We start from the raw sequence: 130,183 nt of genomic DNA, 5'->3' as shown, positions 1-130,183 counted from the left end.
TTGGACTCTACTCTTATGATCAAGTCAGTCATGTGTGTCAGTTTCCTTCCATCGAGTCCTGGGGGTACTTGTACTCGAAAACTATAGCTGTGTGCCTAGATCCATGTCATGTTTCACGGTATCCGAACTCAAGCTATGATTCCATAGACTTCAGTCAGTCATGTGACTCAGGAAAACCTCATGATCTTAGTCAGTTGTAAGATATCAGTAACATTCTGCCAGTCAACGGAATTCAATAAGATTAAGTCATGCACAGTCAGTTATTCATGTCTAGTCCCTCCAGATGGGAGTAAAGGTTAGCATCGACTGAACCCAAGGATGGAAACTCACCTGCCAGTTCAGAGTGTGATTCTTAGTAGTCATCCTTGTGTTCCAGAACTACGTAGCCAGTGTAGGTTGACACATCTTAACCCGTCAGGTTAGGGTTGATGAGGTGGCTTAACCCATCAGTTTAGAGTTTCCACCGTTCTCATTGAGCACCCGCCAGATAAGGGTCACTTACAGGCTGTCCTTACCCGTGGCACGGTATTGACACCCCTCCAGTCGGGGCAGAGATTGGACCCCAGCTTAGCCATAACGGTATACATGGGGCATGTCGGTTAAACACTACTTCCCACAGTTTCAGTATCAATCTCAGTAAAAAAACTCAGGGCGTTCTTCAGATTTCAGTATATACAGGACTGTCATATACAGTCGTCCATGTTATCAATTTTAGTATTAGTCATGATAGTTATCAATAAACCATGTATTAGCTTACAGGTCATGCTATCACGTATTCACGGTCCTAGTTTCTATATATGTGTGTTTGCACTCCCACGTTCATATTACTCAGTCAGTGTTGTTCATGCATGAAACCCTTTATGTTTAGACTACCTTCCTCGTATACTTAGTACTCCAGTTGTACCGAAGCATTTGCGCTATGGTGCTTTCTTTTCATGTTACACCATAGGTTCCGAGACACGAGCTCCAGCCCAGCAGTAGTGGTAGCATTCCAATCGCAGAGACACAGTGAGTCCTCATTGATTTGAGGACAATATGATTTGATTTATTTATTTATTTCTTCAGTTCAGTTTTATGGAGTTAGTTGGAGACATGTTCCTTTAACTCCTTATTCAGATAGTTTAGAGGCTTTCAGATTTATGTTCAGATTTACGTTCAGATTGAGTTGTTTTGGGTATTTTCACCCACATGATTGTATTCAGTTAAACCTTATGGCCTTATAGTTCTATGTATTCCGCATTATTATATAATAATTTGCAGTATATAGGTACATATATCAGTCATGGGTTAGCTTGTGGTCCCTCGGGGTCATGAGCATCGTGTAGCATTTCGGTTCAGTGAATTGGGGTGTTACACATTTACCCCTAGGAGACACACTTCCTTGTCTGGGTATTTCAGTTTTTATTTATTAGGTGACGCATTTCCTAACTTGAACCTTCACTTCTAGAAGACGGACTTTCTAGTCGAGTCATTTCATTCAACTCTTAGGAGACGCACTTCCTAATCTGAATAAGTCAGTTTTTATTTGTTAGGTGACGCACTTCCTAACTTGAACCTTCACTCCTAGAAGACACACTTTCTAGTTGAGTCATTTCATTCAACTCTTAGGAGACGCACTTCCTAGTCTGAATAAGTTAGTTTTTATTTGTTAGGTGACGCACTTCGAAACTTGAACTTTCACTCCTAGAAGACGTACTTTTTAGTCGAGTTATTTCATTCAATCCTTAGGAGACGCACTTCCTATTCTGCATAAGTCAGTTTTCATTTGTTAGGTGAAGCACTTCCTAACTTGAACCATCACTCCTAGAAGACACACTTTCTGGTTCGAGTCATTTCATTTAATCCCTAGAAGACACACTTTCTTGTCTTGGTAATTTAAGTTTCATGTGTTAGGAGATGTATTTTCTAAGTCATTAGTTTTACTCTGAAAAGATGCATTTCTTTAGAAAGTCCTTGATTCACCCCCTTTACTGTACTTTTCATAAGTTGTGACCTGATGACACTCATAAAATTTTCTAGTGTAAACTAAGGCAAAATTTTGTTCGCATTTACTGAAATTTATTTTATGCTCAGGACCCTCCTGAAAAATGGGAATTTATTTTGTGCTCAGGACCCTCCTGAAGAATGGGACAGAACCCTCCTGAAGAATGGAAATTTATTTTGTGCTCAGGACCTTCCTGAAGAATGGGACAAGACCCTCATGAAGAATGGAAATTTATTTTGTGCTCAGGACCCTCCTGAGAGAATGGGACAGGACCTTCCTGAAGAATGAGAATTTATTTTGTGCTCAGGACCCTCCTGAAGAATGGGAATTTATTTTGTGCTAAGGACCCTCCTGAAGAATGGGACAGGACCCTCCTGAAGAATGGGACAGGACCCACCTAAAGAATGAAAATTTATTTTGTGCTCAGGACCCTCCTGAAGAATGGGACAAGACCCTTCTGAAGAATGGAAATTTATTTTTGCACAGGACCCTCCTGAAGAATGGGAATTTATTTTATGTCCAGGATCCTCCTGAAAAATGGGATGTTATTTTTCTGTTTCACCTTTTATTTTGAGTTCAGGAACATATTTGAAAATAAAAAATTATAAGTTCAGGAGCCCACCTGAAGAACAGGGTGAAGATGTAACAAGTCAGGAGCCCGCCTGAAGAACAGGGTGAAGAAGCAACAAGTCAGGAGCCCACCTGAAGAACTGAGTGAAAAAAAAAGGAAGTCCAGGAGCCCGCCTGAAGAATAGGGTGAACATTATCAGTTGCAAGTTCAGGAGCCTACCTGAAGAATAGGGTGAAGATTTTTAAGTCCAAGCCAGAAGAAAATCTAAAGAATAAACCAATTGTCAAGTTCCCCTCTAATATCAAGAGCCAACGACGAGGGGCTTTTTATGGTCCAAGTTCAATTAAGAATAACGACTATCTCACAATTTGATAAGTCATGAAGATTCAAGTCAAGATTCCAGAATAGCTGAATAGATAGAATCTTTCATTTGTATCTTCAATTTTATTTTTGTTATTCATATAAATGTAAAAGGAGAAGTCGTCAACCAAAAACTTGATGAAACCTCACTCGATCTCTAACTCGTTCTCTCACCATTTAACATTTGAACTATAAGTGACCTAATTCCCTTATAACCCGGTATATGTAGGCGGTCCAAAACAAGGACTCAGTCACATCTTTTATTTTATTTTATTTTGTTTTATCTTTACTTTTTGAATAATTGGAGGATCAAAAATCACCTCACCTCTTTGTCTACTTCTTTGTATGAAAACTCTTCGAGATTTCACACAAAGAGGGGCAAAATGTAGACACGTGATTTTTGACCCTCTCCGATTTTTAACCTATTTATCGGCATTAAATATTTTATTTGCTTTGATATTATTTTAATTCTTATTTTAATTTTAATAAATTTTTAGTTAAAAATAAATAAATAGATAAATAAATAAAGTTACATTTTGAAATATTTTTTTTATTTTTATTTTTATTTTAAAAATAATACATAAAAAGAAATTCAAAAATATATTTCATTATTTTTAAATAAATAGACTACAAGTTTTAGTATTACCTTAATTATAGTTATTTTAAATTATAGTATTTTCTTAAAATATAAAAATTAATATTCTTTTATTTTTATTATTTATTAAAAAAGATAAATCTTATCCTATAAAACTACCCTAACCACCCCCTAATTTCTCTCAACCTCCCTCAACTTTCCAACCCCCTACACCCTATATATTGAATACACACAAGAAAAAAAAAACGGGCAAGACACAGATCGAAGCAACAACTTGAGAGAAAGAAAACAAAAAGGAAAACAAAAAAATTATGAGAGGAAAAAAAAAAGAATTAGAAACAAGGAACAAAAGGGAAAAAAGAAGAAAACTCACGGAAAAAAAAAAACAAAAAACTTGAGATAAACCAAAACCAAAACCAAGACAAAAAAAAAAATGGAAAAGAAAAACACTTTAAAAAAACGATCGAAAACAAGAAACAGTGAGTGAAAACAAGAAATAGTGAGAAAAACAAAAAGGGGAAAAAGAAATGGGAAGTTCTTTGAGTTTGGGTCCCCGTTCGAGTTTTTCGGTGACGATATTTTCGTTTCCATCTTAAGTTAACTTATCTCACAGGTTCTACTTGAGATCCTTTCTATTTATTTTGTAAGTTTTATTATGAACCAAATAATGATTAAAGTTATTTTAATAATTTCGTAATTTAAGATGTAAAGTTTAATATTCATGTAAAGTTCTTTTTTTTTATTGTTTTATGTTTTTATTTGTAATTTATTTATTGTATTGAATCAAAGATAAAATGTAATCTTAGTTGGTTTGTAAGTGATTGTCAATTGTTATGTTGTGACTTGTTTGCTTACTGTTCTTCGTGATTCATTTTGTTAATTATAAATATTAAAGTTCTTGGATGATAAAAAAATATAACGTTTTTCTTTTTTAAAAAAAAAAATGCCAATATATTATTTTGTCATTGTTTATTTTTTATTTTTTAATGGATTATGAAAATTTTATAGTATAATTAAAAAGGGATTAAAATGGATAGGTACATGCACACTAAAAGTTTCCATGCACATACAAAGTTAGAAACAACTTAGAGAAAACGTGAAGAAAAAAAAAATATAAAGAAAATTTTTAAAAAAAAGTGGATAACAGTTTTACATTTGTTAGGTAATTATTATTATTATTATTATTATTATTATTATTATTATTATTATTATTATTATTATTATTATTATTATTATTATTATTTTTATTTTCTCTTTCTTTTCTTTTCTTTTCTTGTTAACTTTATTGTGATAATTTTGTTAAAAGTAGTTTTATTAATTAACTTTGTTACGTGATTATGTTAATTTGGATTTTAAATAGTTTTGTTAAGTTTATATATTAATAATTTATTCGCAAGAGTAAGATTGATCCCTTTAGCTTAAAAAGATTTAAAAATATGTAAATATAAATCATAATTGATAAACTGAAAAGAGAGGAAAAACCCATTTGTAAGGGAGCGAGACGAGTTGCGGAATAATTCAAAATATGTTGCAAAATAAAGAGAGAAAAAGAATAAAAATGGATAATGTAAAATTATTTCGAGTTAACGAAAGATGAAACAAACGCCTTTAACGCTAGGTGAATTTTTGACACATTTAAAATTTTTGTCTCAACTAAGAATGTGGCGCACGCATCTTTCTGAGATATTTTCAAGTAATTCAAGGATGAAATAATGCACTTTGATAAATATTTTTAAAATTAATTTTTCACCGATTTAATATAAGAGATATAGAGATCTTATAGGTATATTAAAAATGAGCGAATTAAGGCCTATAAACATAAGTTATCAAAATAGTTTAGTTAAGTATGAGTCAATAAAAGCGACCGTGCTAGAACCACGGGACTCGAGGGGTGCCTAACACCTTTCCTTTGGTCAATAGAATTTCTTACCCGGTCTTCTATTTTCGCAAACTAAATAAAAGTTATTTCCTTTTGATTAGGGATTCAAAAAGGTGACTTGGAACACCATAACTCAATTCCAAGTGGCGACTCTATAAATAAAATAATCCCTATTCAAAATCGTCACTTTAATTGGAAAAACCCTTCGACTCGACACCTTCGAGCGAGAAAAAGGGGTGTGATAAAAAGAACACAACAAACGTAGACACGAACAAACGGATTCTACAACTAACTTACAATCTAGTAGGAGATTACTAGTTTGTTAATTAGTGTTCGAACCAACAAACGGAACTAGGAAACAATAAAATAAAACTAAAAAATCTAAAATTTGAGCTTAAAAATTATCGGTGAACAATAAAAATGTGATGTGGCAGCCACGTATTGGTTGCGGTTGTTATCAAATTTTGTTTTCTAATTCAAGTCTTGGTCTAATTGTAATTTGGAATTGGTGGGAATTGGTTAAGGAGAGAAAACAAGTCTCGAAATCCTCTTTCAAATTCAAAAAGCAAGACTTGACTTTTCTCCTCAAGATATGGTCCTTAAATCATGGAAGGTTGTTGGAAAAGTGGTTCTTAAAGTCCTTGAGTGGTTGGAATTGGTTGTAAAAGTCTTGAGAGGTCTTAAATTTTGAAAATACGTCTTTCAAGACTAACAAAATACACACTCTCTTTCTTCAACTTCCAAGATCAAACATCCACTTTTTCTTCAACAATAGATGAAGATGTGAAGAATACCAAGAACACATTTTTTTGAATCTTGAAGTTCTAAGGTTCAAGTTGGACCCCAAACATCAACAATACCTTTCCAAGATTAAAAATACAACACAATAACCACCATACACATTCAAACCTTTAACCAACAACACACCACACGTCCAAGCTTTGAATCCGCAACAACAATCATACGGCCAAAGTTTAGGTTCGCAACAATAACATCAACAATTAAAGCTCAAATCTAGATCTAGACTTCTTTAGTGTTAGAGGTGAAGAAGCTAACACTAGAAACAACAAAACAAATAAAATGACTCCTAGATCTAGACTCAAAACAATAAAAATAGCGGCCAAGACACAACAAAAACACAATTTCGGCCAAGACACAAAAATGGACAGATTTGCTTCTTTTTGGAATTTTCCGATTTCAAATTTTTTTAAAAAAAAAATTCTAACAAGCAAGCCCAAGATTGATCTTGTACTAACAAGATCTAGCCATGCTTTGATACCAAATGATACACGAAAGACAAGAGAAATACGAAACAAACACCAAAATCAGTCCACTAGCTAAGAAATCGAGGACCTCTTTTGGTGACCCCTCTCGGATTCGCTACCAACAAGAAGAAAACAAGGCACAATGGCGTAATAACACCAAAGCAGTAGAAACACAACAAGAACAAGATGAACAATAGTCTAATTTTGGATTCCATATTAACAACACAAACACATAGTTACAACATCAACCCTACTACACGATTACAAATAAACAAAAGAATAGATAGTTAGACAAATTGAAGGTATAATATCAACAACCCAAAAGCCTATTCCACTCTTGGACCTTTAACATCACACACATTAAATACCTAACTCTTACGTTGGCACAAAAGTGACCCCGATCTCCCAAGCATCCAATGTTTCCAAGCTTGAATCTAACACGAGTGATTCCACACTCAAGTTGATTTCCCTAGTTACAATTTCGGGTTGGTGGTCTTCTCTCCTTAGAGAGAAAATGTTTCAAGTGTTATAAACTCATAATATTCATCAAAATCTCCCTAATAAAACCCTATATTATTCTATTTATAGTGTATTACAAATAATAGGTAAAATGACCAAAAGGCCCCTTAGTGAAGGGGCACCCCTCTAGTATATGTAGTGGACTGATTTGGCCTATTTAGTGTATGTAGTGGACTGTTTTGGTGTCCATTTAGGTGCTCCTTTGCACTTCATTGCACACGCCAAGCCTCGGATCTAACGCATGCCCTCATAAGTCCATCTATGTGATCATACTTGTATCAATGGGTGAAGCTTCTACTGAACCCAACTACCCAGTCCTCTCTACTATTCTTGATGACCCCCCTATTCCTCTCCTACCTAAGTTCCCAAGGCACGACCCATTAGTGTTAATATTATAGGGGTTAGAGGTGAGGGGTTGCCATCTAACAGAGATGCTAGTCCTAGGTGGGTGGTTCGTAGGGTTTCCTAGGTGGTGGTATTCCACAGTTTCAGCATGGGGAATGCTGAAGGAAGAAAGGGAGTTAGTATTCTTAAAGTTGTTGCTCTTTCTAATCTTCCAGAGATGCCAAAGAGAAGGGGGAAGTAAGGAACTCCAGGGTATGTTAGGGTCATAATTCTCATTATTGAGGATTCTCCAAGTGGAGTGCCAGTTGTTGGTGTCAAACAGGTAGATACTTAGGTGTAAGAAGCCCTTGTAATTTTGGATGAGCTAGTTCCATAAGGCCTTAGCAGCATTGCATCCAAAAAAGATATGATGCTGGTTTTCTTGACTATTGTTACACCTATGATAAGAGGGACTGATATTCAGGCCTCTTCTGGCAAGAGTACGGTTAGTTGGAAGGCTGTTGTGGCCCATGAGCCAAATGAAGGTCTTGATCTTATTAGGAATTCTAAGCTTCCAAATCCAATTATAGGAATACTGGATAGTGTTGGGATATCTTTTAAGACTGTTAATGTGGTGATAAGCAGACTTACAGGAAAAAGTGTCATCACCAGTGAGTCTCCAGACAGGGGTGTTTTATTGGGGGCAGTGATAAAAGACACTTTTAATATTGTGGGCAATGCAAGGTGGGATGTGAAAGGGAAGAAGGGTGAAGTCCCATATCCCCTCCTTCCAAATGTCCTTGACCTTTGTATAACCTGGATGTGAAGGGATAGGCCCCTAAATAATAGAAGAGGGAGGGGGCATGTCAGGGATCCATCTATCTTCCCAAGCATTTACCTGATTTCCATCCTTAATGGCCCAGAAAAAGGCATCTTTGCAGAGCTTCAGGCTATTGTAATAGCCTTCAAGGTTCTGGAGCCTCCACTGTTATTATTATTAGAGTTGTGTTTGGAAAGAAGGGTGTTGGCCCAAGGAAAGTGGGGTTGAAGTATATTCTCCACCCCAGGCCACAAAGAAGAGCTTAATTCTTAGGGTTGTCTCTCTGCATACCAAGCCCCCCATCTCTTTTAAGAAGGGTGACTGTGTCCCACCTCGTGAGGTGCATTTTCCTCTTGGAATCAGTGGTTCCCTAAATGAAATTTCTTTGAGATCTGTTAATGAGCTTATGAACAGAAGTGGGAAGGTTTATGTACTGCATAACATGATTAGGAATGCTAGCCAGGGAGGACTTGGATAGTGTTACCCTACCAGTCATATTGAGGAACTCAATTTTCCAACCATCAAGCTTGCTATTCAGATTATCAATGAGGAATTGAAAGTCCTTTTTTTTAGGCTTTTTATTGAAGATGGGGAATTCCAGGTACTTACAAAAGTTTTTGGCAGGATGTATTCTCAGAAGGCTACTTAGATTATCCTGGACCTCAGTAGAATAATTAGGAGAGAAGATAACCTTGGATTTGGAAAGGTTGATCCTTTGGCTTGAATGAGAACTGAAACTGTGCAGGATTCAATTGACGGTGAGACAGTTCTTTAAATCAGCTTTTGCAAAAAGGGTGAGGTCATCAGCAAAGAAGAGATGGAAAACAGGGAGTCCCTTTTTAGAGATGGAGATAGGTGTCCAATTAAGAATGTCTACTTCATGATTGATTCTTCTGGACAGCATTTCCATGCAGAGGATGCAAAGATAGGGGGACATAAGGTCACCTTGTCTTATACCCCTTGAGGAAGTGAAGCTAATAGTTCTCCATCCATTAATCATAACAGAGATGGAAGAGGTTGAAATGCAAGATAGGATGAGCTTAATAAGGTTGGGAGGAAAGTTAAAGAAGGAAAGAGCTTGCCTGATGAAAGACCACTCCAGTCTGTCAAAGGCTTTCTCAAGGTCAATTTTAAGGAGCATGTTAGCTATCTTACCCTTCATCATAGAGAAATGGCTGACATATTCCTGAATAATGATGGCATTATCAGAGGCTATCCTGTTGGCCATGAAGCTGGCCTGGCAAGGGCCTATGTTATTTTCCAGGAAGGTTTTCAGCCTATTGGTAATGATTTTGGTTATAAGTTTATACTGAGTGTTGCAAAGACCAATGGGTCTAAAATTCTTAAGGTTAGTGGCGTTCCTACTCTTAGGTATGAGGCAAATATAGGTAGAGTTCACTTGGGTATCCATAGAGTAGGAACTAAAAGTTTCCTGGAAAAACTTAAATAAAGGAGGGCCCATAATGTCCCAAAACTTTTGGTAGATGAAAGGGTGCAGACCATCAGGTACAGGAGCCTTGTTGGGTTTAAAGGAGAAAATAGCTCTTTTAACCTCTTCCATGGAAAGGATTTCCTGGAGAGCTTCATGGTAGAGAGAGTTGATGCTACCCTTGGTAGAGGGATTGGATTGGGTAGCCAGGTAACCCAGGAAATGATCAGTACTGTAGAGATTGGCATAATAGGAGGACACTAATTTCTCAATGTCTGAGTGCTGGTAAATCCAATTGTCACTCTCATCTGTAAGAGAGTTGATTCTATTTCTTCTTTTATTGAGAGTGGTGGTATGTAAGAATCTAGAGTTGGAGTCCCCTTCTAGAAGCCAAGAGATTCTGGACTTTAGCTTTCAGAATTCAGTCTCTAGGGTGAGGACATGGTTGAACTCTTTGAGAAGGTTTGCCTCTAGCCCATGGAGGAAGGAGCTAGTAGGGTAATTAGGGGACTTTTGAATACCAGCTAACCTTGCAAGCAAGTGCTTTTTCTTGGTAAAGATGTTACCAAAGATAAGCTTATTCTAATTCCTAGCCCTATTCTCGAACTCAAAGGTAGCCACAGTTATGTTAGGGCAATCCATGAAGGAATCTTTAATAAGGTTGGGGAAGGCCTGGTGACTAAGCTACATGGACTCAACCCTAAAGGGTTTTATTTGGATGTTGGGTGGGGAACCCACATTAAGGAGAATAGAAGAGTGGTCAGAGTGGGTTCTTAAGAGGTGGGTGATAGTCGCTTTAGGGTAGAGGTGAATCCACTCATCATTATCCAGACACTTGTCCAGTCTTTCAAGAATGAGACATTGTCTATTCCTATATGTCATATTAGACCAGGTGTATTTGCTACCTTTGAAGCCTAAATCAATGAGCTTACAGTAATTTAAATAGTTCGTAAAGAGGTTAGCCCTGTTCATGTTAATACTGGAGCCTCCAAACTTCTCAGAGGCTCTAAGGACTTCATTAAAGTCTCCCCCGATTAGCCAGCTCTTGCCTTAAGGAAGAATGAAGGTATTAGAGAAAGCAGAGAGCTGGTCCCAAAGCTCAAGTCTGGACTAAAAGTTAGTGCTGGCATAAATGACACTAAGGAACCAGAAGGAGGGGGGAGAATTTACCTTAACCTTAGCATTGACAGGCTGGGGGAAGATGGAGATAGAATAAATGGAGATGGTGTCCTCTTTCTAAATGATAACAATTCCTCTAGAGTTACCATTATCTTCAGTTTGGATATAGTCATGGTATCCCAACTCTTCACAAAGGTCCTAATGCTCAATCATCTTAGTTTTAAGCAAGGCAAAGATGCATGGTTTGTGGATGTCAACCATATCCTTGTAGTGTTTTTTAAATTCAGCATTCTTGGCCCCCCTAACATTCCACACAATGCAGTTCTTCATCTTGGAATGCAGGGGATAGTGAGTTTTTGTCACAGCCACATTATCTTCCCCCTTGGGGTTGGAGATGGGTGCCTAAGAAGAAGCCTTGTTTTTCCTGGTGAGGGATAAGAGTGTGATCTTGGTGGTCTCTTCTATCATAGGGTTTATTGGACTTATTTTTATACCTAGTCCTGCTAAACCTAGAGGCATCAGGATGATCGCAATCTCCTGAACTGGCTCTGTGAACTCTAGTCTTAGAGGCTCCACTAGATCGAGGATTTCTATTCTTGGAACCCTGAGCTTAGCTAAAAAATTCTCCATGTCCTTGTTGGTTGCTTTTAGGACCTCCGATGCATTCATTCTCTCTATTCTCTCTAGATTCAAATGGAGAGATGTTGGGAGAGTAACCAGGATAGCTAGTGTCATTCCTTAGCTGAGAGAGGCCAGTTGCTCCCCAGTTGGAGGTGTAAAAGCTGGTCCCAAGAGCATCATTGCAGGGTCGTGGGGAGGAAAGAATGGAAGTCCCAGACTAAGCTGGTTCATCATGTTGGCTAAGGACTCCATGCTTAATTCCTCCTGGACTGGTGAGTTGATCACATAAAATAGGGTGGCCATCCATACATTGAACCCATAAGTCTGTAGGCCCTGATTCAGGCTCACCATTTCTAGCTGGGCCAGGTATTGGGGGTCCTGCACTAGTATGGTGAAGTGTCTTCCTTCCCATTCTAGGTGTAAGAGGACTGTTTGGTTGGATAGGCATACTTCCAACCATGATATTGGTTGGTGGTCTTGTGGTAATGGAGCTGTGGCGACGGTAATCATGTTGGTGCTTGGTGACTTCATGAGATCTTTCTTGAGAAAGGTTTGTTATTTTTAGCTCATTATAAACAAAGAGAGAGGAGATGGAAGAAGGCAGCTGAGGAGTTTTCCCTTGGGGAACTCCACCAGCATTAAATGCACTGTCTAGAGTTGAGACATTCTCAATCACATCACTACGGGAATTGGAATGATTTCCCGCTGTTGTGAGAGGCTTCATGATTGCCCATGCTCACGTGTAAAAAAGGTGGCCCACCAGTGGGGGAAGTTTTTATTTTTTCATCCAGCTTAAGAGTAGAAGAATTAATTTTAAGAGGGAGGAAATTCTGATGAGATGGACCGGGTTCTCTGGGGTCTAAAGAGGTTAGAATTCTGGGCCCATGGGTTCCCTTGTTGATAGGAGCCTTATTTTGATGGGCTTTCCCTTTTGGAAGCCCAATAGTCAAATTCTTAGCCATTTCCCTCAGGGCAGGCTTAGACAAAGAATTAGGCTTGGAGGTCTGACCTTGGGCTGGCTCATACTGAGAAGTCTCAGAGAATTGAGGGTAATACTTCAGCGGCGTTCCATGGGAGTGTTAGGGCTGAGAAACTTACGTGATACCGTATCAAAGGTTTTTACCTTGACGATGGATGTTTCTTTCGTGCTCGAGTGGTTTGACGCTTGCTTTGGCTTCTTCTTTTTGGTGAAGTAAGTTGTCTACCACTCGTGGGAATCGTCCATTATCGGTGTTGCCTGCTCCGTCGCATTGGTGGATTGAGTTGCTTCCTCAATACCAGTCGGGGTTTGTTGAGAAGATCTGAGAGGGTATGAATAATTGGATGATGTATGGCCTAGTCTTCCACGGTTTTTATATAGGAATCCCTCTTCTTCATAGAGAAGGGGTTGGGTATGATGATTAATGGAAACTGAGGTTGCTACTGGGGTATCGAGTGGTATTTGGATGCATATCCTTGTGTACCTTCCCCTCAAAGCTGTCGAGGTACATGCATCTACCTTTAGAAGTTGCCCGATTTCATTGCCTATTCTTGTAGAATGAGGGCATCGTATAGCTCCGTTGGTAGTTGGGGCAATCTGACCCAGATGGCAGTGGAGTCTATCTTAGAATTTGCAGGTACGAAATTGGGTTCCCACTTTCGAACAGAGATGAAAGATCCCGCGATGAACCACGGTCCACCTTGGAGAATTGACACTTGGGTTTCTGCCATGGAGATTTTTGTTGTGTAGAAACTCATCCCTAAATCGATAAGTGATAAGGGTTCTTGTAATTTCCATAGATCCTCCAATTTCCTTTTTAGAAATCAGTGGTTGAATTTTGTGTTGACCGGTTTTACTTTAACAGAGTAGATCCAAGGGGCATACAACCTCCATTTGTCTTCCTCCGTCAATAGAATGTCTCGATCGGCGGTTACGAGGTCTCTTTCTTTGACTATTGGACCTATTTCTGGGTTCAACTCAGGGGGCAAGATTTTCCCCATAGTTACTTCTTTGTACGATAGTGAGGGGAGAGAGGGCTCTTCCATGTTTATTTCATTGTAGATGGTCGATATTGGGGGATTTGGTAACAAAGGTGGAGTTAATGTTGGATCCATGGCGGAAGTCGATGCCAAGGTTTGAGGAGATAGTGAGAGGGGGTCTTTCTCTCTCCCCTTTAGTCAATATAACTATGCATTCCACTACCTCTTACATGTCGTAATAGGTAATGTTTGTCAAACATTAGCTTCACTCAAAAGTCAAAACATATTGAACTTTAATAAACGGGGATTAATTCTAGTAAATCACCCAAAAAAATTACTAAAAATTACACAAATACACAATTTATGTTTTCAATATTATAAAAAATTCCAACTCCCTAAACATATTACAAAAATCCCAACATATACATAGAATGCTACGTATATGCCGGTTATGTCATGTATATTAATAGGAAGAGAGAGTAAAGTAATTAAAAATGTGGGAGAGAGTGTAATTACTTCCAAAAGGGTTGGTATTTAGGTTATTTATACAAAAAATTTAAGGTCTATCCTATTCGAATATTGCTATCCAACTTTTGCCTAATTTTTAGAATTTTTGCACATCTTTCGACTTCGAAATAACTTCATATATATAAGGGTGACTCCTTAAAATTTGAGGCTGCAAAAAAATTTTATTCGTGTTTTATAATTTTATTTTCTTATTTAACAATATTCAATATAGTAATAGAAATGTACAAAATCTATATATAAAATATAAAAAAAAAGACTATCATCATTCAATATAAATATTTTAAAAACTTTGAACCAACTACTCAAATCTTTATAGTAATAAATAATATTTTTACAATAATAGCCAAGGTAATATATTAAAAATACATGATTAACGTTTTATTAACTTAAATTAATCCTTATTATTATAAATAATAATATTAGTATGTCAAATACGTTACTACAGTAAAAACAACACTTATGAAACAAAAAGGTCACACTAATTTTTTATATATTATGTATATGAATAACTTTAAAGCCTTGTATTAAAATTTTACTTTAGACGGCAGACGCCTTTATTCATATATTTAGTATCTGTGCAAATTTCCTTTGGTAATCTGGAAGTGGGCTGGGAGTTTAAGAATTATTTGGACGGCAATCTTGGGCCATGCTAGATTCTCCATTTACAGCTAGATATGTTCACTTAGCATTCTAAGTACAAGTCAAATTCAAATGTCTAACTTATTTATCTTTTTTCGAACAAAAAAGTTATTCCTCCAAAAAAAAAGTCATTCCTCGATTGAAGGAGTTAAATGAGAATTCTTAACAAAAATAATATAAATATTAAACAACTTAACAAAATTAAGGCACATTTTTTAACAATAACCAGACTAATTTTCTTTGGCATTGTAAGTCAGTAAATGGTGTAAAACGTTAGTGTTGTTAGCGACAAAGAAAATCATTCTAGTTACCTTTTACATTTTGCATTAATTTTAGTTTGTTTGATATTTATATTATTTTGGTTAAAAAAAAAAGAATCAAATGAGTGTAACAAGTTGTTTCCTTTCCCTACTCTATTGGATCATTGATAATCCAGCTTGGACTATTTCTCACTTTCTTAGGCTTTCATCTTCGTCCACAAAACAAACTGAATCCTCTCAACTTATTTTCCACTTGTTTTATTTTACCAATTTCAACATAAAGGCTAGAACCTAAATTAGCTAATGCTATAACAAATTGAATGTAATCCAAAATCAACTAAATATGCCAACAACAAGAGCTCGTTTGGGCAGAAGACCATCCTCTTCTTCCTATTCATCAACTATTAGTACTATCATTTTTCTGTCATTATGTGTGTTGGGAGTATGGCTTCTCACCTCCACCTCTATTATTCCTACCAAATCCACTACTCGAACATCAAGCGATTCTTCCACTTCTTCTTCTATTGCTTCCACCATTATGAATGCCCACAAGACCATTTCTGATGATGCCCAAAAAACTCAAAAGGAGAGTGCAAAAACACTTCCTGTTTTCAAAGACTCACAAGGAGACCTTCCTGATGATGCCCTTAAAACTGGCGATACTAACCGACCTCAGGAGACTAACGAAATTGACAAGCTCCAGACAGATGTCTCATCAGATAATACTAAGGATTCTAGGGGTGGAGATAGTTTTAACGCGAATGTTGATCAATCATTGCGAAGTGATGAAAATGGAAAGCCAGAGGATGAGAAGAAAAATGTGAATGTAGTTGCGGCAGAGAACACTCAGGGATTGCATGGAACCGAATCTATTGAAGAGGAAGAGAAGCAGAAACACTTGGAGACACAAACTTCTGAGGAAAGTTCAATCACTCACAAGCAAGAAGCTGAACAATCAATCACTCACAAGCAAGAAGCTGAACAAATAACTGCAGCAATCGCGAAGCCAACAACCGGAAAAGAAAAGGGTGAAGAGGACGTCTCTTTGGATTCAGGAAACGATGCCCATGGAGTTTCAGCAGATAACACGAACAACATATTATCAGATCACGACCAACAAAAACGGCTGGAGCAGCATCAACAACAGGAAGATGACCAAATGCAACAGAAACTGAAACCATCAGAAGAACATACTCAAGGGGTAACGAGTAAAGAACAAATCAAACATGACGAAGCACCCATAGTCAAAGATGATAAGATTCAAAATGATCATAAGGCTCCCGTAAACTTAACTAGTAATGTACCTGTTCTGAATAATGAAAATAACAAGACCGGGGAAACCATTGTACCAAAAGAGTCTAAAGAATCAAAGAAGACCTGGTCGACACAAGCTGATCAGTCAGTGAACCAGAAAGAAAGACGAACAGTCGGAACAAATAACCAAGACAGCAGCGTTCCAGAACAGAATTGGCAGCTATGCAAGGTGGAAGCCCATGCAGACTACATACCATGTTTAGACAACGAAGAAGCAATAAAGAAGCTAAAAACCACAAAGCATTATGAACATCGTGAAAGGCATTGTCCTCAGGAAGCTCCTACCTGTCTCGTCTCGTTGCCTCAGGGATACAAGACGCCAATTGAGTGGCCTAAAAGCAGAGATAAGGTAGTCGTCTATTTAAACTACTTTGTTAGTACTTAATATGGGAAAATGTTGATCCTTTGTGAATTACTGCTTTATCCAGATATGGTACCATAATGTGCCTCATACATTGTTAGCAGAGGTGAAGGGGCACCAAAACTGGGTGAAGGTTTCTGGTGAATTCCTGACTTTCCCAGGTGGAGGTACTCAGTTTATCCATGGAGCATTACATTACCTTGATTTTGTACAAGAGGTATGCTATCCATCACGAAAGACTTCAAAAACAACATCATAGGACGATAAACCCAAAAAGTTGAACATTTTCAAACTAATTATAGTAGCTGGAGTACTACATTTGACATTTTATTGATGCCGGTGATTTATGTCAATCAATTGGTTGTAGGCAGTTCCGGATATAGCATGGGGAAAGCGTACTAGAGTAGTGTTAGATGTTGGCTGTGGAGTCGCTAGTTTTGGTGGTTATCTTTTCGAGAGGGACGTTCTTGCAATGTCTTTCGCACCTAAAGATGAACATGAGGCACAAGTTCAATTCGCACTGGAAAGGGGAATACCTGCAATATCTGCTGTGATGGGTACTCAAAGATTGCCATTTCCAAGTGGAGTTTTTGATCTTGTGCATTGTGCACGCTGCAGAGTCCCTTGGCATGAGCAAGGTATTTCCTAGACATCATATATTTAGACCTATCTGAAAATTCAAGTCCTCATTTGGACTTTGCTTTTGAGCTGTGTCTATGAATTAAAGTTTAAATTTGCAATGAAGGTGGTGCTCTTCTTCTGGAACTGAATCGCGTCCTTCGCCCCGGAGGTTACTTTGCCTGGTCTGCAACTCCCGTCTACCAAACTCTTGAAGAAGATGTCGAGATATGGAAGCGTAAGATCCTAATCATCTCTTTCCCTAAATGCCAATAGATTCAAATTGACGTGTTTTTTTCCTTTTCCTTTTCCTTTCCCTTTCCCTTGCTCGGCTCTCTATTATCAGAAATGTCTAACTTGACGGTGGCCATGTGCTGGGAGCTTGTAACCATAAAGAAGGACAAATTAAACTCAGTTGGTGTTGCCATCTACCACAAATCAGACACAAATGATTGCTACGATCAAAGACAACAAAACAAACCTCCAATGTGTAAACCAGATGATGATCCTAATGCAGCCTGGTAAGCTCACCGTGAGAGTAGAATAACAATTTCTCCTCCGCCAATTTGTTTACTTAGTGAAACATGCCTGCCAATGCCATTTACAATAACTACAAAGAATAACTTCTAAAATGATTGGATTACACATATTTCAGGTATGTCCCCTTCCATTCATGTATGCATAGGGTGCCAAGTAAAGAAACGGAAAGAGGATATAGGTGGCCCGTAGAGTGGCCTGAGCGATTGCAGACACCTCCATACTGGCTAAACCAATCACAAATTGGAATTTATGGAAAACCAGCGCCAGATGACTTCTCAGCAGATTTAGAGCATTGGAAACGTTTGGTAAGCAAGGTGTATATGAATGGGTTGGGAATTAGCTGGAAAAATGTGAGAAATGCCATGGACATGAGAGCAGCATATGGAGGGTAGTTAACTTCTCTCTTCTTACCTCTGCTTATGCACCGGAACAGATTACTAATAAAAGGCTCCTCGTATTAACCAACAGGTTTGCTGCAGCACTTAGAGATCTCAAAATGTGGGTGTTGAATGTGGTGAATGTCAATGCTCCGGATACACTTCCTATAATATATGAGCGTGGTCTTTTTGGGATTTATCATGATTGGTGTGAATCGTTTAGTACATACCCAAGGACCTACGATCTTCTACATGCTGATCATCTTTTCTCCCAGTTGAAGAAGAGGTAATACTAGTAGCTAACCATTGTAGACCTCTTTTACAGTGGGCTAATTGATGACTTTCATGTTGCCTTTGTAGGTGCAAAATTGTTGCGGTAATCGCAGAAGTTGACAGAATAGTTAGACCTGGAGGTAAATTGATTGTCCGTGATGACTCTGTTACTACTAAGGAAGTAGAAAACTTACTCAAGTCTCTACATTGGGAAATCCGGAAGAGGATCTCCCAGAACCAAGTTGGAATATTAAGTGCACAGAAGACTTTCTGGCGGCCAAATGCTACTGTTGCACCCACCTGAGACTCTCTAATGATCTAATCTGTAACAAGCAATTCTTACTCTGTAGCCTAAAGGTCTTCATATACTGCTGCGAGCAGGCAAACAGATGCTGCCGTAGCTCTTGTTATTTATTTTTCATTTATATATTTTTTATTTTTTACTTTTTATTTTTTGATAGATAAAAAAGGCAAAGTGCTGCAGGCAAATGCCGTAGCTGTTATTATTGATTAATTGCGTTTACATTTAGCATGCAAATACATAATCACAACAACAGGGATCTTAAGTTCACTATCTCTTAATCTCCTCCTCAAGCATGTCTCCAAGCCCTTGCCACTTTTCAACTTCATTTCTTAATCTCTTCATCAAGCATGTCTCCAAGCCCTTGCCATTTTTCTCTTTCTGCGCGGATTATTTGTATGTATTTTTCTACTCACCAAATTCATTTGTCCAAGACAACTACCATCGAAAGGACAACAAAGAGAACAAAACCTTTTTTGGAGTGAGTTCTCTGAGTTCATATATCTTTTGGAGCGAACTCAGAATGGATTTGAAGCACATCAAAACAAGTTATGCCTTTGACAAAACACGATTCTGAATCCACTTCTATCTACGAATAAAGAAGCTCTAAATAATGCAACTATCAATCCCCCAGAGAGTATGATCTTAGTTTAGTATCAGCGCTGACAGCATGCTTAACGCATCCGAATCAGACAAAAAGTAGTGTTTCTAGTAGAAAGATTGGCTGAACCAATTCAGTTGGTCAGCTATAGGATTGGTTTAACAATTTGTTCTGCGTTGCTTTGACATAGATTAAAAGTCAGACAGAATTGAACTAACTATGGCAAAGATAGATTAAAAGTCGTACATATTTGAGTTGACTGCATGACACCTTCAATCGATCATAGGACATAATCTGCCCTTACCAAATCATTCTATTGAGATGGGAATGGATCTGCAGAGCCTGTCAAAAATGGCACTTAGCAGTACTTATCAAATGCAACAGATTAGGCCACTGGATATTTCTCTAGATGAATTAAAAGACTCCTTTTAAAAGGTCACTTCATGTGCCAATCATGAAATCTCTTCGTTCTTATGTCTCTAAATACAATTTGGATCTATACAAGTTATTCATCATGCCATTGCACAGAAGATTTATCCACTGGTTCTAGAATCTAGATGCAAATAAAGTTGCATACCAAATTTTGAAATTTGAACAACATAATTGGAATAGGAGCGGAGTATGTACTTAATAACTGATATAGTTGTACCCCATTTTACTTTTGTTCATTTGTAAACAAACGACTAGAATTGCATGCTGAAAGTTATAACTAGTGAAGGTCATAAGCACTGTAACTAAGTTCAAAGCCATTGTTTTTTATCCAAGTACCATATTTTCAGTATAAGAAACGAAATGATCAGCATATCAGCATACAAATTTTTAGCTTAGACCAGAACCTACCAAACTTAACTAAGCTCTACATGAGTGCATTGCAGCTTCAGGATTTCAGGAAGATGCTTTAATCTATTGACTTCAGTACTTCACTCTTTCTTGAGAAGACTTTGCAAATGCCCACTCTTGACAGCATTTTGGAGATCTAATAAGAAGCCAATAAACAATGAAAACAATGAAAACAATCAAAAACAAGAAGAATCAAGTGTTACAAGCTGATGATAGCAGGTCAGGAGAAAAGGAATCAGACAATTGAAATCACAAAGCCTACCATCTGAACCACCAATATGCTTCCCATTCACAAATACTTGTGGGACTGTGCTGCGACCCACCAGATCTAGAAGGACCTCTTGAATACGGCCGCCGTCATCTGAAAAGATATATCATAAGTTTGAAACAAATCCATAAACTTCCATCACTAGATATGACAATCAATGTAGACTAATTATAGTTCTTGGGAGGAGGAAACACAGATAGGCAATGAGATAGTCAATGAAAATTGCATTTCCTTGCATGAATACTTTTCAAGTACTTTTCTTTATATTTATTTCTTTCTACAGGTTTCCGGGGTGGGTAGGGGTGGGGGGTGGGGGGTTATAGACAATAAATTACCTCGAAGATCAAGCTCCACCACAAATGGTTGTTCTTGAAGTTCATTGAAGATGCGTTTGGCACGCTTGCAGTACCTATTGTCGAAAAATAATACAATTTAAACAATAGCATGAGAAAGAACAAACTTCAAAATATTAACATGCACTTAGGAAGCTATTTCGATTCTCAAACAGGACGTATTTTATGATTCTTCTTTCTTTTTATGGTAAAGATAAATGTGAAAACAAGCAGAGAATTAAATAAAAGAAGACACAACATAAAAATATGATGTGATACAGAGCACCACTAGCCTATGATGCCTCAAATCCATTTTCCTAAATGTTATTTATGGGATATCTTCACCTTATATAGTGTTTATTTCAAGAAGCAAGGAGAACATTATAAATCATATGATCGGCTATTACATCGGTTGGTTTCTCACTAGCTTCCTCCTTCGCCAAAATGAAAGGTCTGATTTTAAGACCCTTTAGACTCGTAATTCAGAACTACAATAAAAGGAAGATGGGAAGGATGTAAAAGCTAATCTTTTACTTTTATTGTGTGCTCTTCATACACACATAGCAATTATTTCCAAATTCCGATATTGAAGAGGAATGAAAGGCACTTGATGTCTAGAAAAGTTGTCCACAGCTACAAACACTTGTTGTGATACCAAATTATGGTGGAAACAATATGGAATTGAACAATTAAAATAAAGAAAGCGATGTTATCAGTCACCTAGAAGGGGAGCCTTGGAGTAACTGGTAAAGTTGCGGCCATGTGACCAGGAGGTCACGGGTTCAAGCCTTGGAAACACCTCTGGCAGAAATGCAAGATAAGGCTGCGTACGATACACCCTTGTGGTGGCCCTTCCCCGGACACTGCGCATAGCGGTAGCTTTAGTGCACTGGGCTGCCCCTTTTTTGATGTTATCAGTCACCCTTATAGGCAACAATTAGAAATATACAAATTACCTCCTACTTAGAACCAAGATGAAACTACTGTTATCAGTCACCCTCAGGTGGAAATCAATCCACAAGAAGGCCACTGTCTAGCTGTAAATGACTAAATCAGCCAAAGTCTAAACATAGTAAATCAGGCCGGAAATAGTCCAACTGTGATCACAGCTCTTCTTCATTGCGCACGCAGCCACCCTGGTGCAGTAGCAGCCTTAAATATTCTGCATTTGGTCCTAATTAAGACCAACTGCAGTTCTCCTTGGCTACTACTCCAGTAATCATGCACCCCTGACCTACCTTGGCAATATGTGCTTGTGTTTTATACAGGTTCCAGTTGATTAGCCGAGGTGCACCTAAACTATCACAGCTTGTTTGGATGGTTATCACCTATTGTATTGTGCCGTTAGTCAATACAATGTTTGTTTTGATTGTTGCTTAAAGTTTATTGTATCGTATCGTTAAATCCAATAGAGTGCAAACTCTTAGTGATGTCGACAAAATTAACATGGAAGAAGATAAAAGAGCAAATTAGTCCAGCCAACAAGCAAAGCAGAATAGAAACCCTAGAAAGCAAAGAAAAGATAGATGTTTAAAATTAACAATTTTCTAATCAATCCTTAAGTTTGATATACTTACGGGCAATAGGATTTGGAAAAGATAGCGATCTTGTTAGAGTAGATGACATTTTGAACAAAAGCAGAAGGAGAACTAGAAGCTAGGGCTTCTGCTGGACCTTTCACTATCGCCATAAATCCAAATACAGTAAGCATCAGAAGAAGATTGCGCTTGAAACAACCATTGACCTCCATTTTCTCCCTTTCTATTTCACCAACAGTTGTGCTCCCAAAAAACTGTTGAGTTTTGGACAAAAGGGCCAACAGGGGTTTCTGACCGTGGATCTCGGTGGCAAACTGTTCAACGGCGGGGATTTTTGGGAGATCACGTGATTTGGGAGTGGGGAACCGGAAACCGGGTTTAGTAGGAAGATATTGACTGAAGAACCGGTTTTCTATTTTGGTTAAACGAGCCGCCGGTTTGATCTGGATCACGACGGAGTTGACTGTCATTTTCACTGTAAAGACAACAACGGAAGATTTACTTTTGGGCCTTCTCAAATTTTACTTTTTTTTTACTTTTAAGTGATCTTTCGTTTGGATGAATAGCCCATTCAGTAATCGTACAAGTTTAGTGACTCTTTGTTGTAAGGCAAAATTTCAAAAATAGCAATTATACAACATTAATTGTAATTTTTCTAGTGATAATTTTAAAATTATAAAAAATAGCAATATGTATTTTATATTTGAGTAAACTATTATTAGTTAAATACATATACAACAGAATATTATTTTCCTAATATAATGTTAATCAGTTTCAGTTTAAAATGGTAAAAAAATGGTTCCCTAATTTATTTAATTGACAGATTCCCTTATCTTTTAAAACTCTCTTTTTACATTCACTCCCTTATCTTTTAAAACTCTTTTTTTACATCACCGTTAAATTACAACAAATAATTCAAATTCAAATAGCTTTTTTCATAAACAGAAACTAAAATCAAAATCCAAAATACATATTCAAATTACAGAAGTACTGGTTAAACATAATTTTTTTTCTCATCGACTAGTATTTTGAAGCACATTTAAAAAGAAAAAACGTGCAATTACAGGTATTGATCTTAAAACTTTATTCGATTTGTGGTTTCAGTATAATTATATTCTGAAATTTACTGAAGAAATTGTATCAAATATGTGTAATTTTCACGGAATACAAAATTTTGATATAGTATGTAAATTTTAAAAATTTTCAGAATAAATTGTTGAAGCATTTTTTTTTACAATTTCGAATACGGTGTTGTTGTTATAAAGTTTGAAAGTTGAGAAACAATTGTAAAACGTTAATCTGAATTTTAATTTTTGATAAGTTGGTTTCAATTAAATTATTTTTGTTTGAATTCGTTTTGGAGTTTTGTATTAGCGAATTTGTTGTTGTTATACTACGAATTAGATATTTAATTTATTTTTTACTATTTTGTGATTTTCTATAGATTGAAGATGGGAAGCATTGTTGTTCTTGTTAAACATTCAGGAAGATGGAATTATGAGCAAGAATATGAAGAGTACATGAGTGATGCGATATTGTTGAGCGTAAACTCTACATATGACCAACTGTACATGATACTTGCTTCTCATGTTGATGTTGATTTGACATGCAAATGCATTGAAATCGAATATCAATTAACAGATAGTTCAGAGAAAATACGTATACGTAATGATATGGATTTGAAGGTCTATATTATGCAGAAAAAAAGAGTTGAAGGATTTGAGTAATTTGCCTTTATATGTAAGTGTTTCTGACAAGGATAATTTCAGCAGAATTGTAAGTTCATCATTGTGTAATTTGAAAAGTCTAAAGATGTCTATCAGTGCGAGTAACGTGGGAAATACAAGTACTCAAAGGGCGTTAATAGTTACTCCATCAGAAGAATATTTAGATGTATTTGAAATGGATACAAGTAGAGTTATTATCTTCGACCCACATCATAAACATATTAAGGTTGATCAAGTTTATATCTCAAAAAGAGTATTAAAATCAGTTATGAAGGACTATTCAATTCGTGAAAAGTTTCGAAGACTATCTGTAAGATCGAGGAAAACCTGGTAAGTGTATTATGCATTTAGTTATTTATTTTTTTCAGATGGTTAATTGTATTTGAGCAAATGTATTATTTTTTTTTTTTGCAGTTATACGTTGTTGTGCAGATCTGGTAATTTTTTTATTTCGTGCATCTGGTATCGATGAATCTGGAATGTTTAATGTTAGAGAATTTTTACCAGAATATATTTGTCTGATCAAAGATAATATTTATCCTAAATTGTATGCTACTAGTAAGTTGATTAGTGGTATAGTCAAACCAAAATTTAAATGCCACAAACGGAAATACAATCCATCTGAAATCAGAAGTGATATGAAGGAAGACATGTGTATGGATTTAACATATATTATGTGTTGGCGAGCCAAGGAGCAAGCACTTGAAGAGTTATGAGGGAAACCAGCAGCATCATACGGGAAACTTCCTACATATATTCATGTGTTAAACACTAATCCCGGTTCACATATAAGAATGAAAAAGAATGAAGACAATAAGTTGCACTAACTGCCTTCATTCAAGGATTCACGCATTGCAGACCTGTCATAGTTGTTGATGCAAGTCATCTAAGAGGACTGCATAATGAAATTTTCGTAGCTGCATGTACCATGGATGGAGCTGGTAAGATATTTAATTATAAATATATTTGATTTCAAATATGTTTCCAGCTGTATGTATTTAGAATATACATATATATATTGTTTATGTAATGAGATTCAGTTATTATTGTTGAAAGTAAATTGTATTTAAAATATACATATGTAGAAGTTTTAGTTATCCTCTGGAAGTTTAGAATCTTTGCAGCTGTATGAAGTAATAATATAAATGTGCATTATTTGATTTGTCAAAAATCATGTATGCTTATATGAATTTTTTGAACATGAAGGACATATATTTCCTTTGGTCTATGGAGTTCTTGATTTCGAAAATGATGCTTCTTGAACTTGGTTCTTTGAAAATCTGAAGGAAGCATATGGTGAAAAAAGAGAAATGTGCGTAGTTTCTGATCGTAATGCAAGCATCATAAAAGTTGTAAGTGAGGTGTATAATGATGTAACACATTTTGCTTGTATGTGGCATTTATGGAAAAATGTGAAAAAAAAACTTTAGAAAATCACATGATGCATTATCCTGCAATGGCAAAATCATATTCAAAGACTGAATTTCACAGTTTAATGGTGAAGGTGGAGGCAGTTGATGTTAGAGTGAAGAATTACTTGAATTTGGCGGGATACGATAAGTGGGCTAGATCATATGCATCAGTTCATAGGGGATAAACTTTGACATCAAACAGTGCCGAATCAATTAATGTTGCACTAGTATCGGCTAGAGAACTATCAATATATGATTTTCTAGAGGAAGTTAGATTGATGTTTGGTAGATGGAATTGTGAAAACAAACAGCAGGCGTTGTATACTTTTACAGATCTTATTGGTAAGTTTCAAAAAATTCTACAACAGAATAAGGTGGAGAGTACACGTATGAAGGTATGATGAAATTTAACTCTTTATTCTAAATGTAGATATATTAGTTTTTTCATTTGTTTTATGGATATATTTTCATATTCATATAAGAAATTAAATAAATTATATTCTTTAATAAAAATACATATGAATGGCAGAAAAATACATATGTTGAGATGGTCAAATACATATGCCAAATTATTTTTGATATAACTTTGTAAATTATTTTTGTTTAATAATTTTAGGTTATACCTGCATCAGAATATATCTATACAGTCCACGACAAGGAGAAACATTTTATTATTTGTCTTAAGGAAAGAAAATGTTCTTGCAATGCATTTCAGTTGGATGAGATACCGTGTGTTCATGCTTGTGCAGTTCTTGATAGCAAGAATTTTAAGAAGGGACCATATTGTTCTGATCTATACAAGTCAAAAACAGTCTTGAGAACATATGATGTTCCAGTTTATCCTCTACCACACAAAGATGACTGGATAATTCCAAATGAAATTTTGATTGAGGTAGTTCTGCCCCTAAAATACAAGCGACCCCCTGGAAGGCATGCTAAGAAGGATCGTGAAAAGTCCGAAAGAGATATGTTTAGAAAGAAAAGTAAAAATTGTTGTAGTTCATGCGGATGTAAAGGACACAATAGGCATTCATGTAGGAAATACAACAAATGATAAGTCGGTTGATGTATTTAGTTATAAACAATTGAAGTTTTTTTTCTTGAATAAAATATATTTGATTTTTACTTTTTAAAAAATGTTTGATCTTATAGAAGTTGTTATGCTTAATGTGATTGAAAGTTTTTGTTTTTCTTTATTAATAAAATACATAAAGTAACTTTTATATTATGATAATACATGAAATACATAGTGCAGAAATATATATATATATATATATATATATATATATATATATATATATGTATATATAAACGGATATCTATTTAAATACATATATACATATGTGTGAAGATTGAATACATAAATACATATGTGTTAAATATATATATATACATTTTCATTATGATTAAAATATATTTGTTTTTTACTTTTAAAGAAATGTTTGATCTTATTGAAGTTTTTATGCTTGATTTGATTGAAAGTTTTTGTTTTTCTTTATTAATATAATACATAAAAAAAATTTATATTATGATAATACATGAAATATGTTATGCAGAAATACATAAATACAAAAGGATATCTATGTAAATATGTATATACATATGTGTGAAAAATAAATACATAAATACATATGCGTTAATTGTATTTATATATAAACTTTATTTATGCTTAAAAAAAATATGATGTTATTGATGTTGTTATTCTTAATTTGTTGGAAAGTTTTTATTTTTTTTATTAATAAAATACATAAAGTATCTTTTATAATTATGATAATACATGAAATACATTATGCAGAAATACGTATATACAAATGGATATCTTTATAAATACATAAATTCATATCTGTGAATATTAAAAACATAAATACATATGCGTTAAATACATATATACATTTTCATTATGCTTAAAATACATATGCTTTGTTATATATTTATTTTTGTATATATGCATAATAGTAAATTAAACTAAATATTGTGAGATAAACAGCACAAAAATTAAATATCACAATAATTAAACATAGAAAAATATTGCCATTGATGATTGAATTAACATATGAAACCTAAAATATATTAAACAAAAAGATCGTCAACAAAATGTTTATTATTATCAAAAACATCCATCTCAAAATAAAAGTCAAATATCATGTACTTCAGTAACTTTTGTTATCTGAATTTCCCTACGAGGCCTACTTGGTGCTTCATCATCACTTTGTGTTTTCTCTTCTTGTTTTTTTGTATCATAATTTCATAACATTGAAGCGTATCTCGTGCGGAGAAGATCTGGATTAAAGTCAACTTTTGAAACACTTCCACCAAATGTAAGGCACTCAGCATATGTAATCATATATAACCCACAATCCCTGCATATAGAAAAATTAATAAGTATTAGTATAACATGAGAATATATATATATATATATATATATATATATATATATATATATATATATATATATATAAAAACAAATAATATGTATATTCAAAACTTACAAGCTGCCACATGATTGTTAAGGCAAATCTTCCACAATGTAAACATCAAAAAGATCATGTTTATCATTTAGTTTGTAATTTGGATGGTTGTCAATATCAATACCCTTCTTCTCATAGAATTTACATGCCAAAAGACAGTAAGGTATAACCTCAGCTAACTTCTCAACTTCAGCAAGTACAGCAGAATCATGATCAGCAGATGACAGTGAATCATATACATATATGCATCTACTGTTGAAAGAAAGTACAGCCAGAACCCAGTGATGTTTGGAATTTATGTTGATAGGAATAAATATATGATCAACTGTATGCCATGGAACAGCACCATGCATGTGAAATTCACTTATGTACTCATTCAAATGGTATTTCTTTCCACCAGCATTAAGCGTTGAATCATCAATTGAATACACAGCTCTTACAATGTTCATGAAATTACAGTCAACTGTGCTATACATATATGAGCTATTTGGTTCATACTTGGATTTCTTTCTCAAATAGTATAGGCAAACATCAATTTGCTGCATCAAATAAAAGAAGATTTGTAAAAGCAACTACCCAAAATTAAATTTTTAATGTGTAAGCCACTATATGTATGTACTCATGTGCATATGTATCTGAGCATATGATATACTGCATATGCATATAAGAAAATACATATTATAGATAATCACTATAAGTAATTATAATATAAATATGTAACTCACCTCATCTGACCATGACTATCCAGGAGTACCTATAACGTAGAACCAATTCTTGTCTTCAACTGATAGAATGCCAAAATTCAAAGCTGATATCTTGGACTTGTTTTTCAGATAATGTTCCCCTTTGTTGCTTCTGTTAATTGATTAAACATAATACTTAATAATAAACAGAAAATGTAAATGAATAATATAATTAAGTTGTAAAGTACTTACTTCTTTGCATGATATTTGAGAAGGTCTACTGAAAGCCACTTCATGAACTTATTGGTGACCTTAGTGTCTTCAATATCAAAAATTGAATGAGATACAAATGGATGCTTCAATTTGAATTTTTTTGTCTGCACTTCTGTGCTTCCTTTATAATTATAATAAAATGGAAAAAATAATAAATAAATAAAATAAAGAAGTTTGGTATATACAACCAAAAAAAAATTAAAAGCGCAAACCTTCTGCTGAACCAAATTTCGTAGTGAATGGTGATTCCTTGAATTTAGATGGTCTCTTAATTCTTGAAACATTCACAGGAGTTTATTCTTTATTTGCAGATGGATGAACAATAATGCTTCTTTCCAGATTCACATATTCGTTAAGACTGGGTAGCAACTCATCAGAATTGTTACTTGGGAATCACGTAAATTTGGTTGAGACTTTCCTTCTCCAAAAACTGCTTCATGGGTGTGGACTTCTGAATTAATTTGTTCATCCAAATTTGGTTTCTCACAATCAGCCATTGATGTATTTTCAATTATTTCTGCAGCCGCTTCAGTGTTTTGTTTATAATATACACAAATCTTTTAAAGTTGATACAGTAACAAAGAAAGTAAACACAAATTATGTAGGAATTAAGCACACCTTTGAATCATCTCGAACTCTCAAATTTTGTTGTATGAAATCAAGATTGATACTTCTAAGCACCTTATCTGGAAATGTGTTTTGTGAGGAAAATTGTGCTTCACCCACACTTTCATCAATAATTTTTTTGTTCTGTTCAACATGTTGAAACATATTAAATAACATCAATATTTGTTCAGAAATTAAAATACAATATTAATTCATTCATCATACCGTTGAATCACAGAAATCTCTTGCTTCATGCACGGAGGTATCAATTTTGTCCTTTAATAAATGAAACAATAAAACATTGAAAATATTAATATTACCTATATTAATATGCATCATAAAAATAAGAATCAACAAATTACCAAAACAACATCATTATCCGCATTATACAACTCCGTAAAATTGGTGCTTTATTTTTTTGTGATCTCTTCAATAACCTGTTCCTAAACATAAATAATGATGACATGTATAGTTCATATATATAAATAGAAATTTGAATAGTATTAAAAACTAATATACATATGAATAAAAATAATTTACTTACCAACGTGCCTTCAAGATTCTTATCAAAATCATGATGTAAAATTGGTGTGGATTCATGGGGTGAAGTATCCTTATCAGCTACATCCAATTGTGGCTTGACAAATTCATAATCTTTAACCTGTTTATTCACGTAAAATATATTAAATATGTATGACGATCAAAATTAATATAACATTTGATTAGTTTTGTACTACATATGTATATCTGAATGCATATGTATTTATTCAAATACATAATAAATATGTTTTATATTTATTTAACAGATCAAATATATTTAAAACATTAAATGAACACAAAATTACTTACCAATATGCCTTCGGGATTCTTATTAAAACCTTCCACAGTCGTTGGAGTTGATTGATATGGTGATGTATTCTTATCACCTTCCTCCATTTGAGCCTTGTCACAATCTTTGTCCTTTTCTTGTTTCTTGTCATTGAAAAAATATAAATACATATCATTAAATATCTATTTATCCAAACATAAACACATACTAAATATGTATTTACTCTAACCTAAATACATATTAAATTTGTATTTATTCAAACATAAATGCAAACTAAATATGTATTTAGTCAAACATAAATACATACTAAATATGCATTTAGTAAAACCTAAATACATATTAAATGTGTATCTATTCAAACATAAATACATATTGAATATGTATTTATTCAAACATAAATACATATGTTGTATATGTATATAAAAAATCAACTGTACTTAACAATTATTCTTTATAAAACTAAAAATTTTGTACCTTCATCTCATTTATTGAATTCATTATTTGATCACACCTTGTTGTTACTAAATTTTGAATGTCATTAAACTCTTTCCGAGCCTGAATTCAAAGAATTGAAATCAGATATGAAAGAAACGAAAATACCAAAGTCTTAAGCATAAATTACCTCATCATGAAATTTTTCAAACACTTTCTTAGAAAGAACATCATCTTCGTCTTCACGATTGAAAAAAGACATATCAGGCGACTGAATCAGAATGTCTTTCCTGTTTGAAGGTACTGTTTCTTTTGATTGAATCGCCTTGAAAATTGGTGTCTTCACAAAAGACATCTTCACAACACGACTTGGAGGAGTCCTTTTTGGTGTATGCTGATCTACATCTTTTGATTGATTCTTCAACTTTTTCTTGGCAGGTGAATTTGACGAATTGCCCTGATATTTTTTTTTTGCTGATTGAAAGCTGGTGTTTAAGTGGAGGATCCTGAAAATCATCATCAGAATCAACATAATATTCTTTATGACTTTCACCTCTATGTAAAACCTTCTTTGGTATCTGAAAGGTTGAAATCTCCTTTCGTGTCGGCTCAATGTTCTTGAAAACAACCTATAACATACATTATAACCAGTTAACCTTGACAATAATGCAAATCATTCACCCACTGTTTTTTATAGTCTGACTTCCGTGGAAGTCTAATTGATTTCATTGGAATAGTACGTGAATGGCGGTTCTCAGACGAGGGAATCATTCCTCTCTAAATAAAATAAAAAGAAGTTAGAATCTTTCTATTGATAGAGCTTTCACGTCTGCGCCCCTCTCCAAGTAGTCAGTCTGTTCTCGCCAAACATAGCTTTAGAGGCTCTTACTAGATAGGGCGGCATTCTTTTCGATCTTGTACCCTATGTAGGCTTGCAAAGCATAGGCGTCACAAGCGGTAAATTAACATATATGAATACAGTAAATGTATTTAGAACATAATCAAAACATCACGTAAAACAATATATTTTTAGGAAACTAACCTTATCATTTGAATCATTAAACAAACTTTTCATCAATGATTCATATCGTGGGCGAATAGAATTTGTCTTCCAATTTAGAAGACGTGGAATTTGAGAATCCACCTTGGAAGCAACCGTACGAGGGACAACAGAACAACACTCGTACAACCAAATCTGGATGGCAAGTGGCATTCCATGAAGCATGTAAAACATCTCTGTGGGTTTCAACTTTTTATTCAAACTTTTAGCTAATTCTTCATATGCAACCAATCCCCAAGGATAGTCCCTGTAACGATCACTCTCCACCAGATCAAAATGGATGCGTGGAATAATGACAGTATCAACAGACGACAACAAAAATCCATAAATAAAATATAAATTAGCAAACTTGAATGCATCTTCATCATTCTCGTTTTTTCCTATATTTTATCAGTAACAACAACAAATAATTTCTTCTTCTGAATAAATCTGAAACCGTCAAAATACTGATCAATAATTTTATTTGGAACGTCTTCATCAAAACCAAAATCATCCCTGTTTGAATGACAATTCAAACCAGTTACTACAGTAAATTCTCTAAGACTAAAATGCAGAGTTGTTTCCTTTGCACGAATTACTATGTCACTTGTTGAACTTTCCGTAGTCTCCAGTGACATAATGCATCTCCCTAATTGCGCTTGCACAACACAATTTTTTTTCTTCATGAAAACACCAAAAATACTATCAGTACAAAACTTCTTGAACTGATTCTTCGTTAGCATTGCCTTAATACGGTCTTCAATGTCATTGATCGTATGACAACCGATATGTGGTGCAAATTTAGGCAATACTCTTGCCATATATATTTTATCGCGAAAAATCTATAAAAAATAAAAATACAATTATATGTCTAAAAAGGCCATATATGTATTTATACAAATACATCTTCAAAGTTGGATTACAACATAAAAACAAAAAAATTAGCATATGTATTATATGAATACATCATTGCTAGAAATATAAGATAACAATCATCAAAATACATACATTGTGATCATATAAAAAAAAAAAAAAGTGATCATATACAAATTTTATCAATAACAAAATACAAAATACATAACTATCCAGTAATAAATACATTTCATGTAATCCCTAACATACAAAATACATATATATTCGATAGATGGTCACAACAAATGAAAAATACATATACAAATACAAATTATCTAATGAAAACATATACAAATACGAATCTTAACATTATCAAATACAATATATTACACAAGATTTAAATACAAAAATAAAAATTATCTAATCAAAACATATACGAATAAAAATCTTAATATTATCAAATATAATATGTTACAAAAGATTTAAATACAAAAATACAAATTATCTAATGAAAACATATACAAATACAAATCTTAACATTATCAAAGACAAAATGTTACATAAGACTTAAATACAAAAATACAAATTATCTAATCAAAACATATACAAATAAAAATCTTAACATTATCAAATACAATATGTTACAAAAGACTTAAATGCAAAAATAGATATCTTAAATATCTAATATAGAATAAATACAACTCTAAAACTTATAAGTAACAAATCCCATAAATTTTCAGAATTACATATCTATAACATAACATATATATATCTTCACATTGGGAACTACAAATTTCATAACTTGACTGAAAGCTAAAATAAGCATACAACTTATTAATTGCATATATATAATACATATATTAACATATTGTACATAAACTTCAAAATTTTACAAATGCAACAATACCTTCTCAACTTTCTCTTCTTCAGATGACGATTCATAATCAGATGAAACCAGGCTTGAATGAAATTTTTCATCTGGCTTTCTCTTTTTCGCTGTTTTTTTATTTTTTTTAGATTTGGGGACAAAGATTCCCTCACTGCTTTTCATTTCATTATTTCAACAAACTTTTGTGGATCGTTTCGCTTCTTCGATCTCAACTCTTGTAAGTTAAGACTTCCCTTTGGCTGATTATTACAAGAAACCAAGTTAATGTTTTCATCTTGGGTTAAACCTAGGCTAAAAGATGGTATTTCATCAAAATTCATAGAACAATGTGCATGCTTTGACATTATATTGGTAAACAAGAAAAAAATCAACACACGAAATTAACCTCCCCCCAAAAAAAAATCCAAATTAAACACACATAATTATATGAAAAAAATATTGGCGAACAAGAAAAAAAAGAAGTCATAAGAAAAATTTAGCATGCATTAACTGAAAAATCACTTACCATAAAAGGTGGAAACAAGGTTTATCAAGATATAGGAAGAAATTTGTGGATTTTGAAAAAAAAATATAGCCGAAGGAGATATTGGAGGAAATTGAATCTTTGTTTGTGCGTGAAAATAGGTAAATAGAAGGTAAAGAGGCGTGAAAAGCGTATAGTGAAAAAAAGAGAGTGGATGTCACGCGTCAGTTAATTAAAAATGTAAATTATTGCTACTTTTGCTAATAGTTATAATTTTGGAAAACTATTGTTATTACTTGTAATTATTGTCTTAAAGTTGCTAATTTATGTAATTGTTCCTTCTTTTAAGTAGTAAATTACTATTTAGAATTATACTACAAAACGTGATAATTTCGACAAACCACATGTATCACGTTGTGCATGATTCATAGCAAAAACTTTACGATATACTGTAATAATAAATAGTTTGATTTGCAGAATAAATATTTATGTATAGCTTAGGATTAGAGGCGGACCTACATTGAGGCTAGCGGGTGCACGTGCACCCACTAGCCTCGTTTGTATATCTATATATATATATATCAGATATGTTAAATATATGCCGTGCACTCACAATAACAACTAGGTTGGCTGGTGAGATGGTTTGGTATGCCACTTGAAAGTTGCTCTTAATGTGTGATTGCTCAGGTTCGAGCCCCAGCAACAACGTTTTATTGCTCCTTTTATCATTTTTCAATTTTCTATTGCGTGATTGCGCAGGTTCGAACCCCAACAATAATGTTTCTTTATTGCTCCTTTTTTTCATTTTCCAAGTTTCTTTACACTTATTGTGCAAATGTATATATTTATCTTTTGATTAAAAAAGACTTCTTACTTAGTAGTCATTTATTTCATATTTTTTTATTTTTTTTATGTATTGTGGATATTATTGAGCTATTTTTTTTATTTTATTTCAAAATACAAACTTCTTGATCTCCAACTTCAAAAAGTAGATATTCTCCCTAACTTATACTGTATAATATTTATTTTCTTTTAATCTTTGAGAAAATAGTCTATTACCCCCCCAACCTTTAGTCGAAATCTTAACTACACACTCAACCTTTAAAGGTGACCTATTACCCCCCTGAACTATTTTAAAATGAAATTATTACCCCCAACGTTGACATGGCAAGAGGGTGTTTCACTCTCTTTTAAAGAGAGTGAGAACGAAAATAATTTATTAAAAATTTATTTTAAATATTTCTTTAAATAAATATATATAATTTAAATTATTTTTTTCTTTCTTCTTCTTCTTCTTCTTCTTCTTCTTCGTTTCTTCTTCTTCTTCATTTCTTCTTCTTCTTCTTCTCCTTCTCCTCCTCCTCCTCCTCCTCCTCCTCCTCCTCCTTCTTCTTCTTCTTTAATGACATCCAAAAACTCATCAATGACATTTCTTCTTCTTCCATTCTTCTTCTTCAATTTTTCTTCTTCAATGACATCTAAGAACTCATTAATGACATTTCATCTTCTTCTATTTTTCTTCTTTTTTTTTCTTCTTCTTCTTCTTCAATTTTTCTTTTTTTTTTCTTCTTCAATGGCATCCAAGAACTCATCAATGACATTTTTTCTTCAATGACATCCAAGAACCCGAATTACGTGAGACTGTCGAATCAATTTAGATTGGGAAATTCGAATTAATTTCTGTGTTAGAATCATTCCTTAGCTCCCCAAAAATTGATTGACGTTGAGAATGTTGAAATTCATCAAAAAAATAAAGTTGCCGGAATTTTAAATTTTTCGATGCCGTTACAGTCCAACGGCATTTCACCATTGAAACTGCACCATTGAAGGCGGCGACATTTTGTGAAAGAAGAAGAAGAAGGAGGAGGAGGAGGAGGAGGAGAAAGCATATGACGTGGAATTAAATTTTTACAGTAAAAAAAAGTAATATGACGTGATTAAATTTTTATAGTAAAAAAAAGTAATATGACGTGAAATTGCGTGGCATGACATGTGGCAGCGCGTGCATCACACCCACATTCCAAATGACTAGTTGTCAGTTTTCGAGGGATAATAATTCCACTTTAAAATAGTTCAGGGTAATAATTTCATTTTAAAATAGTTTAGGGGGTAATAGGTCACCTTTAAAGGTTGAGTGTGTAGTTGGGATTTCGACTAAAAGTTGAGAGGTAATAGACCATTTTCTCTTAATTTTTTAATCATTGAGTTATTTTTTATTTAAAAAATTAGCAATTTAAAGTTTGAGATAGGCTTAAATCAAATGTTACCCGTTGCAACTATCTAGCAAACAAATCTCACGAATTTCATATTTTTCAAAAACTTTCTATTATTGTTCAAAATATAAAAGTACGTTGAATTTAAGTACGGTGAATAACATACTTTTATCATATTAAATCTAATTAATGATATTCAATAATATTTAAATTTTGCTTATAAATACTATAATTAATAAGTTTTCAAAGAAATATATGCCGAACTTTGACACTATTAATTACTATATTTAAATATAGAGGTGCACCCGTCAAGCTTAAATCCTGGGTTTGCCTCTGTTCAGGATATACGAATAATGATAAAAGTACTGCAATCTTTTGCAATAAAATCTGCACTGTGAAAAGTTTACAAAAGCAGTGTGAAACTCAAGTGGAAATAGTAAAACAAATGCAACAAGTATTATACGTTTTTTGAGTTTGAACCAGTTGGTCAATTCACTAAACAAAGGCATCAGCCAAAAAGATCCCCAAATGTGAGGAACAAAAATTTAATTACCAATATGTGCAATTTTGGAAACAAAATTTCTGGGCCTAATGTATGGAAAAACCCGTGCTTGGCGAACAAATGAGTCAGAATACAACATATCGCTGAACTGAATCTAAGAGAAGTTGGTCATTTTAACTTCAATTCAGGAATATCCTGGGAGTTGCTTGCAGCCTCCATTGACTTGGACCGGTATTACCTCGACGTAACCAAGGTTGCTCCTTAATCAGGTGGCCTGCAGGACCTCACCCCGAAAACAAGTAGTTTTTCAGTAGGCAGATCAGCAGTCAGTCTCAAGATAACATTGAGTCCAACATCAGAACCCAAACACATATTAGAATGTAGACTTTTCAGAGCTAACGTGTAATTATTTAGCACTCGAACATAGAATGGACTTTTTGGCCCTATAACGGAACCCGAGAAATCATTCACAACTCTTAAAATATTTCAACTTTTTTTCTTGTGATTTTTTTAGTAATTATATGCAATACTATGACTTATTACTTGAGTTATTCTCAACCCCTATGATTTTGTAGATAAATTGAACATTTTATGACCCATTTGATGAAGAATTTGTCAATTTGAGGTCAACAACGCTGGGAGTCTAGCAGTCCCTAGCCGTCTAAAACAGAGGTGAGTTCAACACAAGATCTTTTACACGCAATCTGCCTTGGCTTCGCGTTATAGTTATACTACATCAATTTAATCTTTGTTACGCAAGTATCAAAAAAATTACAAGTTGCTTTCCTATCTTGCTAACAATATTTGCCAAAACTAGTTTCCAAGCCACAAGGAAGATAACCAAGAAATTAAGAGTAGAAAAATAAATGTTTAGTTTACGAAGTTTCAATTTGTTTACAGTACGTGCCTGCTCATAAATCTGTCATCAGTGATTCCACGAATATACTTTAACAAACAACAATTCATATGAACAGATGCAATCAATTATATGAATCCTAGTCTTTCCAAACCAATCTAAGAAGACTTAACATCTGGATTACTCTTGTAAAGCTTATTGTATTCCTCGAGTTCTTCATAATACATGTCCCACACGCATCTAACACATCCACTCCCGCAACAATCGTCCGGCAACGGCTTCTCCGGCGGCGGCGGAATCGTAACCTTTGATTCTTCCTCATTCTTCTTCTCCGATTCCGTTATGTTATTCATCGCTGACTCTACGGTACTCTTGTTATCCACCGTTGACTTTATGGTGGCCTTGTTAATCGCTTCCTCAGCCATCGGAGTTTTGAGTGCAGCGATATTACGGCTGGATAGGAATCTAGGGTGATGGAATCGGAACAGATGGAGGGTGCGGATTTGTGTTAAAGTCAGATCTGTTATAGGCATGAGAAAGGCCGATGCGCGTTGGGCATTTTTCGGTGGCGGATGGGGAAGATTGGTGAGGAATGGTGTTGTTGTTTTGGACAAGGAGAATCCAGAGAGGGCCATTCCGAATATAACCAATCCGGGTGCGTGCACCGGTTGGCCAAGTCGCGTGTTGAATAATGCGTATGATTTTTGAATATAGAAAAACAAAGGCAAAATGTCTGGCTGCGGACTCTTCCCCTACATCATTGAGCCTTACTGGTCAACTTGACAATATTACTCCCTCCCTCCATTTTAATTTATCCATCTTATTTTTTATTTTAAAGGAAGGGAACAAATACTTTTTATTGTCAATAACCAACCAAACCAATATGAAAGGGAAAATACATGTTTTCACTCTTTATGAGCTAGCTTCTGTATGTCAAGACTCCCACATCGATAGTTGATGGGAGACTTGGTTTTGCAGTTTAGGTCCAAGGTACATTTTTTATCATCATATTCATTTGCTTCTGCAGGTTTGACGAATCACATCAAAAAGAAAACAGCAATTCTAGAGGTAACTTTACAGCAATAACTTTAGTAGTTGTCTTTGAACAAACACTTTCATGAGTACTCATTTTTAACTTTTGTCTGTAATATAGCAAGTAATGAAACAAATAAGAGTACCACAATTGATTTCTGAACACAGATGACAATTCTCATACAGTTTCGCACCCAACTTCCCACTGGAGCAAGCGAGTGACAACATTAGCTATCTTAATATTGGTAAGAAACTTCTGTTTGATAGATTAACCTTATCTGAGTCAGAAGATTTCATCCTCTACTGCCTGCGGTTTGTTCTGAATATTCTTCTCAACCCAAGCAAGAGCAGTATAAGCCCAACATAGTTATAGTCGTAAGCCAAACTGACAAACTCCATCTTGAAATCATTCCATGGAGGATACCTTGGTTCCAACTCAATTAAGAAGCTCCTATGTAGAACTGCTTTTTCATGACTAAATGTGTCAAAAGAGTACTTCCCATGGTAACGTCCATGACCACTCTGACCAACGCCTCCGAATGGTAATATGTCACATATAAACTGAAAGTGCAATATTTTGACAAGTAAATCAAGCATCTCCTTTTCTGCTTATATTTCGCTGAGGGGGTGAGGATACATTTGAAAGAGGAGGTGGAGCCTCATACCTGAATTACAGCATCATTGAAAGTCAGACTTCCGGAAGATGTTTCCTGCAAGATCTTCTCCTTCAATGACTCGTTCTTGGTAAATGCATATATTGCAAGAGGTTTTGGCCTCGAGTTTATGAACTGAATGCTTTCTTCAATATTATTCAGCTGTTAAAAGAACCACTTTCCTGTCAGACATTTTCTTGAAAGAGTTTTTCTGACAGAATGAATAGAGAGTTCCTTTTACATCAATTGGAAGCATAGATCAACATTCTCAAGTAAAACATAGCAACCATATTCCTTGAACATGAGTTTGCTCTTACTGTGATGATTGGAAGCAATGGGCCAAATATTTCTTCAGTCATGATATCAGCATCAAGTGGAGGATTCAACAAGATTGTTGGCTCAATGGCCCTGAAAAAATCATCAACTAGAATGAGGAACAAGGTATGTACGCAATAGTAGAATAGGATACTGAGGGTTACATATTTTTCTCATCTACTGAGCCTCCATAAACAACAGCTGCTGCAACTTTTGGATCTTTCAGAAGATTGTGTACTCTATCAAAGTGGTGCTTGTTCACGATTCTGGCGAGATTTTTCAAAGTTTTTAGGTTTTCACCATGAAATTTCTTGATGTACTTCTTCAATAGTTCAATCTGGAATGCCAGAAATTACAACAATAAATAGGTGGCTACACTATCTGCCTAAAAGAGAAAACAGAAAAGAACTTTTACTGGGAAAGAAAGAGGGAAATGGTAAATATAACAGCTCATCTGCCATTAATACCAGAACGGGAGCAAATTGTGTTTCCACGAGCACATAATCGATTCCAATGCATGCTTGTCCATTGCATGAACCCCACTTGCCACCCGCTACCCTCTTGACAGCCACCTTAAACCCAACATCATACAGTGAACAAAATATGAATATGGCTTGAACAAATTATATACTTCACTCCACATCATAACGCTACCCAAGAAAATTGATGCAGTTATTAGGACAAAAATGTCCAATTTTACTCAAAACGACGTGTCAGTGTCAATTTCCTTTCAGATGCCTTTATGCCTTAAGTTTATAGCTCAACTTTCTTTTTAGATGAAACATGGAGTAACCATTATTACGTTAGAGGATATTTAACCATTGGAAACCTGTAAATCAGAGGAATTAGATAGTGTGTCAAAGATGGTAGGACATTTTCCACCCAGCTCTAGAGTTACAGGTGTTAAATGCTTTGCAGCTGCTGACATTATGAGGCGCCCAACTTGTGGACTACCTGCAAAACAGGAAGACAGAATTACATCATCAACACAAGTGGCTGTTATACATAACTGTTAGAAATATAGGAGAAAAAATATTATTGAATTGTTGTAATTACGTTATTTCATTGAAACCCTATTTATAGGCAATACATTCCACTTATTTTCCTAATCGGACACTACATTACAATCCTTTTCCAAATAAGAGTCTATATGTTATTCTTATTCCCACTACTCATATTCTTAACACTCCTCCTTTGGATTTTGGTGCAGTGGATGGGGCTGCTCCACCCTTAATCAGAGGTTAAGGGTTCGACCCTAAGTATAGAGAAAACTTTGTTGGGAGCGCTGTCACCTTAATGGGTCCTGCAACGCGTGATCCGAATTAGTCGGGGCTCCAATGCGGGCACCGAACACCAGATGAGAAATAAAAAAAAAAAAAACACTCTCCTCGAGCTGGTGCATAGAAGGCATATGTGTCAAGCTTGTTATAGATGTAATTAATACGAGGATCTGTGAGGGACTTGGTCAAGATATCTGCAAGAAAACTGACAAGGACTGCTTTGGACGTCCGGGAGACCTCAACTTAAAAGGAACAAAATGAAAAAGTGATCCGAAAAATAGTAAACATCGCCAGAAAGTCGATCAGTCGTTGACTGGTATATAATATATATATATATAATATGGGTCATCTCGAGATCAAGATATTAGTAGATCTTGAACAAGAAAGTCACCGGATGACAGGTCAGAACATGCTCACGCGCCGGATTATTAGATTTGATGGCATGAAAAGTGGTCACAATTTGAGAAAAAAACATATGGGTAGGGTCGGATGATAACACGACCCACTGAGAGAGAATTATATGGGTAGGGTTGGAATGATGACACGACCCTACTGAGAAATAAAAATGATATGGGTAGGGTTAGAATGACGACACGACCTTACTGGAAAATAAAAATTATATGAGTAGGATTGGAATGACGATACGACCCTACTGAAAAAAGAGAAAATATACGGGTAAGGTCAAAATGACAATACGACCCTACTGAAAAAGAGAAATTATATGGTAGAATCAAAATGATGGCACGACCCTACGCATATCAGATCTAAGGAGTCACCGAAAAAACACACGGTGCTATGCAACTCAAATATGAGAAAGTAATCCGAAAAGATGTACGGTACTACACAAATTAAATATGAGAACTAGTCCGGAGAGATGGAAGGTGCTACGCAATTAAAAATGAGAGATAGTCCGTAGTGATGCACGGTGCTACGAAAATCTGATATGAGAAAGTAGTCACCGGATAAATGGACGATGCTACGCAAATCTAATATGAGAAAATAGTCACAAGAAAGACACAGGATGACCCAACTTTTGCTAACATAATCGTTGGCTAGATGGGTGGCATATATGTATTATAGCCGCCCGCCGGCAGCGGAAACTCTTTGATTCTTTACCAAGATCGTGGAAGCTTTGTGAGAAATATAGGAGAAAAAATATTATTGAATTGTTGTAACTACATTATTTCATTGAGACCCTATTTAGAGGCACTACATTCCAATTCTTTTCCTAATCTGACACTACATTACAATCCTTTTCCAAATAGGAGTCTATATGCTCTTCCTATTCCTGCTCATATTTTTAACAATAACTAACAATTCTTTCTTCTAGGTCATTTCTTAATTATTCTTGTTGCTGAATGCCCTTCTGCAAAATGCTCCTCCCAAACATGAGAAAGATCACAGAAAACAAAATGGCTAGGGTATACCAGTAAAAAATATCTTGTCCCATTTTAGTTGCAATAGCTGTTCTGCCACTTCTTTTCCACCTTCAACAACTTTAATAGCTTCTGGATCCAAGTATAGAGGTATTGTATTGACTAGAAAAGAGGAGCATTTTGGTGCTAGATCTGAAGGTTTGAGAACGATGGTGTTTCCAGCCGAAATTGCTCCAATTACTGGATCTAAGGCTAGAGCTGCAGATGAAACAACAGGGTAATAAATATAAAGCAACAGTTACGGACAACCAGCAACGAGACCCTAGTAGATGTCGATCGAGTAATGAGTAGTATAAAATCCATATTACTTTGTTCCTGACTTAGTCATATTGATATTCAAGGAATTTGTTTGATTGTTCAGTAGCAGTCAAAAAGACTTTACTCACAGATGGGAAAATTCCAGGATGCAAAAATGAGCACTACTCCCAGCGGCTCTGAGACTACAGCCCCTCTTGCTGGAAAGAAAACTAATGGCATTCGGCCCTGCTCATATAGCATCATCAGTGGCTGCTCAACAACTTAGTTTACAAATTATAGATAATGATGCCAGATGGCCGAGCAACATGGACAAAGAACAATTTTAACCTTCACCTTCGGGTTAGATGACCAAGATGAAGTAAACAAAAGAGATATTTGCCAGCTTTCACGCACAAAGAGTGATAGCATGCTGCAGTAAGAGAACTTTGAAATTTCAATATGGTCATAGTATCACAAGGTCTACTTCATTGTTACTTCTGGATTGATTGCTTTTCCCCAATTCATTCGAAACTGCAGACTGTTCATTATATTATATGTTGTTGCAACACTTTTTTGGAGGATGCGATGCAGCTCCTATTGCTACTACTTAAGAGACTACTTAGTAACAGAACAGAACAATTCTATATCTGAGTCATTCAAATTCATTTTCCCCTTTCAAAGTTTTTCTGGCCCCCCTCGTGTCTGTAGATTGTTTTGAACCACAAAAACTCTTGGACGACTCACCAGTAAGACAATACATAGTAATCTAAATTAGGAGGTATAAAATGAAGGTACTTATTTCTGCAATAGCTAACATACTTATTCAAGACAGAAAGGAGAGGAGTTGTTACAGCCAACATTCAGAACCTGTTACTCCATTAAGGATAATTTCATCAAAGATTGCTCTAACAGTTGAGCTAATTTCATTTACATCTCAGGGTGAAAAGCGGAAGGGTGCCGAAATACAAACCTTCTGAGGGGCCATCCACTTCTCAACACAACGCAATGCATTCGTAGCTGATTTCTTCACCACACCAACCTGAAATGAGAGGAAAACCAATCTCTTGGTCATGCGATGAATACTACATACACCAATTTTTATTGTTTAATTCTCTTTAATCATACATGAATTTCAAGTGTATATGCCATTTCTCTGTCATGATGTATATTTGTAAATTTTGGTCCTACTCCTTAGGTAGGATGAACCAGCTCAGCATGTGCAAATAGGAAGACAGATGAAGTCCTGTCATTTATCAGGCACGTCCTGCCTAATTATACCTTGCTGCTCCGCGTGTTCTCCTTCTGATTAACTCTTAACACAGACCTTGCTGCTCCGCGTGTTCTCCTTCTGATTAACTCTAACACAGACGTTACTACTCCGTGTTTCTCAATAGATTCCAAAATTCTTGCAACTATCTCCCACAAATCAAGAGGCTGTTTCCTACTGATCAGAGATCATTTTCAACCCCTAGCTATTGGACCCTCTGGGTCCTCCAATAAATGGGATCATCTTACCCAGCTACACTCTAGTGAGCTGTACCACTCACTCACACTTTTGCTCTTAGCTCATCCGTTGCTGCCACTTTTGTCAGTGCCTCTAGGCTCAACTTGTTTGGAAACTTACAAACAATCATCAATAAGATCTTCCAGCTTTCGTTCTCTATTTCTATCTACTCCCTATGTCCCAATTTATATGACAATTTTCACCTCCCGATCGTAAATTTTACCAATCTTGAAGCTAAATTAGATTATCAACTCAATTATTCTAAAATTAAGATCTATATATCCAAAAACTACACGAAAAGTACTACAAGTTGCAATTTTTCTCATGCTAATATGAGGAAAATATACAATTTAAAATGTTGGTCAAACTTTAAATAGTTTGAATCTCGAAAAATGAAAAGTGCCTCGTAAATTGGTACGGAGGGAGTATCTTTTTTCACAATTAACTTCCTATACAACTTGCCATTTCATGAAACAGCGATGCTAACTTACTTTGACCAGGTATGTATATATATACTACTGAAGCAAAAAAAATTGCGTTACTAATATGAAATTGAGGTCATGACATAAATCAGTTGAAAGACAAAAAAACAGTGAAATTAGGTACTTACTTCATCACGAAAAGATTCAACGGGGTGCTTTCCAAGATCCTGTTTAAGTGCTTCAAAGATCTCTTCTTCTTTTTCAACAAGTAGCTTTAAAATACCTTGAAGCTGTGCTTTCCTCCATGTAACCCCTCTTGTTCTTCCACTACTGAATGTTTTCCTCAGTTCACCCAACACGTCCTCGTGAACTCCATCCATACCTATTCAATTTTGTTTAATCCAATAAGACCATTCTTCCCCCAATTTAACTTAAAATATTAGTGCGCTCTATTAAATACACATACATTTTCACATGCAGCATGTGCACTTTCTCCCCACTAATTTTGCTTTGCTGTTGCTTTCAAGTATTTTACGAGCATTAAATGTTGGCTTATAGAGTTCGCGTGGCGGTTGCTCGATGCTTTTATTTCATGAATTTAAGTTTGCAACCTCATACAGGTGTCATCTTCAGACTGCTTTTAGGATGCCGTGACATGCTGGACTTATATAAATTACACCTTCTATTTCATAATAAATAAATTATTAAATTTTGACACACAAATTAAGAAAAAAACATTAAAGACATAAATTTAATATAACTTTTCATTTTTACCCAAAAAAAAAAAAAAATTGACTTTATAATACCTTTTCAAAAGTTAATTAGTTGTCAAATCATAAGGATAAATTTAGAAAAAAAATTCAATCATTCATTTATTTTGAAACACCAATAAATACTTCAATAATTCACTTATTTCAAAACGGAGGAAGTAGTACTTAGATATTGAAGCCCGTGCCAGCACGGAATCAATATATTACTTTTCGAATGCTATATGTTATTTTTTGTATATAGTTTTAAATATTTTAAATTATTAATTATACTATAATCTATGCAACTTTCTACGTAATTTTTAAATAATAGCCTTTTATCTTAATTAATATGATATCGGTAGAATTTAAAAAGTCAAGCATATTTTTTTATACATTTTTCAAATATTTTAGATTGACAATTATTGTGATTTATATTATTTTTCATGAAATTTTTAAATAATGTATCCCAATTAATGTTGCATTATTTTTATTTACATTACCTTTCACAAAAAATTTAAATAGTATCTCAATTTATGTTGCACTGTTAAAATTTTGAGTCAACCGAAACTTTTTATGTATCTCCAAATAATTTAAATTAATAATTATTATAATTTTTTCAAATATATAACAAGTTAAAATTAAAATAAAATAATTACATTAAAATTTAGACGATCAATTATATTTTTAGTATATTTTAATTTTTTTTAAATTGCTAACTATTGTAATTTATAATACCTTTTTAGCCTTGTAATTTAATATTTTAATTTTATAGCTATTATAATTTATTTTACTCTCCTTATTCAAATTTTTGTGGCATTCATAATCAATTATATTTTAAAAATAGTTTAAGTTTTTAATTGTTGTGATTTATATAGTTTTTTTTGTATTCCAATTTAAACGACAAAGATATAATTTTAAGAGTCCTACCTGCTAGAAAACTAAAATACAGCTTTTTGATAATAAATCCAACTTATCCTAGACTTTATGGTACAAAGTAAAAAAAAAGTACATGCATATAGCATCTAAGTACAACAACTTGAAAGAACAATAAAATGCAAAATACCTAAAATACCCTTAAACAAACTACAAATTCCAACAAGCACACCTGACAACCATATGTTGTGTGCTAACTCACTTATATATAATAAGAAAACGATAAAATTTTAAAATATTTATGATAAAACTATACTTCCTTCATTTCAAAATAATTAGTACGTAATTTATTTGTTATTTGGGGGATATGACACATGTAGACACGTGATTCCTCCCTAAATTTAACTTGTTTACAACAACAATAAACCCAGCGTATTCTCACATAATGAGGTTGAGGAGAGTAAGATGTACGCAGTTCATACCTCTACCTCTAAAGAAGTAGAAAGACTATTTCCAATAAACCCCCGGCTCGAGACACGGAATACTAAATAAATTCATAGTAAAGCATGGAACAAGATAAATTTTAACTTGTTTATCGATATTAAATATTTTATATTTATATATTTATATATTTAATCATATATTATTTTGATTCTTATTTTTATTTTAATAAATTTTTAGTTAAAAAATAAATAATTAAATAAAATTAATTTTGAGATATTTTATTTTTATTCTAATTTAAAAATAAAATAAAATAATAATATAAAAAATATATTTTTTTTTCTTTTATAAATTTTTAATAAATAAATTAGTAGTTTTAATATTATTTTATTATATTTATATTTGTCTATTTATAAATTTTTATTAGTTTTTGTTAACTTTAAAATTAATTAATTATTATATTTATTATTATTATTTTATTTATTTATTATTATTATCTTTATTTATAATTATTACTGTTATTTTCTATATTAAAAATAAATAATAATAATTAATTTAAATTTTAAATCTTTCTTCCCTCCCTCCCCTCATCTGACAACTAACTATTTCTCCCCTAAAAATAACTGTTTCCTCCAAGTGATTTTTACTTAAAGGGACTCTCTCATCCTAGATTAAAAAAAAAAAAAAAAAAAGAGTGATAAATAAAATTGAGAGAAAATTAACAGAGAGAAAAGACGTACATTCTATATTGGACACTATTCTATCAGATACTGAGACAAGAAAAATCAGTCAGAGTAAAAAAAATTGTGAGAAAATTAACAGAGAGAAAGACACTATTCTATCAGATACTGAGAAAAGAAAAATCAGTTAAAGTAAAAAAAAGAGTGAGGGAAATATTTGAACTCATCATAAGAAACATCAAGTTGGAATTCTTGTCAAAATTTCTGATTACGGCTTTTGAATTGTTTTAATACATCAACATGTTCTTGTTTCTTATTTAATTATGTAAATTTTTTATGAATGTTCTTGTAAAAAAAAAAACATGAATGAAAAATGCTTAAGTGATTTTATTGCCTTATTTAGCATGTGAAATTATTAATTAGGTAAAATTTTGGTGTACATGTTATGCCAGTAAACTACTGTGTATTCGTATATTTGCGTTTTTGATACCAAATACTGCACACATACATAATTCCTCTATACGCAGATCATATATACACCCTCCTCTCACTGCAATTTGAACATACTCACACGGTAAAAAAGAAATTAGGAGAAAAGTAGCCGGAAAAGAGAGAATAATTGAGGCAAAAATCAGTGAAATTATAGGAGGAAAGAGAGAGAACAGTACGAAAATAAAGAAAAGCGGAGAACAAAATTGGTGGGTTTTGAACTTTCCGGCTGTCTTTTGAATTTCGGTCAACCATGGCCGGCGAAAACACTATTTGGACGGCAAAATTGCCGCCAGCCGCGTCCTCGTTGCACCCCTTTCCTCTTTCCCGTCACTGAATAATCAAAATCTGACTCCTGTGGTCAGTTCCGGCGAACTAAATCGCCGGAAAACACCATCACCGCCGTCGTCTTCTCCCTCCCCCTTTCCCGGAGATACCACCAACCACTTCGGCATAACCAGATCTGGTCGGCGCCACACCCCTCTTCCCTTTCCCGTCGTTTGACTTTCAATCGTCTCTCTTTCCTTTTCACGGCGACCAACAACCCCAAATGGCGGGTTTCGGTCGCCAGAGTCAACCAACAACCAACACTGGCACACCAACCGGCGTACAACACCGCCGTTAGTGCTCCCCTCTCTTCCTTTTTCCTTTACTCCGACACAGGCAAACCAATAATCGAAACGCCAACTGGAGTCGCTTTTTTTCCCTAAGTCAGTAAAAACATGCGTAGATAATACTGATCTGTATTATTTTTTTGTTGTTAAATTACTGAACCATTAAAAATAGACTTTTGTTTAAAAATAGATGTGAGTAGTTATATATATATTTATCTATTTTAATTCTATTATATTTTATATATTTATTTTTATTTTTAACATTAAATGTGGATGTTTATTTGTCAAATCATTTATTGCCTTAATTAAATATTATTCAGGAATGTTATTAAAATTTAGTGGCATTTCGAATGAATAAAAATTGTTTTCAAGTTTATAAGTATCAAACCAATGGATTTAGCACTAAACAAATTTAGGCACGTTATAAAATTTTCGTCTCAGTTAAAAATGCGGTATACATATCTTTTCAGGACATTTAAAATTCAAGGATGATATAATGTACCTTGGCATATATTTTTCAAAAAATTAATTTTTACCAAATTTATTCAATATAAGATAATAGACAAGTTTTTGATATAATAAAAAATGAGCGATTTTAGGCCTTAACGCAATTTATCCAGAATAGTTTTAGTCAGGATAAGTCAATAAAACGACCGTGCTAGAACCACGGGACTCGAGGGGTGCCTCACACCTTCCCCTCGATCAACAGAATTCCTTACCCGATTTTCTGTTTTCGCAGACCATAATAAAGAGTCATTTTCTTTTTATTAGGAATTCAAAAAGGCGACTTGGAACATCATAACTCAATTCCAAGTGACGACTCTGTTAATAAACTAATCGTTATTCAATACCGTCACTTTAATTGAAAAAATCCTTCTACCCGAATCAGTTCGGGCGAAAAAGGGGTGTGACAACACACTTCAAAAATAAATATTTAGGTTACTTTTCACTATTATCTTTTTAATTATTCTTAAATTACTCTCCTAAAATATCTGACGTACTTAAAACCTCATTAAATAAAAGGATAAAATTAAAAAAAAAAATCAACAAATCTGTTGAAGAATAGATAATTCATTTATTTAGGATATTAAAAAATAGCTTAATAATTTATTTATTTATTAAATAGAGGGAGTACTATGAATACACTTGTGGATAGTGGTGACAAAGTTAAGATATACTCTTTGTTTTAAAATAGTTGACCTTTCCCAAAAAAAAAATTATTTATTTTAATTTAATTAAAATCAAGAAAATTTTTATTATAACCCAACTATTTTAAAATGAAAAAAATATTTTTTTTCTTAATTTCCCAAAAACAATGTCAACCGAAATGAAGGAACCCAACTATGCTGCCACAATCCAGCAAGATATACTTTTGATTAGTAAGATTCTACCGCCACGAACACAGAAAACTAAGGGCAACGACATGACTTCTTAAATAGTACAATATTTATTCATTGAATTTTAATTTAATAAAAAAAAATTGAACATAAATAACTATTCTTTAATAGAATTTTCTAATATAATATGATCAATCTTTTCAATTGGGTATGCATTTTTCGAACCAGATGAATGAGAAAGATGAAATACTAACATTTTTCCTTTAGTCGATTGTTTGCTGGTGTTATTAACAAATGTATCATTATGTGAATATTTTATTACTTCTTTAATCAGTGTTATTAGCAAAGAATTATGTAACACTAACGAAAGAAGTACTTGAGGAAAACAACTCCGATAAATCAAATAACTAAGGATTTCTAGTTCCATTGCTTTCGTGGTTATACTTTTATTTTCTTTATACTTGTACAATATTTTGGATGGAATGAGAATATACCGGAGGGAGATCGATCTTTTGTAGAATTGGAAGTGTGCACCTACATGTGAAAGCCAGTTATAATCACAAAATCAGTAGTAAAACTCTAATATTATTCACTTCGTTTGCTTAATATTTGGTAGATTTCGTCATCTCCATCGGACCACGCAAATAACCTAAATATTTTTCAAATTCGATTTTTCAATCTGGAATTATAGTATTCACAAACAAAAAAGAACTAGTCAAAGTTACGCTGAGAGAGAGTAAGCATTAATAGCAAGATGTGTTAATAATGGACAACAAAGTAGCTATTCCATGCTTTTTCTCAATTTCTCATAGGCCCCTCCAACAATAACTAGCTAATTAACTAATCCAATTAGATTCAAGGGTCACAAAATCTTAAATGTTTTAAAGTTGCTCAAATTTAAGTCTCATAATTTCAATTACTATTACGGTTGAAGAAACAGGACCGGATCTCCTCCAGTACTGGTAGCTTCTGTTGAAGTTTGTTTTGAAGAAAGAAAATTTCACATCGGAAATTTACTTTGGTTGGGAGGAGGTTGGGAGTTATAAATAAACCCAACCTCTTTCATTGTTTAACACACACAAAAATATTTTTTTTTCTCTTTACTATTAAAGAGGTTTAGAGATAATTCTCTTGCAGATCTCTTTGAGAATAACATTTTAGGAAGTGAGGATGTGTGAGAAAAATATTGTGTATTGTATGGTGTAATAATTTTCATATAGTGAATATTTTTTTGGGAGGTCCGTGGTTTTTCTCCAATTGGGGAGTTAATTCTTTTGAAATTTTGGTATGCTCTGTGGTTGTAGCTTTGTCTGATCTTCACATCAGAAAAAATTTCTAAATTATAATTATTGTTCTCAAGCAGAAGTTTCGTCCTGGTGGAGTAGCAAGTAGAATCTGATTCCGGTGGAGTTTGCTATTCTGGTGGAGTTATTTTGGGATACTTGTATATTTGGTAATGGTGGGAATAAGTACAATCTAAAGATGTTCTGTCTAAGTAAAGACTTGGTACTTAAGTGTATCCCTTGTGGGTACTTTATATTACTATTGTCCATTTATTAGTATTGATAAAAAGACTTGGTACTTAAGTGTATCCCTTAAGTGCATCCCTTGTGGGTACTTTATATTACTATTGTCCATTTATTAGTACTGATAAACAAGATAGAGACAAAATTTGAGATTGAGAAATTTGATGGGAGAATTAATTTTGGCTTGTGGCAAGTGTAAGTCAAGGATGTGTTAATCCAGTCTGAATTACACAAGGCATTGAAAGAAAGACCAACTAGCGAAAAAGGTGATAAGGATTCAGAAAAATCTGAAAGCAGTAAAGACTCAGAAAAATTCAGAATTAGTGATGAAGAATGGGAAGAGCTAGACATGAAAGCGGCAAGTCAAATTCGCTTGTGTTTAGCTAAAAATGTTCTTGCTAATGTGATTGGATTGTCTACAACAAAGGAGTTGTGGGAGAAACTTGAAGAATTGTACCAAATCAAAAGTATTTCAAATAGGTTATATTTGAAGGAGCAATTTCATAAATTGCAAATGGCTGAAGGTACAACTATTTCTGATCATCTGAGTGTCTTGAATGGGATTGTTTCTGAATTGGAATCTATTAGAGTGAAAATTGATGATGAAGACAAGACACTTCGACTCATCTGATCTCTTTCATCTTTCTACAAGCACATGCAATCCATTTTAATGTATGGGAAGGAAACTGTGATTTTCTCAGAAGTGACAAGCAAATTGATTTCTGAGGAAAAAAGATTGAAGAATGGAGATGACAAATCTCTAGAACCAGCTCTTGTTGTTAAAGGAAAATGGAAGCAAAGCTCTAAGAAGAAGGTCATCTACTGGAATTGTAAATAACTGGGACATGTTAAAAATAATTGTCCAAATAATGCTTTTAGTTCGACTAGAAGCTTCAAAGAAAATGCTGCCAATGTTGTCTTCCTAGAACAGTAAGATGATATTTCTTTGTAAGAAAGATGAAAATCCTCATGGCATGAATGCTACCTTTAGAATTGTCATGGAAAAGGATTTTTAATTGGCAGCTGGTCCACAAGTTTACACATAGAAATTGGTTAATAGGTGATGCAAGGTGTGTGGTAGAAAGGATGTCGATGGCTAATGAACTCTCAAGAAATCAAAAAGAGAATCACACCATAAGTTATTCGCAATTTTTTCGACATGTGCCGAAAATGAAATTCTTGAAATTAGGAAGTGATTTCAAGTGAAAATTCTTGGATTGGTTTTTCAATCTGAGTGGATGTACTCTTTATGGTGGGGGGTATGATAATTCTTGAATTTAGAATTATGATTGTCAGTAGCAGACAATGTGCAAGTTGCAGTTACATATGATTGACCAAATTTAGAGTCAGGTGGAGAACTGATTTTGTTATGTGTAGCTGGACAACTATAAAGGGCCAACGGATTGTATTTTTTTCTCTTCAAAAGGTGGAGATTTGTTGAAGTTTGTTTTGAAGAAAGAAAATCCTACATCGGAAATTTACTTTGGTTGGGAGGAGGTTGGGAGTTATAAATAAACTCCACCTCCTTCATTGTTTAACACACGCAAAAATATTATTTTCCTTCTTTACTATTAAAGAGGTTTAGAGATAATTCTCTTGGAGATCTCTTTGAGAATAGTATTTTAGGAAGTGAGGGTGTGTGAGAAAAATATTTTGTATTGTATGGTGTAATAATTTTTATATAGTGAATATTTTTCTGGAAGACCCGTGGATTTTCTCCAATTGGGAAGTTTTCTACGTTAAATCTTTGTGTTGTTATTCTCTTTAATTTCTCTGTTATTTTCTGCTTGAAAGCGGTTCGAAAGAGGCGGGAAAAATAATCTATTTTTCCCAACAGCTTCACTAGTTTTTATTGAAATATTTCATATGTTCGAATCATTAATCACCCTTATATCTATACACACATCATGCATTGACATTTGAATAATTTATATTCAGATGTTCATTAAATTGAAACAATTAGGACGTAAACTTATTATTTCCACTGTGATCTTTTGCTACTTTCTTATCTTAAATTATTTGTTTTGTTTCTCTTTTACACATTTTTTAAGGAAAGTATTAATTAAGAGGAGGCTTTAACTATTTTACCCATATTTTTTATATCTAAAGATAGAATCTATTTCATTACATATTTATTATATTTATGTGTCATCTCTCCATAGTTGAGATTTTTCTAGTAAAAAATATATATGTAGAGGCAAAATGAAAAAATATAAAAGAATAATTAATTTGCCTTGATCTTTTAAAATGATAAATAATTTGAAACATTTTCCTATAGGGAGAGCAACAACCTAATCATTTGTACGTTCTGGACAATCATATAGCTAGCTGTAGTGATTTTGCATATCGATCGTTGATGTGAAGTGTGGAAATAATTATGTCAAGCTGGACATTTTTTCGTGTATAATAATGAAGATTAATTGACATTGTCTCGAATTAATCACACACGGATACTGGAAATGCATATCGATCTTTGCCTAGCTTTCCAGAAAGAACTTTGTAGGCAGTTGTTGAAGACTTTGAATTAAGTAATTGCGTAGCCCCACTGCTGTGACAACCATAGTACAGTATTGAACCACAAGATGTAGATATGTGCATAAAGTTGTCAAGAGTCACCTTCATAGGACTAATTATTTCCTTTGGAAGAACGCAGGGAAGATCTGTGTGGAATTAGACTCTACTTAAGCGACGTGACATACTCTTGCAATTCACTTTTTCTTACCACATTTCGCTTCATAACAGTCAGTTAAATTAATCTTTGAAACTAAATTAAATTAAGATTAATCAATATTTTAGATATCTTACTATACCGGTATTCTTGGCTCGCCCTTCGTTAGTCCTTTCACAAGATGAAACCTTGCACGTTATAGTAATTGCTGCATAACCATGATAAATCAAAAATGTCACGAAGTTCATGTAAATTGAGGAGTTTGAGGTTGTGCATCTCGACTAATAAGTCTATTGGGTATTGGTTATCTCCCGCCCATTAATACAAATATATTTGTAGATCTCGTCTATTAAATTATTTACTACTTTAAGTATATAATGTAAATTTACTTTATTAATCATTAGGTCACACCCTTAATTGCAATTACTATGGAAATATCAGAGGCAAGGTCGCAGGTTAATCACTTCACACTATTTATTTTGTGTTAATTTATAGAATTAGAAAGCAACACTGCTTTGTATGTTCTTTTGCCTAATTTGTATGCCTTATTAATACAGTAGGGTAGCATACAAAATTCTCTTATTCATGTGTTGGTTCTCAAGCACTTCTGACGGGGTAGAATTAAAATGTTAGGGACCTAATGTGCGAAAGTAACGTTATACATAACTAGTATTCCAGATACAACCTCTAATCTCCTTTGTGCATTTTTTTTCATCTTAATTTGTCAATTCATTAGATTTGATTTTTTTTCCTTTACTTTTTTCATTTCCTTTTACTTGTAGGGATTTTAGCATCATTAAGCGTTAGAGTTTGTTTGGAAACTTTCAAAAGCTGAGTTCGTAAACTCTTTGATTTAATTGCTTTTGCAAGAAACATAGTAAACTTAATTTTTCTAAACATTCGATTGATGAATTATCTTCCAAGAATGTGATCGTGGAGTCTTGCTGGTCGCTAATTACATACAAATTTAAGTACTAATAAGGATGAATTCATTACTCCAGACCCCAGCCATCCCGTCGGTGAAATTGCTGTAAAATTAATACTCCCCGTTTCAATCTTTAATCCAATACAAATTTTACGAAAATTAAAAAGAAATTGAATCTTACTATGTTAAACAAAAGGTATGTAGAGTATTAAAATACTCTTTAATTTTATGATCTTAACTATACCATATAAAAAATATAATTAAATAATCATAGAAAAGGACCTTTTTAAGAAATAAACTAAAAATAAAAATAAGATAAGCAAAATAATGGAGGGAGTACATTAGTTTGATTCTATCCATATTAGGGGTTTTAGAATCATGAAAGATGTTAACTAATCGTTTGGACAACAAGGGGTTGGTCGGTAAACATCCTCCACCTCTCCTCCTAAATTCTAAAGCTGAAAATATGTGAGAAAAAATAAGTAATTTCTTAAAAGAGAGAAAAATAAGCAGTTTCTTAAAAAAAAAAAAAAAACGAATTTACAACCTTACTTTAAAATAATACTTCCTTTATTTCATTTTATGTATCGTCATTTGACCGAAAAATGAAGTTTAAAAAATAAGTAAAGACTTTATATTTTTTACCAAATTGTCCTTCATTAAAACAATGTATTAAGTGGGTTCAATAACAATAAAAGTATAATTATGTTTTTAAATAGTTATCATAAGAAAAGATGGCATTTTTTTTAAAACGGATAAAAAAAGAAATGATGACATATATTAAAATGAGATGGAGGAAGTAATAATTAAAAAAAAAAAAGAGTTGTCATGGTCAAAGAAGGGGACATCAAATGTTACAAAAGAGTAGCCAGTAAGACTTTCACAAAATAAGCAAAAGCTCCGGTAAGACTTTCACAAAATAAGCAAAAGCTCCTAGTAATGCAGCAACTAGTACTAAACTTTAAACTTCCTTTTCCTGATATAGTTTCTCCACTAACCCTCTCTTGACTTTTTCTTTTTTAACTTCATCACTTGTCATTACAAACATCATGAAAACCTTCTTTCATCATCAGCTCCATTACAACTTCTTCCTCCAGAATGGGTCGTGGAAAGATTCAGATCAAGAAGATAGAAAACTCGACAAACAGACAGGTCACTTACTCCAAGAGAAGAAATGGTATTTTCAAGAAAGCTAGAGAACTTACTGTCCTTTGTGACGCTAAGATCTTTATCATCATGTTCTCCAGCACCAAGAAATATCATGAGTACACCAGCCCCAACACTACGTATGTTATGTTACATTAAACACTATTAGTACAAAAAAAATCACTTTTTGGAAAAAAAAAGTAGTTGTGATTTTACTCTATTTTTTTTCTTTCTATCAGGACAAAAAAGATGTTAGATCAGTATCAGAGTACACTTGGAGTTGATATTTGGAGCACGCAGTACGAGGTATAATTCGTATTTGTGGTTTAACGTTGATTTGGTATACACTAACCTTGGAATTGAAATTAATTTGTACTTCAAATGTGTGTGTGTGTGTGTGCAGAAAATGCAAGAAAACTTGAAGAGATTGAAAGTGATCAATAACAAGCTAAGAAGAGAAATAAGGTAGTAGTAGGAACATTAATATATTTACTTTTTGATTTGTGTAATTGAATTTTTTGGGTGTTTAATTAAGCAATGGTAATGAAATTTGCTGATGCTGGTGTCTATGTTGATAGGCAGAGAACAGGGGAAGACATGAGTGGCCTCAATTTGCAGGAACTGTGCCAATTGCAGGAGAGCATCTCTGAATCTGTAGCTGAGATTCGTGAAAGAAAGGTTATTATTCTATTATTCACAATTTACTCTTACATTTTGGAGGTCATGTTAATCATGAATATAATATATCCATTTATGAGCTAAATGGACCTTAATTACACTTTAAATACTCAAGATATCTCCTTTTATCAAACTTGTGAAATGGTTTAGTAAGTCTCGAGAAGAGAGGAAGTGTTCCTCAACTTAAATGTACATCAGTATCTTGAACATGAGAATTTTACATAGAAACGTTATAAAAATGTACAGCATAAAACATCATCTCGCAACATAAGCGCTATTAAAATTAATTTTTGCCTCTTTGCCCTAGTGTAATATTACCATAATGAAGCCCTAGTGTAATGTCACCATAATTATTGGTGATGGAACTGTGAGAAGAATGTATGATAATCCTAATGGATGGAGTGAATACTAATTTATAACGATTGAAAATACAATATGTCTATTAAGTAACCAAATACGTGAACAATCATTTAATAGGACTTTCTTAAATAGTCCAATTATTTTATAGTATCGAATATGGTGTATAACTAATACATAACAAATTATTTGAATTAGTAATACAAATGTCAATAATGCAGGAATAAACATGATTAAAAATAAAACTGTTCTTTATAGTAAATATTACGCAAACTAATTCCAACATTACCAAAACACCTTACTTACGACGCACCATTTCAATATATAAATAATATAGTACATACACCATTCGGTCATCTTTATAGAAGGTGATTTCAAAAAGACTAATCTGTAAATATTATTTCAAATTGTTCACACTAACTACATATAATACTAAAAAACATTCTACTTGAAATTAGAGTTTATGTGTTTGGTATGATGGAAAATGTTTTCTGGAAAATATTTTTTTATTTTTTCTTGTTTGGTTGTAGTTAAATGTTGGGAAAATATTTTCAATAACAACTCATTTTCTTTCATTTGAGGGAAAATGACTTCCCTCATGGCCAAGGGAAGTCATTCTCTCAAAAATGACAAATGTGACTAATGCCCCCAACCCCGCCCTTCTTCCCTACCCCAACAACACTCATATTTATATTTCTCAAAAAATTTACATTACTCAAAAATATTTTTCACTGTGTTTTGCTTCAATTTTTCACTGGTTGGAATAAAAAATAGTGAAGTCCGAATTTTTTTATTTTTCAATATTCATCGAATGTATTGTTATTTCCATATGCATAGAGGAAGACTTAATTATGTTACTTTTGCTAATTGCATATTTTATTTTGTCATCAATGTAGCTTATTTCACAAGGTTGAATAAGCTTATCATTCCGTTGTATTTCTATTGATTGTAATCTCTTGAGATTGTCCTAACAAAATATTGAAAAATGTCTCTTATATTTGCCAATTAGTAGTTGATTAAATTTAGTGATTGTAATATTTTAGTATTCGATAATGATATTATTTGTTATGCTTGAATTAGTTCTTACAAATTGTTGAGTTGCTAGAGACATTGATATACTAGTTAACAGTTAGTAGTATTTTTACCAACCAAACACCATAAAATATTTTTCACTCGTCAACCAAACATGAGAAAATAAGTAGAAAACCAACTTATTTTTGGGAAAAACTTTTTCCAGGATCCATCATACCAAACACACACTTTAACTACCAGATATCTGGAAGTTATATAGTCCAATTATCTACAACTTGTTATACATTGTAAATATGGTCTTTTATCCCTTACCTTAAATATCGTCATAATTTTTTTGCTATCATTCTACATCATATATGGTGATTCTAACTTCGACCAAAATTACTAGACTAAATGAAAACCTCATGGCATGATGTATCAAGAGCAAACAACACTAGATAATGTTAGAACTATATATTGACTCTAATATCACAATTAGCATGTACAAACTCTAACACAGAAGGAATCAATGCTTCAACCCCTTGATCATCAGTAGTGTCCACAACAATTTTTGGAACATCTCCAACATCATAATCACAACAACCTTCAAACACCTTCTCCATATCTTCCCATGTAGCTGGTTTATGCCACGCACTTGATGTTTCAAACTTAGCCCTCTGTTCAACCCTCAATCTCCACAAGCCCAAATCCTTGGGTTTACACTCAACAATAACAATTCGTGCACCAAAACGTTCACCAAGTTCAACAAGCCTTCTAAAACGAGCCAAACGCGACAGTGGAGACACTACAACAACGTTGAGCCCCAATTCGAGTTGTGTTGAAGCAGCATGCCACATTGCATCATAAGAAAGTTTATTTAGAAGATGAATGGCTGTGTTGGGGGATGATAACATTAGGGCCTGTTGAAGAGGCTTAGTGCAATCTCGAAAATGGTCTTTGTCTATAAGTGGGCATTTGAGGATTTTAGCTATGGAGTGAGCTATTGTGCTTTTACCTGTACCTGGATGCCCTTTCATTGCTATAATTGTTTGTCTTGCTACAACATTTTGCTCCCCCATATTTTTGAATCACTTTGGAGAGAAATCAATATTGCTACTGGCAGTAATTTAAATGTATGGTACTAGTGAATGCTAATGAGATATTTTATTTTCCTGATACTGGATAAGACTAAACTCATATGACAAATATCATTGTGTTGGCAACTTGTAGCTGAATGCCAGCACTTTTATTAATGAATTTTCCTTTGATATTGATGTGATCGACAGGATAAAATTTCAGCTTACGTGCTTAACTTTTTCTCTATGTTGAAGTGCCAAACAGGCCTTATGTATTATACTCCCTTGTATTTAATTTGATTAGCCAGAATATTTAGTAAAATAAATTTCTCTTATAAATTTGTCATTTTGAATTTAAAATGTATTTAAAAATTATAAAATATTTGATAGTAAAAAGTTATCGAATGTCAAAAAAATAAAAAATGCAAAACAAACTGACAAAAAAAAAAAAAAAAAACTTAAAATGAAATGAGAAGAATAGTTATTACTATTTGTTTGGTGACTCATTCATGATCCAAATCATAGGAGTCGATCAACTTACATTTTAGTGCTTTTCTCTTCCTTTACATTGTCAGCAAATAAAGCTAGAATTGGTTTTCCAATTGGATTAAGTACGTACTTGACTATAAGTGGCTCTATGAATTTATACAGTACCACGTGATCAAAGGTCAAACAAACACCTTCAAGAAAAAGGTAAGTTTTCCTTTTAGTTCCACTTGTTTATCTATTATGATATGAAATCCTTTATATTCATCTCGCCAGAGACATCATCTTACATAGTGCAATGTGTTCTTCTATATGACAAAATAGGTTAAGAACTTAGAACAGCAACATGGAAACCTCGTACTTGACTTGGTAAGTACATCTTTTTATTTTTCTTTTGGCTTGATTAATGGGTTTGTGAATTAACGCAAAATTACGTAATTGTTTCATCAAAGGAAGCAAACAGTGAAGATTCAAAGTATGGTGTAGTGGAAAATGAGGAGCATTACAACTCTGCTGTGGCATTTGCTAATGGAGTACAAAATCTTTATGCTTTTCGTCTACAATCGTTGCGCCCAAATCTTCAAGACGAAGGAGGATTTGGTTCTCGTGATCTACGCATGTCTTAAAGATATCCTTAATATTAAATTACTTATTCGAATCAACTTCCCAATGATATCTTATTACTCAAAAAAATTCAACTATTGTAAGCTGCAAGCACTACTTAGCTTGAACGCACTTCATTATTCTAGGAGTTTCAACACCTCTATATATGGTGATGCCAAGGAAGATGAATTATGATACCTTGAACGCATATTGTTCTTTTTAGAATGTTACGCAGCATGCCTATTCATATGTGAGTCTGGTTAGTATTTTGTCCATTGATATCATTGAGAGTTAAGTTGTTAAATTTGACTTAAAAGATCTATATATAATTCTTAGGTCATCTTGAAGTAAGTGAATTGTTGAGTTTTACATGTACTTGCTATTTTAGATCTACAGCAAAGATTACGTGTTAGAAGCGTATGCTTTTGGTAGCCGTATTCATTTGTCACGATATAGTTATAAGCTTTTCGACCTTCGTACATTATCACAAGAGTTATTTTAGTTGATTATCTTTGTGTAACCTGCTTGTGAATTGTGATTATCTTTTCTCCGTGGGTTATGGCTGAAGTTTGAACGAGTGTCATCCACATTTTTTCTTAATTAAAGGAAATAGCAAAGGATGGATATTGCAACGAAAAGTATTTTTTTTTTTTTTGGGGTTTTCCATCCGGTGTCCAGTACCCGTAATATTGGAGTCCGACTAATTCGGATTCGCGCCGGGTAGGGCCCCATTCGGGGGATAGTATAGCGCTCCCAACAGAGTTTTCTCCATGCCCAGGGTCGAAATCGACCTCTGGTTAAGAGTAGAGCAACCTCATCCGCTACACCACAATCTATATTGGTAACGAAAGGTATTATCAACAAATACAGCTCTCGTTTGAACTGGCATAGGATATTATTCCTCAAATATGCTTTTCCTTAGATTCGTTTGGCACTTCGGATGCTATTTACGAACCAGGTACGGTGACAAATTTTTGTAAGGTTTAACATCTATTATGTATTTTATCTTTACATATTTAGGGGGTGTTTGGTTGGGAAAGAATTATTTCGAGATAATTAATCCCGAAATTAGTTATTCCATTATGTATGTGAGATAACTTATCATATCACCATGGTGTAAATCTGAGATAAATAATCTTGGTACTAATTAATACCTCACGCCAAACATGAGACAAAATAATTCTTCATTTTAATTTTTACCCCAGAACTTTTTATCCTTTATACCTCACATTAAATGACCCTTAGCGTGATCTTCTATGAAAATATGTTCTATTGCGAACCATTTACGCCCCTCTAGAGTCGCGACAACTTTACAAATAATTAGGAACTTGTGTTTTTCGGGGTTTTGTTTTAGATGAATCTAACTTTGAAAATAGTTGTTTTTAAAAAATTATGAGTTGTAATTTTCATAATTTTGAAAAGAAAGTATAAATAGGGTTTTAAATTGTTTTTTTAGATGTTTTCATCCCATTAAAAAAAAATTTACTTCTAAATATATTTTCAATCAGCAAAAAATAACGTGAAATCTGAAATTACAATACTTGTATTTTCTCAACGAGGCCTAGTTGAAAAGATACTACAATTGGAGAGGTTACTTTTCCCATCAAAGTTCGAATTACAATATTCTTATGTAGTTGGTTTTCCTAATAATGTTTTATCTTATAAGGATACTAATATTCTATTAAATCTTTCTTATTATCTCCAAATTATTTCAAATGAGAAGAATGACACGATTATTTCAAAAAGTAAACAACCAAAATCATAATGCAATATTTCGCTTCCATCTTACTATATTTAAATTCCAAATTTAAAATTTGAGTTTTGAATTTTAGAATTACTAGTTTAAATGCACGTGCCTCACACCTGAACCTTTGATTATTTATAATTAAATAACTATTTACTATAGTTAATTTCAAAATTTAACTATTAAGGAAATAATCGATTAAGAAAATTTTATCTTACAAAATTATATTGTTTATTAATCGAAGTTTATTTGATATTGAATAAAATTATAACACAAGTTAAGTTGATTGGTAGTATGACATGTACTTAAATTTTGGTTTCTAACGAAATAACTATCTTTCAGATATGCTATTAAGTTCTTAAGTTAAAGAAAAGATTATCACATGCTACATAACAATAGCTTAATTTTAGACAAGTTTCTTTTGAAGTAAATACCGAATACAAATATAGCTCGTAATAATCTATTTTACGGGATATACGATGATTCTTTTACGACCTACAATTACAAAATACTTCAATATGCTTTTACATGTTCCCATATTCTCTTGAAAGTTTTGATGTATTTTAGCAGTTTGTATGTAGTGCGACTATGTCTCTTTATACAGGTGTTAATTTTTCGAGTAAATGATTATTAGCTTACAATTATGTGGTTCCTGTTCTTTTTTCAAATGATAGCTAGGTCACATTAAGGGATGAAACATTTTGTTGAGTAGATTAATCTTGAAACTTTCAGCTAGAAAGTGCTCAATAATTTATATAATTCTTTTTCATTGTATGCAAACACCAAATAGAATCATTTTTTCTAAACTTCCTCGGGTGGCGAATTTCTTGGTTATAACCAATTATAACTGTCAAGTAGCACCTTTGAGAGATTGCATAGCACAACCTCAACAAAAATATAAAGAGAATAATACTTCTTTTATATAAGTATTAGTCAATTTTAATTCCTTCAAATTTCTCATAGAGAAGTGATGAACTCCACTAAGCGCATTTGTATAATTGCAGTAAGAATATACACTCTAAATGCCTAATTGCTTGTGGTTTACAACCTCTATAATTTCATATTATTATCTCTTGCTTGTTTCATTTTTCTTTCTATTGTCGGTGCCTTTACAATATCATTCTTTTAATCTTTTTACATGCACCAACTCAAAAATCTAAAACAGAATGTTTAAAGTAATATGATTCACGTTAAAAGTATCATTTTTTAGAACTTACTTTCATTCGGTCGCAACATGCTTATTTCAGTCAATTTTTAATCAGAATTTTTCAACTAAAAGAGAAAACACAAAAAAAATATCAAAAAGGGAGAATTTATTGTCATTGTTGATTACTATAATATATATATATATATATATATATATATATATATATATATTAAAACTGTAAACTAAAAAATATAAAAGAGATATAAAGATGATGATAATGAATGCAAGAAGGTGTCTTGAATCAAAACAAAAAGAAATTAAAGAATAAAAGAAAAAGAATGAAACTCTTGTATAGTTTGATTGAAATATTACTTAAATAGAATTGTAGTAATATTTGTTTATATAAGGTAAATTTCGATATAGAAGTGTTAAATATTATGATTTCTCAAATTAAATACGGACTTTAATTAATTTCAAAAAAGTAAATAATGAATAAATTGAGTTCTTTTTAAAAAATATTATTTCTAAACCAACTTTGGCCCAAAAAAATGCCCTAAATCAGTTTTGTTTCAATAAGAAAAGTCCAAAAACTTATACGTTGTATACGTACTAACAAATTTTTATTAAATTTACCAAAAAAAGGAGCATTTGATAACCAAATTCTAGTTGGTTTTTAATATCTTAAATTTTAGGAAAATAATTAAATGATTATAATTTGAGGAAAATAGTGAAAAAATGATTTTGTTTATTGAAAAAACTTTTACTAAAGGACAAAAGTTTAAATAACATTTATAAGACCTTCACATTTTTAATATATTATAGATATAGATATAGATTATAGATATAGATATAGATATAGATTATAGATTATAGATATAGATATAGATTATAGATTATAGATATAGAAGACTCTTATAGAATAATAATTATTTTTATATATACATAGAAGACTCTAAACCAAAAAAGGAAATAGAAAAGTCAATATTAAAGATTTTCTACAACTAAACAAAGCCAAAAACGAAAAAAATTGATAGAAAAAGAAAAATTAACTCCTACTTAAAGAAAAAATATTACGTAATTTTGAAAATTTAGGATATTTATTTAATTAGGGTTTCATATATATATATATATATATATCGATTATTTTTTCTCTATATATCAAAAGTCCTTAATTTCTGTTCTATATATTTTAGGAGTGCTTAAATTCATATATTTTAGGTGTTTTAGGATTTTTAATTGTTTTCATGTATTTATTTAATTAGGGTTCTTCATATATATTTTAGGAGTCCTTAATTTAATAAAATAATAATTAAAATAAAAAAGGTGAAAAGATGATTTTGTCTATTGCGAAATCTTTTAATGAAGGGCAAAAAGTTCGATTCACTTTTCTAAGGGTCTTCACACTTTAATATATTATATAGATTATAGATATAGATATAGATAGATTAAAGATATAGATTATAGATATTGATATTTAGACACATATTTTACTTGAGAAAAAAATTGATGTTTTATAAATGTGTCACACCCCCCTTTTTACGTACTCCAAAAAGATTTATGTTTTAAGGGTCGAAAAGGGTTTTATTATTTAAGTGACAAGAAATGAAAATTTATTTCAGAAAAGGATTATTTACATTTTTTACTCAGAGTCGCCACTTGGCATAATCTGGTGTGCCAAGTCACCATTGGAAAATCCTTTTCAAAACCTTTTGACTCTTTAAACTGGTTTGCGAACAGAGACTCCGGCTAAGGAATTCTGTTGATCGAGGGGAAGGTGTTAGGCACCCCTCGATCCCGTGGTTTGACCACGGTCGCTTGGCAGAGCGTATCGGCTAGATTGACATTAAGAAATGTATAAACCACACAAAAGCACGCAAAATAATCAAACAATAAACAAAACAAAACAATCCAAAATGTAAAGTCCAGTCCAATTATACAGTCCAAAAATAGAAAAATACGAAAATATAAATCCTATTCTAAACTAAATCTAGACTAAGCTCCAATGCCTTACCCGATGCCACAGGCCTTCATCACGATCATTTTTCGCCAACATGATACGTCGGGGCATTCCTCGGTGAATAAGTACAGAAGACCTCGGGACATTCCCCGGCTAAATGAATACATTTGCATCGAATGCGATAAAGTAGAAAACATTCAACACATACTCCACATTCAAACATCCAACGAAACACTTATTTCTAAATTTTTGCCTACCCGAATCTACGATTGCCTACCCACTTGACCTATCATGATACTATCCAATTCGACAACAGTCAGTAATGAATCATAACAAACAACTTCAACTTTATTTGATTAACAATTTTCAATCCCGACCCCCCAAATCAACAAGTTTAATTCTCAAGCCATGGTTAATAAATTTTTCGATTATCAAACCACTTTTCAAAAATCTAAAATTCAACTTCAAACATATACATCCAACGAAGATTCGATCTTAGGCATACAAGTCATCCACACCAACTATTAATATTTTGCTCAAAATATTCAAAGCCACACCACAAACTTATGACATTAACCAATTTTAAGATAAAAGAGTAGAGTCAAGAGATGGACCTTCGAAGAACAGATTTGTTGATAATAATAATGTTTAAGAGAACCCGGACTTGGAATCCCAAATAGAGAACCTCAACGACGAACCAATTCGGTGCAAAACCCGAATTCGCATTTCGATTCAAATACCAAAATCCATGAAACAACTTGAGAGTATTCAACACAAACCCCCCGACGAGCTGAAACTACCGAACTGACCAGAATTAAACCGAACAGACCAAAGTTGACCCTTTAGTGTATATTTGATGATTTACGAAGAGAAATAAGAGCCGCTCTGATAACCTCGAAGAACACCAGTAGAACCTCTACTCTCCAAATAACACGAATGACATTCCCAGAATATCGATGACCCCAATTTCAATTGGAACAGAACAAATTCCCGAACAGAGTTGATGAACAACAAAATTGGGATTACGAAGTCTAGCCCAAACCAATGATACCCACCTAGAACAATGAATTCCCAAAACCCATTTCTGGCGACGGAACACAAAACTCAGAAGAACCCCAGAACCTTGATACGCGACAGAACCAAAAGAATAAGATAACTTAAGCTACGGTTAGCTCAAATGAACAAGAACGTATAAAAACCACTCGGATTTAGGCTCTCTTAACCTTTTCCGGTGGAATCTCGACTAAAACCCCAAGAAAACTAAGAAAAACTTTGTGGTATTACGGGACTAGGACGGGATTCGAACTCTTAGTACCTGAATCTGACTGAAATAATAATCAATTCTGGTGAAGGATTCATCGGAAAAGGCTTATATCTAGCCTATTGTCGCCGGAACAGTGACCCAAACGAAAAACGGTGCTCCTTTCTTGATCTCCTGATTTTTTCTTTTTGTTTTTCCTCTCTCCCTCGATTTTTCTTTAACTCCGATCTCTCTCTCGTCTCCCTCCTCTATATCTCTCAGTGTATTTCTGTGTAGGGGTTTTGGAGAAGAAGGTTTTTGTGTTTTGGTGAGGGTAAAAAATGGAATATGCTGGTTTCTCTCTCTGTGTCTGTGGCGAAGAAGAAAACCAAAAGATGGAGAGCTCCTTCCTTTTCCTTCTGTTTCCCTCTGTTCCTTTCACTGTATATGTATTCTTAAGAGTGTGAGAGTGACGATGGATAATTGATGAGTGCAAATTCAGAGATTTCTGTGAGTGGGTGTAACGGATGAGAGTATGGGTGTGTCGATGAAGATCAGTGGAGAAGAATGATTGGTGTGTAGCAGAGAAGAGAGCTTGTGTATTGCTCTCTTCTGTGAATGAGGAAGAAGACCCCTCTTCTGTATTGTGTCTATTGTATATATGGAATCCGGTGGGGTAGGGTATAGGGGCATGGGGTAGTGATGTGTTGTCCAAAATTGATAGGAGGAGTGGTTAATTTTGTTATAAAAGAATAATTGGGGATTAGGTTTGTTAGTGGGTTTGTTATTTTTGTATTTTTATGGGATATAATCATATGGGTGAGGGCACGTGGTAAGACAGGGATAAAAATGTGTAACTTGGGTTTTTGGGAGGGACAGAATTAGGTGTCTACAAAATGCTAATCCAAAAATTTTTAAAACTTGTTTAAATATATCAAAGTTCAAAAATTTAATCAAATTTTATATTGTAATAAATATTTAAAGATACATTTTCAGAAACTAAATCTAAAAAATATGACCAAAAATGGCTTAAAAGTCGGGAAAATCGAGAATCTAGTCTAGTAAAAGAAGGGGATATTAGTAGGCATTTGACAATGATCATTTTTTTACTTTTTTTTTTCCAGAAAATTATTTCACTTTAATGAAAATAGTAATATTTGATCATAATATTTATTTATTTCACTTTTTTTTGTTGAAAACGTGAAAATAAGTATAAATTCAAAATTTTCACTCTCATTCTCTCACAAAAATTCAATAACAACTTCAAGTTTATTTTCATGATCGAACAGAACACTACCGCCAATTTCAACTCCAACTCAAAATAAATATTATTTTCATCGCTTGGTCAGGCCTAAATTACTATTCTTTCTGTTCCATTTTAGTTGATATCTCATATTAATTGATCACTTATTAAATCAAGATAAAATTAATTATTTTTTTCATTTTATCCATATAATTAATTATATATATATTAAATGTGAATAATTATAATTTTAATTTTTATTCAAATGTCGAATGAATATCCTTGATATTATAAAGAGTAAAATAATAAAATTTATTATTCAAATTATCGTATAAAATAAAATATATCTAATTAAAATAGAATAATATATCCAATTAAAACGGGACGGAAGGAACGGCAGAGTAACGGAAAAAGGAAAAATGGTTATTCCGTGAAGCAAAGCACCTTAACCCCCCCCCCTGACAAAGCCCCACAGAAAAAAAAAAAAAAAAAAAAAAAAAGGTATAAAAACATTTCCGAAAATCGCCAGAATTTCACTCTGTCATCTAAGTACCGATTCCGCACTATCAACGTGACTTTAATATTCCCTAAATCCACTTCTGTAAATCAGTTTTCTCTCTCTCTCGAATGAGAATTTGGAATTGAGAATGATAGTAGCTTCTTACTAGTTGTCGAATCAAGCTGAATTTTAGGGTTTACAAAGGTGGAGATGGAGATGGCTACTGCTACTCCACTGCCTCTTTCATGGATTCCTGAAGACGACCTCCTCTTGAGAAACGCCGTCGAGGTTACTTTTTTTTTTTTCTGTTTAATTTCGTATAAATTTCTCATCATTCCTTTTTTTTCGTTTTTTTTTGGTTGTGTTTTCAGTTGGCACATTTTTTGTTAGTGTTTCTTATAATTTGCCAGCGTTTAAAACAGTTCAATCTATTGTAACATTGGAAATTGAGTTGATAGTGATGATATAGAAATTCTAAGGGTTTTTAGATAGTGTAAGGTAGGTAATTTGCGGGAAATGTAACACTACAATCATGCTCTTAAACAAATTGCTGTAAATTGGGGTTAAAGAGGAGAATAATGGGTTTTAACAAATTGATGCTAGAGATTCCGGGAATTTTAGGCGTTTGTTGCTCTAGCTGTGCGTTATTAGGTGATTTGGAGTTTTCACTGCAAGCAGATTGGGAGTGTCAGATGTGTTTAGGGATCGTTTGGTGCGAGGGATTTTGCATAACCAATCCGGGATGGACTGCGTACATTTTACCCCCAAGATCCTACTGTGTGGGAATACACTGGGTTTGTTGTTGTTGTAATCCGGGATTACTTTTAGGATTAGATTAGTTTATCCCATGTTTGGTTGGAATAAAATCGCGGTATAACTTATCCCGGGATTATTTATCCTAGGATTGTAGTGTTATTTTTATCCCATATTGAGGGTAGGATAACAAGCCTTGGGACAACTAATTTCAACTCATTTCCCAACCAAACGAGCTAGAATAATGATCTAGTTCTTTTGTATATTTAGAGGTCATGTGATTGTAGATTCTTGTACTTCATTAAAAAGGGTACCTCAGTGCACTAAAGTTCCCCCTATGCACTGAGAAAGAGCCGGATGACAAGTCTATTGTATGCAGTCTTACCTTGCATTTTTGCAAGAGACTATATTCACGGCTTGAACTCATGACCTCCTGGTCACATGGCAACAACTTTACCAACTTTACCAGATACTCCAAGACTCCCTTCATACTTGTACGTCATTATTGTATAACATATGTCCCTAAAGACACTTATTCATCATTGTTGCTAATAGCTAAACATTGATTGCTATAGGTACTCCAGTTCTTCCATTTGACGATTTGCTTTGAGCTTCATTGTGTCTCTTCACTGTTTTACTAGGAAATATCAGTTTATCAATTTGAACACTGAAGGCTAGCTGTGAAATTTCTTTAGATGTCTCTCTGTGAACCGAATCTGCTTTCTATAAAGAAAATGTCTGTTCGATGGTTGGCTAGTTGATAGAAATACTTCAGTTTTTTTCTTTTTGAAGTAATGTCTGTTTCTATCTTTTCGACGTACTGTTTTCTTGAAGATCATTACCCAACATCTGATTTTTTTTAATCAGTGCTCAAAGTCTAACCAGAAAGACTGAATAAATGCATGACTAGCTTAGTTAACATAAGAAGAGTGAAATTGAGGTGATATTAGATGGGATTTGGTCACGCCTTGTGTCAACCTCAAGATGCACCGGTCCATTAGGTATGAAGCATGGTGTGTGAAGGTGTTAAAAGGGGACGAGATAGATTTAAAATCACTTGGATGGAAGTTTTCTTGAAGGACCTCTAATCTCAGGAACCATGCAGATTTAGAGAAATATATGACACAATGAAAGAAAAAAATCTATATAGGCTATAACTATTAGTTGAGAATATGTTTTATCTTTTACCCAAGGGTGTGGCCTAGTGGTTCAATGAAATTGGGTTGAGCACCAGGAGATCTTAGGTTCAATTCCCAATAGAGACAAGTTCTTTCCATCTGATCTAGCCTTGGTGGACAGAGGTACCTGGTGATGGTGGGAGGTGGTGGGAGGTGGCAGTTATCCTGTGGAATTAGTCAAGGTGGGTGCAACCTAGCCGGACACCACGGTTATCCAAAAAGAAAAAAAAGTTTTACCTATTAGTTGAGAATATGTTTTAGTCTTTTTAGCACTTCAGTTTACACCCTATGCTTTTCTGGAAGTTGTTTAGTGTTCCAAAGATTTATGCCTCAGTAAAAAATATAACTAACTTCTAGTACTTTTTATCTTCTTCTTCTGCTTCTTATTATTATTTATTTATATGGTGGAGTAACAAGGTCAGTGAGGATTCGTATACTTGCTTTGAATTGAGGCATAATGTTGTTGTTTTTATTGCTTTTCAAAAGAAATTTCCTTAGTTTTCCTTGTATGCTTTGCAGGCTGGTGCATCTTTAGAAGCACTTGCTAAAGGAGCAGTACGATTTTCCCGCAGATTCACGTTGCAAGAACTGCAGGATCACTGGCATTCTCTTCTGTATGATTCTGATGTTGCAGCTCCAGCTTCTGTTCGCATGGTTGAGCTTGAACATTCAGGGGTCAATCCATTGTCAAAGTTTAGCAGATCTGAAAATCTTAAAGGAAGCAAAGATGTTGTTGGAAAGAGGAAATCGGACAGCATTCGTAGACACTACTATACAATGCGGAAGAAATTTCGAAGTGAATTTTTCAACTCCACCGGTATAGGCTTTCTGGATGAGCCAAGTCTACATGATTGCAATGGACATGGAACTGATTTTAGGCAGCATGTCAGAATTGATGCTCAGGCTCATGATGGGAATTGTATGCTTGAGAATTGTATCTCAGATGACCTTGGGTTTCAAGAATCAGATCTGGATATCTTGCGCAATGCTTTCCCAGAAGCACTTGGAGACATGCCTGTCACCTCTGCTATTGCTAATTCTCATATAGCTTATAATAGTAGGTGTTCAATTCCAGTAGACGATAATGGTGGAGATGCAATTATAAGAGAAAGTAGGTTTCTAAAGGACCTCTCCACTTCATTAAGAGAAGAGAGGAGGAATTCTTTTCAGCCTGATATGGAAGATAGAGAAATTCCTGATGTTCTTAAAGACAATTCCATTGACTATGAGAAGTGCTCGGCTGTTAAGAGGCCTCGCTTATCACAGTTATCTCCTGAGAGAAAGATCTTCAGTAATCTTGAAGGAAAACAGTTGTCCACCTTTCATTCAAGAAGTGACAATCATCAAAATATACGTAGTGGTCCTTGCAGATTTGGAAGTAGACAGCATTCTCACTCCCCAAAATCAGGTGAGAACTCTTTCATTCCATACATTTGTAATCTCCATCTGCTCAGTCTATTCTCCCTCTTTGGAACACAATGGAAAATGTAGCCATATCAGTCTTGGAGATATGTAGTAAACCATTAACAAGGTCATATCAAAGTGATGGCAATATTAATTATGTGTTAATGTGTCTATGATGTTGTCATTGCAGGAGCTATGTTGGGAGCCCGGACTGGCAGCACTGATTTCATTGATTCATCAGCTATCTCAGATGGTGAATTCACGGATCTCCCAGACTCCCTCTTAAACCTTTCAAATGAGGTTGACATCCTTTTGGAGGTGGGTGGGAAGGATTCAGCGGACAACTTGTGTAATGCAAATCTTGAGCTCTTCCCAGATTCTCCTTGTGATATTCCAGAAGGTGCTACAGATTATCATGTATCTGAAGTAGTCAAAGAATCAAACGCAAATATTACTGATCCTGATGATTTCAATCTTTTAGGATCAGAAGTGGAGAATTCTTCTCTTCATGTTCAAGATGTCAGATCTGATTGTGTAGTTAATGTGCCATCAACATCAGCACTAAGTCCTGATATAAAACAGCCTATTGATGGGCTTTGTACACTTAACACTGAGGACACAGAGATTCCTTGTAATGATGATATCTTCTTGCTTATCCATCCATCCACATCATTTGCTTCTACTGCCACTCAACCAGTTGGTCAAAGTTCGACAGACTTGTCATCGGGTTGTAATAAAAGTGAACAAAGAGTTAACTCCTTCACTCGTGGAAAAGATTCCGGCAAGTCTTCTGCATGGACTAATAAGGTTGGACCAAACATATTTGGAGAAACAGGGCCAGGGCAGCCAGCCGTTGGTAGTACTGCCCCATTAAAGGTGTCTGGTGCTACTGCTTTACTGGTCCTTCCTGGTGCTGCTAACAAGGGTGTGGGAGTCGCAGGTCAAAGCAGATCATTGCCTATAATCCCAGAAGTATCTAAAAATGTTGTGCAAGAGGAGGATATTGCTAGAGTTAGAGGGGTATCAAAACATGAAATGGTATCTATACTCTCTTCCATGAACTACTTACCTTCTTCGTATGAATCCTTTAGATCTGCTTATTTGTTGGTGGCAGGTTGGGGACACCCCAGCTACTCTCATCAAGGCGCCACAGTTTGGTGAATCAAGTTCTGTCAGGGTAGCTGTTACAGAGCCAAAAATTATTAACCCTTCAACATCAGAAGTGGAAGATCCTCAGAGTGATGATGATGTACCTTATTTTTCTGATGTTGAAGCTATGGTAATTCTTGAAATTTTCTTTTTTAAGCTAATCTTATCTGTAGAGTTACCAAAGTAGATATAACAGTTTTTTGATTTTGCAATTTCGCTTTTCAGATACTAGAGATGGACTTAGATCCACATGATCAAGACTCATATGCAACTGGACAGGGTAAGTTCTTTGCAACTGAATGGAGTTTGTTCATTTATAGCTTTTACTGGCGATAAATCATGGGCAATACCAGGCATATAAAACTTGATGTTCCTTCTCTCTGGTATTGCTCATGCATCTGTTTGTTCTTCTTCTTATTGATGTGCCAATCTTATGCAAAGATTACATCTGTGTTTAGTCATCCATGCACTTACAGGTGTGTGACTATGTAATGTTGTAATACATATAGCAAGAAAAATCCCTATTACCAAAGTAGCCAATGGGTGTGCTATATAGTGAAGCTACTGTTTTTCTATTTAATTGAAAAAAAAATACTTATTATTATTCTACATGGTGTAGATTCTTATGAGCTTGAACTGTTGGGTATGTGATATTCAGAATTCAAGTATCAGTCTGAAGACTTTAGAAGGACAACCATAAGGTTGGAACAGTGTGTTCGTTCTGGTATGCAAAGAGACATGACACCTCGAGGGGCCTTTGCCATCCTATATGGCCGTCATCTGAAGCATTACATCCGAAAGACAGAGGTTAGTATCCCAGATGACCTTCTGCACCTTTTGCTGTTCAATTGATCTTTTATTAAAGCTTTCTCCCTCAGACCCCCCAATCCACACACACGTGCACTGTCACTATATCTATCTATTTGTCTTCTTTCTGCTGGGAAATTTCTCTTCTGCATCTATGATTTTTATTTTCCACGTGGTTGTTCCTTTGAGGTTTAGCTTTAATAGTGTATTTGATTTTACGACACTTTCATTTAGCCATGTAATTGCTCCCTTTTGGGGCATTCTTCTTGCTCCTTATAATACAATGAGCAGGAAGAAGTTCCCTAGGTCGCAAAGAAGCTGCAGGGTCAATCGATAACAGTTTCTCTACTTCTCAAGGTAGGGTAGGTCTGCATATACTCTACCCTCCCCAGACCCACCAGACCCACCAGTGGGATTACACTAGGTTTTGTTGTTGTAAAGTTTCTAAAATACCCTCAAGTCATCGAGAACTCGGGTTATGTCGTTTAAGGAATTATAAACCCATTTACAATGCTTGAAAGAGTCCCTTAAGAAAAAAACGTGATTTCCTTTCTCCCTTGTGTACTTCCTCACATTGCCTTGGCTTTCATCAAGCATTTGTATCATTGACATGGAATAAGCAGCTACAGCCTGATGTCTGCCCTGATTCTTGCTTGGACAGCATACACCTTTATGGGCCTCTTGGTTACGGCCAAGTTTATTATATTATAAGTCTTCATTTAGTATTAGTATCTAGAAAGGAGAGTTTGGTTTGGATTTGTCTCATTAGTTTTCTTGGTTTCCTTCCAAAAACCTTTACAAGGATTTCCAGCTAATTGATTTGACTTTTCTTCTTAATATATTCCTATAAGTCTTGCCTGTTGAGTGGTATGACCTCTTCGCCCTTTCTTAGTGGGTTTCAACACTATATGTTTTGCAGCTTTATAGAGGAAATCAAGCTCTGATCATGCAATTCTTTCCCATTTTGCCTGTGTATTGTTGACCAAGTCAGCTTGTCTATGTAGGTCATACTTGGAAGATCCACCGATGATGTTGAAGTTGACATTGATTTACGAAAAGAAGGCCGTGCTAACAAAATTTCTCGGCGTCAGGTAGAACTTTTATCTTCTATCTCATACTATTATGACTGTTAAGAATGATGTTAGAGTACTCACTGAAACATACCTCTGTCTGTGTGTGTGTACTCTATGAAAAGGAGACATGTCACTCGATATGAGACACTGTCTTGTGACTTTGTTTTAAGTGCCTTTTGACATTACCTAGAATTCAAGTGCAGGATTTTGTTGGCACTTTTTCATTCTCTTAATGTAGTAATGTACGAGAATAGAAGTGATGCCATAAACACACACCAAGGATATTCAGGTTTCTTGCTTAGTATCCTATGCTGTGTTAATAAGCACAGGAAGTCACAGTGTTTGGCTAATGATGTCTAAACAAAATTGTGGGTTACTCTTATGGAAAAACCTGTAATAGCACTTGGATGGTGAGAATACATGGTGATGAAATTAATCCTTTATGGCATAGTCTCAGATATATTATGAAACAGTCAGTTCTAAACAATATATTGCTTTCTCGTTGAAATCATTTTAGTGGGGTTTTAGATTTCAAAGTTCTTTAGATAAGATTGTCTTCTATGTTGGCTTGGAAAATACAGTTATATGTTATGCCATCCTTATTGTTTTGCATTAGATGGAAGGGGCTTTTGGTCATTTCTCCATGTTTTCTTACTTAGGCAAGCATCAAGATGGAATCAGATGGATCCTTCTATCTGAAGAATCTCGGGAGGTGCTCAATAGCAGTGAATGGCCAATCTGTTGATACTGGGCAGTATCTGACCCTTAGCTGTAGTTGTTTGATAGAGGTATGACACTGTCCTTACATTTAAGGGACAAATCTTCTTGCAGATTACCTACATTTAGGTCTTGGAAGTTCTGCTTTGTGATTAATAATACTTCCTTCCTATGAGCTTGCTTTCTTATTTATTTAATTATCTGATATCTTCTGGATAAGCAAATATTACACATTGCTTTCATGTCAATGAAATAAGGATGTCCATACCATCCAAGGTATTTCTCGAGACTAGTTGAGCTGTTGAGGTGTATATAAAACATATATTTGATTAACGTATGACAAAAAAGGATTGGTTGTTCGGTAGTAGGATTCTGACCTGGCATGCTTCTTTTTTCACCATTTGGAATCCAACATTTGGTTAGTAGTATTATGAATGCTTTATTTCCAACATGATATTTGGCAGAGCTTATTTTTATTCAATGCCTTTATTTGTATAGTCTAAGGAGTCCTTTGGTGTGAGATATACAACAACAACATACCCAGTATATTCCCACCAAGTGATGTGAGATATAAGTAAAATAATCCTGGAATAAAATACAGGATTATTTTATCCTACGTTTGGTTCGAGGTATTAGTCCTAGGATTGTTTATCCCACCATTTATATCATAGTGATGGGATAAGTTATTTCATATACATGGTGGGATAACTTTTCGCGGGATAACTTGTTCCCAACCAAACAATCCCTAAATGTCCAATGTATTTGTATCAGATGATGCTGTCGTGCCCCGACACTGGTCCTAGGTAGGACCAGCACTCGGGCCTTAATATGCTTGAGCAAATCAGCTAACATAACCTATCATGAAACAAGTGCCAAAAGATGAAATAGATCATACCATAAAGCAAGATTACTTAAGAGCACCCAAGGGTGTGGCCTAGTGGTCAATGGAGTTGGTAACAACCATGAGATCTCAGTTTCAAACCCCAATAGAGACAACAAAGACTGGATGATCTCTTTCCATCTATCGTAGCCTTGGTGGACACTACAATTATCATTTAAAAAAAACAATTTCCTTCAGAAGAAAGTTCTATTCATAAGGGACGAAATTGATCTAATAGACCCTTGTACTTGTTTGAGTTTGTATTGTGGACCCTCCTACTCAAGCTATTCTCAACTGAACCCTTAAACTCAATAAAACATAATATTTTAATCCCCTCTGACCATTGACCAAGCTTATGTGGCATATTTTTGCTTACTCATATGTAGTGTGTGATATCACTTACTTTTGAAGCGCGTGAATGTGATATATTTGATTTAACAACAACAACAACATACCCAGTGATATATTTGATTTAAAAGTATTAAATTCATGAAGAAATAAATCAAATAAAAGAAAAAAAAATGAATAAAGCTGAAAAAAAATTTCCAGCCCCTTCATCTTCTTCAACATCTTTGCCATTTACACAAAAATGAATACCCACCCATCCTCAACAATAACAACCCCACCCCTAGCCCCCTCTCATTTGTAAGCAAATGTGGAAATGGTGGTTGTTAAACATTTTTCAGATTTTGCAAAAGTGGTATATTTGATTTGATTTATTTTTTAAAATTTAATTATGATGTGTCAATTAAAAAATGACGTGGAATTTCACGTGTAGTAAGTGTACTACAAATACCCTAATTGGCTGAAAAAGTGTTTAAAATACTGCGTTTTATTGAGTTTAAGGATTCAGTTGACAAAGCGTTGAGTAAGAGGATACAGAATACAAACTCAAACAAGCACAAGGGTCCATTAGATCATTTCGCATTCATTAAGTTCCAAACGTTAAAATCCTAATATCCAATAAATAGAAAGATTTGTCATTGTTTACATCATTGAAACTCTAAACTCGTCTAATCTATCTATGAAGCCTCTAACTCGGTTAAAATAAAATGTTTTTTTTGGGGCAACCTGGGAAGTTTGTCAAATAAATAGAACGATGTTTCATTGTTTTATCCTAGGGACAAATCTGTGCCCGAGAATACCCATAAGCTAAGTCAAAATACTGAAAATAAAAGACTAGGCCCCAAGAGCAAATGGGGCTCACCAAATAGCTAAGATGTGGACTTAAAGTGGAGCCTAGTCGTCCGGAATACCATAGTCCGCGTCATCTAAAATGCAACGCCTGACAAAAAGGACGCAAGTACATACAAAATTGTACCAATGTATTATGGCACGAATGGTACTTAAAACAAACCTAAAGTAAAATGAGAATGAAAGCATCATAGCATAGCATGGAAAGAAATCAAAGGATTTCAAATCAATAGGTTGACATTAACGTTTTCATCTTTCATCATAAATTAGTCTGTTATTATAGTTTCTTAGTTTAACCGATATAATCCATCATGTGAGCACGTGGAGTTTGATCTCTGCAAGCCACCTCATACCTTGTCGGGGGCATGAGAGTAAGGAATCCATCATAAGCCACCTCAGGCATCATAGAGGATTCACCCGAACTAATAGAACGACCCAAATCCTATATTGGCATACATAGTTTTGGGCACACATGCCTTCTAGTTATCAGTGCTATTCTAGCATGCCTTCTAGTTATCAGTGCTATTCTAGTTTCATTACGTGGTGAGGATTAGCTCGTAATCTTGTTTAGCCCAAAACCTCATAAATCATAGTTTATTCGTCATATCATGTTCATCACAAAGTCTTACCTTTTGAAAAAAATCATTAAGTCTTCTCTTTGTAAGAAAATCATAATTCATGTGTTTCATTCTTTTCATGTAAAATTGTTAGGACTCATTGAATAGGATCATAGGGAGCATATTAAGAATTCATAGGAGTTCATGGTGTTCGTATTGAATTTACATGAACAAAAAACATCATTGTGTATTTAACACTACTTGTCTTACGGAGGTGTGGGGGTTTCAAATAAACATAGTCTGGAGAAGAATAGTGACGTTCCCGCACGTGAGATAATCTCATGTACCTTCATCTCTCCTAAATTTGACTTTTGACAAATAACAAAGAACATTTTAAACTCTATGATTGAACTTTTGAGAAGGATTGGTTCGAGATCCTATGATCATAGAGTGGATTATTGTTATGAATTCATCCCCGTACATTAGAATAACTTAGAATTGATTGGAATAGACTTACCTTGGGATTGGGACTGGCGTTTGGCACGTTGTGAGCTCTACCCACGGTGAAACTCGTTGCGATGGGTGTCGCATCGTCTACAACATTCCACAATTGGATGAATTTTCTCATCCCATCCTCGTTGGTCGTGGCGTGACCTCCACCGCGAAGAACTTCATTGCGACGGTGGTCGTGTTGCCTAATCAACACTTTGGTGTAAAATTTCGAGGCTTTTGTAAAACATCCATAACTTCTTGTATCAAACTCAGATGGACGAGTGGTTTGTTGTATTAGGATTTAAACATGAACATGGCGTCGAGTATAACCCCACATTCTTATTGACACTACACCACTTGTCCAAATTTACTCTCAACTCTCGAGTACAACCATATTCTTCGGGTTCAGATCGAATTACTCATTTTCAATATCGTTGTCTTTAGTATGGAAGCACAAGGCCTTACATATATAGAACCATAGAAGTGTCTTTGTAAACAACAAAATTCAACAAACTCTCTCTTTAAAAAATGTTAAATTTTAATCGTTGACAACAAAAACATTTAAGTATATAATCAACATAACTGCAAAATATCATCCATAATATTCTAGAGCACCACATAAAATTTTGGAAAGTTTCTTTTGTTTCAAAAGGCAACTTAAAAGTAGTTTCTTACACATTCTCTCTTTTTGATAATCGAAAATCTCCTAGGGTCAGTGGCTCCCGATCTGATATTTGGTGGATAATGGGCCCGCTCCTATACCTTCTCCACTTAAATATATGAATTTTGTCATTTGAGCTAGTGAGGTCTGCCCAACTCACACATCATACTTTGCACTCTTACCATTAGACCCGAGTTGGGAACTCTTAGACCTTCCATTCAAAGCAAACTAAACAATCTTTCCTATTAGTTTTAATTATATTTGGGACCTCTACCCGTAGTAGGATGGTGTTCAATCAATCAACAACCGTGGGTCCAAAATTAAGTTCTTTAGTTACATGAATTCTTTGCATCAATCTTTTTCTGAGATGGTATTTATTTGTATAGTAAGTTGACCAACGTACTCTACACCCCTTCACTTTGACCAATATCCATGGGCCCCATGCCTTAGGTTCTCCATTTTGCCATCACAAAGACAAAGGATGTCTTTATAATTGACTCCAAAAATGGTAACAAACAACAACATACCCAGTGGGATAGTGTATGGAGACCTGATCTCTACCTCAGAGGTAGAGTGGTTGTTTCCGAACCCAAAAAATGGTGAATTTTGAAAAATGCAAAGATAAGAGTGTGACATAAAACATCATTGCCACAAATGATAACTTTCAATCCAAGAAGATATATAAAAGTAACCACTCCTAAGTATCGAAGCTCGATAGAAAACAAGTACCATACATACGGAATAGGGATTAGGGCTATAACTATCTGCCACCTATCTGAGAATTAGTTGAATAGATTGATAAGTTAGCTACCATGAAGGGAAGAATCAAATATGAAGATTCAAACAATCGTTACCAGTTTTAAAAAATAATGAAAGATGCAAACAATTAATTTGAAAAACAATCAAAAGATCTCGACACTAATTGGAATAGCATTCAGTTAAAGAAACAGTCTATGGAAGCAGTGGCAGATCCAGGATTTTAAGCTTGTGGGTGCTCACTTCATTTAATATAAAGTTACTACAACTTTCATATTATAAGTGCACAATTATTTAAACGTTGTAGTTTACAATAACTCGTTTTTTCTTAGCAAAAAAATGAATTTGCTTGAAGGATTTCTTAACCGGCCAAAAGTTCTCAAGAAAACAAGAGAGCGGTGTATTTTTTTATCACCAGAAATTACATAAATATAAAATAAAATTTAAAACTAAAGGTGAAGTAAATAAAGAAAGTATAGATAGAAGAGGGGGATTCACTTAGTTCTTAGGGGTTTCGGAACAAGAAAAAAATGTATCACTAAGTTGAAATTAAATTAAAAGGAATTGCCATAAATAAAGTATAAGAACAGGAATGAAGAATCTATATTGGAGAAAAAGAACAAAACATTTGACTTCAGAGCAGAAAAAAATAACTTGAGTTGTAAAAAAAATTTGCAGCACTTGGTGTCAAACCCTTGCACATCTCTCCAACGTAGGCCTTCCAGTCAGCGGCTGAACCAAAGCACCCGTCAAGCTTTTGTTTCACTGGGTGCTGATGTTTCAATATATCTATTTATAAGAAGTTTCTATATAAGTATACATAATTTACGTCGAGGTTAAGGGTGCTCGAGCACTCGGTAGGTTACCCCCCGCGGCATAGAAGAGAGGAAGAGAACTCATACAATGAATCCTACATTTATGAATTCAAGGGAGATTCCTATCTCCTGGGCAGATACATTGGAAAATCCTTAAACACTCACCAAAGAAGTAAAACCCTTAATCATCCAAAAGCTAGCTATCCTACCAAATGAGGAAAGAGGGATATTTAGGTTAGAGGGATAGCTAACAATACCTGAATTGTCCCTAACAAAGCTTTTAAAACACAAAGATAGATTGGAGGAAGGAGACGAGAGAGAGCGCACTACGAGTTAGGGAGGGAGTGGAAGTGGAAGTGAAAGCAGTGTTATCAAAGGCACACTTAATCCCTGAAGTGAGGCTCAAAGCGTGGTGAGCGCTTCACATCGCTTAATGTGCCCTAACTGTTGTCATCCAGACTCTTAAGACATACTTCTTTTGGCAATGAGCGTCTCCTAAAGAGGCGACACTAAACAATAAATATTTCACCTTATCGTAATTTATTTTTTTTAATTTCTTTGGCAATATACTTATAGTTACCAGTCTTGAACTGAGCACATATATTTGTATTTTTCTCCATTTGCACCTTTTTCACTAAAACCCACACTTTATTTCTGCTTTACGCTTAAAGTCCTAACGAGCTTTAGAGCTTCTTTTTGTAGTTTGCTTTTGATAACACTGAGTGAAATAACAAATATAGGAAGACTAGATCTGGGTTGTGGGTTTTAGGATGTAGGAAAGATGTTCCCGAGGGATGTTTATGGTACAGGGCATTTAACGTGTCACTAGTGGGACAGAATGAGAGCTATGGAGGAAGGAGGATGGAAGAAGAAAACTTTGAGAATGAGTATGATGTGTTTTTGGATATACTAGGGGCAAACATGTCTACTTGAAACTTATCTAGATGGACCTTATATCCTGATAGATAATTTTGCTCTTCCATTATCCACACGTGAGGCGAAGAAAGACCATCCAACAACAAAAATAACAACACAAACACCATCTCGATCATTAACTAATTGGAGTTGGCTAAAAAGCTTACCGAACAATGAACTAATTTTATTTAACCTAACCTGGGCGTATGTTCTCCAAACAATAGATAAAAATGCGTTTTTGTAGATTTCCCCACTTTGTGGGATTTCACTAGGCATGTTGTTGTTGCTGTTGTGCTTTTGTAGATTTTCTGTCATGCCATGATTATTTCTTTTATTTCAATTTCTTCTCAAGTGCTATGACTGTTTTCCCCTCCCCTGATTGCTTCGGTGGTGTGATCAAGAGTATAATTGGTGAGTGCATTATTTAGTCACAATAATGAAGTGAAATTCCATCTGAGCTAATTTCTAAGATGACCTGTCAAATCTTCATTTCACATTACCCCTCTGTAATATATTGGAAATGGTCAAGATCTTCAAATATTTTATATTGTGGCATTTTCAGTGGCAGGAGAGCTCTTATTATTTTATTAACTTATGGAACATATTGAACTTTTACAGATACGGGAAATGTGTTTTGTGTTTGAAATGAACCCCAAGTATGTTAAGCAGTACATATACAGCATTAACCAGAATAAAGGAGCACTTGGAAAATTTGAATGGTCACCTGAAAGGAAACCATGATCCTTTAAAGGTACCTTTGTTGTCCTAGTTCGTTTTGTAAATTAACCTTGTGTTAAATCAATATCTTTGGTTGAGGATCAGTTTTCTCTGTTCATTAATGGATGTGTAAGTTGTAAATATCTCTTTATGTTCCTGTGTAAAGGTCATCTAACCTGCCCAGATCCCCTTCCTTTTTTAAGTGGTGCATAGATAGCCGGTGGATTTTTGTTTTAATCTTGGAATCAAAATGCGTGACAAAGGAATAATGATTATTACCTGTGCAACCCAGCCTTTCTGTTCTTGTAAAGGAGACTGAAGAGATGACAAGACGTTGAGAAAATGGACTTTGATCTTGACTCGAGACCTTTAAAAGCTCATGAGATGAAGTGAGAATTGCCAAAGTAATACAAGGACGCCATAGCCAATTCTCCCAACCTATCCGGAAAATTCTACCTGCACACCTAAAACTGAATATGTAAAGCGTGGGTAATGTAACATTGGGGCTGGTAGACCAAGAATAGGAATGAGTTCTATTAATAAGGACACAAGTCGCAACATATATATAGCTTTTCCGTTCTTTTCTCCAAATGTTATTGTTTATAGTTACTTTTTCTTGCATTATGTTTCTGTTTCTTAGTTTTATTGATTGGAACTTCTCTTGGCTAGAGCCCACACTTCAATTTTGCTTTGCACGTAGACTTCAGCTGATTTTAGCGCTTCTACAACCATCTGCTATAAATTTCTATCATTAGATTCCTTCCTGTCTCTTCATTTTGCCCCCAGGAGATCCTACAAAAATTCCAATTTCCTATAGCTCATGCTATATGAATTTAAGCCACAATTACTTTTATGTTCATTAAAGCTGTTTGAGAACCATGAGTTCACAGGTCCAATTCTTGCTGGAGACAACTACCAAGTTATTTCTTGTCATCTGGCTATGCCTCAGTGGATAAAGTTACCCGATACCCATACTGGTGGTGGGCTCTTATCAATTAATGTTTCCGATGCACCCTTGCTGTTGATTCTGCATCACGACAAGTGTATTCTGCCAAGCCTCTTTTGATTGTTGAAGTTCAGATTGTTCATCTGTTACTCCCTTCAGCTTCTTTTGACAAAAGTTAGTTAAGAGACTACTCAATCTTCTAGACAAAGTTGAACACCGTGGATGCATCCTCAATAAATACTAATAGATAAGATTACTCACCCCAAATCTACAAAACTGTTCCTTTATCCTTCACAAGCTTTCCTATTTCTCTTTTCATACAATTTCATAGTGCTTGTGGAACGTACCACGTCTTCTTTGTCTCCTCTATCTTGTAAAGGTCCAATTGGGATAACCTTAATTTGTAAAACAAATGACCTGTTAGAGTTTATGTGTTTGTCATGAGCCTGACATCGCGAAGCAAACTTTCTGGATGATGACATTACCCAAATTTTGAAGTTGCAATTATGAGACGCCCTAGTATTTTGCACACAGATTTGGCAATGGGAGGGACTAGATTACCAGCTCGTAGTGACTTGTAACAACGAACATCATAGTGATCAGTTTTATGTTTGATAAAATTTGTATTGAAGATAAGACAGTAGTACTTACAATAGCAAATCATGAAGCATTATTTTCCGATTTGATGCAGTCTTTATTTTATTGTTCCCCTTTTTTATAAAATAAAAACACATGCATTTAAGAGGTTTGGGACCATAACGTATCTCTCTGCGATTTGGTAGGGAGCAGCCTTATTTTATTGTTTCACTTTTTTATATGTGATCTTTAATAATGCACTTGAGATCTTCGTTTCCCTGAAGATGCCGCCATGCCCATTGCCCAGTGCCCTGTGCCCAGTGCCAGAGCGATGTGGCTTTTGGGGGATGGGTAAGAATTTCAAACAGCACATTGATATTCTTCAATAGCAGCCAACCAAATATTCGTTCACATTTTCCAGTTGTAAGTTGTCCTTGATATTCTCTAACAAAAACAAATTGTGGAAGTAATCAAAGGGCATTTATGCTAATTGTGAGTTATTTTATGAGTTGAACAACTTGAACTTATAACGCGTCATATTTGGGCTTTGTTTATTTATGCTAATTTAGGTATTTTTTTACATAGAAATACCTAATAATGATAGTAAGACTTTGTCTATTCATAAACAAAGTTGAACGCGTCATATTTGGGCTTTGTTTATTTTGGTTAAGAGACTACTCAATCTTCTAGACTGATAGCCTAAAGAAAGGCTAAAACATGAAATTGACACTAGATATGCAAAAATTAGCAAGCACACAAAGAGAAAACAACACTTAGAAAGGAGATGAATAAGAAAGATAGCATAAATGTAAAGATAGTAGAGTGACCCTTACTTCCACTAGATGATTAACAAAAGGAGTTGTATCAAATCTCCAATCACATCTCACAAATGAAAGTTCAAACCACTCTCTTAGGTAGACACAAAGGGAGTCACCTTCCCCAAGCACCAATCTTTCTTGCCAATTTGTCAACACAGGTGAAATCCATCACTTAGTGTAAACCCTAATTTCAAATTCTCTCTCTAAGAGAGGAAGAAAACTACAACTAAAGAGTATCTCTCAAAGTCTTTGAAAAGAGAAGTAAAATGGTCTATTTATACTATTACATTTAATGGATAAAAATACCCTTAATGAGGGAGGGAAATTGGGCGCCTCTTGAGTGTTGTTTTGGAGTGCATAATGACTTCAATGCCCTTCACTTGAGGCGCTTCTTGAGTGTATAAGTTCCCTTCCTTCCTTCTCTTGACCAAGGCTTCAAAATACTTCGAAAAGTCTTCAATTGCTTGCTAATTCCAAAACCTTGACTCTTAGACCATAATTTGTGCTTTTGATGCTCCTTGTGCTTGTATCATAGACCAAGTTGAACGCGTCACAATGAGTCCTAAATCTGATCATGAAGTGTATTTGTTAAAGATTTAAGCACGCACTTGGTTCAAATTGATCATTATCATTAAGATCTTAGACAAAGTCTTACTGTCATTATTAGGTATTTCTATGTAAAAAAATATTTTCATCACGGCTCTATCCACAACAACCAATCACCACCACCACCTCAACTATCATAAGTCATTGTCAAATCACCACCACCAACCACATGACATCACAATCATCAGTGACAACAACCATTACTGTTAGTCGCTTCCATGCTTAATTACCACCTCATCACTATAATTGTATTCAATGTCAAAACCATCCACCATCACTAGCCATTTCCATCACTATGGTCAATCTCTACCATTAACTGCCTCCACAGTCACAATGAGGATTATCGTCAAGTACCGCCTACACTGTTATCAATCCTCACACATTCTTCAGCCACCATCAATATCATTAACTACTAACATCAATTAACTACACCATCACCAATACCGTTAACAGCTAACATTAATCAACTACACCATCACAATCACCACCTGCCCCTCGTAGTCTTGTACCACTATCATCACTACAAATCATTTCTACTATCGCTAACAAACATAAATATTTTTCTCAAATAATAATTTTATCATATTAAATTTATACGCTTTAAAATATTTAATTATTTTTAATTTAAATTATATATTTATTATGTTTAAAAAAATATTTGTCATATTAAAAATTAGCATTTTTAATCATTTATTGTATTTCTATATATTAGAAACATTGGTTTCAACATGTAGGTTAAAGACATTAATAAAAAGCTTGAGGGTATAATAATCTTTGTGTAGAATTAGCTTGTTGATCAAAGTTGTCTTAATGCTTTAATTTGTTGAACCTTAGCAATACTTTTACAGGAAAGTTCAGCTTTTTTCATTTAATTACAATCATGACCTTAAAAAAAAGACCTTCCTTTTCTATTTAATTACAATAATGCTTGGAGTGCTATTAAATATGGTGGGGCCATACTTATTAAAATGTATAATTAGATATTTCATATATTTTTTCCCTTACTCTATTAAAGGTAAATAAGTTTTTTACTATATTTTGCATTTAAATGTTTTGAAGTTAAAACGAATTATTGAGATTTTTTTTCTTATTATTAGTTTTTTAAGTGATATTCTTAACTAATTTATATCTTTTAGAAGAAAAATTTGAAAATAATTTAAAGATAATATTGAAAAGTAGCTTTTTAATATTTTTCTTAAGAAATATTGCATATTTCAATAAGTCACTTAATTGACAATTCACTTAATATAAATTAGAGGAAGTACTATCTATATATAATTATGTATTTTAAAAAAATAATAATTTATACTAATTACTTCTAATTAAATATTAAAATTAAATAAATTTCATTTATTTCTTCTTTTATTTTTTTGCTCTTATACTGAATATATAGCAAATTAAAAGGAATTTATTATTTGATTCTAATACTGATTTTGTGATTAAATAACTATGTAAAATATTAGTATTTAGATTTAGAATTTCAAAACATACAAATAAAATTAATTTAGTAAGATAAATACCTAATAAAAAATTTCTTAGGATCAAGTTACAAAAAAAATGAAGAAATGTCTATTATGTCGAAATATACACCCCAATAAGACTAAGTATTGCAATACAATTTTTTCGCTCTTTCATATACTAGAACAATTTATTTGACAAAAAAAGTTATTTAACATATTTGGGTCCATAATTTTGTTATTTAACGTAGAGTTTCCAGGGAAGTTATGTGGAGGTGTTTGGAGGCTAAAGGTGTTCCTATAGTGTATGTTAGGGCGATTAAGGATATGTACGACGGAGTCAAGACTCGGGTTAGGATTGGGGGAGGGGACTTGGAGCACTTTCCTGTCTTGATGGAGTTACATCAAGGATCAACGCTTAGTCCATTTCTTTTTGCCTTGGTGATGGATGTTTTGACGCGACATATTCAGGACAAGGTGCCTTATTGTTTGCTTTTTGCCGATGATGTAGTCTTGATTGATGATACACGTAGTGGAGTTAATGCTAAATTGGAGGTTTGGAGGCAAACTCTTGAGTCTAAAGGGTTTAGGTTGAGTAGGTCCAAGACAGAATATTTGGAGTGTAAGTTCAACGAGGTGTCTCATGAGTCTGATATGGTTGTTAAGCGTGACACTCATTCTATAAGTAAGATAGTTTCAAGTATTTGGAGTCGATGATTCAGGAGAATGAAGAGATTGTCGATAATGTCACTCATCGGATCGGGATAGGGTGGATCAAATAGAGGCTCGCCTTCGGTATCTTGTGTGACAAAAAGGTACCTCCTAAGTTTAAAGACAAGTTCTACAAAGTGGTGGTTAGACCGACTTTGTTGTATAGGACGGAGTGTTGGCCTGTTAAGAAGACCCACATTCAGAAGATGAAGGTGGTGGAGATGAAAATGCTTCTGTGGATGTGGTTGTATTAGAAAAGATAGGATTGAAAATGAGATTATTCGAGATAAGGTGGGGGTGGCTTCGGTGGAAGCCAAGATGAGGGAAGCAAGGTTAAGATAGTTCAGTCATGTGACGAGGAAGAGCACGAATGCCCTAGTGCGGAGGTGTGAGAGGTTAGTTAGGGATGATTTCAAGTGAGGTAGAGGTAGACCGAAGAAATATTGGAGGGGGGTGATTAGACATGACATGGAGCAACTTCAGCTTACTGAGGACATGACCCTAGATAGAAAGTCGTTGAGGAGGCGAAGTAGAGGTAAAAGGTTAGTCTGAGTTAGCATATTGTATGTTTTTGTATGTACTTGGAGTATCTTGCTTTTGGTATTATTGAATATGTTCTATTATATCTTGTTCTATTACTATTCCTTATCTTATCTTAGATTGCTTTATTTTGAGTCGGGGATCTATCAGAAACAACCTCTCTATCTCACATTGAGGTAGTGGTATGGACTGCATACACTTACCCTCCTAAGACCCCACTTGGTGGGAATATATGTTGTACAAAAATATTGGTAAAATAAGATTTTTAAAGTTAAATTATTTTTAAATATAAATAATCGTCTTTCTAATTTTTTTTTAATGAATTATTTTTAAATATAAATAATCGTCTTTCTAATTTTTCTTTAAAATATTAACCTGACACGTTGCTTAAGAAAACGTAAATTAAGAATGTATTTTACCATATTAACCTTATTGATGCTGGATTGGGACTCTAAAATTGACTATTATTATATTGTCTTAGAATTCTAATTTACCAAATTAACTTAAGAAAACTCTAATCGTGTTGACTATTATTGATGTTGCTTTGGAGTATTACTTTATGTCGTTATTAAACACTAAGGATAAAATGAAAAAAAAAATATAACAAAATTAGAGACAATTTCGACATGCCTGCTTCACCAGGCTATTTGCTTTGTGATTTTACTATATCATGTCTAATTAATTATTATAAGTCATTTACACATCAAAAAATTAATAATATTTAATACAAAAAGTAAAATAGATATTTATGACATGTCTGCTTCATCTGCTTCAATCGTAATTTTATTAAATATTAGCCCTAATTAATTATTATAATTCATCTAAGTATTAAAAAATAATAATTTAATAAAAAGGGTAAAATAGATATAAAATGATGAATTAACTCTTGATGTTTTAAGTTAACTTGACGTCTTATATGAGACTTACTCAGTTTTTTTTACAAATATCTTTTATAGCCACTTTGCTATATCACTTTTTACTAAATATCTCTCCTAATTAATTATTATAATTCTTCTAAGTATCACAAAATTAATAATATTTAATAAAAAATAATATAGACATAAAATGATAAATTAACTTTTGATGTGTTAAATTAATTTGATGTCTTATGTGACTCACATAAATTTTTTTTTGCAAATATTTTTTATAGTAACTTTTTTATATCAACTTTTACTAAATATCTCCCCTAATTAATTATTATAAGTTATATAATATTAAAAAATTAATAATATTTAATACAAAGGTAATATAGACATAAAATGATAAATTAACTCTTGATGTTTTAAATTAACTTGACGTCTTATATGAGGTTCGCTTAAATTTCTTTCACAAATATTTTTTATAATAATTTTGCTACATCACTTCTAATTAATTGTTGTAAGTGATTTAAGACATGTTTGCTTCGATACTTCAATCGTGATTTTACTATATCACATGTAATTAATTATTATGGGTATCCAAGTATTGTGCCACTTAAATTGACATTTGTAATTTATTACCTCACTTATAAAGGATGATAAACAGATAACAGATCGACATGTTTGTTTGTGTTGCCTGATTAAATATTTTCTTTTATATTTATTTATTTTATTTTTTAATCCGTTATATACTTGAGAATTACACAAAAGAATAATAAATCATAATAATTAGCAAAATAAAATAATTAAAAAGGCATAAAAAGTTTTATTGACCCTCTAAATTTTATTATTACCACATAAGTTAGGACATAAGAAAAAAATACTATAAATCACAATAATTATTATTTAAAATATTTTTAAAATATATGTAAAAAATTTAGTTAACTCTCAAAATTGTATCACTATCATATAAAATTAGACAAACGGTGTAATATATACTATTATTTAAAGATTATCTAAAAAATATTATAAATCACAATAATTAATATAAAAATATTTTTCACGTTGGGCCCGTGCTAACACGGACGATATCAACCCTAGCAGATCTAGAGATAATAGTTTAATCATACAAATTTGCATTTAAATTTCAGGTATCTTCTCTAATCTTAAAACAAACAAATAGGGCATAGAAGTACTAGCGGCATTAAATTGATGGGCTATATATTAAAAATGTGTACCAACTTGGCAAACTATTGGGGGACAAATTTAACCTCATGCATTGTCATCTATACATTCATGATCAATGTCTCATAAATATATTCTTTCTCTACCCCGTATTTTGTGATTTTATTTTTTCATTTTAATTAAATAAAATTGTATAATGTAATTAAAGTGTCTAATGTAAAAGTATCTCAAATCATTTACTATCTATTTAAATAAAGCAAATTCTTAAAGTTTTCGTAAAAGTACTTTTGAGAAGATTAGCCAAAGGAAACTTCTTTAGTATTTTGCAAAAGCAATGGTCAAATCATTTGATTCCTAAGTGCAAGATAACTCGTCTAATAAATTTCGACCAAAATCAGTTGGCTGAAAATATAGGTTAAACCACGGACGGGTCATTGCTCCACCTTTTTAAGCCAGTTTTGGAAACATTAGTCTTCACATTCTATGGGTCGAAATAAATTTGTCAGTAACGTTTGGTTGTTCTAGTAGCTTTACATGTAATGTTGTTCCTAGAAGAATTAACACATGTATCTGGACAATTTCTCGAAGAAAAATTTGTCCGACGAATAAGACAATTCAAACTTAGAATAACACCTTTCTTTTGTTTCAAAAATATTAAAAGTAGCCTTAAACAACTAGCAGTCAACCAATTGAAATTGCACCTTTAATGAAACGCAAAGGCAAATTATTGGTAGTACCAACTTTTTCGAGAGTATTAGAAAGTGGTTCTCTTTAAGTGGTCGAAGCAAAGTGGCACTACTAAATTAAAAGTAGGTACCTCTCAATCAGTGCAAACCCAATTGCTGCTGAACTAAGTTATTCATGTACTCTACTAGCCCCTTTTGTTTACTACTAATTTTGACACCTATTTTGTTAGTTATGAGATCAAAATATTGAAAGAATGGAGCATCAATTAGCTGGAGAATAATATTGGAAATTTTAGTAAAATATGAAGTGAATAAAGGAAGAAAATTGGGACCCTTGTACCCGCTCTCTCCCCATAAAACATTAAGGGCAGTGATACAGAAAGCTACATCATTTTTCCCTTTCCTTCAATAAACATACACATGCAAATTTAGATAAGCAGTAAACTCCACTGACATTTTACCCGTGACCCCATTCACCAATAGATATTACATCTGCCAAATTTTGCGTACTTTTTTGTCTCGAATTGTATGTCTTTTTTTCTATTTAAATTGTTCCAGAATATATCTACCTTTTAAAATAATTTCTCAATATATGTTTTCAGTATCTATAGTTTTTACCATATATAGTACTTTTTAACATACTATTTTTTTTTACTACTTCTTGACTTTGTTTTTATTATAGTTGTGTTGACACTTTTTTGTTTGTTTGTTTAGGTCAGGTGTCTAATATCTATATTAAAATTTAATTAATTTAAATTCATATCGCATAAGATAATTTGAAGAAAGCACTTTCTATTAAAGATTTTTTATATCCAAAGGAACTATAATTACGAAAGTAATAGCCTGTTGAGTTGATACTTGAGATAATAGTAAAAAGGAAAAAACACTTTAAACTCCTACTTGCCATTCTCACTCTTTCTTCACCTTTCTTTGTTTGTTCCCTTCTTTGGACACGCAGAATATATGCTCATGAATCCATTTAATAACCAATCTTAAAGGCTTCTTCTTCTTCTTCTTCAATCTCCCTTACGAAAAAAAAAAAAAAGGAACACCCAAAAATACTACAAAAAATGGGTTGGTTTTCAGTTTCTACTGCCCTGTTCCTTACAGTTCTCTACACTCAATTCTTGCATGCACATTCAACTACACACTGGCAAGACATTCAAGTCTTGAAACAGCTTAAAAACAGCGTCGACCCCAATTCAATTACACCTGGCTCATGTTTGAACTCCTGGGATTTCTCTGTAGACCCTTGTGATAATCTTGGTGGTGAAAAGTTCACCTGTGGTATTCGCTGCGACCTTAATGTTTCCTCTGTTAGTCGAATAACTGAAATTGCTCTTGACCAGTGGAATTACTCCGGTTCACTCACTTCCGTTTATTGGAATTTACCTTATCTGCAAACCTTAGACATTTCTAATAACTTATTCTCCGGTTCGCTACCCGAGTCGCTCTCGAATTTGACTCGGGTTCAGCGACTCGGGTTGTCGAGGAACTTGCTGACCGGGTCGATTCCGAGTTCGCTGGGCACGCTTTCAAATCTCGAAGAGCTTTACCTCGACAATAATTTCCTCGAGGGAAATATTCCCCAGAGTTTCAACGGTCTGAAAATTTTGAAAAGGCTCGAAGTCCAATGCAACAAGCTCACTGGCGAGCTGCCCGTGCTGGATCAGTTAAACAATTTGAATTTCCTCGATGTTAGTGAGAACTCTATCTCCGGCGAACTACCAGCGTCTTTTCCAGCTTCGCTCATTCAGCTAACCATGAGAAATAACAGTGTGGTTGGTAACATCCCGGCGAGCCTAACAGCACTGAATTACCTACAAGTAATCGATCTGAGTCACAATAAACTGAGTGGTTCAGTGCCAGCGAGCCTATTCACGCTTCCTTCTTTGGAACAGCTCACGTTATCATACAACCAGTTCGGGTCGATTCAGGAACCCGGGAACTTGTTTCAGAACAGTCAGTTGATTGCAGTAGACTTGAGTAACAATGAAATCCGTGGGTTGTTACCCGGGTTCTTCGGGTTAATGCCCAGATTATCATCAATATCGTTAGAGTACAACAAGTTTTCGGGTATGATACCAACCCAATATGCATTGAAAATGGTGTTTCCGGGTCAAGGGGTATCACAATTTGAGAGGTTGTTGTTAGGAGGGAACTACTTATTCGGACCCATACCGGGTCCATTGTTGGATCTGAAACCGGGTTCAGTAACGGTAAGGTTAGGGGACAACTGTTTGTATCGATGCCCATTGAGATTATTTTTATGTGAAGGTGGGGTACAAAAATCATTAACCGAGTGTCAGGCTTTTGGTCCCATAATTCCTTGAGTAATGTGACAATGTCTTAAATTCGAGGTGCTTTTTTAATTTTTCTTATTTGTACTACTTAGTAAGTACTGTATTTTATTTTGTATATTGTATAAATCTACTATTTTTTTGGGGAATTTCTCTCCAACCTTACCCTATGTGTGGGGTTTTAGATATGATGATCTAGATGGATCTGTGGTATTTCCCTAGATTGTAGTAGCTTGTGGAGAGTAGATATTTTTGTGAAGAGCGAGAAAGAAATAAAGATTTCTTACTTTTAATGTGGTGAAGTGTAGTAATTGTGGGACAGTTGAGGAAATTCCATCAGCCAATAAAAGCTATGGCTGTGAAATTCACTGCAATTGCTATAGTAATGAGGTTGCTGAGTTCGCTGCAATTAAGAATTGATGACACTTTATCAGACTTTTAGTAGAATGCTCATGCGTCATGTTAGTGTGAAAGGGTGGTAAACATTTACTCCATGCTATGTTCATAATCAGTTTATCGTGGTTAAGTCACAGATTAAGATAAAATTATGTATTGCTTAAATACGATTTAGTTATACTAAAAATTACATAAATACACAACTTATGTTTTTAATATTACAAAAAATTTCAACTCCCTAAACATATTATAAAAATTCCAACATATACACAAGATGTTATGTATATATCAACTATGTTATGTATATTAATAGGGAGAGAGAATAAAGTAATTAAAAAAGTGGGAGAGAGTGTAATCACTTCCAAAAGAGTTGGTATTTATGTTATTTATACTTAATTATATGAATGTATGTAAATACATTTATGTTATTTATACTTAATTATATGAGTGTATGTAAATACATGTTAATGCATATATCATGTGAGTATTTATTAGGTTGAATTTATATAAAAATTGGGTGTTGAATAAATACTAACATATCTTTAGCTTTAAAGAAGCAGAGAAAGAAAAATAATAGGATGAACTATAAGACAATATCTCTAGGGGGCCAAGTGAGGACTATTTAAGTGGTTGAAAGCAGTAGCGGAACCAAAAATTTTATTAAAAGTGTTCAAATTTTAAAAAAATGAATAACTTTTTTAGGTGAGTGAATGCTCAAAATATATATTATTTTAGTCATGAGTGGATGCACCCACTCAGCTTGGATGCTTGATAATTGTTTCTACTCAAAATTTATTCTATGCTTTTTTTCGAGCATAAATCAAACAATATAAAAGAAAAAAAAAATAAAATCTAGAGTGTTTTGGGTGTGGAAGAAATATTTGAGAAAAATATTTTTCTATTTTTTTATGTTTGATTGATCAAAATATTTTCTCTAAGAAATCAAGCTCCTTAAAAATGAGGAAATTTACTCTTCTAACGAAGTAGAAAAAATAAATTTCATAAGTAATTAAATCATATTAACACTTACATACAAAACAAATCTACTACATAAATCACTACTAACAATAACAATAATTTTAGCTACTAGTGGAACTATATAAAAATAAATAGTAGTAGTTGATTTTTTTTTTTTTTTATGCTTACTGATTTATGCTGTAAAACTTAAAAATGAGAAGGTCCCAACAATCCACGTGGCTATCAGCCTTATCATATTTAAACTCAATTCAAAAGAATAAAAGTGAAAAATACAAAGAGAAAAGGATGTTGGAAGCGGGGTTCGAACAATAAAACTATGGACTGCAAATGAACATCCTTACTACTGGACTACCACACTCAATTCATGAAATGGTAGTTCATTTGTCATTGTATTCACCTATTACTGAATATTTTGTTTACATACATTGTTTAATTTTCCGACAAAGGGTGTTCAATTGACCACCCTTACTTGACTGTAGCTCCGCCCATGGTTGAACGCCTTTATCATCGACCTGCAGAAGACAAATTTAAGTTATGTTAAGAGAATTGGGAGAAAATACTATTAGTTCTCGGATGGGGTTGTTTCTAACATAATTTAATTCATGAAAAATAAATTTTAACCACAAATAAAAATATGAAGAAAAAACATTTATTGATAAACGATTGGAGTACAAATCTGTTCTTCCCTTAATTCCTCTTTCTTGATTTTCTCCGTAATTCGAGGGTCATCAGTAGCATATTTCTCAAATGTATGAAGAGGAGGATTTGTCTTCTTGATGTATTTGATTATCAAAAAGAGAGAGTTTTGATCTTTATGAATATCCCATGAATTTATTGGGACTTTTCAGATCTTTGATCTATTTGTGAATATCCGGTGAATTTGTGAGATACTGGAGATGCCTCTTTAAAGGGATATTTGCCCCTTTTATATAGGCATAATTTAGGGCTTTGGTTGAGTAGCCATCAAGCTAGATTTAGGGTAAAGTAGCCCCAAGAACTCTAATCAAAATTGATTTCTTTTTGTAGAGTCCACAAAATTTCAATGTGTACAAATGCCCCCTGCTTCAAGGCTTGTCGGAGTGTAGGCTTGATGAAACTCAAAGACGAGTCTTGAAGTACCTCTTCCATCTTTACGATCCTGCGGTTACATATTTGGATATTTGATTTATGAGAGAAGAGATGAAGGACAGATTTGGTCTCACTGGGCGTGCCTATTTGTTTCCAACATAATTTAATTCATAGAAAATAAACTTCAACCACAAATAAAAATATGAAGAAACAATAGTTTTATTGATAAATGATGGGGGTACAAATCTATTCCTCTCTTGATTCTTCTCTCTTGATTTTCTCCGTAATTCAAGGGCTATCAGTAGCATATTTCTCGAATGTATGAAAATTTGGATATGAATTTCTCCGTAATTCGAGGGCCGTTAGTGGCGTATTTCTCGAACGTAGGAACATCTGAATGGATTTGATCTCCATGAAAGGAGGATTTGTCTTCTTGATGTATTTGATTCTTGATGTATCCCACGAATTTATTGGGACTTTTCATATCTTTGATTTATTTGTGAATATCCCGTGAATTTGTGGGATACTGAAGATACCTCCCGTGAATTTGTGGGATACTGAAGATACCTTTTTAAAGGGATATTTGGCCCCTTTATATAGGCAGAATTTAGGGTTTAAGTTGAGTAGCCATCAAGTTAGATTTAGGGTAAAGTAGCTTCCAAGAACTCTAATCAAAATTGAATTCTTTTTGTATAGTCTACAAAATTTCAATGTCTACGAGGGTGAAAGAAAAAAAAAAAAAGGAAAACAGATATCTAGGGTAAGATGAATCTTTTCAAATTCTACAAATTAACTAAAAGCTAGGGTAATTGTTTATAAATCTGTAATGGAGAGTTAAGTTTCATGGTGTCATTGTCAAGAAATGGATAGGGAAAGGACGAGGATTAGATTTCCTCTTCCAAAAGATGACGAAATGCCACATTCACAATTCACATGTTTTGTCATGAATGATAATGCTCCTTTCCCCACCAAATTACCTAGCTAGAAAAACTTTATTACTCACTCTGGTTTATGTTCCACTACTATTCATTTCTAAATAAAGATGTTAATCGATTCGTGCTAGCACAATTTCAATATATATTATCCTTTTATCTTAATTTATGTGATATAAATAAAATTTAGATAATTAATTAGATTTTTAATATGCTTTTAGATAATTTAAGTTGTTTATTATTACAATTTGTAAAAACAATTTAGTATTGTAATTTATTATTTTAAGTTGTTAGCTATTGTAATTTATAATACTCTACTGTCAAATTTTTTGTGGTATTAATAGTCAATTATATTTTTTAAATAATTCACATTTTTAATTATTGTGATTTATAATACTTTTTCTTTAAGTGACACTGAGATAATTTCGAATGTCAATCATATACCACGATTGAAGTAGCGAAGCAGATATGCCTTAAAGGTCTCATAATAACTAATTAGAAGTGATATAACAAAATAACTTCAAAAATACCTGTGAAAAAATTTAAGCGAGTCTCATATAAGAAATCAAGTTAATTTAAAACAACAAAAGTTAATTTGTATCTATTTTTCCTTTTTTTATTTAATATTATCAAATTTTTAATACTTAGATGAGTTATAATAATTAATTAAGTGTGATATAATAAAATTACGATTGAAACAGCTGAACCAGACATGTCATTAATGTCTAATTTACTTTATCTATTAAACATGATTAATTTTCTAATACGTAAGATACAACCAAATATCACAATGTGGTGAATCAGACATGTATTAAATAGGTCATAATAAGTAATAACTAATTATAAGCGATATAATAAAATTGGTATAAAAATCATTTACTACTACGAAGTAAGATGTACATTTTACTATTAAATTACTTTTAATTAACTAATTTAATATAGACTTTTGATTGTTTAAAATTTAATTATCTAAATAAGGCTAAATTTGAAGAAAAAAGTAAATGATATCTCTTTTATTATGTAAAATCTTATTTTGGACTAAAGGTAAAAGTTAAAAAATGTCATATTATATGAATCGAAAGGATTAGGGTGTGTTTGGTATGAAGGAAAATATTTCTCAGAAAATATTTTTATTGAGATTACAGTTTATGATTCTCATAACTCAACAATGGAGTTAAATAGAAGACATAGATGAAGAGCTTATAGAGGAGCAATTGAGAAGAACATTTTACAAATTGAGATAGAAAGACTGAAAACACTCAAAATGTATTCCATTGTGAATGGTCAGTACATATAGATGAATAAAATGGAAGAAGACAAAATAGCACTGATTGTGACTGCTTAGCTGTACATTAGCTGGCACATAAGTAACTAACTAACTAAATCCAATAACGGTGGACCAACAATACAAATAATTAATCTTGCTAATCTCAACACCCCTCCTCAAGTTGGAGTCGTGAAAAACACATCCAACTTGCCAAGAGTAGCAGAGTGCTTAACACCAGTCAAGGCTTTAGTCAGTACATCTGCTAATTGATGATCTATGGCAATGTGATGCAGAGTAACAAGTCCCTTAGTTAACTGTTCCCTCACAAAATGACAGTCAACCTCAATGTGCTTGGTCCTCTCATGAAACACAGGGTTCTTTGCTATGTGGAGTGCGGATTGGCTATCACAATACACATTAAATGAGACTGGACATGGTACTGTAAGTTCTTCAAATATCCTGCTCAACCATACCAGTTCACCTACCACTTTTCTGATGGCCCTGTACTCAGCTTCCACAGAGGACAAGGAATAGTTTCTTATTTTTTTTTATTTCCAGCTGATAGGACTGTTTCCTAACAAGACAAGGTAACCAGTAACTGATTTCCTTGAGTCTGGACAAGTGACCCAATCTGAATCACAATATGCTTTGATATCATAGTTGGGTCGTTTGGACATGAAGATGCCTAGTGTAGGGTCATCATTGAGATACTGAAGGAGATGAAAAGCTGCCTTTAGATGTGGTTCTCTATGGTCTTGCATGAATTGGATCAAGTGTTGAACATTATATGCAATTTCCATCCTGGTAATTGTGAGAAAATTTAATTTTCCAACCAATTTCCTGTAAGCAGTAGGGTCTTGGATATTAACACCCTCTTTTGCTCTCAACTTTATTGAAGGATCCAATAGAGATGAAGTACTAGGTTTGTCAAGACAACCATGTTCCTTTAAATGATCAAGCAAAAACTTCCTTTGTGATATGATTAAGCCATCATTTGTATATATTACATCCATCCCCAAAAAATAGTTCAACTTGCCCAAGTCTTTGATCCTAAAGGTCTGGTGGAGAAATTGCCTCAAATCTTCAATCTCTTTGAGGTTTGTTCTTGTTAGGAGAATATCGTCTACATACACAGCTACATAAATTGCCGAGTCACATGTTTTCTTGTGAAATAAAGAATAATCTTGCATTGAATGTGTGTAACCTCTGGAATATAAGGCTTGGGTTAGTTTGGCATACCATTTCCTATTAGCCTGTTTCGTCTCATATAATGACTTGTTTAGTTTTTAGACTAATGTGGGATCTTTTACTGCTAATCCAGGAGGTAATTCCATGTATACCTCTTCATCCAAGTCACCATGTAGGAATGCATTATTGAAATCTAATTGGAAAATACTCCATCCTTTCTTAACAACAGTGGCTAGCAAGGCTCTTACAGTTGTCATCTTTATAACTGGTGAGAAAGTCTCTATATAATTAATTCCAGCTTGTTGAATGTACCCTTTAACTACCAACCTTGCTTTAAACCTCTCTAAACTCCCATCATCCTTGTGTTTAACCTTATAGACCCACTTACACCTTAGTTTGCTTGCCTAGAGTTAGTGGTACTAGATCCCAAGTATGATTCAAGTGCAGTGCCTCAAATTCCTGATTCAAGGCAGCTTGCCATGCAGGGTACATAGATGTCTCTCCATATGAAGTGGGTTCACTATCAGTACAAATATTATTCACAAGGCTCAAGCTTTCAGGATTCAAGGCATCAGGAGAAATATGGTTGCAATGGGAAATGAAAATAGTAAGAGATGTGGATCTGTTTAAAGCAGGTTTGAGATTTGGTAATTTGAGTATGTAATCATGTAAGTAACCAGGAAGTTTACTACCTCTTTGAGATTTTCTTGGTACTATGGTTGGTTGTCTAGTGCTGCTTTGTGGATGAGGTGGATCAAGAGCATTACATGGACTATCAATTATAGAAATATGAGGAATGGGAACAGTAGAATCTGGAGGAAGTTCTGTAGTATGAGTCATGCTACCTTCACCATCATATCTACCTAAGTTATCAGATTTATTTTGGTGCACAAAATTTGGAGTGTAATCAATAAATGAAAAGAAGTTAGAATAGAAGGAAATGACGTAAGATTAGGATCTATAGCAAAAGGAAAAAGTGTTTCTTTAAAAGCAACAGCTCTGGAAATGTGAACCTGTCTAGTGGCTAGACTAAGCACTTTATAACCTTTGACACCATGAGGATACCCAATGAAGACATGAGGGGTAGTTCGAGGTTCTAATTTATCTCTATGTGGTTTAGGGACTGTAGGATAACACAAATAACCAAAACTCTTCATAATGTGAATATGTTGGTTTTGTTTTATAAAGTATTTCATATGGACATTTGTTCTTTATTTGGTTAGAGGGTAGTCTATTGATGATGTAAGTGACGTACAAAACACATTCTCCCCAATATTTTATGGGAAGTTTGGATTGAAAAGGGAGGGCTCTAGCAGTTTCTAGTATATGCTTGTGTTTTCTTTCCACCACACCATTTTGTTGTGGTGTGTATGGACAAGTTCTATGGTGAATAATTCACTTGGATTGAAAAAATGATGTTGCTTTTGTATTGACAAACTCCTGTCTATTATCAGATCTGATGGACTTAATTGTGGTCTTAAATTAATTTTCGTCCATGATAGTGAAACCTTTAATGACTTCCACAGTATTATCCTTGCAGGTTAAGAGTTGTGTGCAGGTAGCCCTACTGTAGTCATCTACCAAGGTGATGAAATATCTAAACTTATCATGGGTCATTGTATGGAAGGGCCCTCATAAATCTACATGCAATAATTAGAAAACTTCAGTGGAACTGGTGCTTCTTTGAGGAAAAAAGAGCCTCTCTTGTTTAGCCATGGGATATATAGAACAAAGAAATGGTTGTTTAGGGGAAAAATTATTTGGTAAGTTATGGATTTCTCTCATCTTTCCAAATGGCACATGCCCAAGTCTATTTGCCACAAGACATTAACATCATTTCCATGAGACCAGTATGTATTTAAAGAGACAGAGTGTGATTTATCATGAACAACAGCTTTATTTTGAACAACTTTAGAACCATATTCAGTGGCAGGGAAACGTTTGTTTTGAACAGATGGATTACAAGCATTATTGAAATGAAGAGGAAAACTACGATGAACATATGAACTGCAAGTTTTGTTAGAATGAAGCTTGTAATCTGGTCTATGTGTGTAGCATGAGGAGACGAAAGTAATGTGATCTGTGTGTCCAGATGAGAGTGAGTTGTTGTTCTTCAAATATGTGGGACATAGACGATAGATGCCATATATGCCATCTTTGGCTGTACTAATCTCCAAAGGCCTCTTCATTGAAAGGGCCTGTATGTAACACCCCGTATTCAAGTACGTGTATTGGCGTATTCAAGTACGTGTATTGGTCTTATTTATATGGAATTAATTTTATTTTATTTTATTTATATCGGAATTTGCCCGTCGATGGTTCCATACGAAGGTTATTGAATAAGATTTCCAACGATATAAAGATTTCCAAAAATGGATAGGTTTCGGATATAATCGAGCACGTTCGAAACTATAAAATGGTGGCCGGGATACTGGGAATAGTAAATGTGCAGCTGAGGCCAGCCAATTTTTTGGGTCAACTTTGAACGATCATAACTCCCTTAATATAATGAACTGGGAGATCTAAGACCTATGAAAAGAAAGATCTTTGAGTCTTCTTTCCAATGCAATTGGTTTCATCCAATTCCAACGTCTGAGTAAGGAGTTATACTCATTTTACTTCAGCCTCTCAAAATAGATTTTTAGGGTCAACTTCAAACGATCATAGCTCCTTGTACAGGATGAAATGGGTTGCCTACTTTATATGAAATGAAAGCCCTTTGAATTATCTTTCCAACGGTACCAATTTCACCCAAATACAATATCGGAGCAAAGAGTTATGGTCGATCTACTTTAGCTTATCAAAACAGTCCACCAAAGGACAGATTTGACATTATTTAAATTTTAAAGGCACTTTGGTCATTCCCTATGATATTATGGATGGGAATATGTGTACATATACATGTATATGAGTTCAAAAACTCATTTTCATCATCAATCATTGAGAAAGAACAAACCCTAGCCAAATTTGACCTTTAAATTACTTTTGATTCAACTGTAGAAATTCAAAAGTAATCTGATAACTGAGTTTGTCATCTCGAGAGCTTCGAACGGCACCTATTATTTGTGCAAACAGGATTGCATAATCAAGAGGTGAATTCTAAGGTATGAATATTGTTTGCCTTTGTTCTCTTCCATATGTATATGTGTGATAGAGGATTATATGTATTGGTTGTTATTGAAAGGTGATGAAAATAAGGTTATGGACTATTTTGCATGGTTTGGTTGTATTGAATTGTGGAAGGAGGATATGTTAATTGGGTTATGTAAGGTGGATATGGTAATTGAGTTATGGAAGGTGGATATGGTGATATACTATTGAATTGATGATTATTTATGTCTATGGCTCAATTTGGTTTAATGGATTGGTTGGAAGGATAAATGAATTCAAACTTTATATTGGAGGATGTTGTATGAATATGGATGACATGTAAATGTAATTAGAGTATAAGAAGGTTAAAGTGACACCCTTTATGGTGTAATTAAGGTTTACTACTTAACCACTAATTTGGTGAATTCAAATAATTGAATTGTGACGTTTGGTCACTAATACTAGAGTGCTATATATGTTAATTGTAAATAAGTAATCCGAAAAGACGAGAAGTCCATTTGGGACTAGTATTGAAGGTTGACAGTCAGGTATGTAAAGCTTACTCTATACCATATCTTTGGCATGAAAGTGAACAATTGTTCTATTAAGAAAGTTTCCAAAGTTATTCAATAACATGTGATCCATAATGGTTTTGTATGATGTCCTACGTTACCAATGAACTTGTTCCCACCCTACAAGATGTCAAGACATTCCAATACTTACTTGTTTTCCAAATCTTACATGTTTATTGTACTAATGAATGTTAGAAGGTATCCGGTTACTCGAACAAGATTCATGTGCTATTAATGACTCCAAAACGTTTCATTGATATACCAATAAGTTCCTACTTCATTGTTATGGCATTGATGACTCCAAAACACTTTATTGATATGCCAGTGAGTTCTTACTTCATTGTTATTGCATTGATGGTCTATTTATATGTCTCTTATTGATGTATCATTGTTTCAAAGTATCAAAAATGTGGTGGCGATCGAAATAACAATCTCAAAGATTAATTGAACTAAGTGATGGAAGTTCTCTCTTATCGGGTGGTATCCCAGGGGCATAAGCCTATCATGGGTCGATCCCTAGTTATGTGTTTATGGGTGGTATCCCAGGGGCATAAGCCTAGCATGGGTCGATCCCAGTTGATATGTACTGGAGGCAGCCTAATGGTCACAGTACAGTACAGTAATGATTACAAAGATGATAAGAACGAAGGAAAAGTGATTGAATAAATACAATGTACAGGTTGTCACAAGTTCTAGTAAGTGTGGTCCACTCCTATTATGATTTATTCACTTGTTTCTGATTTCTATTGAGCTCCTATATCACATGTGATTATCTACAGCTTTACATACTCAGTACATATTTTGTACCGACGTCCCCCACGGGGGACCTGCATTTCATACTGCAGGCACAGGTACCTCAGCTCATACACCGCACAAGTAGGAGCCAGGATATCTAGTTGCTTTTGATGAGCTCCAGTTTGCTTCGGGGCTTTTCATGTCATATCCAATCACTTTTGGTATTGTATCGAAGTTAGTTATATGACGGGGTGTATCCCGACCTTAGTTAAACTTTGTGTATTGTCTAGAGGCTTTGTAGACCTAATGTACAGTAAATGTGGTGTTTTGTTAATAGACGTGATGGCTCCAACGGCCAAGTATTATATATACATATATATGTGTACTCGATCTTATACAGGTGATTATTTCCTTTTATATGCGACATGATGCTGTCCAAATTTCAGGTTGGCATAGAGGTATGCATGGGAAGTATAAGGTTATGAGATGGTTCTCCCGGACCTTCTCGATTACGGGTGTCAGTCCGCACCAATAGGATTTGAAGCGTGACACCGTAGTAGACAAGAATAGTTTGAAAATGCAACAATGCTATTAGAATGGGTTTATAAAGAGTGAATAGAGATTAGGTTATACTTGGAGGAAGGAAAAAAAACTCTATGCAAGACAATATTTGGAGCAAGTGTCACGGTACCAATTTGAGTTACTTTTACCCTATATCTGTTTGAGAGACTAGCTAGCAGGGGTTGCAATAAGATAGTAATGTTGGTAAGTAAGGATTTATTGAATGTCATATGGTTAGATGCCCCTGAATCCAGAATCCAAGCATCAGGTTTGTTATGAAAACACTTGCAAGATAGATTGCCAAAATTAATGGAAGAAGTGCAAACTATTATACCTGCAAAGTTCACTATTCCATTGGCAGGTCCTGAGGCATTAAGATTATCTCTGCTATGTTCACCTTGAATCTGGAAATGTTGCAACAAGCTAAGAACTTGATCATACTGCTCTTTAGTGAGATTCATGTTAGGATCACCAATCATAGTCTGTACTTGATTCCTGCACACTAGCCATTATTCTCTTCCCCTTGTCAAACCTGTTTTGACTGGAGTATTGTTGGTGATTCTGAGTGTGAGATGGTTGATTTTGTGGATAGCCGTGAAGTTTGTAGAATTTGTCCTTAGTATGTCCAACTCACTTGCAGTATTCACAAGTAGGTCGATTCCTAGTATTTCCATTGTGACTGTAGTTATTGTGATTATCATTCCCATTGTATCCTCCATGATTATTATGATTACTACCTCCACTATAGCTACTGCTAGCCATGTTCCCACTAGTTCCAGTAGAGTAATTTGTTCAAAAATTTCCTTTCCCACTATAACTTGAGGAAGATGAAGTGCTAAGGACCATAGATTCAACAAATGATTGGATGTTGGGCTTAATTTCTCTCTATTTCTCCTCTTGAATCAGAAGTGAGAATGCCTGCGTAAGTGATGATAGGGGATTCATCATAAGTATGTTGCCTCGAATTGCAGTATATACTTCATTCAGTCCCATGAGAAACTGTATCAATCTTCTGTCTTGCTCAGCTTTATGTGAGTTTTCCTTGGCACCACAGGTGTAGTTGTAACGACACTGAGAATGTATATGTAGTGCGCTTAATTCCTCCTATAACTTCTTTATTTTTGTGTAATAGGTAGTGATGTCCATTGTTCCCTGTGACATGTCATTTATTTCCCTCTATATCTGATAGAGTTTTGCACCATTAGTTTGATCATAGCGATCTTCAAGTTCTGTCCACAGTTCTACAGAATTGCTTATGTATTTCACACTATCTATAATTTCCTTCGCCAAAGAGCTCAAAATCCACGATGTCACCATATCATCACACCTTTCCTATTGACGATATGTAGGTGACCCCAGATCTAATTTCTTTACCTCACCATTGATGAAACCTAATTATTTTTTTATGAAAAGTGACCTTATAACACCTCTTCTCCAGGATCTGTATCCTACTTCATTGAAGACTACTGGTACTAGCATGGCTCCTGGATTATCCGATGGATGCATATAGAGTGGAGAAGCAGATGAATTATCGAGGTTAAAGTGATCAGATCTTTCACCATTGGGTGTAGACAAACAATCGATCTCGATTGCCATTAAAATGGTTGGAAATCTGAATAAAGTTGCAATTTCAAAGTGGAGGAAATAGAGCAATTGAGTTCAAGGATTGAAAACACAAGGCCATAAAGCTGAAAATTGAAGATGAATTGGTGTAAAAAGGCAAAATTAACTAACAACTTCTGGAATTGGGGAAGAAACAATGAACAATTTCTTAAAAAATATGAAGATGATGAACAATTTTTGAAATTTGGGGAAGAACAATGAACAAGTTCTAAAATTGGGGAAGAACAACGAACAATATCTGAAATTATTGATGTGAATCCGTTGATCGCGACTCGAGCTAACCTGGCTCTGATACCATATTGAGATTACAGTTTATGATTCTCAGAACTCAACAATGAAGTTAAATAGAAGACATAGATGAAGAGCTTACAGAGGAGCAATTGAGAAGAACATTTTAGAAATTGAGATAGAAAGACTGAAAACACTCAAAATGTATTCCACTGTGAAAGAGAAGTACATATAGATGAATAAAATGGAAGAAAACAAAATATCACTGATTGTGACTGCTTAGCTGTACATTAACTGGCACATAAGTAACTAACTAACTAACTCCACTAACGGTGCACCAGCAATACAAATAATTAATCTTGCTAATCTCAACAGTTTTTCAGTTTTCTTATGTTTGGTTGACTTATATGTTTTGGAAAATGTTTTGCAAACCAACTTATTTCCTTAAATCTAAGGAAAATGACTTCCCTTCAAAAAGTAAGGATATTTTTTTCCAAAACTTTCTTTCAACCTCACTTTAAAGTTGAAATGTTCATACATTTTTCAAAATCATCTAGCCCGCCCCAATACCCTATCACCCCGACACCACCCCTACCTACACCCCACCCTACCCCCTACCCCCACCCCCAAAAATTCAATTATTTTAAAAAGTATTTCAAATTTTTTTCTTAGTCCATCACCTACCCCCACCCCACCCCACCCTACCCCTACCACCCCCCTTCAAAAAACAATATCTACATTTAATTAAAAAGGAAAAATGACCTTCTGGACCCCTGTACTATGTCGGTTTTGAAAGTTGGATACTTCTACTTACATGTTTGTCATCTGGACCCTTAAACCCATTAAAAAGCAACATTTTGCACCCTTTGACCGTTAGCCTCGCCTATATGACATTGAAATGGTGACTAGGACTAGGAGAGTGTAGTCACTTGCCTGGGGGTGCGAATGAGGGTCAATTTTTTTGCCAATTTTACATTAAAATGATTAAAAAAAAATATTAAAATTAAAAAAAATAAAAAAAGGATCTTTTTTTCCTCCATTTTCTTAAAAAGTTTTTTTAAAATATAAAATTAATAACTTTTTTTCTAAAATACCCTTCCCCACTCCACCCCAGCCCGTCCCTACCCCCCACCCAGCCCCATCCCACCCCACCCCAGGCCCTCCTATAAAATAATTTTTTTAAAAAATAAAAAATATTAAAATTAAAAAAATAAAAAAGGCTCTTTTTTTCCTCCATCTTTTTTAATTTAAAAATATTTTTAAAAATTTAAAAATAATATATATTTTTTTAAAACAAAAACCTTCCCTTCCCCCCTCCCCACCCCGCCCCCACCGCTCCACCCAGCCCATCCCACCCCACTTCAACCCCTCCACCTCACCCGAGCCCGTTCCCAACCCCCTACACCCCACCAGCCCCGTCCAGCCCTTTCCCACCCCCATCCCCACCCCCACCCCAGCCCGTTCCCAATCTCCCGCACCCCACCAGCCCACCCTCAGCCCCCACACCCCTCCCAGCCCCATCCCCACACCACCCCCATCCCCTTTCATCCCCCACACCCCACTCCAATACTCTTCTAGCCCCCCTTCTCCACACACATATGTTCACTTTTTATTTTTTATTTTAATTTTTCCTCTCAATTCAATTCTTTTCATTTTTCTAATTAAAATTTAAATTTGAAATTTTTTTATTTTTTTGGGGATTAAAATTTAAATTTAAATTGAACGTGAGTGATAGTGAATATTGAAAAAAATTAGTGAATTTCGATTGAAAAAATTAAACTTTTTGTGAATTTGTTAAAAATATTCAAATTTAAAAATAAAAATTTAGTATGTTTGTATATATGAATTTATAGTTAAAAATTTAAATTAGTTGAAGAAGAATTTTAACTATTTGAAATGGATTTGATGTTTAATTTGTGAGCAAAAATAAAAACATGATTATTCAATTTTTTCTACAATTTATAAATTTTTCTTATTTAATTAAATTAAATTTAATATTTAATTTGTTATGTAGAATTTTAAAAATAACTTAAAATTTAATGTAATACTTTATTTATTTATTTATTTATTTATTCTTTTTTTTTTTAAAGGACGTGTCAGGCGACAGACGTGGCAGCTGACGTGGGGGAGAGTGTGTTATACTTACCAAAAAAGGGTTTAAAATATTATTTTTTAGTGGGTTTAGGGGTCCATATGACAAACATGTAAGTAGAAGTGTCCAACTTACAATACCGACATAGTACAGGGGTCCAAAAGGTCATTTCTTACCCACACTCCTCCCCTTCCCCCCCCTTAACCGCCCCCCTCTCCCATCCCTTTCCCCCACCACACCCCCAAACCTTAAAAAAAAAATTATTTTTAATATTTTTAAAATTTTTTTCTTCCCCCTCCCCCCTCACTCCCCTACCCCCCCCCCCCCCCCCCCCTCCCCCCCCCCCCCCCCCCCCTTTCCTAATTTTTTTTAACAAAAAAAATTCAAAACTTTTTCTTACCCCACACCTACTGCCTATTCCGACACTCCCACCCACCCGCCTACCAACCCCTTTCCCAAAAAAAGATTTAATTTTTTTAGTTTATTTTTTAAAAAAGAATTCTAAAATGTATTTTTATGCTTTGGCTAAACACTCAAAATGTATTTTTTGAAAAATATTTTTTCATTCACCAACCGAATACTAGGAAAGATTTTTCATCCACCAACTGTAGACACCTAATTTTTTCCCTCCCAAGTCCAATTTTACTCATTTTTACCTTACTTTATCATACACCCTTACCCACGTGATTATACCCTCCATAAAATGATAAAAATAACAACCCTTAACAAATTTTATCTTGTTTTGATCCTATCCTAACAAACTTTATCCTTACACCTCACCTACCCTACCTCTACCCCACCTACCCTACCTCACTACCCCACCCTCACCTCATTGGAATTGAATTCCACTCACAATATAACAACACTTTACACACAGAAAAAGAGAGCGGACAAAAAAAAATACTCTCCACTCACACTCACAGCACAAGAAAAAAAGAAGAAGAATTCACTTTCTTCTCCAACATCTACTCACAGACACCCTTACTAATATTTTCCATTCACCATACTTCACCCATATACTATCCCTCATCCTCGCCATAGAAGATTTCACTCATTAGAAACCATTATTAATGCACACACTACACAGATACAGACCACAAAGAATAACAACACAGTGAGATGGAGAGAAGAGAGTAGATCAAGAGAGGGCGGCGAAGAGAGAGTAGAGTACAGTAAGGGTAAATTGAGAGGATGAAGAGAGTTTGAACAAGGTTTGGTCAGTTTCTGGATATTCTCTGGCGAAATCTCACTGGAAGTGACCCATGTTCGTCGTTGCTCGGTCTAAGCTCACCGGATTTGGCCTCGAGCTTACCGAAACTGGTTTCTCTTTCATCGTCTGATCGTTCCCATCACGAAATCGCCCAAAACTCTTTGTTTTTCTCTAATTTTTTGGGGTGAATTCGGTCGAGATGTGTTAGGGGGTCACCAGAATTGGTTTTCGTTTGTCAATCGGATCGGTTTAAGCCCCCCAAAAACATCGAAACTAGCGTTGGTTCTAGGGATTTCTATATGGGTTGGCTCATTTGGAATTCAGTATGGGTGCCTCTCGTTTCTTTACAAGACTGACCCCGTTTGGTTCGATATTTCTTCTTCATTTCTGTTATAAAATTGGGTTTTCAATCGGACTACGAGTTCGAAGTGGATATCGAGTTGGGGGTTGTCGTTTGAGGTTCAATCAGGACATTTCAAATTCGGCTCCATTTTCTAATCACACAATCCGACATATAAAAGTCCATTTAAGGTCCAACTCTATCTCTTCAAATTTTACTTTACTATACGTATTTGATTTGCCTGATGTGTGGTTGAATTTTGGTGACATTAATTTGGTGTTCGATTTCGTTGAATAGATGGTTGTGGATTGTTGAGATAACTGTCTTGAATCGTTGGAATTTGGTATAAAAATGGAATAAGTGGGGCGAGAATTGAAAACTTGATATAATTAGTGAATTTTGATTAGTTTGATTCATTAGTTGTTTGACTTGAAATAAACGTTAATTGAATTTGGTAGTTTCAAGATACGCCGATTGGAATAGGCAAGACGTAGGTCGGGTAGGCAAAATCTAGAGATTGTGGGTTGATTGAATGTTTGAAATTTGATTGAATGGTTTGATTTTATCACTTTTGAATCAATTGTATAATTTGGCCGGAGAATGCCTCGAAGTATCTGTATATATTTATTCACCGGAAAATATCCCGAGGTATCATGTACCCGGAGGACGTTCGTGATGAAGGTCCGAGGCGTCGGGTAGAGCATTAGTCTAGAATTAATTTAGAATAGGATTTATTTTTACACATTTTTTATTTTTGGACTGTATAATTGGACTGGACACTAAATTTTGGATTGTATTATCTTGTTTGCTTGATTGATTGTTTTGCATGTTTTGTGTGGTTTATATATTCATAATGTCAAATTAGCCTATACGCTCCGCCAAGCGACCGTGGTCAAACCACGGGATCGAGGGGTGCCTAACACCTTCCCCTCGGTCAACAGAATTCCTTAGCCAGAATCTCTGTTCGCAAACCAGTTTTAAAGAGTCAAACCATTTCGAAAAGAATTTTCCAAAGGTGACTTGGCACACCGAATTATGCCAAGTGGCGACTCTGGATTTAATTATAAAAAATTCTTTTCGGAATAGAATTTTCATTCTTTGTCACTTAATAATAAAATCCTTTCGAACTTAAAAATTAATATTTTGGATGTTGAAAAAGGGGTGTGACAGCTCTAGCGACTCTGCTGGGGAACTTTTCAGAATTCAGTCTTATTTTTGGAGTCGTATCGGCTTTGTTTGGCATTATGGGTGTATAAACATTGTTTGTGATTATTGTTTGTATTATTGTTATCACTGTTGTGCGTTTTCATGCTCTTTGTGTACAGTATTTATCCTATATGTTACTGCTTTTATATCTGGCATCATGTGTCTACCCCTAGGCCTTTTTTCTGCAATAAGTGCATAGTACACGTGTTGTACACGACCTCTAGTTGAGTCACCCTTATTTTAGAGGGGGGAGGGGAGCCATCGGTGTTATGGAGTATGTGGAAAGCAAAGCAGCCACTATCGACCTTACGCTCCCCCGAACAGCCTTGTTAGTGAACCCTAACGTAGGTCAGCCTTTAGGTCATGCTTATGTGCATCATATTGAAGACCTAGTAGGGACCACTTGACCCTTTGTAGGAGACTCACCTCTAAGGCATCCCTACGTGCTAAATGCTGTATCTTTGAGGGTAACGAGGTTATTTGACCGACTGGTTTGGGCAAAAACATGAGTTAGAAGCAAAGTGTATAGGCAAGAAATTGTTGGGAAAAAAAGAAGAAAAAAAGAGTGAAAAAAAAAGATTTGGTAGTTTTTAGGGTTCTTTATGGCTTTTGTTTTTCACAATTTAAAAATTAAAAAAAATATATTTTTTTTACTTTTTGCACTCATTTCCCAAAAAATCAAAAACGTTAAAAAATTTTCCTTTCATTTCTTTAGTAAGCATTCATAATTCGAAAACTCCAAAAATATTTTTTTCTTTCAATAGAAGCTTTGTACATTCTTATATAGTGAAAATGCCAAAAAGATTTTCCTTCGTAATTGTTGGTGTCAGTTTTAGTTGAAGTATCTAATTAAAAATCCAAAAAAAAAGATTTGATTTGTTTGTCTTTGGTTGTGTCTCTTAAGTTATGGTCAATCTATTAGTTAATCATTAATTGTCCAATCTGGACGAACTACGCACCCCTGATTCTCCTCTTTTGGGATGTGAGATACGTGGGCAACCTATTGTGGGTTCGGGGATCTTATTTCAAAAATTCAAAAAAATATTTTTCTTCACTCTTGATTTAGAGTAGGTGTTTCATATACATCTTCAAGATAAAACTACAAAAAGATTTTCCTTTCATAGGTTCAAGTTTCATTTTCGCATGAAATTCAAAATTGAAAACCCAAAAAGAGTTTCTTTGGTAAACATAGGTTTCACTTTGTTTAGGGATATTAAGCCCAAAAAATGCAAAAAAAAAAAAAAGAGATTTTAGTCAATTCTTTTGACAATTTGTTATTTTCTTATCTTCTTAAAGTTTCAAGAAAAAAGGAAAAAAAGAGGACAAAGAGTTCAATTGGCCATTTTGGCACGGCTTCACGAACTACACACACCTGATTCTCCTCTCTCGGGAGTGAGATACGTAGGCGCCCTTCTTGGGTTCGGTGATCTTTTTTAAAAAAAAAGAGGTTTTGAAAAAGTGTTGAACTCTAACACATTTGTTGTTTTATGTTGAGTCAGTTTAAGGTGGTTGGTTTGTGGCATTCTGGATGGTCCTTCACATTACACCAAATCCAAAGGGTTAGTTATGTTCAACAAAGATATAGAGAGTGACATCATGGATCAAACAAAGAATCAGGAAAATGACAGTTTAAAGCAACAGGTCAGGAGGCTAAGACAACAAATGACAGAAATGTATCGAGCTTGGGCCAGTGGGTTGCCTCCTCCTCCATTTCCCTTTATTGATCCGACAAATACCTCAAGTTTTCCACCAAAATCTCAAAGTCAGTTTTCTACTGTTGTTCATGCACCGCAACATGACTCAGAATTCATTCCAAGCCAAAAGCATCTCAATACTTCCACCACTTTTCCTCTAGCTCCTCAGCGTAAGCCTGCTACATTCACAACACCACATGTCGTCTGCGATCTTGTTGCTCAATCCTCTACTGGGACTTCCACACTGGCTCGCCCAATGGTTGTGCGTCCCCATGCTGCTAGTGAACTTATATTCAATACTTTTGGTGATCATTGTTGTACTCCTGAGCCTGCTTTTAAGTTAACTGAACCATCAAAATTTCTTAACAGGAAGTCCAGTGTGCCAGAAGAGTCGGAGAAAATAGTTGGAAAAATGAAAAGTGCAGGAAATGCTATGAAAAATTCTCTAGGACCTACGGGTAAAGAAGATGTTTCATACAAAGACTGGCGCATGCCTTCAAGTGCTAACCTTCCTCTAATCTTTGAGATATCAAAATTTGAGGAACATGATGGACAGAAGGATTTTGTGAAACATTTGGGACGATATTGCAATCAATCCAGGGAAACTGAAGGAAAGAAGAAGGGAAACACACCTATTGTCGTGCCAGGGCCAAAGCAGAGTTTGAGAGGTCCAACTCAACAATACTGTCAGCCTCAATCCCGAGCTTACATATCAAATCCACTTACTCATCTGCAACAAGATGCCTCTTTTCAAAATCCAAGGAGTTTCATTCCACTTCCTCAATGTCCTTTGAATAATGCACAATTGTTTACCCATCCGTCTGCTTATCCACAATGGCATGCACCTGTCCCTCAACATTGTAGACACGTAATTTTTTATCCTCCCTAAATTTTAACTTGTTTATCGATATTAAATATATTATTTTTTTATATTTAATCACATATTATTTTGATTTTTGTTTTTATTTTTATTCTAACTTTAAATAATATAAAAATTAAAAATATATGTTTCTTTTATAAATTTTAATAAATAAATTAATAGTTTTAATATTATTTTATTATATTTGTTTTTTTTTCATTTATAAATTCTTGTTTTGTTTTGTTAGATATAAAATTAATTAATTATTATATTTATTATTATTATTATTTATTATTATCTCTATCTATTATTATTATTATTATTTTATTTTATTAAAAAAATATATATAATAATAATAATAATAATAAAAATCCGCTGGAAACTAACTGAAAACCGACCCAACCACCGCTCTTTTTCCATCGCCTCCCGTGACTAAACCGCCACATCTCGCCGGATTTAATCACCGGTAAACGCGCTTCTACTAGTTTCCGTCACGCACCATCCCCAAATCCCCTTTCCCGTTATCCCTTTCTCTCCCTCCGTCGCCGGAAAACACCTTTCCCCGCGCCGTTTTGACCCCTTTCTCCCCTTCTCCCGACCCCTGCCGCACCATGGGAAGGCCAGATCTGGCCGGAAACATCCCATTGGCGATAACTCCGTTGCCGGCCACCCTTCGTTGATTAACGCAACTCCACTCTCGTATTCCACTGTTTCGATCCAGATCAGCCATTAAATCATCAAAAAATTAAAATCGGAAGTTGACTCCGGTGAAGGTTCGCCGGAGATCAGATACGGTTTCATTGTTTTTCTCCCCAACTTGTCTGTTATTTGTGTCATAATGAATCTTGGAAAAATTGACTTGTTATTTTTAATAATTAATAATTTAAGTTATATTAATAAAAAAAAGTAGATCTATTGAATTATTTTTAAAATTAATATAATAAGACTATAATATGGTTAGTTGTGCATTTATATTATATTATTTTATTTTATTTATTGTGTCTCATTATTAATAATAAAGTTTAATAATCTAAATTAATTGACAAATTTGAATGGAATTTTTTATTATTATTATTATTCATTGTCATTAACAAAGTTTAATATTTTTATTATTTAACTGCTTTAAATAAATTTGCTTAAAGATTCTAGTTAAGATTTTTATGAATTTATAAATAACAAATCAAAGTTTTAATGTTAGATAAAATTTTAGTTTTAATGTTAGATAAAATTTTAGGCATGTTTAAAATATTCGTCTCAATTAAGAATGCGGTGTACGCATCTTTTCGAGATATTTTAAAATTCAAAGATGCAATAATGCACTTTGATAAATATTTTTCTAAAAAAAAAATTAATTTTATCAATTTATTTAATTAGTATAAAATAATAGATAAGTTTTCGGAAATAATAAAAATGAGCGAAATTAGGCCTTAACACAATTTATTAATTTAAGACAAGATAAGTCAATAAAGCGACCGTGCTAGAACCATGGGACTCGAGGAGTGCCTCATACCTTCCTCTCGGTCAACAGAATTCCTTACCCAGTCTTCTGTTTCCGCAGACCAACAAAGAGTCATTTCCTTTTGATTAGGGATTCAATAAGGTGACTTGGAACACCATAACTCAATTCCAAGTGGCGACTCTGAAAATTATAAAAAATAATCTCTATTCAAAACCGTCACTTTAATTGGAAAAACCCTTCGACTCGACGCCTCGAGTGAAAAAGGGGTGTGACAAACATCATCCTCGACCCCCACAAATTTACCAAAAAACCTCTAAATCCAAGTTTCATCCGAGGCCAGAATTCGCAAAGGGGAGGAAGGAAAAAGATAATTTCACTCCCATTGGAGAGTCGTATGCAAGTTTATTCCAGAGATTGGTACAGCAGGGCATGATCACTTCTCTCCTTGGTTATACTCCTGACCCATATTCAAGAAGTTTTGATCCTAATGTACGATGTACATATCATTCCGATGTTCAGGGTCACAGTATTGAAGATTGTCGTGCTTTGAAAAGAGAAATTGAAAAGATGATTCAAGATAAATCAATCATGGTGCAGAACATTGACAGCGAGGAAAACTCTAGTCATGTTGATATGCAAATCAGTGGCTAATTTGTCAGGCTGAGCAATTGAGAAATCACCCCTCTCCTTACCAGGAAGGGGTATGGTAGCTTGTTTTGTTTTATTTTTCTGTTGTCCGAATTATTTCAGGGTTGTAGTTCGGGATCTATCTTGTTTTGTCCTTTTGTTGTTAAAGTTCAAACTCTTCTGTCTTTTGTTTCAACTAAATGAAGTGTCCCATTTTTCTTTGTGTTTTAAATATGTGTTGTTTGTTTATTTTTTTTACATAGTACATTTTATTTGGCTCTAGTGATATGACATGCTAGTGAAAATTTCAGCCAGCTTAAAATCCAGTTTAAGCATGAACATTGAATTAGAGGGTTAAAGTTAGAAAAAGAGAGCATATGAGAAAATAGATAGAGTGCTGAGACATTTGGTGACAAGTTAAGGCAATTATTTTGAGAATCACAAGAACAACTTGGTCATCGATCGAAAGGCAAGTCCCAATTAGGTCAAATAGTGAACGTGTGATCGCTATATCAAGAGAAACAAGAAGATAAGCAACTCCACAAAAGCATGAGTCATTTGATGTGAGGAATGTACAACAAAGGTGGAGTTTACAGAAGAAATAGTGACGCACAGACTCAATCTGCTTAAAAAGATGTCACAAATGATCTTCATCTCTCACTTCCAATTGCATGTTATGTACTTGCATTCTCAAGGATTGATATGATGAAGGCATTTCATTCTGCTATCCAAACATTGTGTCATTCTTTGTTTACCCCATTTGAGCCTTAGTGTTATTTTCTTTCATACCCCTCTTATGGAATCAAGATAGAGTAAGCAAAGTTCAAAGAATAGTGTTGAGTAAAAAGATAAAGTCAAAAAGTTACAAAAAAGAGACAAAAATGTTTCCAAAAAAAGAGTGTCAAGAAAAATAGAGTTAGAAAAAAAGAATCACAAAGTGAAAAGAGCGAATAAAAGAAAAAAAAGAAAAATCAGATCAAAGCAAAAGGACAAGCTGCCAGAACTACGCATAACCTGATTCTCCTCTCTCGGGGGTGAGATACGTAGGTTGCCCTACTAAGAGCTCGGTCCAACCAAATAAATAATTTAGAATCACCCAGTTAAAAGAAACTGGGGCATGAGTTAATCCTCATTGTTTGAGTCGATTTCAAAAGTTGTAAGTCCTAACCCACTTCAAGTGTCGTTTGGGCCTCATGCCATCCTTTCTTTCTAACCCTATCCAAAAGTCAAGTTACAACCAAAGAAAAACTTTCAGATCAATCTTTGGGGATGTTAAGGCAAAGCATGCAAGAGATATGATGATGTATTTGGGAACTACCTATCTTCCTCAATACAAGGAATCAAGAGAGAAATAAAAATGAGAGAGTCTTATTGGTGAAAACCCTCACGGGCACCGTAAGACGATAGTAAGTTGAGAAAAATAAAAATGAGAGAGTCTTCTCGATGAAAACCCTTGCGGGCACCAGAAGACGATGGTGAGCTGAGAGAAAAATAAGAGAGGTTTGTTGGCGAAAACCCTTCAAGGTGCCACTAGTCGAATGAGGTCTCCGAATGTAATTGGCCCAAGGAAGCAACTCAGTTGCAAGGCCATTAACCCAACAACAACGGGTGGAAGGTGTGGATGGAATGATCAGGCAGATTAATTCAAAATGCATGGCATAATTATTAGAGTTGACAGTCATTTTTAGATAAATTTTTCATTTCTTTGTTTCAAATGGGGACATTCATTGTCTTTACTTTCTTCTTTATATTTTTATTTTTATTTTTCAAGTCCTTGTCAAAACAAGTGAGGAAATATTTCAAAATTGCTACCAGCTTCTCCAATTGCACAAAGCAAGAAAAAAGTCAGCACATAAAAGAGACATGATTGTTAGCCAAAATAAGGCATACAAATTTTGTCAACAAACAAGTCTGGGAATTCATGAAAATACCAAGGTTCAAAGGGTTTATTTGAGGACCATGACAAAGCAGAGATACTGTATTTGTTTCAGAGTCACTCTTAATAATCTGAGTTTGGATCAATGATGCAACAAGTCAACGACCTATGTTAATGGTTGGAAGCAAGGTTAAATGTGATGGTGGAAAAATGATTGCCGTGAAAGCTAAGCCACAAACCAACCACCATATTTTTAAACTAACAAGTTTTCTTTGTATGAAATAGGAACACATGCTACCTTCGAATCAAGGATTTCGAAGCCTAAACATCAAGGGCCGTAATATTCTCACTTCTACAAATGCAAGAGGCAATGTTGTTGTACATATTTGGTATTCAAACCTATGGTAATTCAAGCGGTATTTGTACGGAGACACACTTTCTTATTTTGGTAATTCTAGCAACATTTATAAAGAGACGCACTTCCTTGTTTGGGTAATTCCAGCAATATTTGTAAGGAAACGCACTTCCTTATTTGGTAAATCCAGCAACATTTGTGAGGAAACACACTTTCTTGTTTGGTAATTCAAGCGGTATTTGTAAGGAGATGCACTTCCTTGTGTGGGAAATTCAAGCAACATTTGTAAGGAGATTCACTTCCTTGTTTGATAATTCAAGCAACATTTGTAAGGAGACGCACTTTCTTGTTTAGTAATTTGATTGGCATTTGTAAGGACACTCACTTCCTTGTTCGGGTAATTTCAGCAACATTTGTAAGGAGACGCACTTTCTGGTTTGGGCAATTTGAGCACTATTTGTAAGGAGACATACTTCCTTATTTTGGGTAATTCAAGCGCTATCATAAGGAGACACACTTTTTTGTTTTGGTAATTTAAGCGGCATTGGTAAGGAGATGCACTTCCTTGTTTGGTAATCAAGTGATATTTATAAGGAGACGCACTTCCTTGTTTGGGTAATTAAAACGGTATTTGATAAGGAGACGCACTTCCTTTGTTGGGTAATTCAAGAAACATTTGTAAGGAGATGCACTTCCTGGTTTGGACAATTCAAGCAATATTTGTAAGGAGACACACTTCCTTATTTTGGGTAATTTAAGCGCTATCATAAGGAGACACACTTCCTTATTTTGGTAATTCAAGCGGCATTAGTAAGGAGACACACTTTCTTGTTTGGTAATTCAAGTGGTATTTATAAGGAGACGCACTTCCTTGTTTGGACAATTCAAGCAATATTGTAAGGAGAAGCACTTCCTTATTTAGTTAATTCAAGAAACATTTTTGAGGAGACGCACTTCCTTATTTGAGTAATTCAAGAGACATTTGTTAGGAGACACACTTCCTTGTTTTGGTAATTCTAGTGGTGTTGGTAAGGAGAAGCACTTTCTTGTTCGATTAATTCAAGCAATACTTGTAAGGAGATGCACTTCCTTGTTTAGGCAATTCGAGCAACATTTGTAAGGAGAAGCACTTCCTTATTTGGTTAATTCAAGAAACATTTGTGAGGATACGCACTTCCTTGTTTGAGTAATTCAAGCGGCATTGGTGAGGAGACGCACTTCCTTGGTTTGGTAATTCAAGCGGCATTGGTAAGGAGATGCACTTCCTTGTTTTGATAATTCAAGCAACATTGGTAAGGAGATACATTTCTTTGATTGGGTAATTCAAACTTTTCTTTTGGGTAATGCACTTCCTAGCAGTCCCCTTGATTTCTAGAAAATGCACTTTCTAGTCAAGTTATCGCACTTAACCCTAAGGAGAAGCACTTCCTTGCTAGTTTTCATTTGTCAGGTGGCACACTTTTTAGCTTAAACTTGTATCTCTAGAAGATGCACTTTCTAGTTAGAATCCCTCACTTTAATTCTTAAGAGATGCACTTCCTAGTCTTGGTTATTTAATTTTACTCTTAAGAGATGCATTTCTTAGTTAGAGTCTTGGTTCATCATTGCAACATGCAAGCAGGCATGATGTGACTTTTCCAAAAGTCTTCTGATGATAAACTGGGGCAAAAATTCAATTTCTGTTTTTGAAACTTTACTTTTCTGGCGAATAAAACCTCTTTATAATTATATTTGTTTGGGATTTTACTTTATGTTCAGGACCCTCCTGAAAAATGGGATTTTGCCTTATGTTCAGGACCCTTCTGGAAAATAGGATGTTACTTTATGTTCAGGACCCTCCTGGCAAATGGGATGTTACTTTCTGTTCAGGACCATCCTGAAATATGCGATTTTACTTTCAATTCAGGACCCTCCTGAAAAATAGGAATTTACTTTATGTTCAGGACCCTCCTGAAAAATGGGACTTTACTTTCTGCTTAGGACCCTCCTGAAAAATGGGACTTTACTTTCAGTTTAGGACCCTCCAGAAAAATGAGAATTTTACTTTCTGTTCAGGACCCTCCAGAAAAATGAGATTTTACTTTCTGTTCAGGACCCTCCTAAAAAATAGGATTTTACTTTCTGCTCAGGACCCTCCTGAAAAATGAGATTTTACTTTCTGTTCAAGACCCTCCTGAAGAATGGGAATTTACTTTCAGTTCAGGACCCTCCTGAAAAATGGGATTTTAGTTTCTACTCAGGATCCTCCTGAAAAATGGGATTTTTACTTTCTGTTCAGGACCCTCCTGAAGAATGAGAATTTACTTTCAGTTCAAGACCCTCCGGGAAAATGGGATTTTACTTTCTGTTCAGGACCCTCCTGAAAAATGGGACAACGCTTTCAAAAATGAAATACTACTTTACTATAATTTTTGTTTGGTATAATTTTCATTCTAGTTTTAATTTTGGGTTTCAAGGGCCCGCCTGAAGAACAGGGTGATGAAATAGCAAGTCAGGAGCCCTCCTGAAGAACAGGGTGATGAAATATCAAGTCAACAGCCCACCTGAAGCACAGGGCGAATAAATGAAAAGTTAAGCAACGAGGTGAAACAATTGAAAGCCAAACAACAAGTTGAGGAAATTGTAAGTCAGGAGCCCGCCTGAAGAATAGGGTGATGAAACTCAAGTCAAAAGTTCAGAAGAAGCTGCATAGATAGGATTTTGTAATTTCGTTTATGTTTTTAACTTGTAATTTTTATTTTTGATGTAATGATAGAGCCGCGGACCAGAACCTCAATGAAACCTCACTCGACTCTCCAACTCGGTATAGTCCACTTCTCTTCCAACCCTTTGAGATACTTGTGACTTCCTCATGACTTGGGTAGATAGGATGTCCGACAGGATTCGATTGTCTTTCTTCCTTCTGTTTCTTTCTTTGAATAATGGTCGGGTCAAAATTTGGTCTCGTTGTCTACTTCTTTGTCTTAAAATACTTCATGTTTACATTCAAAGGGGGCATGCTGTAGATACCTAATTTTGTCCCTCCCAAGTCCAATTTTACTCATTTTCACCTCACTTTATCATACACCCTTACCCACGTGATTATACCCTTCATAAAATGACAAAAATAACAACCCTTAACAAATTTTATCTTGTTTTGATCCTATTCTAACAAACTTTATCCTTACACCTCACCTACCCTACCTCTACCCCGCCTACCCTACCTTACTACCCCACCTTCACCTCACTAGAATTGAATTCCTCTCACAATATAACAACACTTCATACACAGAAAAAGAGAGCTGACAAAAAAAAATACTCTCCACTCACACTTATAGCACACAAAAAAAAGAAGAAGAGTTCACTTTCTTCTCCAACATCTACTCACAGACACCCCCACTAACATTTTCCATTCACCATACTTCACCCATATACGATCCCTCATCCTCACCATAGCAGATCTCACTCACGAGAAACCATCATTAACGCACACACTACACAGATACAGACCACAAAGAATAACAACACAGTGAGATGACGAGAAAAGAGTAGATCAAAAGAGGGCGGCGAAGAGAGAGAGTAGAGTACAGTAAGGGTAAATTGAGAGGATGAAGAGAGTTTGAACAAGGTTTGGTCAGTTTCTGGATATTCTCTGGCGAAATCTCACTGGAAGTGACCCGTGTTCGTCGTTGCTCGATCTAAACTCGCCGAATTTGGCCTCGAGCTCACCGAAATTGGTTTATCTTTCATTGTCTGATCGTTCTCATCACGAAATCGCCCAAAACTCTTTGTTTTTCTCTAATTTTTTGGGGTGAATTCGGTCGAGTTGTGCTAGGGGGTCACCGGAATTGGTCTTCGTTTGTCAATCGGATCGGTTTAAGCCCCCCAAAAACACCAAAACTAGCGTTGGTTCTATAGATTTTTATATGGTTGGCTCCATTGGAATTCAGTACGGGTGCCTCTCGTTTCTTTACAAAACTGACCCCGTTTGGTTCGATATTTCTTCTTCAGTTCTGTTTGGAAATTGGGTTTTCAATCGGACTACGAGTTCGAAGTGGATATCGAGTTGGGGGTTGTCGTTTGAGGTTCAATCGGGACATTTCGAATCCGGCTCCATTTTTTAATCACACAATCTGACATATAAAAGTCCATTTAAGGTCCAACTCTATCTCTTCTAATTTTTCTTTACTATACGTGTTTGATTTGCCTGATGTGTGGTTGAATTTTGGTGACATTAATTTGGTGTTCGATTTCGTTGAATAGATGGTTGTGGATTGTTGAGATAACTGTCTTGAATCGTTGGAATTTGGTATAAAAATGGAATAAGTGGGGCGAGAATTGAAAACTTGATATAATTAGTGAATTTTGATTAGTTTGATTCATTAGTTGTTTGACTTGAAATAAACGTTAATTGAATTTGGTAGTATCAAGATACGCCAATTGGAATAGGCAAGACGTAGGTCGGGTAGGCAAAATCTAGAGATTGTGGGTTGATTGAATGTTTGAAATTTGATTGAATGGTTTGATTTTATCACTTTTGAATCAATTGTATAATTTGGCCGGGGAATGCCTCGAAGTATCTGTATATATTTATTCACCGGGGAATGTCCCGAGGTATCATGTACCCGGAGGACGTTCGTGATGAAGGCCCGAGGCGTCGGGTAGAGCATTAGTCTAGAATTAATTTAGAGTAGGATTTATTTTTACACATTTTTTATTTTTGGACTGTATAATTGGACTGGACACTAAATTTTGGATTGTTTTATCTTGTTTGCTTGATTGATTGTTTTGCATGTTTTGTGTGGTTTATATATTCATAATGTCAAATTAGCCTATACGCTCCGCCAAGCGACCTTGGTCAAACCACGGGATCGAGGGGTGCCTAACACCTTCCTCTCGGTCAACAGAATTCCTTAGCTGGAATCTCTGTTCGCAAACCAGTTTTAAAGAGTCAAACCATTTCGAAAAGAATTTTTCAAAAGTGACTTGGTACACCGGATTATGCCAAGTGGCGACTCTGAGTTTAATTATAAAAAATCTTTTTCGGAACAGAATTTTCATTTTTGGTTACTTAATAATAAAACCCTTTCGAATTTAAAAATTAATCTTTTGAATGTTGAAAAAGGGGTGTGACACCAACAAAACATAAGAAAATAAGAAAGAAATCAACTTGTTTTCTAGAAAAACATTTTCCTCCGTACCAAACACACCCTTAGTGTGAGTTTTTTTTGCAACAAATTAATGGAATCAAACTAAAAACTTATAGGTGAATAAAATCTTGCCATTAATATCAACTTTGATGAGAGGTGAGACCCACTACAAAATTTCCTATATAATTAAATTGAAGGGAACTCGCTGTAACTTTCTTTTTAACCTAAGGTTCTTTTTAGTTTTTTACTATATATATTTAGTTCATTTGGTGGTAAAACTGGAAGAGTAACAAAAGAGTAGAACCTAGGGAAGTGGTTCTATAATTACATCAGCAAGTAGCAGAAGCTATAAATATCTGCTTCCCTTGGCACCTCATACCAGTGATTATTAATAAAGTGGTACAAATATTGAACTTTCGAGTTTAAAATTCCAAATTTCAATAGAAACAAAAAGTACGGTGTTTGATATGACAAAAAAAGAAATTCTTAGAAAGTGAAAATATTTATTAAAAACAATTACATATCTGCAAATCGGTGAGTGTATTGATAAAATGATGAGCATTAAGGATTAAAAATAAATAATGCATGTGTAAATTGGAGCAAACAATTTAATGAAAAAAATGACAAAAGTGTTTGGAATGTTTAGATTTGCAAAACACTTACAGGTAACTTGCTATTTTATTCACCCCATTTAACTAGAACAACATTCTATTTTATTTCGCAAAGATATTCAATACTCCCTCCGTTTTAAAATAAGCGAATTGTTGGGGTATTTATTGGTGTTTCAAAATAAGTAATCATTAAATTTTTTTTCAAATTTATCCTTATAATTTGACAACCAATTAACTTTTGAAAAGGTATTACAAGGTTAACTTTTTCTTTTTTTGGGATAAAAATGAAAACTTATGTTAAATTTATGTCTTTAATGTTTTTTTCTTAATCTGTGTGTCAAAATTCAACAATTCATTTATTATGAGACAGAGGGAGTATTAGATACTCCCTCTATTTCAGAATAAGTGAATTGTTGGAATATTTAGTGGTGTTTCAAAATAAGTGATTCATTGATTTTTTTTTCAAATTTGCCCTTATGATTTGACAACCAATTAACTTTTAAAAAGGTATTACAAGATCAACTTTTTTCTTTTTTGGGATAAAAATAAAAAATGTGTTAAATTTATGTCTTTAATGTTTTTTCCTTAATATGTGTGCCAAAATCCAACAATTCATTTATTATGAAACGGAGGGAGTAACTTATTACAAAATTTTATGCTTCTTTTTTGCTTCTTATGCTTCTGTTTAAGCCTGGAAACACACATCACTGAAATTTTAGATGTGATAGCCTAAAAGCTATCGCGAATTTTCAACCTTAGTCACCTACCTTTGAATTGTTTCCAAAGCGAATAAATACGTTAAAAAATTAAAAAGAAGGCTAAAGTTAAATGGCGACCTCGAAAGCAAGTATTTGTGTACTTACCCCTTTGCCAAGTATTTAGTAACAAAAAAGTCCACAAGGTAGAAGCTAGTAATGGGCCTTGATGAATTTGATCAGTTAGGTTGGCCCTGTAGGTAAATTAACTCTTTTTTCTTGGCCCTTCCACAAAATCGTACAAGCAATAGCAATAAATTAGTAGTGAATGCCATTACATCGTTTAATCCTACTGTTAGAGTTGTAATTCGAATTTTATTGATCCGGCTCTAAAAGTTTTGGGGTACGATCCATATTTTTGGTCCTAGGACCTATTTGTACGCATGTGCTATATAAGTGCGATTTAATGGGTTATTTTCGTTATTCAGAAAATTCAGTCTCTCCATTGTACTCTCTCTCCATCATAGTGAAACCTCTTCTGCCTCTGCCCGTGGTTTTTCCCGCAAGGGTTTCCACCTAAATCTGTGTGTTGTTCTTATTTTTCTTTTACTTGTGGTTTGCTTATTCCATCCGAATCATAACACCTACAACGATATTTAGTAGCTTTTCACCTTTCCGCCAAACCAGAACGAGAGTCAATTGGGTCGATCAGAATGTCCGTATTTCAGAGCGCTAGAACATTCTCAAACTCTAGCTAGATCATTTTTTATTCCTATATATCATACGTAACTTGCACAATAAGAGGAAAGATGTTTAAGCAGATCTGTATTTACAAGTAGAGAAGCATGTAACATGAATGGAGTAGAAAGTGCAAAGTGAAAGCCAATAGGCACATGCTGTGTCCTTTTATGTGATCTTAGATTGTGTGTTTCTTAAAATCTCAAGCCCCCTGTGGGCTGTCCTTTTTGTTATTATGGGATCGTCTCCATACCTTCGAAGCAAAACAAACCAAATGATTGTATGTCTACACAGCTAGCTAGCTTGTGCACGCCCAATTATCAGCTTAGATATTATAAAGGTACATACAGATTGCAAATGTCCAACATTTATCAGAAATCTCGTGCAAATCTTTAGGTCTCACATCTTTGACACTTCTCTCAAAAACAATGTCTATGATAGATGTGATTGTGATAGATCAGCAAAAACATTCTCTATTTCTAGCTCTCAAAATATATTTTCTCAAGCGCATTCCAAAACGTATGTACTATTCACTTTTACTATAACGCAAAAGTTGGGATGTGCAGTTTATCTTACTTCATGAGATTAATCTTTACTTTATCCAATGCCATTTCCTTCCATTTTATACCCTAAAACCACAAAGTCAACAAAGTGCTTTCACATCACATGTTTTTGGAACAAATAGTACACCCTATATTCTTTTTTTTTTTCCACCCTATATTGATAAACTCTTCTGCTAAAAAGCGAGTTCAAAAAGACTATAAATTGGAAATGGATAGAGTAATGAGTACAACATCCTTAGAAATTAAGTAATCTTACATGGCACTTTGTAGATTAATTGAATCTATTTTCAGGACAGATGAGGTATCTGTTCATTTGTACATCAAACACTGATTCGAATTAGCTTACGAGTGAATTCAGAGCATATCAGTTCATACACACACAAACTGTTACAGAGATGAAATTAGAAACTACTACATGATGATTGAACTAACTCCTAATTCATATACTACACCTCTATTTATATACAAACTACCACTAACCAACTGAATACAAAATATCTGATATGTATAGCTGTCAACATGTATAGCTATCAACTAACCTTCCACTAATTAGTTGTAACAACCTAACTAACAATTCAACTAACTGTTGGTGACATGGCACTCAACCTCAAATTAACTATCTGAAATATCTTTATTATACTCTCTAATAGCCCCATTCAAGCTAGGTGATATGAAAATGTTCTTGCTGATTCCTGCACAAGCCTTTGGTGAGAACATCAGTTGGTTGCTCAGATGAGCATAAGTAACGGATAACCACAAGACCACTCAAAACCTTTTCTCTAATAAAGTGACAGTCAATGTCAATATGCTTGGTTAGAGGCGGATCCAGGATCCGGACACTCTGGGTGCCAAGCAAACTTATCGATTAAATTAATCGGATTATTCATTTTTCAATCTATAGAATAATTAACCAACCAATTAATTAAAATAAATAATAATAAAATGACAAAACGTAATCTTTCAATAATATTACTAATATCATAATATAATATCCATAATTCATTTCAATTGTCCACGACGAGTTTTCATATTCTGAAAATGATCAACGATGACATCATTACTTACACTTGCAAATACATCACGCTCTATGTAACATACTAAACAATCATTTAGATATTGATCACCAATACTATTTCGCACTTCATTTTTTATGTGCTTCATGGAAGAGAATGCTCTTTCCACAGCTGCCGTAGCAATGGGTAAAAATTAAAGCCAACTTCACAAGTAAATAAACAAGTGAATAAGTCTCCACAAGATTTGCCTCAACTAATGTCTTTGCCAAGTCACGAATTCCTTGCAAGTTGGAGAATTTGGAATTACCACCTCGCATATGAATTATGAAAGTATCAAGTTGATAACTCAAATCTCGAAGCTTTCCATCATCAAACTCATTTGGATAACACTTCGCTAAAGTCATGATTCTATCTTTGTCAAAGTTAGAGACAGAATTGACAGGATTCAAGCTACCCATCCCAAGAAGCAAATCACTACTCACTACATCAAAACGATCATTAAGCTCTTGAAGTTGCACATCAATGACAACACAAAAGATTTCAACACGCAAATGGTGCGAATAATAAACATCTAAACATTTATGCTTTGACTTTTCAGGAAAATAAGGCTCCTCTAATTTGGGAATTAAGATACCATGTGAATCACAAAATGAAGAAACACCATCCAACAAAGATTCCCACCTATTTTCTCTCATATATTGTAATCTTTTCTTTGAAATGCTAAGAAACTCCACGGTATTAACAATATCTTGATCTTTTTTTTTTTTTGTAAAATCTTGCTCAACTCATTTGACATGGCCAACACTTTCAACATCAAGCGAAGCATACAAACAAATTTGAATGTTTTGTCCTTTGTCAAAAGATATTCCGCTTGATTTCTATCACTTGAGGTAGAACCTTCAATTTCAATCACTCCAACCACGTGAACAATAGATGAGAAAATAACAAGAAAGTTATTCAATGTTTTAAAATGTGATCCCCAACGAGTATCACCCGGTCTTTGAAGCCCACGATCTTGACGTAATTCTTGTCCGGTATGAGCTTCACCAGACTCAAGTAATTTCTTTAAATTTTTGGCTTGGTGATGACGAAGTAAATCTCTACGCCTAAAAGATCCTCCAACAACATTCAACACATTAGTAACATGATCAAAAAAGTCTTCAACTTCCAAATATTTTTTAGCAATAGCAACAAGTGTTAGTTGCAATTGATGTGCAAAACAATGAATATAATATGCCGAAGGACTATCTTTCATAATTAAAGTTTTGAGACTATTTATCTCTCCTTTCATATTACTATCTCCATCATAACCTTGTCCACGTATTTTGGATGGACTTAGTGAGTGATTGGAAAGCAAAGAATAAATTTCTTTCTTCGATGAGCATGCCGATGTATGACCAACATGGACAAGACCGATAAATCATTCTACAACTTCACCATTCTTATCAACATACCTCAAAACAAGAGCCATTTGTTCTTTGTGTGAGATGTCTTTGGAATCATCAACTAATATCCCAAAGTAATCTCCATTCAAGTCCTCAATTATAACTTTCAATGTTTCTTTCGCACAACCATTGACAATATTCTTTTGAATCATAGGACAAGTCAAAGTATCATTTTGTGGTACTTTTTCTAATATCACTTTTCCCACATCTGGATGTTTGTCTCCATGCCACCGCAAAAATCCTAAAAAGTAGCCTTGATTAGTTGAAGCTTCACTTTTGTCATGACCTCGAAAAGGTAATCCATGATACAAAAGAAGTCTTTCCACATCAATTGAAGCTTCCAAACGAATTTGGTACTCACTTTTTGCCTTTTGAGAATGTTTGTCAAGAACAACTTGAATTGATTGACGATGATTTGAAAAATCTAGCATCTTATTGTAACATTTGTGGTGAACACTATTAACTTTACCGGCATGTAAACAAAACCTTTCAAGAGCCTTATTCCAACCCCTAAAACCCTTTGATGCATAAAAATCACCCGTAGTCTCATGAACAAATTCATTTTTAAACAAATAACAACAAGGACAATATGCGGCATCTTTCTCCACACTATACTCCAACCAAGTCGAATGCGAACCTTTAAACCAACTTGAAGCAAACTGACGCATTCTACCTCCTATTTCACTTGAAGGATATGGTTTCAAGATAGGTTGACAAGTCCCTTTTTCAATATAATATTTCCTCACTTCATCTCATATTCGAGGATCATAATCAGAAATAGAGTGAACCTAAATCGAGGTCAGTTATAAGACAAGAACGATTGATATTGACATTACTAGAACTAGATTGAGAATAATTAACCTTCTTGAAAAAATTCTCCATCTCAATTCACAAAATTAGAACACCTTCTCCTAAATCAAGGTAATTTCAAATTTAAATTTCTAGGCTAAAGAAAGAGAAAAAAATAATTTTTCAAAATAACTTACAAAGAGAGCAACTGAGCAAGCAACAAGCAGAGAGAGAGAGCAAGCAGCTGCTGCAGCAAACCTCAAGAACAAGAGAGTGATGTTTTGATTTGGTCCTTTGGAAATAGGGTTTTTATTTTAATTTTAATGAAAGGTATTTGATTATACCTTTTAAACAATTAAATAAAAAAAATCAAAAAGTAAGATTACTTTTACAAAAGGCAACTGGGTTTGTGCCATGATACGCGCGTTGGTTGCCTTGTTTTAATGAAAGAATTATTAATAAAAATAATTTTAAAAAACAAATATTGCTAGCCAGGTTCGAACACAAGACCTTGGGGCTACAAAAGCAACATTTTTCCACCTGACTAGACAATCCTCTATTATTATGGGTGTCATATTAAATATTTAACTATATCCATATATATATACAACTATATATAGAGAGTTTCCGTCAAAGTTTGCCGATGGCGTGCCACCCCCACGGGCCTTAATAGATCTGCCCCTGTGCTTGGTCCTTTCATGAAACACGGGATTAGCTGCAATTTGAATGGTAGCTTTGCTGTCACAATTCAAGGGAACAGGCAATGTTAAAGGCACATCTAGTGTGTTGAATAAAATAATGATCCATGTAATTTCTGCAACTGTGGAAGTAAGACTTCTGTACGCTGCTTCTATGGAACTTCTTGAGATTGTAGACTGTTTTTTTTATTTCCATGAAAGTAGAGAATTCCTATATTTAATCAAGTATCCAGTGACTGACCTTCTAGTGTTCACATAAGAGCCCCAATCTGCATCACAATAAGCTTCCAAAGAACCAGTAGGCTTTGTTGATAACAAAATTCCCATTCGTGGTGACTGCTTTACATACTTCTCTATTCTGATTGCTGCATTCATGTGGGATTCTTTTGGAGCCTGCATGAATTGACTTAAACTTTGAACTGCATAAGATATGTCGGGTCTAATCAATGTAAGATACAACAATCTCTCAATTAATCTTTGATATTCACCTATATCAATCAAGGAAGGATCGAATTTGTTTCCAACTAAGACATCGAAATCATGAGTTGTAAGTTTCTGATTTATCTCTACTGGGGTAATACTTGGTCTTGAACTCCCAATCCCAAATTAGAAATAAGCTCTAAGGCATACTTTCTTTGATGCATTAAGATGCCTTCTGCACTTCTAGCAAATTCTATTCCCAGAAAGAACCTGAGATCTCCTAGGTCCTTGATCTTAAAATTGTTTTTTAGAACTTGCTTAGCTTCTGCAATTAACTCTGCGCTACTTCCTGTCACCAGTAAATCATCCACATAGATCAAAATTACTACAGTTCCATTTGAGATTTTCTTAGTCATAAGTGAATGATCCAAAGGACTTTGCTGAAAACCTGTTGTAACTAAGGCATTAGTCAATTTAACATTCCACTGTCTAGAAGCTTGCTTAAGTCCATACAATGACTTAAGAAGATTGCATACTTTCACCTCACTATTTTTTTCATGTTGAAAACCTTGTGGCAGCTGCATATACTTCCATTTGTTGGATGTTCCACCCTTTTGTTGCAGCAATAGACAAAACCGTTCTTATGGTGACTATTTTAACAGCAGGAGAGAATATCTCTTGATAGTCCAATCCCTCCCTCTGGTTATAGCCCTTGCCTACTAACCTAGCTTTAAATCTTGCTATTTGTCAATCTTTCGTATGCTTAATTTTATACACCTATTTACACCTTATAGCTTTCTTTCCTGGTGGTAGAGTAACTAGCTCCCATTTGTGGTTATCCTCTAAAGCTTGTATCTCTTCTTTCATAGCTTGAACCCAACTGCTATTATGCATAGCTTGATAGTATGTACTTGGTTCAGTTTCCATGGACAAGTTGGAAAGAAGACATTGATAAGATTTGGAGAAATGATTATAGTTTATACCATATGATATAGAATAGAGATAATTTGACTTCTTACCCTTAGTGGATGTCACAAATTCTTTCTGCCAGAGTGGTGCTTTGCTTGTTCTGGTTGATCTTCATCAAACAGGTTGTGAGGTTTCTTCCACATGAGTATCCACACCTATA

At 34.3% G+C, this 130,183-nt stretch overlaps 8 protein-coding genes and 1 long non-coding RNA gene across 18 annotated transcripts; 5 read left to right on the top strand and 4 right to left on the bottom strand.

Annotated features, from left to right (window-relative positions):
• The first annotated feature begins 14,872 nt into the window (after positions 1-14,872).
• LOC107859923 (probable methyltransferase PMT27) lies at positions 14,873-18,929 on the top strand. Of its 2 annotated transcripts, XM_047407199.1 has the most exons (9): positions 14,873-15,797; positions 15,828-16,535; positions 16,615-16,764; positions 16,915-17,185; positions 17,293-17,403; positions 17,512-17,686; positions 17,821-18,093; positions 18,174-18,368; positions 18,443-18,929. In XM_047407199.1, exons 1-9 carry the CDS (start codon positions 15,216-15,218, stop codon positions 18,657-18,659), a joined length of 2,682 nt encoding a protein of 893 aa, XP_047263155.1. In that variant the 5' UTR covers positions 14,873-15,215; the 3' UTR covers positions 18,660-18,929. The 2 variants fall into 2 exon arrangements, with proteins under 2 accessions (XP_047263155.1, XP_016560570.2); XM_016705084.2 differs by having other exon boundaries at positions 14,878-16,535.
• Positions 17,099-22,846, bottom strand: LOC107859924 (monothiol glutaredoxin-S6). Of its 4 annotated transcripts, XR_007052456.1 has the most exons (7): positions 22,275-22,798; positions 20,701-20,774; positions 20,360-20,458; positions 20,098-20,233; positions 19,504-19,599; positions 17,647-17,753; positions 17,099-17,546 (listed from the first exon to the last, which is right to left on the bottom strand). XR_007052456.1 is itself a non-coding variant. In XM_016705086.2 (4 exons), exons 1-4 carry the CDS (start codon positions 22,703-22,705, stop codon positions 20,178-20,180), a joined length of 660 nt encoding a protein of 219 aa, XP_016560572.1. In that variant the 5' UTR covers positions 22,706-22,846; the 3' UTR covers positions 19,861-20,177. The 4 variants fall into 4 exon arrangements, 1 of the variants encoding a protein (XP_016560572.1); XR_007052455.1 differs by having other exon boundaries at positions 17,099-17,753; XR_007052454.1 differs by lacking the exon at positions 19,504-19,599.
• A 5,034-nt stretch (positions 22,847-27,880) lies between these two features.
• On the bottom strand, positions 27,881-33,607 carry LOC107858285. The gene is made up of 12 exons (XM_016702963.2): positions 33,464-33,607; positions 32,162-32,546; positions 31,708-32,105; positions 31,232-31,294; positions 30,856-31,122; positions 30,708-30,788; positions 30,254-30,376; positions 29,949-30,065; positions 29,630-29,680; positions 29,417-29,548; positions 29,185-29,355; positions 27,881-28,381 (listed from the first exon to the last, which is right to left on the bottom strand). Exons 1-12 carry the CDS (start codon positions 33,605-33,607, stop codon positions 27,881-27,883), a joined length of 2,433 nt encoding a protein of 810 aa, XP_016558449.2.
• Positions 33,608-36,694: 3,087 nt separating this feature from the next.
• LOC124896057 lies at positions 36,695-43,701 on the top strand. 2 transcript variants are annotated; one of them, XR_007052452.1, is made up of 4 exons: positions 36,695-37,295; positions 38,507-38,547; positions 38,680-42,867; positions 43,371-43,701. It is a non-coding gene; the product is annotated as an uncharacterized LOC124896057 (long non-coding RNA). The 2 variants fall into 2 exon arrangements; XR_007052453.1 differs by having other exon boundaries at positions 36,950-37,295; positions 38,680-39,605; positions 42,090-43,701.
• LOC107859922 lies at positions 37,472-38,405 on the bottom strand. The gene has a single exon (XM_016705083.2). The coding sequence runs from the start codon at positions 38,112-38,114 to the stop codon at positions 37,638-37,640; it is 477 nt and encodes a 158-aa protein (XP_016560569.1). The 5' UTR covers positions 38,115-38,405; the 3' UTR covers positions 37,472-37,637.
• On the bottom strand, positions 38,543-44,956 carry LOC107859921 (aldehyde dehydrogenase family 3 member F1). The gene is made up of 10 exons (XM_016705081.2): positions 44,547-44,956; positions 43,403-43,471; positions 42,582-42,678; positions 42,187-42,393; positions 40,309-40,433; positions 39,947-40,051; positions 39,644-39,816; positions 39,482-39,572; positions 39,177-39,326; positions 38,543-39,072 (listed from the first exon to the last, which is right to left on the bottom strand). Exons 1-10 carry the CDS (start codon positions 44,736-44,738, stop codon positions 38,812-38,814), a joined length of 1,470 nt encoding a protein of 489 aa, XP_016560567.1. The 5' UTR covers positions 44,739-44,956; the 3' UTR covers positions 38,543-38,811.
• Positions 44,957-55,536: 10,580 nt separating this feature from the next.
• On the top strand, positions 55,537-60,271 carry LOC107859920 (agamous-like MADS-box protein TM6). The gene is made up of 7 exons (XM_016705079.2): positions 55,537-55,946; positions 56,046-56,112; positions 56,210-56,271; positions 56,385-56,484; positions 59,580-59,621; positions 59,739-59,783; positions 59,867-60,271. The coding sequence occupies exons 1-7, from the start codon at positions 55,759-55,761 to the stop codon at positions 60,038-60,040; spliced, it is 678 nt and encodes a 225-aa protein (XP_016560565.1). The 5' UTR covers positions 55,537-55,758; the 3' UTR covers positions 60,041-60,271.
• A 7,485-nt stretch (positions 60,272-67,756) lies between these two features.
• On the top strand, positions 67,757-83,598 carry LOC107859918. Of its 5 annotated transcripts, XM_047407198.1 has the most exons (11): positions 67,776-68,135; positions 70,298-71,186; positions 71,373-71,582; positions 71,664-72,220; positions 72,297-72,461; positions 72,557-72,611; positions 72,990-73,138; positions 74,143-74,229; positions 74,871-74,999; positions 81,817-81,949; positions 82,208-82,585. In XM_047407198.1, the coding sequence occupies exons 1-10, from the start codon at positions 68,058-68,060 to the stop codon at positions 81,937-81,939; spliced, it is 2,442 nt and encodes an 813-aa protein (XP_047263154.1). In that variant the 5' UTR covers positions 67,776-68,057; the 3' UTR covers positions 81,940-81,949; positions 82,208-82,585. The 5 variants fall into 5 exon arrangements, with proteins under 5 accessions (XP_016560562.1, XP_016560561.1, XP_016560563.1 ...); XM_016705076.2 differs by having other exon boundaries at positions 67,757-68,135; positions 71,373-72,220; XM_016705077.2 differs by lacking the exon at positions 82,208-82,585 and adding an exon at positions 82,806-83,598 and having other exon boundaries at positions 67,760-68,135; positions 71,373-72,220.
• A 7,493-nt stretch (positions 83,599-91,091) lies between these two features.
• Positions 91,092-92,890, top strand: LOC107859917 (LRR receptor-like serine/threonine-protein kinase GSO1). The gene has a single exon (XM_016705074.2). The coding sequence runs from the start codon at positions 91,368-91,370 to the stop codon at positions 92,628-92,630; it is 1,263 nt and encodes a 420-aa protein (XP_016560560.2). The 5' UTR covers positions 91,092-91,367; the 3' UTR covers positions 92,631-92,890.
• Positions 92,891-130,183: the final 37,293 nt, after the last annotated feature.

Source organism: Capsicum annuum, chromosome 2 (assembly GCF_002878395.1).
Source record: "Capsicum annuum cultivar UCD-10X-F1 chromosome 2, UCD10Xv1.1, whole genome shotgun sequence".
NCBI lineage: Eukaryota > Viridiplantae > Streptophyta > Magnoliopsida > Solanales > Solanaceae > Capsicum > Capsicum annuum.
The sequence above is the reverse complement of the archived record's forward strand: the minus strand, read 5'-3'. Positions and strand labels throughout refer to the sequence as shown.

Bases quoted from the DNA above. Each gene is read 5' to 3' on its own strand.
- LOC107859920 (XM_016705079.2), top strand. From the start codon at position 55,759: ATGGGTCGTGGAAAGATTCAGATCAAGAAGATAGAAAACTCGACAAAC. The intron at 56,272-56,384 runs GTAGTAGTAGGA...CTATGTTGATAG, and splicing joins AAGCTAAGAAGAGAAATAAG to GCAGAGAACAGGGGAAGACA. The intron at 56,485-59,579 runs GTTATTATTCTA...GAATTTATACAG, and splicing joins CTGAGATTCGTGAAAGAAAG to TACCACGTGATCAAAGGTCA.
- LOC107859924 (XM_016705086.2), bottom strand. From the start codon at position 22,705: ATGACAGTCAACTCCGTCGTGATCCAGATCAAACCGGCGGCTCGTTTA. The intron at 20,459-20,700 runs GTAATTTATTGT...ATATCTTTTCAG, and splicing joins GGTGGAGCTTGATCTTCGAG to ATGACGGCGGCCGTATTCAA. The intron at 20,234-20,359 runs GTAGGCTTTGTG...GCTTCTTATTAG, and splicing joins GCATATTGGTGGTTCAGATG to ATCTCCAAAATGCTGTCAAG.
- LOC107859918 (XM_016705077.2), top strand. From the start codon at position 68,058: ATGGAGATGGCTACTGCTACTCCACTGCCTCTTTCATGGATTCCTGAA. The intron at 73,139-74,142 runs GTTAGTATCCCA...TTGTCTATGTAG, and splicing joins ATTACATCCGAAAGACAGAG to GTCATACTTGGAAGATCCAC. The intron at 75,000-81,816 runs GTATGACACTGT...GAACTTTTACAG, and splicing joins GCTGTAGTTGTTTGATAGAG to ATACGGGAAATGTGTTTTGT.
- LOC107859922 (XM_016705083.2), bottom strand. From the start codon at position 38,114: ATGGCCCTCTCTGGATTCTCCTTGTCCAAAACAACAACACCATTCCTC.
- LOC107859917 (XM_016705074.2), top strand. From the start codon at position 91,368: ATGGGTTGGTTTTCAGTTTCTACTGCCCTGTTCCTTACAGTTCTCTAC.
- LOC107858285 (XM_016702963.2), bottom strand. From the start codon at position 33,607: ATGAAAAGCAGTGAGGGAATCTTTGTCCCCAAATCTAAAAAAAATAAA. The intron at 32,106-32,161 runs GTTTCAGATTTA...GATAAAATATAG, and splicing joins TATTGATCAGTATTTTGACG to GAAAAAACGAGAATGATGAA. The intron at 31,123-31,231 runs GTTTTACATAGA...AAAAAATATCAG, and splicing joins CCTTTCAGATACCAAAGAAG to GGCAATTCGTCAAATTCACC.
- LOC107859923 (XM_016705084.2), top strand. From the start codon at position 15,216: ATGCCAACAACAAGAGCTCGTTTGGGCAGAAGACCATCCTCTTCTTCC. The intron at 17,687-17,820 runs GTAAGCTCACCG...CACATATTTCAG, and splicing joins GATGATCCTAATGCAGCCTG to GTATGTCCCCTTCCATTCAT. The intron at 18,369-18,442 runs GTAATACTAGTA...TTGCCTTTGTAG, and splicing joins TTCTCCCAGTTGAAGAAGAG to GTGCAAAATTGTTGCGGTAA.
- LOC107859921 (XM_016705081.2), bottom strand. From the start codon at position 44,738: ATGGATGGAGTTCACGAGGACGTGTTGGGTGAACTGAGGAAAACATTC. The intron at 42,394-42,581 runs GTGAGTAAAGTC...TTTCATCTGCAG, and splicing joins ATCCTGGAATTTTCCCATCT to CTCTAGCCTTAGATCCAGTA. The intron at 39,327-39,481 runs GTAAGAGCAAAC...TTCTTTTAACAG, and splicing joins CATTGCTTCCAATCATCACA to CTGAATAATATTGAAGAAAG.